The sequence below is a fragment of the Lytechinus variegatus genome, chromosome 1 (assembly GCF_018143015.1).
Source record: "Lytechinus variegatus isolate NC3 chromosome 1, Lvar_3.0, whole genome shotgun sequence".
Taxonomy (NCBI): domain Eukaryota; kingdom Metazoa; phylum Echinodermata; class Echinoidea; order Temnopleuroida; family Toxopneustidae; genus Lytechinus; species Lytechinus variegatus.
In genome coordinates, this window is record NC_054740.1 from 32,628,664 (window position 1) to 32,772,842 (window position 144,179).

Below are 144,179 nucleotides of genomic sequence, written 5' to 3' on the forward strand. Positions count from 1 at the left end.
GTGTTTGTGTTCTGTGTTTTGTAAGTTTTTTTCAATCATGATTCATGTTGCTGTTTGAATTAAAAAATAGACATAGAACACACACTAAGTCACATCCCCCTTAATCTTTTATTATTCCTAATGATAGACACACATAATTGCCATTTAACACAGGTTTATTCAAGGTTTTAAAAATAGTGTTTATTGTTTTTGCAAGCCAGGAAGGATGACTCCACATAAATGATCTAATCCGCACATGAATGTATTAAAACATATGGATTTCTCAACAGAGAAACCATTTCATAGTCAAATTATCTATTGAAAGACACCTTCTAGAGCATCTACCTTTATAGGCAATCAAAAAATCAATGCTACTTTTCACAGTATACTACCTAATTCTTCAACATTTGGATAAACTTTGTGGCAATGAACTGGAATTTTCCCCGGCTCTTTTAAAGGAAACCAAAAACCCAAGAAGAGAAGCAATCTTATTGGAAAGAGTAAAATGAGAGGAACAATTAAAAACAAGTATCATGAAAATCGGTTATGAAATTTAAGGACGTTTAAAAAGTCTTGTACTTTCTATGGGGATCCTAAAATTGGCAAACATGCTTCTAATTGGCTGATTTTATGGACAACTCTCCATTCGTTTTGTACACAAATTTTCAGATTTCCCCCTTTATTTTGAATATTTCACATCGTCTCCTCCTGACCTTAACATATGTGGTGTGAATTTTATTTTCCGATGACAAATGTTATGCTCAGGAGGCAAGATAAAATTTGAAAGATAATGGGGAAAATCTGAAAATTTGTGTACAAAACAGATGGAGAGTTGTCCACACAATCTGCCATTCTAAAGCATGGTGTGGACAATTTGAGGACCCCCACAGAAAGTAGAAGACTGTTTAAACGTCCACAACTTGCTTATTTTTTAACCGATTTTGATGAAACTTTTTAATTGTTCCTCTCATTTTACTCTTTCTAATAAAATTACTTCTCCACTAGGGTTTTGGTTTCCTTTAAGCATTTCGGGGGGGGGGGTGAAATTGCCTGAGTCCCTGCATAATATTTCCCCCTACATCTTTATAATTTTCCTCCTTCCATTTATTTCACTTTGGTTTTAAACCAGAGACCAAGTTATTATGCCAATGCTTACTTCAATACAGGCCTGTTAAGATTCATTGGGTAAAACTTGAAATACTTATCCCAGCAAACCAAACAAAATAGCATTTATCAAATTCTATGTTCATACCAGGCTTCAGAATGAATAGAACAATACATTATGGAATAACTTTATTTTAGTTGGGAGGTGTTATTTTTATTTGTTTTTATTCTGTAGTTAGGATTGATAGGCAAAATAATATAAACACCTATCACTTCCTTCAATTATCAACCTTTCCTCAAAGCTCTGATTCTATTCTAAGCATCATTCTTATAATATATTACTAGGAAGTCTTTCATAAATACATTAAAAATATCCACGAGGACATAAAAAGGTGTCATTTTTTTGTACATTCCTGTGCTCGTGGTGACAAACTTCTACAAAGAGTGTTTCAATTTTCAATGAAATACACAAAAAGAGGAGAAAGCATTTGAAAGAAATGATTCAATATCAGGAAGAAAAATTAGACATAAAAAAAAATTAATGATGGAATATTGAACTTTTCTTATTTCTAGAAAACAGGTTTTCATGACTTTCTGCTAATCATAATTCTTCTGTGGAAAAAAAAGTCATTCATGAAAATAAGAAACCCAAAGTTCAATTCAACACAAAAGCATATACATGTAAAACATATAACACAAAACCTTGCAACATTTGATGCACTACAACACAATCATGAACATAATCAACGGCATATTGAAAGATTTTCCAATATAAGATAATGCACACAAAATAATTACCACTACCAATTTCAGTTCGTAACTTATCATTAAAAAAAATCTCAATATTTCGTGTCTGATTTATTTATATTTTATACCCAATGGCCTGCCATTCATATATACACAGCTTTTAATGATATTTATGCATGATCATATATTGTGTATTTATATTGCAAACTATTCAAACCATGCTGTAGAAACATTTTATTGAAATAGAACATTCCTGCAAGCAAAATCAATAGAAACTTTGATATGTTACCAAGTCATACCCTACATAAAATAATTGTAACTGCATATATTTCATTATGCACGACAAGTAAAAGATGCTCGGAAAGAAAATAAGTGCATAGTAAAAACAATATGAGATAGATTCCACTAGTTAAAGTTCATAACTAATCAAATGCTGTATTAGCCTCAATCATTGTAAAATTGTAAGAAATAAATTAGGTACATTCTACAATTCATCAAAACATGTTATTTCTTCTTTTGTACATCAATATTTTCTTTAAGAAATCAAGACAAATATTGAGGGGGAGCAGGGAGGAGTCTAGTACTTGTAAGATGTTCTCCCTTTATACAGGCTTCCTTTCAAATTTTGTTTAAATCAGAAGACAACTCAAATTACCAAAATAGTGAAGCTAGTCATTCATAACATATTGTTATTCATAGTCAGAGTTTTTCTATTAAAATATTTTCTTCTTCTATGACATAACATTTTCTAGGAATAGGCAGTGTAAATAACAGTTTCCACGACTGATTTCAGGAAAACGTTGAGGGCAAAGCATTTATGAGGAAGATAAATATTGGAATTTGAATTACCAATGGTGATTTTACTTTCATTTGAATAGAAAACTGATGCTGGATCAATATAAATGATTAACTTGCAAAACAGACATTGCCCAATTGACATAAAATCATTGGAACAGAGTATGTGTGAACATGCGGAAGCTGGGAAGGGGGAGGGGCTAAGGGGGCTTCAGCCCCCCACTTTGAAATTTGAAAAATTAAACTGTTGAACAATAATTTCTCTTGGGCAAAATATTTTATCACAAATTTGTGAGTACTGAATATAAATGACAACTACTATTATACCATCTTAATGTATTTTTCAAATAATTTATATAAAATAAAGCTATTTTTGTAGTACTATTCACAATATACAGAAATATATATGTACATTGAAAGCAAAACATAATTATAAAACAAAGAAATACCTAAGAACATCTGAACAAATTAACATTCTCCAATCCATATGATCTAACCTGAAAATAAATCTGTCAGCAAAAGACAAACAAAATAAAACCAAATTAATGGATATGAATATTTTCATCACTATACAAAATAAGAAAAAATCTCACCAGCAATGGGACAATGAAATATCTATAGCCTTTTGAGGCAGACCATTTACAAAAATAACATATCACGTAAATGTGAATATAAAGGTGCATGATGTATGCAAACACACTTGTCATAATATGAAGATTGAGTTGCATTATTATGAAATCTATTACAAAATTTACTCTAAATCTTCTGCCTATGATATAATCAACTCATATTTCAACTACTTATCAGGGAAAGAGTACACTATATCTTCATAATAAACATTTTAGTTTCTGAATAACATTACAGCACTCTCTACCTTGGACAGCAGGCACCTGAAACTGCTGTTGAATTGAAAGTATCTGGTTCCATCAATTCCTTAATATGCATTTAATAAATAGCATTATAATAATTTCAAATGATCTCCATTTTAAGTGGCAATATGTCATAATGTGTGTGTTAAAAAGCATGAAAAATATTGACATACAAAATACAATAATTGTCAGCAATAGACTAATATGTATTGAGCTGTACCAATGCATATATTGTGCATCTTGCTAATATGGTATACTATACGAATTGAAAACATTGGAATTTAGAATTTGTAGAAGAATAAATATGTAAATATCATGAATTTAGTCCCATATCATAATTATACATCTCGAAATAGTTCTAAACATATTTATATTTTTAGTAGCATTATTACATGAAATATGAATATTGTTTTTAATAGTCTTAAAAACTGCAGTAAATTAATATATGTTTAGGCTTACCTAATCATAAATTAAAATTCAGTGATTGCCATAAATGAATCTGGAAATTATGAAACAAATACAAATCTTTTTTCATATATAAATGCATCTTGCAATAATATAACAAAACTATGCACCTGCATCCTTACGTTATAGATGGTAAGATAAATTATTTGTAATTGTTTTCTGGGGTTGCCACGCAGTCGAGCTTAGTTTATAGTGGCAACCCCTGCAACCTTTTAAAAATCGATATGTAATAGAACATGCAATTTTGTTCTATGTTTTGCTTGTCAGTTAAGCTATTACGTGTATCATTATTGTATTTTCCTTGTTAATGTGTTTATGAAAAATGTTGCAGAAACCAATAAATGAATGAAATACAACATATATTGTTACAAACTAACAAATAAATTTGATAATGTCACACAGATACAATCTGTTTATCCTATTATATTTTAAATGAAAGTCCCCACTAATGGTCAGTGGAGATGTGATTCAGTGGAGATGTTGTCGGACTATATTTCACAAGGTTAAGGAATCAAATCCTAGCAGGAAGTTACATAAAAAGATATTTTCCTGCATGCTCCTCAAGAAATTTGATCTACTTTTATGACTTCGTTTTATTTCATGAGCTACAACACATATATTAAAGTCAGGAACAACTCATGAAATGGCGTAATTGAGTAAACAAAAACTAAAAGGATGATGGCAATTCATGTGTAAAATTACAATCACTTACAAATATTGATTTCATTTCTTTATACCAGGACCAAAAAGTAAGCTTTCTGACATCACTTTCTATGCTCACTAGTCCTACAGATGCACAAACAAACCTGTGCATCATTTGTTTTATAGAATGGTTGCATTTTTTTTGGTGAAAAATCATTTTTTTACAACCATTTCGTAAGTTATTACCAGACACATGGCAAATTTACGGATGCATGGCTGGCCATGTGGCAGTAATTACATATGCATGGTACCCATTCTATGATCACCAATAAGCTTAATACAGTCGAACCTGTCTTAGTGGCCACCTGCTTATAGTGGCCACTTACGATTCAACCGAAGGAAATTTGTGTTGTAGAACCTGTCTATTGTAGCCACCTGTCTAACGCGGCCAGTGGCCACTCATTTGGCATCCCTCGGTCAATAGCAGACCCTTTATCGTGGCCACTAGATATAAGATTCCCCGAAACTTGTGCTTGCAGCTGCATCTAAACACAAATCTTATTCTTAAAATAACTATTAATATTCGATCAATACAAGTACTTGGTTGAATGAAATAGATACATGTATGCAATGTATGAAAAAAACTTTAACTCATTATAAATCCAGTACATGGTAAGTTCAAGATGGCTGCCAACCTGTCTGTAGTGGCCACCTGTCTATAGCAGCCACATTTTCTGTTTCCCTTCGGTGGCCACTATACACAGGTTTGACTGTACTTGAAAAATCAAGATCATGACAACACACCGTTATGTCACTTGTAGACATCAATATATCAATTTCAATCGTCTCTCTGTAAGAGTAGCCTGATAATGCCTCAATGCCTCCTGTAAAGTAGTGGTGTTCCACTAGGAGCATGAACGGGTTCAAGATGCTTTTATTACACAACCCTGTCAAAAACAACTTAATTCAAACATAAAAATTCAATTCAAAGAACACCCTCTTCATCTTCCTCTCGAAGTAAAGTGATGCCGTAGCCATCCCGTGACCTGTCACCTCGTCCCATGGTCCTTTGCAACCATGATAGGCCGTTGCTGGAAGTCTGCATGTTGACTTCAATGTCGTCTGTTGATAAAGGTTTGTGTTTGTTGACGGTAGGAAGCCATCTTGAGAGCCAAAGGTGGTGCTGAGGAACCTGTTCTATGTCCGGCTTCTTGTAACTGTATATAGAATAAATAATCACATATCAAAGGAGTATGTCATCTTGGGATTTCCACAGGCTCCTATGCTGGAGCTTTAGTCTTGATTTATAGCCAATTTAGGAAATATATGTGAACTTTAGTAATCATGGCGATGGTTACACAATCTATTTGAAAACAATGTTATTTGGTAGACAAGTGTACTTCAATGCTTTTGTTCCTTGTCAACAGAATGGATGCTAAATATTTCACTGTTCTTTATCCTCAGAAAACAGCACTACAGGGTTTTCAATCATTGCTATTATTATAACTCTTATTACAAGTAGCAGATGAAAAATATACCATTCAAGTGGGCACATATTATGAGACTGCGCAATTGAATGTTGCATTTTGGGTAAGGAATCAAATACATAGTTCAAAACAGCATGAATTGAATTCCATGCTGAGAGTTGGTCAACATTTAGAGCAAGAAAATATAAGATTGAGTAGACATTCATATGGGAAATATTAATAAGAGCATTGCAATCTTCTTATAGTTCCATCTTTTGATTTTACAGGTTATTACATCACAAAAAAAAATCTGATTCTCTTCTTTAGAACAGGCAGTTTTAGACCAAATATGAAATAAATATTGGTCTTCCCTCCAGTTTATTTTAAAAGCTGTTTCATGATAGAAAAAGATAGACTACATTGTTGAATGCAGCATTAGACATTATTATTAAGGACAGTTTATATGCCCATGGGATATGCAATATTAGGTAGTTAAGTATTGAGATCTTATGTTATCTACCAAAAAGACTTACAATTTAAGTAGAAGTGACGATGTAACAACAGATACGCTTGACATCGCCATGGCACCTGCCGCCATCCAAGGTTGAAGGGCTATACCCCATTGCATCAATGCACCTGTAAAGAGAATGACATCAGAGAGAACATTACCACAATCAATAGGTAGAAAGTAAAGCATGGCACCAGCCGCCATCCAAGGCTGAAGGGCTTTATCCCACTATATCAATGCACCTGTAAAGAGAATGACATCAGAGAGAACATTACCACAATCAATAGGTAGAAAGTAAAGCATGGCACCTGCCGCCATCCAAGGCTGAAGGGCTTTATCCCACTATATCAATGCACCTGTAAAGAGAATGACATCAGAGAGAACATTACCACAATCAATAGGTAGGAAGTAAAGTATGGCACCTGCCGCCATCCAAGGTTGAAGGGCTTTATCCCACTATATCAATGCACCTGTAAAGAGAATGACATCAGAGAGAACATTACCAAAATCAATAGGTAGAAAGTAAAGCATGGCACCAGCCGCCATCCAAGGTTGAAGGGCTTTATCCCACTATATCAATGCACCTGTAAAGAGAATGACATCAGAGAGAACATTACCGCAATCAATAGGTAGAAAGTAAAGCATGGCACCAGCCGCCATCCAAGGTTGAAGGGCTATACCCTATTGCATCAATGCACCTGTAAAGAGAATGACATCAGAGAGAACATTATCGCAATCAATAGGTAGAAAGTAAAGCATGGCACCTGCCGCCATCCAAGGTTGAAGGGCTATACCCCATTGCATCAATGCACCTGTAAAGAGAATGACATCAGAGAGAACATTACCAAAATCAATAGGTAGAAAGTAAAGCATGGCACCTGCCGCCATCCAAGGTTGAAGGGCTTTATCCCACTACATCAATGCACCTGTAAAGAGAATGACATCAGAGAGAACATTACCAAAATCAATAGGTAGAAAGTAAAGCATGGCACCAGCCGCCATCCAAGGTTGAAGGGCTTTATCCCACTACATCAATGCACCTGTAAAGAGAATGACATCAGAGAGAACATTACCACAATCAATAGGTAGAAAGTAAAGCATGGCACCAGCCGCCATCCAAGGTTGAAGGGCTTTATCCCACTATATCAATGCACCTGTAAAGAGAATGACATCAGAGAGAACATTATCGCAACCAGTAGGAAGAAAGAAAAGTATGGCACCAGCCGCCATCCAAGGTTGAAGGGCTATACCCTATTGCATCAATGCACCTGTTAAGAGAATGATATCAGAGAGAACATTATCGCAATCAATAGGTAGAAAGAAAAGCATGGCACAAGCCGCCATCCAAGGCTGAAGGGCTATACCCTATTGCATCAATGCACCTGTAAAGAGAATGATATCAGAGAGAACATTACCACAATCAATAGGTAGAAAGTAAAGCATGGCACCAGCCGCCATCCAAGGCTGAAGGGCTTTATCCCACTATATCAATGAACCAGTAAGTAATATAACTATGTTACAATTGATAAATAAGAATCAAACTATTGCACTAGTAGACACTCATATTTACCCAGAAAGGAGGAATAGTGTCTCCTTTAATGTACTTTTATTTTTAATGGTAGCAATCCCACATGAAATGATTAGAGAGAAAATTTACCAAGAATAGACTTTAAAGGTAAAAGAAAGTAGTAGTAGTAGTAGTAGTAGTAGAAGTAGTAGTAGTAGTAGTAGTAGTAGTAGTAGAAGTAGTAGTAGTAGTAGTAGTAGTAGTAGTAGTAGTAGTAGTAGTAGTAGTAGTAAATAGTCAAATTAAATTTCCACAAAAATAATCATTGTATGAAAGAAGCTTAAACAGTCTCTACACTTTTGTAAGATTGGGATTAGAGAAATATAGAAAAAAAAATAGAAATCACATTCTTAAATTATTGTAGTTTAACAGTTTTGTGCTTGCTCAAAAAGTAGAGATCTCATAAAAACAAACATGGACAGGACAAAAGACAAGAAGAAAACACATAATACCATTAGAGATCAAATCTAATGAGAGAATAAACTGAAAGCATACATTACCGGCAGCTATGGGAATGGCGATGATATTATAGACGAGAGCAAACATGAAGTTGATGTGAATCCTTTTTACAGTCTTATGTGAGAGGTCAATGGCTGCGACCACATCTTGGAGATCATCCTGAATATAAAAGATAGGTCAGAGAATTATTTCATATAGCTGTTAACATCAGACATGGCTTTATAATAAAGACTGGTGTAGGTAATAACATTTGCTCCTCTGCTAGTTTCTCTGAAGATATAAAGGGGGGGGGGGAGGGTTGTGATAGGGTATTATGTTCAGTTACATGTAAGGATTAGGATTCATTTTAAAGATAAATTCCACTTTTGGTAACGATCTCAAAATGACTTTTTACAGAATCTAATATAATGACCACCCAAGTGTCTGTTTGTATGAATAAAATATATGTGCCAAAGGTTTCTGGGAGAAATTGTGTAATTGCTGAGAAATAAGCAAAATAAGCGCGGATTCGGTCTCTTCCGTCGGGTCTTTATTCCAGCAATAATAATACACTGTCCCAAGTGTGCCTATCTGTGTTGGTGATCTTCAGTGTGAATGTTTTTCAGCATAGATTTCAAGTTTATGTAACTGTACCAGATCTAGATCCTCGATGATATTCTGACAATTAAGCCTGGTTTTACAGACTTTCTCATGAAATCAGTGTTTACTGCAACTACTGGCATTTCTCTTTAAGGAAAATTTTGAACATTGGGTTTATGTTTTGCCTAGAGTATGCAGTGTCAGTCGGAGCAATTGTTGCAGGAGCAAATGTAATGGATCCACATGGCAAGCCCAACAAGCCCCAAAAGTGTCTCACCGAATTAGCTGTAGTAAAAATATTATGATGTTGAATTACAGTTTTACTGTAGGTACTTTTTGAGGAAATACGAGAAAGAAATGAACATTTTACAAACAGTCAGATTGTTGATATGTTATGAAATACTATAAGCTCACATTTTGACACTTCATATTCTTCAAGTTATGATTGGATTTACAAGCAGCTTTATAAAACTTTAGATTACGTTTTGCATGACTTAATGAACAAACTGACTGTAATGTGCCAAATTGACGTCAATGATTTTTATTTACACTAACTTTATTTCAAGTAATCCAATTGAAAACTTTTCTTCAAGTTCATTTCTTTCTTCTTTTTTTTAATAGATTATGTCTGTGTTAATCTTGGAACAAATTTCTTGCAAGTAAAAGATGCATGAAAGAAAAAAAATCCAATAATCCAACCACTGTGTGATTAAATTGAATCAGAATGCAATTGCTGGTCATATTACATTTATCATATAATCATGTGCCGCTTTATCAGTACCCCAATGAAACAGTTTTAGATATTTGAACAAATTCCTCTAACCCCCCCCAAAAAAAAAAAATATTGCTTATTAAAGAAATTAAATCAACTTTTTTCCCAATGAACAAAATAAATTTGCATTAATCCTTGTCATATCGTTAATTGAAGTAAGTCTAATTTCCAGTTTCTCTCTTTACTTACTCTGATCAAGACCACATTGGCTGCTTCTACTGCAACGTCTGTGCCCGTCCCTATAGCAATACCGACCTCAGCCTGGGCCAAGGCAGGCGAGTCATTGACCCCATCTCCTACCATGGCAACAAGATGACCTCTCTTCTGAAGTTCCCTGACCTTATCTACTTTGTGCTGAGGAAGAACTTCAGCAAAGATGTGCCCGATACCAACCTATCATAAAGAGCACAAAATACAACAAAGTAGTTGACAAGAATCTATCTTTTTAATGCCAGCCTATTGGAACATGGAACAGGGGGAAAGAGCACAGACTGAAAGGACTCTTTCTCTTGATGAAAATTGATCCATAGACCTGCCAACCTTGAAGAACAAGCAAAGGGGCAGAAAATTCAGACACACAATACAGACTAATCATTATGAGAAAACTATGGGCTTTCAATTTCCTCTAATGACAACAGCCCAGATAAAATTATATCATGCCTATATATCTTGGAAATGCTATGTGTTTAGCATGCATAATTAAAACCCCTTATTTGCAGTAAAAAGATCAACTGAAGATGTTGCTATGTTGCATACCAGAGTCAAATGAAATGCTTTTACTGATACAGGAGTAGGATAATTCACCTGTCAAACTTTATTCATGCTACACGGTCATTTCTCAAAATCCATGACTTTGCCAAGGATGCAGTGATCTGACAGGCCCTTCTGTGGTTGGCTATGAACCCTGTCACCTTGGAACCCCATTTCATAATAAATTACAATTATGCTATTATTGTAACTACAATTGAATCCTTGATTGTAATTGGTTGCTGAGCCATGCTACCAGGGTAGTTGCAATAATGGCAGAATTACAATTCTTCATGAAATGGGGTCCCAGAGCTAGAACTGTCTTACCTGTCCTGCGATGGCCTGAGCAGTCTTTTTATTATCACCAGTGAGTAGCATGACATCAAGGTTCATCTTCTTCAACGTACAGATAGCAGCTGCTGCTTCAGGCTTGACTGCATCTGCTACACTGATCATACCAACCAGCTCACCTGAGAGAGAGAGAGAGAGATAGGGAGAGGGGGATAAGAGAATGACAAAACCCAGATAACATAAGCATACAAAGGAAAGAAGTCGAAACAATTCCAGAGAAGAAAAGCAAAAGACAAAAGAAAGGATGAGTAAGAGGAGAAAAGGAGGCTGAATCACTTAAAACTTATATTGTCTCACTTCTTATCAACAAGAAATTAAATAGAAAAAAAAATCGATTGGAATTTCAGTGTAGTGATATATCTATGAACAATGGAAAATGAATACTTTTATTTGAAAGTGAAAGGGAAATAAATATAAGGGAAAATAGTTATGCCAGTGGAACTACATGTAGATAAATAAACAAATTCTCAGTTCAATTTCTATGTGAATACTTTCTATTGTAATTGTATTTTGTACTTTGTATATTTAAATATCTAAAAATATCTAAAATATGTGAATTCAGTATTTACTGCAAGACATGTATTTTAATAAATCATGAATCGAACTGAAGTGATGTGAAAGACATAATCCTTACCATTAATTGCCACTAAGACAGCAGTTTGCCCGAGCTCTTCCCTTGCTCCCAATGCAGCATCAATCTGATCAGCCATTGGTACAAAGTTACGATGCATCCACTCACGGTTGCCAATAGCAACGACATAATGATCAGTCTTAGTCCCTTTTGAAGCAGCGACATGTCCTACCATAAGAGCAACAAAATTTTAATTACAAAATGATGGCTTTTGTAGATAGATGACTGATTAACTTTCAGCATTAACAAAAACTATGACTGATACTAAATAGGTTCATTATTGCGGATTGAAATAATCGCTAGAAGGTATTCATTTGTCTCGCAATCTACTATGGTCAACAAGGAAATTCGTGATCACTCTCACAAGAAGTGTTCACTGGCTTTCTAGGAAAATTCGTGATCGCACAACGGATGAGTGCCCACCTATTGTTCTCGCGTTCGTGCGTACGGTCTTGGAGATTAGTATAAATAGAGTACGATATCAGCCAATCTTTGTCACTTGATAAAGAGTTGCAGTGGCACTCGAAAGCTCGTGAACTTGTAAGCTAGTGAACACTTTTTGCGAGAGTGATCACGAATTTTCCTAGAAAGCCAGTGAACACTTTTTGCGAGAGTGATCACGAAATTCCTTGTTGACCATAGTAGATTGCGAGACAAATGAATACCTTCTAGCGATTAAAACTATGACTGTTTACTTTTTTTTACTAGGTATGAAGATCTTAAAACCTACAAGTAATACATTTAGTATATAATAAATAAGTTGTAGTGTGGCAAAATCATGTAATAAGTTACTCCAAAGGCTTGACAGTGTAAAGCAATAATTAAAAGGGAATGCTGTCTCTTTTGTTAAAGGACTTGGTCTTCACCATGTCTATAACTTTGAATAAAATATATACCTCACAGAAATATACAGTAAAACCAAGCACAGCAATCAATTTCTGTTTTCTTCAGATATCAGTCTCATGGATAAATATTCAGAGAGGCACTGTTCCGTAAAATCCACTAGCCTGTAATGAAGACCTTCTTCTTTGTCATATTTACATGTACATGTGAGTTTGAATAAAAGTAAGATAACCAGCTCAAAAATCTCAGTTTACCTGTGGACTCTGAAGAAATGATGGCCGAACCTCCATTGCTCCGACTTGGAGAAACCACATCCACAGTGTTGTTATCGATCTCAACCCGGACTGTATCCTGGCTACTGTCCTGATGCTGACGGCTTAGGAGGAGTTCTAGGGAGAGGGCATCCACGGAGCACTTGATACCGCATCCAGGCACAACCTGAAAATCACTGCACTTTGCAAGGACACTGGTTCCAAACACCTGTAAGGGATGCAGTCATGTTGCAGAGTACAAAATTGAATTTAATAGACATATTCAAAAAAAGTGTACTGAAGTACACCATAGTCCCATCAGTGGTAGAACTTAAGCAAGTTTAATGTGTTGGATGTATGATTTTTGGTACTGATCATTATCAAAACTGTCTGGCACAATACCATTGTTTTTTTAGGGGAGGGGGCAATGAATATGAAAATTAAAAAAAATCAGAGTAAAGATACTTGAAAGCATTAAAAATTATATTAAATGGTAATTAACCAAAATTAAGATATAGATTTAAACCATGGTTTAACTTGAGACACCATTATAATCATGGGTCATGGAAAGTGGTTTGCCAGATTCATTTCATAAACAAGTTTTCGACAAGTGCTCTTTAACTGCCATTGGCATTATATAGCCAATTATGAGCTTTTAGTGATATTCTACCCATCCCAGCTACCTATGATTAGTATTTGCATAATAAAATCTATAACTTGCACACAAGATAAAAAGCAAATAATTGCAGCTGAATTGACAAACTGTTCACGTAACACATATCGTACTGTAATACAATTAATAAAAGTAAATAGTGCTGGTGACAGGTTAGGCACTCATGAAACTATTGTGACAGGCATCTATATTTTATGAACATCTATCTTATCTATCTTGTGTAACTCAAATTGAAGAAAGGAATTGATCATTGGATAGTGGTCTATTATTCTACAAGATAATTAATCATGAATCTGTTATGAACCTCTTTAGCTCTGGATGCTATTGCTACTCCTACGGGATGTTCACTACCCATCTCTGCTGAGCCAGCTACAGCCAGGAGTCTCTCTGTAGTGTAGGTCTCTCCATTGCCCTTGAATGCTGTCACATCGGTCACAGTAGGTTTACCTTGGGTGATCGTTCCTGTCTTGTCAAAGACCACAGTCTTTACCTGCACAAAGATACAAGGAATGACAAGATATGATTCAATGTTTCTGGACATCTAGGATGGGATCATCTTTCCAAGACCCCATTACATCAAAGTCAAATTAGTGGTAACTTTGCTATCCATTGGTAACTAACATGGTAGCAATACTCAACAGCAAATCAAATAAAGGAATCCATGGCAGACACCATTAGGTGGCAAAAGTACCACGATAATAGTAACTTTTATGCAAGGACCTTTGCCTCTGGATTTATTTTTTCTTCTGGTTTTATTTCAACAGGGTACCCTCTTCACTTAACAGATTGCTAACACTGATTCAATGAAATAATCTTGATTAGCACAAGGAGAGCATTTCATTTGGAGAGATTTGACAGTGATTTTCACCGACTTTTGTTTTACGCTATGTAAATCCTAGCATCTGATTGGCTTATAAGAAAATTAGTCAGTGAAAAATTACTGACAAGACTTGTTATGAAATGCTTGCAGTTTACATATGCCCAAACAGTACAAGCACAGACTTGAATTATTTTTAGAAGGAAACTTTAGTTTTATACTAAAATCCTTTCTTGCAAAAAAGTACATTGTTTTCTCTCTATTACAATAAAGCAACTAATCACCTCTTAACATCAAGTGACAAGGCAAACTATATGTATCACTTCGTAAGCATTATGTACATGCTATCTTTACTCAGCTTTCCCATTACTATCACCAAAGTTGATTATTTGCTTACTAATCAAAGGATCTATTTCTACTTTGCCAAAATAATTCCTCACCTTATGAGCTAATTCCAGAGGTTCCCCTCCTTTGATGAGTATGCCATTGGTAGCTCCTACCCCTGTCCCAACCATTACAGCTGTGGGGGTGGCCAGACCCAGTGCACAGGGGCATGCAATGCAAAGAACTGCAATGGCACATTGGAAGGAGTACTGCCAGATCATCATTGTCTTGTCTTCAGGTAATATCTATACATGTTGAAATCAGAAAAGGGATTAAAAAAAGCTTATGTCAAAGGAAAAAAAATATACATCACACATATTAGAGACATGCACATTCCTATTTCAAGTCAACCCTGCAAAGTCAAACTCACAGATTAAAAAAAAAGTATAAGTGAAGAAAATGTATTGGAAAAAAGGATAAGAAATTGTGATGAAAGATTGCGGAAGATGAAGACACTAAAACAAGACTTATCTCTATGTTTCCCAAATTTCTTACTGAAATGGGAAGGACCCTGTATGAAGTCTATGGAAAACTGTGCCATTGCCAAATGCAGACCTAGGAATGTAAAAGCATGCATGAGCCAAAAAGATGTAGGTGTGGTGAAAACAATTCCCAGTCCTCTTTACAAAGCCTGGTGTTAACAAAATTTGAATACCCATGAAAGCTCAAGACAGATTGCCTAAAAAAAATATAAAATGCAGAAATACTACAGTTTTTTATGCAAACTAAAAAAAGCTTTTAAATTTGTTATGAATTACTGTAATTTTATAATCATCATCATCAATCATCATCATTGCCATCACCACCATCTTCCCCCACTACCACCATGTTCATCATCTCCAGCACCACATCCTTCACCACCACTACCACTACCATGACCATCACCATCACCACAACTACCATGTACACCGCCACCACCAGTAACATGTCCATCATCACCAACATCACTACAATCCATCACCACCACTACCATCACCACCAACACAACTACCATGTACACCGCCACCACCAGTAACATGTCCATCATCACCAACATCACTACAATCCATCACCACCACCACCACCACCACTACCATGACCATCACCACCAACACAACTACCATGTACACTGCCACCACCAGTAACATGTCCATCATCACCAACATCACTACAATCCATCACCACCACCACCACCACCACTACCATGACCATCACCACCAACACAACTACCATGTACACCGCCACCACCAGTAACATGTCCATCATCACCAACATCACTACAATCCATCACCACCACCACCACTACCATGACCATCACCACCACTACAACTACCATGTACACCGCCACCACCAGTAACATGTACATCATCACCAACATCACTACAATCCATCACCACCACCACCACCCCCACTACCATGACCATCACCACCAACACAACTACCATGTACACTGCCACCACCAGTAACATGTCCATCATCACCAACATCACTACAATCCATCACCACCACCACCACCACCACTACCATGACCATCACCACCAACACAACTACCATGTACACCGCCACCACCAGTAACATGTCCATCATCACCAACATCACTACAATCCATCACCACCACCACCACTACCATGACCATCACCACCACTACAACTACCATGTACACCGCCACCACCAGTAACATGTACATCATCACCAACATCACTACAATTCCTCACCACCACTACCATGACCATCACCACCACCACAACTACCATGTACACTGCCACCACCAGTAACACGTCCATCATCACCAACATCACTACAATCCATCACCACCACCACCACTACCATGACCATCACCACCAACACAACTACCATGTACACCGCCATAACCAGTAACATGTCCATCATCACCAACATCACTACAATCCATCACCACCACCACCACTACCATGACCATCACCACCAACACAACTACCATGTACACCGCCACCACCAGTAACATGTCCATCATCACCAACATCACTACAATCCATCACCACCACCACCACTACCATGACCATCACCACCAACACAACTACCATGTACACCGCCACCACCAGTAACATGTCCATCATCACCAACATCACTACAATCCATCACCACCACCACCACCCCCACCCCCATGTATATCACAACACACATCACTACCTCCACCTCCAGTAACACCATCATCCCTGCCACCACCATCATTTTCATAGGTCTATTGTGCTCATTGTAAACCTTCTTACCTCTGAGCTGGATGGGTGCACCATACCAGAACCAGACAATCCCATAGCAATGTGACAAATGAGTGTTATCAAGGATATGATAACAATACCAGGGACAAAGTATGCTGCAATGCGATCAGCTAACTTCTGGATGGGAGCCTGTGAAGAGAGGAACATGATTCATAAAACATCAACAGTGATGAAATAGCCTACGCAGGCTATATTATAGAATATTTGAATTTCAAATTCGAATATTCAATTTCATCCAGCAAGTAGTTCATCCAAATTGTACTGTACTCTACCAAGGTGAATGAAATGGGACCTGGTTGGAAACCATTCCTTGAAACACAGTGTGTGCTGCATATACCACTCTGACGTACATCTAACAACTGCTTAATGCAATAATGCTATGCTAATCCATCACACTTAGAGAGCTTAAACTGTTGGGTGCTAGATAGGAAATTCTATCATTGAAATTCAATTCATTGTCATTGTTCTCAATTCAGTACTAAGTTGTTTTTTTTTTAATCAAGATCATTCATAAACATTCTTTATCAGGATCATAAGTACCAGTTTCAAAATCAAAACAGAATCTCTTTCAAAGTGAATTTACATCTGGTGCTAAAAGTCTAACCTATTTGTATAACTCACCTTGGATGTCTGTGCTTCCTCTACTAGTTTGACAATGTTTGCTAGAGTCGTTTCTGCACCAACATGAACGGCCTTGACATGCAGAAGCCCATTCTGATTAATGGTTCCTCCAATAACAGTACTCCCTAGCAAGTGAAAAAAAAAAGAATGACATGGTAAACAAATCAATAATCTCAATAATCATGCTGTAATAACAATCTGTACATGTTCTACAATATTGAGGTACATTTGGATCTTTTTCTTTAGTCATATCAACAAAATCAACTCCAAACCGACCGATGATATACATGTATCATTTAAAGCAACAAAAAGGCCCGTATTCTGAAGTCCAGTTTAAAATCTGTGCTAAAATTATGGAAAGCCAAATGCTTCAAAATAATGTTTACATTGTAGATTAGTATCATTTACTATGCTCTTTCCTCATCCTTTCATGGTGAAGACAACTAACTGTCTTATCATTTTCACACAGTTAAGAGTGATTTTGGTGTCAAAGAGCTTTATACAAACTGAATCTCTATTGTAAGAGATTATGTCATAATTGGCTATCCATAGCCAAACCACAATTTTACATGTAGACCAGAGTTTAAATTAAAGCTGACTTTAGAATATAGGCTAATAGCTTTGGAGTTGGTTTCATTGATGTGACTGAACCATCATCCATACAGGGTTGCCTGCCTGCTTGCCGAACTAACTAACTTACTAACTAACTAACTAACTAGCTAGCTAGCTAGCTAGCTAACTAACTAACTACCTAACTAACTAACTACCTACCTAACTAACCAACTACCTAACTAACTACCTAACTAACTAACTAACTAACCAACTAACCTGTCTTCTTAGTAACTGGCATGGATTCTCCTGTGATCAGTGCTTCATCCACCATGGACGTCCCTTCCTCCACCGTCCCATCCACAGGAATCTTCTCACCAGGACGAACCTTGACAAGGTCACCATGCTGCAAAAGGTCAACTTTGATCTGTTCCTCTAACCTTTGACCCTGGGGGTCAATGGTGACCAGGGTAGCTTCTGTTGCTTGTAAAGAGATGAGCTTGGCAAGGGCTGCTGAAGTCTTTCCCTGTAAAGGAAACAGGGACATTGATTATAAAGATTCACTGTAAAGATTAATTTGTTGCCCTGATAACACTATAAAATTGGTAATCTACAGCTTACACCAATTTTTTTTCATGAATATTTTACAATCAAATACATGTAATTTCTATATTTCAAAACAATGTATAATATAAAATCCATTTGTTACTGTAAACAAACTCTGCAGTCCGAACAAATCTACCAGATGCTCTGATCTAAAACGCTAATTTTTCTGAAACAAGGTCCCAGCTCTTTTCGTTCAATTGTTCATGACAGGATATCACAAGATTCCTACTATAATAAAGCAATATTGATGGTTTCAATACCATATTTTCCTTAAGTTCCAATGTATTCATAGTAAATAGATTTACACAGAACAATTGAGATTATGGGTTCACATTATGCAGCTTGCAGCGAAGAACAGAAGTAAAAGTAGTAAATTCAAAGTTTGAATCTGGTTTTATATCCAGGAACATAAGTGGTTGGATTCACCTCAAACTTAACAGCAGTTGCCCTTACTTCTCCTTTCCCTATGCCTGATTCAATGATTCCTCCATAGTCAACCCTACTCTCTTCAACTAGTTTCTTCCTTTTGTTGTCCCCTCCTTTTCAAACTACCCATCTCAACCTCAAAAGCATTACTCGGAACTGTCAATAATGCTTGCTGTCACACCAGAGAAAAAAAACTACACTAGGGCTCTCGAAATGTTAAAGAGCCCTGGAACATCCCCATTGCCTGAAATATCAAAGTATATCCAATATTTCAGATTTAGGAAGTAGGCTGTGTAGCCCCCCCCAAAAAAAAAAAAAAAAAAAAAGTTTGCCTGGTCCACACATACCTTGGTGTAATGCTCGAGCCATCTTCCTAATGTAACAAAGATGTAGAGCATGGGAGGCTCATCAAAGAATGTCTTTGGACTGGTATCTGATCTCCGACATATGGCTATCAACAGGACTGTGACAGAGTAGGTGTAAGAAATGGTGGTGGCCAAGACAATGAGGACATCCATATTGGCAGCCCCATGCTTGAGGGATTTGTAGGCTTGAATGTAGAAGTATCGCCCTGCTATGAACTATAAAGTGAGAACAAATTTTGGAAGAGGTTATCTTTATCATTGTATTATTTGTTTGCAAAATATGCAAATCCATATACTTTTGGCTACCAAAACGTAATCATCATCATCATCACTACCACCACCACCATCATTATCATCAACATTATCATCTCATCAACATCATTACTATAATCATCAACATCATCACCAACATCGTCATCATCACCATCGTCATCATCATCACCATATCATCCTCATCATCATAATAATCACAGTCATCACTATCATCACAATCCTCATCTTCACCATTAATAATAATAATAATAGGCATTTGCATAGTGCCATCTATCTAGAAACAATCTATTCCAAGGCACATTGTTTATTATTATTGTTATTACCACAGCTTCAGCTCGAGCTGCCTTCAGCGCTCGTGCATTCAAGGAATTAATACATTCACCTCACCTGGGTCGAGTACAGCACAGAGTGGATAAATTTCTTGCTGAAGGAAAACATGCCATGGCTAGGATTTGAAACTAGGACCCTCTGTTTGAAAAGCGAGAGTCAGAACCACTAGACCACGACGTGCCCATACAACCATTCATATCATCATTATCATCACCACCATTTCTATTGTCAGTGTCATCACTTTCACCATCGCTACCCCACCACCACAACTGACACCACTACAACCATTACCCTCACCATCTTACGCATAGATACTGACCTGTACAGGTGTGCAGAGAAGGAATAGAAGTAGGTTGAGGACTGAAACCCCCGGAAAGATACACTTAGGAGAGGGATGATGAATGATTTCATATAACAGTATGGCAATGACTGGTCCACCAAAGAGAAGGGAGATGAAGAATGATCTCTTCCACCTATAAATATAGCAAAACAAAAGCTCTTTACTTATACAATTCAAACAATTTGTCGCACGCATCACGAACCGTTCTCTCTGCGCACTTCAATGCGAAAAACGCATTTTGCAGAAAACGCATTTAACGAAAAGCTTTTTTAAAACCAGCAATAAGTGCACCTACAAGGAGAGCAAATCATTTACCGGTGTCTTCATTTGAAAGTTCAGGTTCCAAAGTTCCATCCCGTATCTTTATATTTTCTTGAAGTGAATTATTTACGCTACAGTGGGCATCGTAACAGAGCGGATGGTTCGTGGTGAAATCGTAAGGCGCGATAGCGCACTGTATCTATTCCAGAGAGGACGGTTCGTGGTGCGTACGATGAATAGGATTATCCATTTATCTTAAAAGTAATGAAATTTCCTATTTGATAGCACAGCATAATTATTAATTTTTTTTGGGGGGGGGGGTGTAAAATCGCAAAAATGAAGAAGCAGAAGAAATTGGTCTACAACCAGCATTAAAAAATGGTATGTCTACATAAGTTGATTTGTTGAATTTATAGTAAAAATATCTCTTTTTATTGAATTGCTTTATAAGTCAAAAATTTTGCAACTTCCAACACATTTCACTGACTGACATTCATTAAGGAAAGCAATGGTTAGATAGAAAAACAGATGAAAATAAACTGAAACTATAACAGATGTCCCAATATTAGATTAAAGAATTGGATTTCTCTTACTGATTGATGGTCTGGGAATGATCAACACTGGAATGTACATTCTTATCACTGGAAATCAAGCTGGCCTCAAAGCCTGCATCCTGAAGAAAAGAAAAACAAAATCATTAGAAGTAATATGATCCCATTATTCTTTAAAGGGGAATGAAACCTTTGGAACAAGTAGGCTTGTGTCGAAACAGAAAAATCAAAGAACAAAAACAAAGAAAGTTTGAGAAAAATTGGACAAAAAATAGTGATGAGTATTTGAATATTACAATCACTAATGCTATGGAGATCCTCCCAATGGCAATGCAACAAGGATGTGTGATGTCACATGTGAACAACTTTCCCTTTGATGGACTATAAAATACCCTCAAAATGTCTCTTTTTGCTTTTTCTTATGGTGATTCAAACTCTTTATCCATGATGTATCTTTTAAAAATCTGTATTACATGCCCTCCTATGGAAAGAACACATGATCTACTAAAAGATGTGATAAAAGAGACAATTGAAGTGAAATATATACCAAAGTAATGGGGAGAGTTGTTGCACAAGTGACATCACACATCTTTGTCACATTGCCAATTTGAGGATCTTCGAAGTATTAGTGATCGCAATATTCAAATGCTCATATCTTTCTCATTAGTTGTCCAATTTTTCTCAAACTTTTGTTGATCTGTTTCTTTGATTTTTCAGTTTTCACACAAGCTATCTTTTTCCAAAGGTTCATTCTCCTTTAAACAAGTATACATGTATTTTGGGAAATACGTGGGATGTTTGATTGGTTTGAGAAAAAAAATCAACAACAGAATGAGTAAGAAAACTGAAGTGCAACAAAACCAGTATGCAATTTGCTTAGATATATTTTCATATCATTCACATAGAAATACAATCAGTATGTTTAACTGTAGAATGCACAATTTTATAAAACTATGATCAATGGCTGGTTATGTGCTTTTATATACATCATGCAATTAGATTGGGCAAGAGCAAACCTATCATAAAATTCTAGCACTTGTTGTTGGTATTAACAGATTTGATGAAAATTGTGCCTGCGTGTTGTTAATTTTAAACTAACTTTGGAGAGCATCTATAAACAAGTTACAAAGTAGATTTAACAGTACATTTGTGTAATTCATACCTTAATTGCTAATATAATATCTCTTGGTCCTATGAGGTTAGGGTCATATTCAAAGTGACCTCTGCTGGTTGCCAGGGCAACAGCTGCTAGTTTAATCCCAGGTTTCTTGACGAGACTTGACTCAATCAGATGTACACAAGATGAACATGTCATGCCATATATCTGAAATTAGAAATAAAACATAGTGATATGGTGAAGCTGATGTACCTGAAATCACAGTTGAAATTAACTTGATTCTATAAATGCTTCTTTATTGATTGCAAGAACAAGATATCTTAATGTATGACCTTGATACCCCCAAAACCGTTCAGATCATTGTTACACTTATGAGTATACTTAAACAAAGTTTGAATTTATCTGTCAATCGGTTCTTTTAACATATTAAAAAAAAACAAGAACAGGACAGTGGGACAGATGTTATTGTTAACAAAAAATATTAACTTTGCCTCCAGTACGACTGATGAAAACCCCCAAAACATTTGAGCTTTTGTGATTAAAGTGGGGTATATTACCCTTTTCTTGGGGGGGGGCCACAGGAAAATTTTACAATCTTATGACCTTCGACCTGAGGCCAAACCAACTCATTTCTAAACTTGACCTGTGACTTCAAAGAGATATAATGTGCATATGGTATGAGTTTTGGGGGTTCAGCATGTACAACTAAAATCCATATTAGATGTTAGATTGCAGCCGAGCGTCAATATCAACAATGCCGAATAAATGTAGTAACACCGAATGTCTACATGTAGCTCCATTATGTCTACAGGCAAGACAGTATTTATATAATTTATTTGGATACATAAAGAAATATGTGTACTTCAATATAGATGTATCTATATCTAGATGAGACATACACAAACGCATAAAGATTAAGAAAACCAAATCAATTTTGGACAATAAAAACTCACATGTAATTCAACGACCCCTTCTTTGGGTTTAGACTCGTCTGCATCAATAACTTCTGCACCAAAGCCAAGATCATCTATTAAATTGGCAATCTTTGAGGGGGACAGGCCTTTGGCATTATAATTCACTTCAGCCTTCTGAGCCATCAGGGATACACGAATGCTCTTAATACCTGTGGAGAAAAAATGTATGAATATTATAAGCCACACATTGTGCACATTAATGCAATGTAGAATACTGAATTTTACGAGAGAAATGATTTCTGGCCTGGGTTTTGACCAGAATACCATTACTTTTTGTACAGTATGTGCATAAAATGGTAAAATTTCATTAAAAAATAATTGCACATCCAAGACTCTTTTCGAAGATATTGTTTTAGTAATAGAAATAACAGCCTTGAAGCATTCGGCACAGAGAATGGACTTGAGTGTCTTTTTTAATCTCAGAGTATCAATATTAAATACATGTTTTTTAGTTTTTTTTTCTGTATTGAAAACATACAATCAAGAGCAAATATTATTTCCAGTGAATCTGTCCTGGACCCAGTTGCATAAAAGTTACCATTATTTTGATAACTCTCATGCGATGGTAACTTGCATGGAAACCTTGATTCTGATTGGCTGTTGATCAGTGTTACCATGGTAGTTACCAATGGATGACAGAGTTACCATGATAGTAAATTTTATGCAACGGGGCTCAGGATTTAATGTTAGCAATCACTTATACCACCATTTGTACCTAAAATATATGAATATAAACTTTTAACAATATTTCATCAATTGATTTATTTAATCTATTGATTATCAAATTTCTCATTACCATAATACAGTAAAAACCTACTGAAAATGAAAAAATAAGGCTTTTAATAATAACCCTTTGAACCCTTGATAGGATATATAGGAAATTAATGCTTGAAAATAATTCCTTCCCCTGATTTGTAATAAACTCTGAAAGAGGAAGAAGTAGTAGTACAATGCTTGAATGTTTGGATTTCAAGAATGCCCAGTTCAGGATTTAAAATGAATATGCACATTGAGATTTAAATGTGTGATGTAGTTTTATTCTCTTGTAATGAATGCACATCATACCTTGAACATGCAAAGTATGTTCAGCATCTGTCAGAATTTTACCCAATTTGGCTAGTTCGAGTAAAGGAAAAAAGTAAACACCAATTCAAAACGTGTTGTTGGTGTTTTTTAAATCCCAATTAGATTATTAATAAATGTGACTAACAGCAAGCTTTTCATTCAAAATAAAATCACAATTTGACAGACTACAACATCATTGATTTCATTCATAAAAACAATGCGGTGCCTCGTTCATGATTTAACATACACATGTACTAACACTCTACTATACATGTAAAAAAATCTGTATGCTTGATTATTAAGTCCCAAGTCAGGAAAAAAGTTGTTGAAACTTTGCATACAATAAGGGTTCAAAGGCGAACCTAAATTCTTCTGGACAAAGATTCACTTTCAAATCAATACATGTACATTTAAATGGGTTGTTCCTTCCTATTTTGAACAATGTGAGGTAAAACCTTTGATGGAAAATGCTAAGCCAAAATTAAAAAATTAAAGTTTAGCAGAAACACTTTTTTTTAAACTAAAGGGAGAAATGAGAAACCCTTGAAACATGAGCCATTCTACAAGGCAAACTAGAAATTATAAAAAATACAAGGGGGCTAGTTCAAGCTCCAACTCCGCCTTGGTTTGCACACACCACCATGCCGGTCCCAAGCCCGGAAAAGGAGGAGGGTTGGGCGTCGGGTTAGCGACCCTACCCTGTAAAAAAATGTGATTGCTACGAAAACGTCAACAAGAAACTTAAACAGAATGGACCTGGGGAAGGACGGATCTCCGACTGGAGAGTTCATGGCGCCGTGTAGTGAAAGCCAGTCTCTGGAAGCTACAAGGCCGATAACCGTTGTATCAACCAGGACCACAACAAATGTAGGGACATGGAATGTAAGAACCATGTATGAAGCAGGGAAATCATTGCAAGTTGCAAGTGAAATGAGAAGATACAACCTGTCTATCTTAGGGATAAGCGAATGTAGATGGCTAGGTGCTGGTCAGTTTAAATTATCTACTGGAGAGCTACTTTTGTATTCGGGACACATAGAGGATGAAGCCACACATACGCAGGGAGTTGCAATAATGTTGTCGCGACAAGCCCAGGGAGCACTTATTGGTTGGGAAGCCCATGGTCCAAGGATCATTGTGGCATCCTTCAGAACGGATAAGCAGAGGATTAATATGGATGTAATCCAATGTTATGCTCCTACGAATGATGGGACAGATGAAGACAAAGAAAGCTTCTACAATCAACTCCACACAATAGTGCAGAATAGAAAGAGAAGAAACATTACAATTCTGATGGGGGATTTCAATGCCAAGATTGGATGTGACAACACCGGTTTTGAAGAAGTCATGGGCAAACAAGGTTTGGGAGAGATGAATGACAATGGGGAAAGGTTTGCAAATTTCTGTGCTGCAAACAAGTTTGTTATTGGAGGGAGCTTTTTCCAACACAAGCGTATACACAAAGCTACTTGGGTTTCACCAGATTTGGCAACTGAGAATCAAATAGACCATGTATGTGTAATCAAGAAGTTCCGTAGTTCTTTGCAAGATGTTCGAACAAGGAGGGGAGGAGATGTGGCTTCAGACCATCATCTACTGGTATCACAAGTAAGGTTAAAACTTAGGAGGGACTATGCAGGACAGAATGCAAAACGCCAAAGATACAATACTACTTTGTTAAAGGAGGCAGTGAAACTCAAAGAATTCAAGATCAACCTTTCCAATAGATTTGAAGTACTCCAGGATACATTAGAGGAGAAAACAGTTGAAGGGACTTGGAAAGGAATCAAAGAGACCTACACAAAGACGTGTAAGGAAGTATTAGGTCCTGTAAAACAAAACCACAAGGAATGGATCACAAAGGATACTCTGAAAAAAGTGGAGGAAAGGAGGGAAAAGAAAGCAGCAATCAACAATAGCCGCACAAGAGCTCAGAAATCCAAAGCGCAGACAGAGTATAGGGAGGCTAACAAGTCTGTGCGACAGAGGATAAAACAAGACAAAGTAACGTTCATTGAAGGTCTTGCAGATGAAGCTGAAACTGCATCTAAAAGAGGAAACTTAAGAGAACTTTATTCATTAATCAGAAAAATGTCAGGGAAATTTAATAAGTCAGAGAGACCAATTAAAGACAAGGACGGACAACCTATCCTTGACGGAGAGGGTCAGAAGAAAAGATGGGCAGAACATTTCGGAAACAAATGCCTAATATTACTAGACAGGCATTGACATGGAATCCTCAAGGAAAAAGGAAGAGGGGAAGGCCTCGTAACTCATGGCGCAGAGACATGGAGGCAGATGTTAAGAGGATGGGCCGCACATGGAAAGAACTGGAGACGCTGGCTTAGGACCGCTCTGCCTGGAGGAACTTTGTTGACGGCCTATGTCCCAGGAGGGGCGATAGGCGTAAGTAAGTAAGTAAGTTCAAGCCCCAGCAGCGTCAGACAAAAAGGCGTTAAAAGATGGGAGATTCTGCAACCCTGTTTGGCGTTCAACAAATGGAAGGGATAGAGCAACGTCGATCAGGCGCTGCACAGTGGCTGCCAGACCAACGATCAATTGGGCAAAATGATTTTTTTTAGTATTTTGATTAAAAATTTCCATTTTGAACAATACAATATGCATTTTGTTTTTCATCAATCTCTGAATAACTGAATTAAATTAACATAACTTTGCAATGAAAATATTTTGAGGGGAAACAATTTGGAAGAAGTACATGTAAAGTATCCCTTCACAGACTACTGTAAAGTATCCCTTCACAGACTACGTGTGAAAATGAAATTGATGTGTCAAGCCATTTCTGAGTATAAACACATTTTATGTAAGTGTTAATGTAGGAGCGAAAGAATCTACTTGTATTGATGACAGAAAAAGACCATAAGAATAAGTTGAATATTTTTTAATCTGAAAATTACTTGTGACTTATTGAAATTGACAAAATGAAAAGTTTGTGTACTCATGACTTGACATAGTCAATTTGAATTATAGACAGAAGTTAGTCAAATCAGAGTAGCAACATTTCTACAGTTATTTTCTCAAAATCTTATTGTTGATGAGTTACATCAGTTAATTTGTGTGATATGTTTAAAAATGTCATTAAAAAAGCAGTAGAGGCTGATAAAAGGAAAAAGTTGTGAAATATGTGCTGTGAAATGTGTAAAACATGTGAAAATTCAATTAAATTGTGTGAAGGAAAATTGAAACTTTTTGAGAAAATTCAAACCAGAGCTACCTTCATGCTTCGACATCCTGCCTTCAATCAATGCCACGCAAGAACTGCAGGTCATGCCAGTGACCCGCAGGAAGCACTTCTTGTTGGTGTCAGCTTGCACTTCCTGTCCAGCTGAATCTTGTGATACCTCTTGCATGAAAGCACCATGGGAAGTGATGGGTGATTGTTTAGATAAAGGCTCAATCGTTGGTTGGTGAGATGGTTTGCATGAATTTGGTGGTTTGATCTCAATTAATGGGGATTCTATCGAACAAGAAATAAATTTAGAACGAAAAATCAAAGAAAAATCAAAGATACTAGAGTGAAAAAGGCATATGAAAGGGAAAATAAAAGAGTGATTTATAAACTGATTTTCCTCAGCATAATATTGAAAAGAAGAAAATGAGCTTAAAAAGTTTTAACTTTGGAAATAAACACAACAAGTTCAGGATGAAATGTAATGAATGTGAAATAAAGAAATATTTTTACGCAAGAATACCTTGATCAGGAACCTGATGCATAAAATAAACAAAATATGATTTTCGTATCCTTGCCAAATGATATACGCACAGTCATATAAGAATTCCAGGGTTTATAACATGAACACTAGGTTGATTTTTTATGTTCACTGTACATAGCAGTCCCCATGTAATGTACAGAAAAATGACTTACTGCAGAAAAATATTTATAGATTCATGCAGTTGAATTCATTTTGATTAATAAAAAAAAGGGTTCAATAGAAAAAGTGCATGAAAATGTGAGCAAAAAAAATTACGGTATTGTGCAAGCTTTGAATATTTTGGTGTACAAACATGTACATACAGACTTTTATTTTTTGTATCTCCTTCCCCTCCTCCCTTAAAATCCCCCACAAACCTAAACAAACAAACAAAAATAAAGAAATAGTAGGTCATTCACTAAAAATCAAGTGGCAAGTCAATGGAAACTTCAAATTACAAATTTCAATGCAAAATAATTAGCTGTAGACAGTCTGCTGACAAAATTATACAAAACTGGTGGAACACAAGTGCGGGTAATGGAAAAATGATTTTTTGATGAAAATTAAAAATAAAATACGAATAAAAGCAATACTATAATTACCCATTATGGTGACATCAAAACCCATGTTATACACAATTTCTCTCAGTTGCTCCATTGTGATAGTGTTTGGGTCAAAGGTCACAATGGCATTTTCTTCTTTCAGGCTGACCTTGGCTGACCTCACAGCGGGGTTATCCAATAACATTCCTTCTATACTCTTAACACAAGAATTACAAGTCATCCCTTGGATACCCAGTACTCCTGTTTCAGTTCTTTCATTGTCAGGGTCCGGCATGAAACAATCAAACCCCATATCATAAATTGCATCCCTGATGGCTAGCAAGGTCGTGACCTGGGGGTCAAAGGTCACAGTTGCTGATTTTCCTTCCAGGGATACCTGTATAGATGACAAGCCAGGATGATCTGAGATGGTGCCTTCAATACTTTTCACGCAAGAACCACATGTCATTCCTTCAACACGAAGGGTTGCAGTTTGATTCTTGTCACCCGTGTCCACATCAAAGCTCTCTGGGAGGGTAGCTTCAAAACCCATGTCATATATTGCAACGCGAATATCCTCTGCTTTGACCTGAGATGACATGTACTTCACATCTGCTATTTTATCTTGAAGTGAAACCTTGATGCTGGAGACTCCTTGCATTGCACCTATCCTGTCTTCGATTGACCGCACGCAAGATTGGCAAGTCATTCCTTCGATACCAACAATGACCATGGCAAGAAGTGCCCCATTGTTAATGGTCGGTGAGGTGTTACCAGGAAGTGTAGCATCAAAGCCCATGTCATAAATGGCTTCTTTAAGTTTCTCTGCACTGGTCAGGTTTGCATCATATGTGATGGTCCCTTCTTTGTTGACCAGTGAGACAGCGATTGTTCTAACACCAGGAAGTGATCCTATGTGACCCTCAATGGACTTCACACACGAGCCACATGTCATCCCTTCAATTCCAATCACAACACTCCTGTCCTCTTTCTCACCGTCTCCAGAAACTGATCCATTTGCAATAGCAGCTCCAAATCCTAAAGAGTTGATCTCCTCCACAATGTCTGGGAGATTCGCTCTATTCCTGTTAAACATTATGACTCCTTGCTTCTTCTCTAAAAGAACCCTGATTTTCTCCACACCGTCTTTACCTGACAGCTTCTCCTCAATCTTCTTCACACAAGAGTGACAAGTCATTCCTTCAATTGATACAATGCTGCATTCCACATCAGACGCATGGCTTCTTAAACAAGCATCAAATCCCATATCATAGATCATATCCTTCAATGCTGATTGGTCAATCCTTGTAGGATCAAAGGCCACCGATGCGCTCTTGTCTGACAGTGATACCTGTATAAACAAAACACAATGAACAAAATATGCAAAGCAATTACTGATCATCTCAAACAAATTGTCTTAGTAATAAATCAGTGAATAAAAAGACAAATATCAATAACGAGGTGGACACAGGAGTTCCATGTTTGCTATTAACTGTCCTTTGTCCTTTTGTACAGCTAAATGTACCTTCTAATAACTGTAATAAAGATTCAAATATAAATCATGTCATAATGTGTAGATTCATGAGGAAGTGCCTACATGTACATGTAAACGTACACGCAAAAATAAAAGGTAAATATATTAAGCCCGGTTTCACACTGAAGGATAGCCAAAACCCAAACCTCACAGCATAAAGATAATCAACTCTGTTTGATTGTTTGCAGTTCTTCTACATGTACATGTACAGTATATACTTCAAACAGGATTAAATGAAAATGGACTTTAAACTGCATTGGGGTGACAAAACTATTGAGAGATCTTTCTTTTTAAACTGCCAGATTGTGACTGCACAAATAAGAAAATAATAAAATCAATCCTACATGTATGAAATAAGAAAGAAAATAACCATGTATACATTTAAAAAAGCTCTCTGTACCTATGCTCCACAGCCTATAGATTCATACAGCCCTTTAACTACTGTGCGTATGAAACTGATAACCATTGGAACACCACAGGACACACACATTAGGCGGTGCTGCACAATCCCCAGGTTGCCCAATCTCGAGATTTTAGCCGATTAGTCCTCTTCGCGATTAATCTCGAGGTTCAAGAAACCCCGTCTCCACCATCGCAAGAAGAGCGATTCCCGCTCGAGCGATGCATCGATGCATTATGGTCTGACGCCATAAAAAAATAATCCCGAGTGCGTCTGCACCTACGAATTAGCACAATAATTTGTAAAATAGCACCCTATTTTGCAAATAATCCCAATTTGACTTGGGATTACAATCTTGAGATTAATCCTATGAACTAGCGCGATAATTCTCCATTGCAAATAATCTCGAGATGTTCAGATCGGGATAATTTGCCAGATCAGAAATAGCGCGCTAATTTGAAAACTTGGGATGGTGCAGACAGCCCTATTGTTTATCTTCCTCGGAAAGAGAAGATAAACATGGACAGACATCCATCATCATCTAAATCTCATAGGGAACATCTACGTACAAACACACAGTATGCACAGATGACGTACATGTACAGTTGACCTTCAAATGATGATAAGCAGGACAATTTATGTGAACAAAATACATTCTACATGTATCTGAATATGTATGTACCAGTATTTCTGTTGAACATAATATTCATGATCAATCATCTTTATGACAATAGACACACAATATTTCTGGATCTTGGCAAAATACTTCTTGCCACTATCCCATATCAGCAGACATCCAATACTGAATTCAAATTTTGGTTGGGCCTGAAAATAATGTGTTTGCAAGTACTCTACTGCCAGTCAATAGCAAAATAAAGCAAAACTGATATGCTGTCAAAGTTTTTTTTTCCAAATCAAGATTTAAAACGATGAGAGGCGAAATATACTGTACAATCTACATGTATAGATGACAATTATCTTTTGGGGACCAGAAAGACAATTCCTTGTTGTGATATATTTGGCTACATACTGTCATTGGCGGCGGAAGCCAAAAATTTTAGAAGGGGACAACCCAAGAAAAAAATTTGACAAGCAAAAAAAAAAAAAAAAAAGGTTCTCAACCTAAAAATTTTAGGGGGGATGCGTAGGAAAATAAATTGACAAGCAAAAAAAAAAAAAAAAAAAAAAAGGTCATTAACTACAATTTAGGGGGGGGGGACCGTCCCCCCTCCTCAAATTTAGGGGGGGACACATCCCCCCCGCTTCCGCCGCCTATGCATACTGTACATATACATCAGAAGTAAAAATATGGAGTACAGTGAGAGAATCAAATAATGAGAGTTCGAATTTTTTCGAACAAAACTGATTAAATGAAGGGAGTATCGTTTTAATGTCACATGGAGACCTGTTCTCCAATAAACTGTATGAACAATGTGCACTGTAATTGTATCTAAAATAGAGCACACATTACATCTAGATTCTGGCTGTTGGAAGCCTCGTGCAATTATCTAAAAACAGTTCATGATTTGTACATGCAAATATTTCATTCAATCAGTTAATCATGAAAAAATCAAGATTGCTCAGTAGACACAAGACAACAATGTCTGTGGTATAAAGTTAAAGCTTCAACTAGTATAAATTTCTAAGGAGTGCATTAACTGTATCCCATTTTGAAAAAAAAAAAACAATAACCATCTTTAACATATTAAAGGAAGATGAAAACCATTCAGTTCAAAGCTTGATTAATGCATTACATTCATGTACTACCCTGTACAAATATTATTTATATCCAAAAAATAATTCCTGTCCATAGTGTCCTGTGCAATCATAGAAAAATTAAATAAGCCAAATTTGTTAATGATTTCCATTCAATAGTGATACTTCTTGAAAGGAAGAGGATCATGATTGTACAAATGAACTTTATTAAAAGTCACTGTACATGTAAGCATTATTTTGTATCATGACTGTATTATGCCATTTCACACTGTACAAAGAATAAGAACTGGACATAATCTCATATACTTATTAATGTTCTTAAGTGGGGATTTTCTCTCAAATAACATTCTAATCTACATGTAAATTGTTCTGGGTAATTGTAGTCTGTTCTCATTAACGGTAAAATTTGTGTTTCATGGTCATGTGAAATTATTAATAAAACAGCATGAAATCCTGTCCAATGACTTGTTTAGAGACCTGTCAAGTCCATCCAAACGAAAAGTTGATTTTGAAGTAATAGAAAAGAATCAAACATGCATAACATCTGTTTCATGAAAGTAAGCAAAATTTTACAATTCTTGAATTCCATGAAAATTAGCTGTTCAGGTGGACTTTGCCTTTTAATGTCATGAAGATTACATTGAATATTCTATTGTAGATATAATTTTTAATTTAACTTTAAAAGATAGGACAGCTTTTCAAAAAGTATGTAAACATGCATGGAGATAAAAGGGAGAAGTGCAGTAGTCAAGGCTAAGATTTTTTCTTTCAATTTTGGACAGGAAAAATTAATTTCATAGTAAAGGTAGTGTGTTCGATTATCATGTAAAATTACCTTAACGAGATAGACTCCATTTGAATCACCCACATGCTCCTCTATGTTCCTCACACAGGAGTTACAAGTCATCCCTTCTACATCAATTATTGCAAGCTGCAACTGACGATGTCCTCCACTCTCTGTTGCCATGGTAACAAACGTGATAATGGCTTCCTGGATAATAAGAAAACAGAGGTTGATCAAATTTTATTCTTTGTGAGCTGAATTTAAGGGTGAGCTCTTAGGTTTAGGGGAGAATAAAAACAATATTTTCTCCAGATATCTTGTTGCTATACCAGTACTAAAAAAATCTTATCGCTTCATTGCATTACATATTACGATGAAATTTCAATTTTCATTTTTTTTTACTATCTCAAAAATTTCTTTTACACCCAACAATACAGAAGTGGAGTAAAAATTGTTTTCCATGTACCTGATTAAATGCACAATTGTTCTGTAAACCACCCAGTGAAAGACACATACAATTAATGAATTTGCTTTCTACTTTTCTAGTATGCAAGTTCATGTACATGTATCTACACACATGTAGCATCATGGTCTAGTGGTTATGATTCTCATCCGAGGGTCATGGGTTCGATTCCACTCCATGGCGTGTTTTCCTTCAGCAAGAAATTTACCCACTTTTTGCTGCACTCAACTCAGGTGACATGAATGCGTACCTGGTAAGAATTTATTCCTTGAAACGCAGCGCTCTTCAAAGTTTTTTTATTAAAGGGGAAGTTCATCCTAACAATATTTTGGTTTGATAAAAGCAGAAAATTTATGCAATACTGCCCTCAATTTATTGCAATAATAATTCAACACTGTTGTATTATTAATAGCAATAAATTGAGGGCAGTATTGCATAAATTTATTTTACAGGCTTTAAAGAAAATTACAATGTTTCAACTTAGCCCATGTTCCAACTAACCCCGGTCTCCCCTACACGCACGCTACTTGCAGATTTTGCATGTTTTACTAGTGAACACTACAGTGTGTATTTTGTTTGAAATGGTATGTTTATCTTTTATGTTAATAGATGCTCTTAAGTTTTATCTAAGTTCAAATGCCATTAGAAAAACAAATTTCGTTCATGCTCGAGCGAACATGAAACATTTTTGTCAGGGGTTCAAAAAATGAGCCTCTTCTCGGGCCTCCTCTTAACATTTTCAACATCATTGCCATGATCTTTTAATTATGCTGTCAAATTATTTATAAAGCTACATGTACATGTATTGATTTACTTGAGCCAGAGAAGGAATAAATTTTCATTATTAGGGGCTATTTTTGCCATAATGGGGCGATGGCTGAATTTTGGGGGTATTTTTTTTATAATTTCAAGGGGTTCTTTTTCCCAACGAGTAATTATGCTCTGAAAGCATATCTCATTATTCTGATGTATGTAGAACATTGTTTGTCTTAATTTTCTTGCATATTGATAGGGCAAATATTGCGGCAACTTGATAAAAGATGGTCGCCCAAAGCATTATACATGTATTTTGCACATTTTAGGGCTATTTTGGCTGTCATGAGAGCAAAATCGCCCGTCACCCTCATGTTTTCCCTGCACTGACCAGAATTGTTTTGTGTTTTCATTTAAATAGGTTATCTTTTAGCATTGAATATTCCTTCATACATATGTAAGTCAGAAAAAACATTTTTGTCATCCCAAGCTAGGAGATTTTAATTGTTAATGGGGAGAGCATGTAAATCATTTTAAAAATCATTTAATTATGTGCAATAGAGATTGTGGTGCCTCTAAAAGACATGAATCTTTTTGTTAAGGGGACATTGATTCCTTGAACAAGTCAAATTGTGTGAATGACAATGACAGGGCAATATTTAATGCAGGAAAGGATTCATGTTTTTCAAAGGCACCATAACCTTTGCAGCACAAAATGAAATGGTTTTCATAAACTACAAGCTCTCCAACTAACAGTATTTAAAGATATCATATATTCAAACAAGTGGAATGCCTCTGGTGGTCTCACCTGCATCATGCGATTCAATATAGCAGCAATGCTGACTTTGAAAACTACTAAATTATTCACAAAAATCACCATTCATATAATGATACAATAGTACATGTACGTTCATTGATATTTGACCTTGATCATGTGACCTAAGACTTGTCAGTGAAACTTGATTACCCATATCCACATTTCATACACTATATGTATATCTATAAACTTTGAACAGCAATCTAATAATTACCTCCAAAATGGCCAAAGTTCAATGACCTTAAATGACCTTTGACTTTTGTCATGTGACCTGAAACTCGGACAAACTTTTCAAAGATACTGGATTACTCTTATTGTCCAAGTTTCAAGAATCAGATCCATAAACATTCAAAGTTATGATAGTAATTCAACAGATATCCCCCCCCACATGGCCAAAGCTAATTGACCTTTGACCTTGGTCATGTGACCTGAAATTTGCACAGGATATTCAGTGATACTTGATTACTCTAATGTCCACGTTTTATGAACTAGACCAATAAACATTCAAAGTTATGATGGTAATTTAACAAAACCCCAACTTAGCCAAACTTCATTGACCTTACATGACCTTTGACCTGAAACTTGCACAGGATGTTCAGTGATACTTGATTACTCTTATGTCCAAGTTTCATGAATCAGATCCATAATCTTTCAAAGTTATGATGGTAATTCAACAGATACCCCCATTATAGCCAAAGTTCTTTGACCTTTGATCTTGGTCATGTGACCTGAAATGCGCACAGGATGTTCAGTGATACTTGATTATACTTATGTCCAAGTCTTATGGACTAGTCCTATAATATTTCAAAGTTATGATGGTAATTCAACAGATACCCCCAATTTGGCCAAAGTTAATTGACCCTAAACGACCTTTGACCTTGGTCAAGTGACCTGAAACTCAGGCAGGATGATAAGTAATACTTGATTAAACTTATGGCCAAGTTTCATGAACTAGGTCCATTTACTTTCTAAGTTATGCTGTCATTTCAAAAACTTAACTTCAGGTTAAGATTTGGTGTTGATGCTGCCGGCGCCATCGGAAAAGCGGTGCCTATACAGTAGTCTCACTCTGCTATGCAGGTGAGACAAAAAATGATCATAATTCAAGTAAATCAATAGTTTTGTATAAATGAATTTGGACAGAATAATTTTTAAATTATGACAAAGACAATGAAAAGGATACATGTAAGAGGCTGCTGATCAGCAAGAAGTCTGATGATCGATATTTTCTCATTAAATCTGCCATTTTGGCGTATGCCTTTTTTAAAACCCCTGACAAAATTGATTTCAGTTCATCCTCGCCCAAACTCAGGAAAATTTTAACTCATTAGACCGACATTGCCTTTCTTTTAAAGGGGAATCCAGCCTTGGTCATAAAATGTTGTGTTGGAAAGAAGAAAATAAATAAAAAAAATTGTGAAAGTTTGAAGGAAATCGGATAAGCAATAAGAAAGTTATGGCCGTTTTAAAATCGAGATCTCTAATACTATGTAGATTTCAAATTGGCAACTGAGTAAGAAAATTATGACAAGGGGCAAGGACACCAAAATCATAGGCCATGTACTTAATTATCAGGGATTTGTGGTTTTTCGCCTAAATACCCTTTCCCCTGGGGCAGTAATGTAAATATGACCCTGGTAGCATATTTTTTATGTCCTCATGAAAGAAAATTACAGTTTGAGCCTTGAAGTAAAACTTTCAAAAAAAATGACATTTTAGCAATTTTCCATACGGGTCATTCCATCTGGATTCACCCAGTGGTTGCACCCGACCGTCTCAGAATTCGTTGTAAATTGGTACACATGAAATTCACCATGGCTCACGCACAAAACAAAAAAATTATTCAAATCGGTCCGTCGGTTCTCGCGCTACGGCCCGCCCTTTTCTCCTTGTTTTGACAAAAATGGGCGTGACCTTCAACTTTCAATGGCCATTGCGTCATAACATGTTGACCAATTTTCACAAAACTGGTACCATTTAATAGGAAATTCAGAGAGGAATCCAAAACATGCATCAAATAATGTCTTAGAGCGATTTATAAGGTAATGACCCTTGACCTTTACTTTGACCTTGAATTTGACCCCCGGACAAATAATTTTTTTACTTGATTTTCGTGTATGTTAATTATTTGTATGATATTGACAAAATATGTTAAAACCAATGATGATATTTTATTTCTTCACCTTTAAAAACTCTTCCAAAGATTCACACTAGTCCCACATACTGATATTCATGTTAGTAAAGTGTTCAAAAGTTACATGATTTCTTCTAATCTTTACAACTTTAAAAAAATCATCACTTTTGTTTGTCTGATATTGTTCAAACTTTCACCTACCAGCTTGTCTGATTTATTGTTTTCCTCTTTGGATTCCCCTTTAAGTTTTGAAGGCAAGATGTGACACACTTGTGAAGTCGGAAAATGACCATCGCCCAAAAAATTAAAAACCTTCCTTAATTCATAAATCGGCGTCAAGAAAACACCGCCTGAGAAAGAAAGGCCGAACAAAAATTTATAATATTCATGAATTATGCAAGCAAAAAATCATTTTAAAAAAACCCAATTTTGCTCACCCATTTCATATTTTTAGCATCAAAATACATGTACCTCTCCGAACTAGAAATTATTCATGCTCAAAAAGATAGAAAATTGATGTTTCATCGATAGCGATGATATGAGAAAATAAAACCCCAAAGCCAGATCTCGCGAAACTCTATCTTTTAAAGATTGTAACCTTTTTCAGAGATGTACCCCGGGGGGGGGGGGGGGTCACTCTCCACATGGACTGCTACCCACCCGTGTCCGACAACCTCAGAAATGCACCCTGAACGGCGTAAAACTAAATTTGCAACCCTAAATGGCGTAACCCATGAGAAAAGCCACCCTAAGTGGCGTTAAAAGGGGAAAAGCCCCTAATTCAATACACTAAGTGGTGTAAACATATTATATATCGAAATTGATTAATTTGATACCATACTGATTACTGATGTTAAATTTATGTTACATACAACAGGTATAAATTCCCGGCATTTAAAAAAAAAATATTGCAACAACCGTAAGTAACGGTGTATTAACCGCACCTTTTTCTCGGCGGGATAGAAGCAAAAGTCGGGGGTGCGGTTTATACACGGTGACGGTCTGAGCCAGCCCGCCGTAACCCCTCCCGTACATGTACGATGTCTGCCAGTTCACAACACATCGAGTGGCCGGGCGTAGCCGCCCAGGCAATGTCGTTTAGAGGGGTATGAGCCGCGGGTAATGGGAAGCGATTATTACAATATTAATTAAATGTTGTCCATAACAAACGCACCCACCTTCATGACACTAATTTTGACTTTATTCTCGATTCAAAGTAGCTAATTTAAAAGAGACGCAAAGCATACTCGGTAATATTTTGTCACTGCTGAGCGAGAGTTGAGTGAGCTTAGAGATTGCGTGGTAATGTGGTCATAGTGCGACTTAAGCTGGCGCTATTCAAAGTCCCGTTTCGCGCCAGCTTTTTTTTTCCTTCCTGTTTGCTTTTCATAAGATACCATGTAAACTGCGCACGAGAGAGACGGCATGAAGCCGTAAAAAACAACTGGAAAAAATTCCATTTCTTCAAATGTTTCTTGAACCTTTCTGTAATCCCGTATCCAAAATTCATGCTATGAGTAAGCTTTTTCGGTATTGATATTTTCAATACCGGTATTACTAATAGCTTCAATACCGGTATACCGACTAATACCGAGTAAATTCCCAATTTATTGTGCAGTGTCCAATGTTTGTTTAGCCCTGATATGGCCTCGGATAAAGAGGGGATGCTTGTGGTCAGCTGAGGAATGCTCAGCATGGTCCATTCTCATTGACAAAAACTTTCTCTTTCTTTACCAAAAGTTATACGATCATGCTCTCTCCCCAACGAGAGCTGTGAATTACCTGTGCATGTGTGCAAAATTATCTCAGCAAGCACATGGTACGAAATCAATAAGTCAAGTTGCCAAATGCTACACCGCACAAACTCACTGCTACTTACTTTGCTAAACGTGTGTACATGCCCTAACTTCCAAGCACCAAAATTCCCTGCTAAAACTGTCAAGGATATATATGCGTGATTTTCCCTTCACCGATCTGGCCCCACTCATTCACATTCAGATTCGCCCCTTTTGTTTACCACTCACATCAACACGTGTTCGTCGAAGGTTCAAAGTTTGTTGACCTCAAATTTTGACGTCTCGTAAATAACTTTTCTTATACATGTAAATGTCCATTGTGTTGACCCCCCTCTTGTGAATCTCCACGTTGTCTAAAAGTAAACCCCTCCCCCCCTAAGCTTCTTATCCCCCGGCTGCCTCTTTCTCACTCATTTTTTCTTGATTTTGTTTTTCTTTTTCTCCCCAGCCCCTTAATTCTTCACTCTCTCTTTCCCATCGGCCCATTCTCTCCCCGTCACCACCCCTCTCTTACCACGAACAATCAACTTCCTCCTCTTCTCCGAGTCTCGATCTTCCCCTCTTTTTTTGTCAATTTCATGCCAAATTTTAGTTGATCAACATCTTATCACGCCACGAGACCATCATAAATTTAAATTACAATCAATCCAATAGTTTTATTTTATTCATGACCGCACATGCACAAAACGGATACAACACCCATCACAAATCACACAAATATTCTCAGCTACTTTCTTACGATCACTTCACAGATCAAAATAAACAAGAGGGATGGCGTAACATTTTTTTCCTGTCAATGTTATCAACATTTTCTGTCTTTTTTTATTTCATATTTAATTCATTTATTCATTAATGTATTATTTTTTTCTTTATGTATTTATTATTATTATTTTTTTTTGGGGGGGGGTCAGACGATTTTTGTAGCAGGCTTATAGTATAAAAGTAAACTTGTCATAATTGAAACATGGACTCTACCACAAAGAGCAGTCCAGGAAAAAAAAACATTGCATGAAGAAAAAAAAGTGTTAATAGATCATAATTTGATAAGATGTACGGCATGACTGGTACTGTATCGTAGTTTGCAATGTAATGGCAGTGCTATGTGTGTGTACACTGTGACTGTGAGGTGAGTGAGTGTGTAAGTTGCCAATATTGTCGGGACCGTTCTTTCTTTGTAACATTTGTAGATAAATTGATCAAGAACAGCAGATTTCCGCATACCGGTAATCTCTTTGGATTCTTTGAAATCCTAAAAACTTAGATTTTGTTTCTTCGTACCTCAAATATGCATGTAAATGTGAGAAGAATTTTTTGTTTTTAGTCCAAAGTTGGGGGTGCGGTTAATACACCATTACTTACGGTAAGCTAGTAATGCCAGCATAACTTACTCTCAATGACACCTCTCTTAGCCACTTTGAATAGCCATCTTTTAGCCTTTCAATGAATGCAAGTGAAAAATGTTGCTTGCCTTGACTGACTGATGCATCACTTAAAATTCATTTTACCAATTTCATCAAAACTTGAAAAATGGAATCCATACCAGTTAATGTATTGAAAAATACATACATTAAAGTAAACCTCTATGTATCTTCTTTTTTTTTAAATTGATAATTAAAAATAAATCATAGGAATCCCTGGTATGAATCAAACAAAATGGTATAGACTAAAGGCATAAACCCTAGGCGTGCTGCCTATATTATAGAGCCGGGTGTAAGACTAGAGACTATACTGTACAGGGGTTTTCTCTACATGTATGTTAGTGATGCACTGGCTGGCGTGAGCAAGAATTATTTTGTATCCCTTAACCCTAATTCTCCCGGGGGGAGCCATAATGGCCCCCCCCCTCAACAATTTTCGCGATATATCTGCTGCGCGAAATTTTTTCACCTCGCAGCTCACTGACTTTTTACATCCAAAACTGGTATCGATAACAAAAGATTCTAAAATGGCGACGTAAACAGACTGGGTAAGTTACGCTCGTGCTCTTATGTTTTTTTTCAAATTTAGTACTATTTATTTAATAAACATAATTAAATTTATTACTAACGGGGAGTTAATATGGTTTGGGCCCATTTTGATTTACGTGAATTGGGCTCCAAACCTAACGGATAAGTGTTGATTTAGCCTGACTTGGATCGTGGGAATCTCATTCCTACACGGAGTCTTATGGGATCCAATTCCAGGCGTCACTGAGGAGTAAGCCCACGGAGTAAATGTTTTTTACTCCCCAGACTAGTGTTGTCAGTCGGTCCGGGATCGGGATGAATTCCCGGCGGTCTGAGGCTCCGAGACGGTTCCGGGATCAATCAACTTAGACCGTATCCCGGCAGGAAAATAAAATCAATAATGGCCAAATTCATGTTGTAATATTTCCCTAATTAGTAATTGTACTTACGAAATACGAGAGAACAATTTAGTTTCAACTGGCTGTGTGCACATGCACCTCGAAATATTACGCAATTACATAGCTATCTGTACTCGTCGATCGCATGAGCATGCACGCAATCTAGCTTTGCACACGGCTCCGAGAGATCTACGCAGACAACAATCGTCTACTGTATAGTCTCATGTGCAGACCTCTTTCGCCTCAGTTCGTTTTACCGAGTCATTCATTTACCCCATACTTTCGAGTTGAATCTGCTACGATATGTATGGACTAGTGAATTTATCATGAAATAATTTACTAACAATTGACGATGATGATCTATGAGTATTTGCAAATTTAGTCATTTAAAAAAAGTCGACATTAATTTTGTGATGATTGTATTTGTTGGGGTATTTTTTTGCGAAAAGGTTTGCAAATAACAACTAGACGAATGCGCACCATGTTTCATGGTGCGGGACGAGCCGGGATCCCGATAAGGAAATTTTGAAGTTGCCGGGACGGTTTCGGACCGGGATTTTTTTTCTAGATAACAACACTACCCCAGACACCTCCAGGCTACTTCGCCCGAGGTAGAATATCAGTACTTATTGATGAGGAGGCAAGGATGCGCGCTCATCTATGCACCTGTTTGCACATTTGCGCTAGCGCAAACCGGAACTACTTTCTATTTTTTTAAGCGAGAGAAAAGAAATGTTTACATTTCGGAATCGAAGAATCATCGAGAAATCAAGGAGTTTGGTAGTGGATCGTATTACCGAACAATTTTCATGAATTCAATCATATCAAAAACATTATTCTCATAAAATTCACCAAACTTTAACCATAAATACACAATTACCTACAAAATATAAATATGTAAAAAATTTGACGAAATCGTTTTTCCTTTTGACGATATTAGCTTCCAATTGGACCCCTCTCCGCATGTGAAATATTTTGGTCACTTAAAAGGTATCGTATTACCGAACATATGTTTTCTTTTCTATGGGAAAAGTTGAGAAAACAACAAAATCACTGATGAGCTATTTTGACCATATTTTATTATTTTTAGAATATTAAGACTTTGAAAATGTATTTTTGACCATTTTTCATCATCTATTCTTTCTATTCAAGTTCCCTTTCGAAAGATGTTGCAAAGAATTGAGCGTATTATCAGTAGAGGCGCTGGTCCAAAAATTGGGATTGTCCCAGAAAACAAGGATATCCTCATAAACCAAGACAAATCATGTCTTGATAAATTGAGACTGTCCTTGTTTATGGGGACGTTTTTTTTTCACTTCCCCCCTACGGGACAAAGACAGCAATTACGGAAATTGAGAGTGCTAAAAATAGATTCAGTGACCTCAATTCCCCCCAGTTCACCGTCTATTTTTCATGACTTACCGTCTTCCAATAATCTTGTTATGAAACCTGATATGTTTACATTGACTAGCACACTTGATTGGTGTCGGCACTTGACAGGTGAATGAACATTCCTAGATTTCTTGTGTGAAGAAATCCTTATAAACTGAGACAGTCCCTGTAAACTGGGACGATCCCAATTTTCTGACCAGCGCCTCTACTGATTATTTATTTTCTGACGCGTTCGGTAATACAACTTACAAGACCGGTCGGTAATACAATCATTCACTATACCACAAGGTAAAAACGTTGATGTCCCCTGGGGGCATCAAGTACAATTATGCCCGAAGTAAATGTTTTTTTACTCCCCAGACACCTCCAGGCTACTTCGCCCGAGGTAGGATATCAGTCACCTCCATTCTCACGCGACAGGTCCCCGTGCCTTGCGGCGTAATATCCGCACCATAACTTAGTCTTACCGGTGGTGCTATGCTCAAATTAATTTTAAACTGGTAATATTTTATACTCACGATTTTCAGGAAAGATTATGTGGATCTAAATCTGTATCATATGAGAGTTGTTGGCCGAGTCGGTCCTGTTCCAAATTGTCGAAATGTAAGGTCACAATATTTAATGCACAGAACTTCGAAGATGAAATCGCATTTCGACGGAGCATTTGATGGATGATATGTGATGAGCTTGGCCGTGACGTGCGCGCGCGCGTAGTACATGCGTGCCGACCGACCGTGCGCGGATATTGCGATCGTTCATGCACAATAATTATATTCTGTTGCAATTTTGCAACTGAAAGATCAACGTTCGCTGTACAGCAAATCATTCAACGAGCAGATTAGCAATCAATCACTAATTTGCAATTAACTGCAAGACATATGATTGATTTAGGGACCAAAAATAGACTTGCAATTGATCGCAAGTTTCTTGCAACACCCGGTCATGACGTGGGGTTCCACGTTCCAATTCAATGGGCCCCCCCCCCCCGCCAGCCCCCCTATCACGAGCCAGACAAAAATATCGAACTCTCATTATTTTCTACACCCTTTAAACACATTCTTGCTAATTTTACTAGTTGAACTGAGGAAAAACCTTCTTGATTTGACCCGGGATTTGACCTTATATCAAATTATATCAGTTGAGATAAAACATTATTATTTGCATTAGAATAAAATGCAACAAAAGTACAAGCTAAAATTATTATTATATTTTTTAAACAGTAAAAATCAATGAACAGATATAAAAAGGTATATAATATGCCCGGATAATATGCGAGGGATATAAACCCCTCAAAAAAAGTTTGGAAATCTGTACGTGTTTGATCATTAACTCTTGTTATGATCATGCCATCATGAAAAGAGCAAGATTAAAAAGTGTCGGCAGGTCTGAATTGAAAAAACGAGCAAAAAAGTTTGGAAATCTGAGTTTTGCCATTAATTTCTCTCAACCAATTTATTGACCTGAAACTGAATTAAAAACTCCCAATTTAAACACAATGCATATTTTACATCATTCAAAAGATAATTTAAATTTCTTTAATTTCTATGTAATAAAGCTCCAATTCAGTAGACTTTGTGATTTTGAACCTTGTTTTCGAAAGTGATTGTGAATGCACAAAAAAGGGTTAAAATTGAGGAAATTAAAATACATGTAATAATTATCCCGCGCGAAACACGGAAGCTAAAGCGTTCTATATATATATTTTTTTGTTGGAAAAGAAAAGGATCCCGGGAAAGGGGTATTCTCCAAGCCATAAATGCTTCTTTTGGAAAGAACAGATTTGATTTTAAACAATTTAGCGACAGCTTATCTTTACCTCGCAGAACAGAGGAGAACAAGGCACTGGCGTAAATCCGGTCCGATCGAGCAGTGGGGGGGGGGGGGTGAAAGCAATATATTGACCTGAAACTGAATTAAAAATTTGGGGGACACCCCCACACCTATTAGCACCTATTGTACTACTATAAGCTACAGTTAATATCCAATGCGAGCGAGCGAGCGAACAAATTTTCAGAAGTTTGAAGACATGATGACCAAAACTGTCTTTCATAAAGTGTGATCATTTGATAATGTGGCGAATGAGCATAGCGAGCAAGCAAATTTTCAGGAGATGGAAGAAAGAATGTTGCCCCAAAGCCTCTTACAAGTGGAGTGTAATTATCACATCACGGGCTATAATCTACAGGGGTATATAACTGCGTGCAAATACCATTTTTAATATTCTCTTAAATAGGACTATCAAAATGGTGGTTATCCCGGGTGGTTATCATGGATTTGTTGTGACGTAAACGGATAACAGTTAGTATCCAATGCAAACAAGCTGGCAAATTTTTATAGGAAGAAACAGAAAGGGTGTATCATCAGTAAACTTAAGGATATGCACAAGAAATATATAAAAAGAGCAAATAGGGATTTAAAGGGATGGTCCGGGCTGAAAGTTGGTAAATATAGTAAAATTCACTGAGCAAAATGCCGAAAATTTCATAAAAATCGGATAACAAATAACCAAGTTATTGAATTTTAAAGTTTAGCAATATTTTGTGAAAAAAGTCGTCATGAATATTCATCTGGTGGGCTGATTATGTCACATCTCCACTTGCTATTTTGTATTTCATAATACGAAATTAGGTTTATTCAAAAATTTTCCTCCAAGAACTAGAAAAATTCGACTGAAAACTGATTTAGTGCATTAGATATATATTGCTGCAACTTATTTCATTATAAGGGAGACATATTATTCACACAAGTATGAAATAATGAAAACATTATTATTTTATGTAATAACATAAGAAAACGGAAAGTGGAGATGTGACATCATCAACCCACCTAATGAATATTCATGACGACTGTTTTTCTTTACAAAATATTGCTAAACTTTAAACTTCAATAACTTTATCATTTGTTATCCGATTTTGATGAGATTTTTGGCATTTTGCTCGGTGAATTCTACTCTATGTATTAAGATATAAATATTTTCGCGGACCATCCCTTTAAACAGTTAAATATGGTCGAGTTTTGTTCAATGAAAACTCAATTGCTCTTTGATCAAAGGTGAGATGAGAATGAAAAATGGATGCCCTAATGTTTACATTTGAAGTTCAACTTGCAAGAAACACACTAGTCCTATTATAGCCGAGGTGGAACTAGAGAAAGGGTGAGGGAAACACAGGAGAACTGCACTGTTGTCTTTTAATCGCGCGAAGCGCGGAAGCACAATTTACATATCTAGAGTGAGAGTGCACAAGTTGTTTTGTTAGAAAAAAGAATTAAAAGAAAAATGTAAAGCTACATTTCGTCCCCTTTTTCCTTCGCCTCCTCTTCCCCCCTTTTCTCGTAAGGGGATTTTTTTTGGGGGAGGGGGGGACCGCGCCCCCACCGCTCGCGCTAGTCTGCTGGGCAAACCCTTCACTCGAAACAAGGGTCTGAATGTGCAGCCTACTCATGCCTTGTGTACTGAAGGCTCTCTCGCTTAGCAAGTGCTAGTCTTCGCGCGGAGGCACACTTGTTGATCAAAGTTCCAATGAGGGTCTGTGCCTGCAGACTACGCTCGCGCTTGGATATCGGGGGGGGGGGGTGGTGGGGGATGGATGGTACGTAAGTGTCCTAGAATCCTCCCATTCTTCTTTTTCTTTTCCTTTTTTTTCTTCTTCTTCTTCACTGTCTCCATCTAAGCATTTGGAAGCCGATTCCCCCCCCCCCCTTACCCTCTTCCCTCATGACCGACAGGGCGGGGACAAGGGACAAATCGTCGATTAGGCCGTATAAAGAATGCTTCAAAGATATACATGAAGACAGCCCAATAGCATGCGCGTAATGCCAGCGCAATGTTCAAAATGCGCATAAAACACAAACTTGGATGATGATATGTGATAAATACGGCGAATATGTGGAAGGAATGATAATATGCAAGCATATGCAGCTAAATTTTGTATTTTGTATCATTGTACAGCAGGAACTTTCACGAAGAACGCCATTGTATTTTGAGCGCAGCGATCGGCAGCAAATTATATGAAAATTGCTCATGAAAAAAAAGTTTTGCTGAAACCCCGCGTTATCGAGTGGTTTCGTCCATTGTTACTTCTGGGCCCCGTCTTACAAAGAGTTACGATTGATCCAATCAATCGTAACTCTATGGAAATCCATCAGTGTCATAATTTTTTTATACAGGAAATTGTCAAAGGGCCTTTGTATACAAAGGAGAACACACCAAACTGTCAAGAAATCAATGAATTTAAGGATATACATTAATATCTAGAATTTTTTAAACAAATATGTATGCATTTTATACGTTAACTTTGATGGCTTTCCATAGTTGCGATTAATTGGATCAATCGCAACTCTTTGTAAGACGGGGCCCCAGGAGAGCGTTTCATCAACTTTCATCCGACAAGTTGTCAGATCTGGGGCCCGTTGCAGAAAGAGTTGCGTTTAAACGCAAGTCAAAAAATCAATTGCAAGTAAAAAATGCGCGCTGTTAATTGGTTGAAAATCAAGTTGCGCGTGATTTTTAGAGTTGCGTTTGATTGCAACTCTTTCTGCAACGGGCCCCTGACAAATTTCCTCGTTTCTGATTGGTTTAGAAGCACTGTTTCTATGGCAATTGTCGGATAAAACATGACTTGTCGGATCAAGTCATTTCATGAAACACTCCCCTGAAGGGAAATTTCTTTCAACTTCAAACTTTATATATGATCACTTTAAAAAATAACTGAGTAAAATGCACCTTTAAATGGAAATAGTTTAAACAAGCCGTTTTGTTAAAATGATAAAATAACTAAAAATTGTCATTTACACATGTTGTATCCCTAAAGATTAAATTTTCGGTAATATTGAACAAAACTGGGCAACTAATAAATTTCTGGCGATGTTTGAGAGGACCTTATGTTTGCTTAGAACATTAAAAAATCATTCCATGTTCTAAAACCAGTTTTGGCGCACTTTTGCTCACTCCTGGCACAATGTGCGCTGGCTCCCGGACCCGGGGGGCCACTTGCATGATTGACGAGTGGATACCATGCGCGACAAAAAAAACACATAAAAAGGATGTCTTTTTCAAGATAGGGCACGTTACGTACGTAACGTAATAAGGGTGTCAAAAACACTAAATAATGAAAAAAGGGTACCTATTTTCGCTAGGAAAGCTACGTGTTTAGGGTCGAATTGGCGAAGGTATAAGAAATTAATATTTAAATGTTATATAAAGGATGTACTTTTTGCCCCAAAAGTCAAAACTACATCGACGGCCGACGTCCGTAACATAACAATTGAAATATTGCTGTACTTGTTTAGGGGTTCAATTCAGGGAATACTTGCCAAGAGTATCGTTTTGTTTCCAAAACTTGTTAAGGGTAGGGTTTAAGGCCCCCATCTCACTAGGATGGCGACCATGGCGAGGCGATTGCCCTACAACTTCACTGCGACGGACCTGCGCTGAAGGCGATGGCAAAACGCTGGTAGTACGACGCTGCCACTCTCTTGCCACGATTTGAGGCAGATGTGATGCGCTGCTTCTGCGATCAAAGCGACCGTACAACGAGGCCCATACGCTAATTAGGACCTCGGTACGGTGGTGCTACGAATGGAACGATTGTGTTACGTTCATGATGGGCTCTTGAAACGATTTCAAGCAATCGGCATATTGATCGCGGCACATGAGACATTTTTCAGTCGATTGCCAACCTCCGACCAAGATGGATGTCCAGAATTTGGTTGGACTTATACATCTTAGCATTATACAACAACTTCAATTAGAAGTTGAATACGAGGACAGTAGGAGGAGGCCAAAAAGATACTGGGTCCGATCCTGGCTGTCACTTAAGTCATAATATACAATATATATTAAAATTTCACTCAAAAGATGTCGATGAGCCTAATAGTTAATATGAGGGATGCATCCAGAATTTCATAAAAGAGCATAAAAATGTTTTATATTTTGTTTATTTTTTTTCCACAAAAGTTTGTCACTCAAAATTGTTAGGTAAATTCCTTTCAAATTTGCTTTCAAGAAGTAGTCTACTGATGTGAGAGCACTCATAAGGGGGGGGGGGCACAATGCCAGAATCCCCATAAAGTGTGCTTTCCCAATCAATACATCAGTGATCGAATCATTAAAATTTTAATATTGTTTACTGTCACTGTAGTTAGAATTCATTCTATTTTTAAAACATATTCAATTTATATATTTTTGCGGAGGTAACCCATTTCGTCATCAAGACATGCGAGCGTCTTTTTTCTCTCTCTTTCAAGCTGGCTCAGCAGTTAGATTTTCATCCTCCTACTATAGACCAATTTCACGGCCGGTTTATGTATTTGGCCCTCTATCGGCGACGCCATTGCTGCGGTGGGCAAGTGCGCTGACCGCGATTGGCTCTGTGTACAAATTCAATGAAAGATTACAGATAAGCTCTGATATTGTGTCATTAACTTCATCATAAATCAATAAAATAAAGCATGGACACATGGGTAGACGATGTAAGACAATGGCCATATCTGACCGATGAAGGTATGATGAATTTTTGCACTTTGGCTACTTTTTCCCCTTAGTTTTGTCAGTAAAAGTGAGTTGATGATGACCAAGAATCGCTGTTGGTTTTCATCAGGGAGCTCACTTCTTGTTGCTAGTAAATTGTGTTAGAGTAGCGGGAGAGTGAACGAGACATAGAGTGAGAGAGAGGATGAGAGAGAAGATGAGATAGTGAGAGGGAGAGAGAGAGGGGGATAGTGTTAGATGGAGAGAGAGAGAGAGAGAGGGACTGATATTTCCATCTAAGCATGATCAAATAAATCCCCCTCCCTCCCCCCCCCCCACAAAAAAAACCACCACCACCACCACATTTTATGCAGGCCTATAAGTATCCAAAAGGAGGGGGCAAGGCAAGAGAATAAAACAGAGAGGAAGGAGAAAGGAGGAAGGGGAAGAGAGGGCCAGGGCCCTGTTTCATAAAAAGTTGTTATGCCACTGGCGACGCATTCCTTCATCACGGCCTGGAAACCTATGCAGGGAGTACGGCTTCACACACAAACAGGCTTCATGAGTCCAGGCGAGTGAATTTCACATTCACTTTGCTTCCAATCCTGAAGCTTTCTCCAATTGTTGTGGCAATTGAACACAGCACAGCTGCGACCTGAACTTCTCCGATTAATGCTCATTGTGAATCTTACAAGAAATCTGCTCAATTGGTCCAAAATTAAAAAAAATCGAACGAATGTACCAAATACCCTATTGACTTGTGTACTATAAAAGTTTATTCGCCCACCGCAGCATGGCGACCAGTCTGCTGCCCTCTCACGTTGTGAAATTGGTCTATACCTCCTCCTCCTCCTCCTCTACCACCACCATAACCTCTTGTTCGCTTCCTCTTGGACCGCCGGCATAACAGATTGGGCAGCTTCCCTTTTTGGTCCTTTTTCTGGGAAGTATATTTGAAAACGTCGTGGTGTCGCCTCGTAATCTGTTGAAAATGTGATAATCCGCTACCATCGGCACGTTGTTTCATAGCAGCGCAGACGGTCGCTGCTCAATCGCTGGCCAGTCATCAGCGGCGCAGCAAAAGCTCAACGCGAATGCCTGCAGCGGGCTGAGAACGTGTGCCACATGCCACCCAAAGGGAAAGCGTCGTGGTGGAAACGGTGTGAAGCGTGTCGAGCGCAAGGCAGTCGCCTCGTAAACGGAAGCAGCGTAGCAGAATTGTCTTGGGAACGGGCCTGAAAAACACGGGCGATCGGTGCCGCTTTTAATGCGCTTCTACTACGCTTTGTGCGTTGGAGCTTCGTTACAGCTACGAATATGTCGTTTGTAATACGCTCTTGACTCGATTATGATGCGCTTTAGCACCTCCGCGATCTCGCTACGTAAGTTTTGAACATGTTCAAAATTTTGTGGCGACCAGGAAGATGGTGGCGATCCTTGCCGCTTCAGAAAAGATCAAGGTACGACGGAGAAGATTGAAAAGATCAAGCCACGTTCAAGCTACGATATACCACGCTTTGTCGATTTTTGACGATCGCAGCGGAATCGCCATCTAGTGAGATGGGGGTATTAAGGGGAGCATTTTCAGAATATGGAAATTACGTGTTAAGGGTGCTTTTCGAGACCCCATCCACTCGTGAATGGAAGTGGCCCCCCCCCCCCCGGGATAAATAGGATGATCTCCCTTTCTCATAATTATACAAATTAAGGTCGTGATGCTATGCTTCGCTTCGAAAACTATGTTATTGCCTTTGATAATCCACAATGATTGTCTTTCATAAAAATTAATTTGGCAATAACATAGAAACCACATGAATAATAAAAAGAAAAGCATGATATTTATTGCAAAAAGAGAATTCAATCATTTATTAATTTACAACCACATATCTCCAAGTTGGTGAAACTGAAAGAAAATATGAGAGAAAAAAAGCTGTAAAACATAGGACAAATCTGGTAACATGTTTAAATGTAAGGTATGGATAGACACAAATAGTGATCCGAATTGCAGCATATCATTTTAGAAAGAGAATATTCATTCAATATCCAAAAACTTAACCTGCACGAGGATGATATCTGTTATGGAGAAAACAGATAATTAAATTATTTACCCTGGGTGGTCCTCAATGTAGTTGTGATAATATTTCAAGATTTACTTGAGCTTTCAACGGGGGGGGGGGGGGGGTGGTAGTCACTATTTAATTGTGTAAGAGAGGTACTATAAAAGAGTGGTATAAAACATATGACAGGGTTTACACAATCATGCACCACCTGTCAGAATGTAAGAAGGGGCTTAACAACGAACGTAGCTGATAAGAAGAATGTTGATTTGAAGACAGTAAAAATACCATTTTCCTTATAATTTTGTGCAAAGGTGTAGACAACTGGAAATGGATGCAATTATTTTCTCACATTTATCAATACACTAACGAAACATACCCACAACAAACTTGGAATCTATATGCGCATCAATAACTCTAAAACGAGTTAGTGAATATAAACCTCATTGCATAACAGTAAAAAAAAAGATAATTATAAATAAAATGTGAAATGTGCAAAAATGTAATTTGTATAATCTACAGCAACAACCCTTGCATAAATAACATTCATAGGCTTCCTGCTAAATGATTTATCACAAATCAGTTGAATAATTGAAATGCAAAATTTAGACAATATGAATTGCAGAGAGTGAGATTCGACCTATTGTCTCTATTATTATTTCATTTATATTAGATACAACCCTCTTCCAATCCATATCTCTATGATTATGTTAAGTAGAAAAGTACAGACCCAATATTTTAAAGGTTACTGGGTATTAAAATGATCTTCAAAGCTCAATGGGACCCCCTCCTCCAGCCAGCCTCTTTACTAAAACATGAAAGATCTTTCTGCATTTGCAAGTGTAAATCATTTCCATTTTCCATACTTCTAATATGTCTGACTGAAACTGCAAGATTAAACATTCCTTTCAAAATGTAAGCCATACCATTTTAATTCACACATGAAGCTACAGAGAAATTAATATATTTTTTTACAAATTTTACAACCACATTCCAAACCCAAATATAATCATTCCATACTCTCATCACAACATAATTTTTGATATATCACACATACATTTTATCAATGATATAAAATACTGGAAGAATTTCAAGGTCACCCAGCTCTATCTGTGTATCAATTTCATATTCATTATAATATTCATAGCAGTATTCACACTAATTCATGATGAAGAGTGCTACAAGTTAATTAAAGTTGTAAGAAAGGGAATTTGTGCAATAACTGACTTGAAACAAAGGATAGCAAAATATTAATTTAAATGCATACAATATATAGATAAATAATAAAAACTACTGCCTTTTTTTGCTGGGCTTGGAACTAATAAATCATGACACAAACAGAAAAAATGTGCAAAAGCTGAAACTCAAACACAAGGCAAGTAAGGACAAAATAATGATGAAAGCAAACAAGACATTTCTACAGTGGAACTCAAGACTGAGATATCAATTCATTCGTGATTCCAAGATATTGTTCGATATCAACTAGCTTTAGAAAAACCAGCTGTCATATCAACAAATGTTCAACCTCAGCCAATCAGATGGTATGATTTCAGTAGCTTATGACAGATATTGCAAAAAAAATGTTGAGATTTATGAAACAGGTCCTATTTGATTACTTCATGAAAAATGGGGTAAATATGATGTTTGCTTTTAAGCAAACTCCAATCATTTGTTGTCTTAGAGATAATCATACACACAATAAAAAGTGTATAAAATTGTGCCGTGTAACGTCAGTTACCATGAAAATGCCCATAAGATTATCATATTCGCAAATTCATGTGTGTTTTTGTAGTAATTAAGTGGAGCAAAGCCCCTTTGAAGTGATATTAGATTATAATAAGATATATATTTAGGCCTAATTTTTTTATTTTTGTTTGGAAAAAAAATCAAATCTGAAGTTGTAAAACTCTCTTTGTGATTAATCATGGTGCCTAATTGTGAGATGTTGCGAGCGCGAATCGCAAGCTCAAACTTATGGACATTTCAACAAGAAATGAAAATTAGCATTCCGAGCAGTAATCATGGGCATTTACAGGGCAGTCTTGGCCACAACCTAAATCATTTAGTTATTTCATTATGTACCATTATTTTTCCTCAAAACTAATTCTACATGTATTTCCATGAAGTTTCCCTCTCTTTTCCTGTAAGGCATTAACTATGCCTTAATCAAGTTTGTGTCTCTGTGTTTTTTTTTAATTGAATTATATTCTACTTAATAGTACAATACTGTATTCCTATAAATGAATACTTTTAACTTTAGCTAAACATACTGTTCATAAATTTTAGCTGCTCAATGCAAATGATCATAAAGTAAAAGGATAGCCAATCAGCTGCAAAGTTCATACTGTATGACGAATATAAGTTGTAACATTCTATGAACATGATAATTTCATATTTTGCTAAAATGGCCATCTCTTCCATTTCAATAAATAACCATGTGTGTTTTCCTTATTTCATGTTTTCAAACCTCTTGTAGACAATTCTATTTCATATGTATAGTTTGAATATACCTAATAATATTTCACAAGTTATTATAAGAGAATAATGAGGGTGGTTGAATCTATCCTTGCTTTATGAAGTCCTATAGAATTTTATTTCTTACAACAAAAAATATTATACTTGGTTGAAAAGGCTTATGAAAGTGCTAGTACTGCAAAAATTTAACATTCAAATAATACATCGGCATATAAAATATCTGCACACAAAAAAGATGCTTTAAGTGGTATTGTGGTCTCCACAATATCAAAAGAACACTATCGAATATCCATGTACAATAAAAACCAAATATAACTGTCTGGAAAACAAAAGATTATCAAATTTTGTGCGATCTTGGTGGCAACATTCTCAATTTTTTTTAACAATAATACAAATATGAACACTAGTGACAGTGTTTCCACCAATCAAAAAGAAAATTCCCCAAACTAAATCCCAAATTTCCCAAAATTTAGACATTTCCTGAATTTTCAAGTTTGATTATTTTTTTAATTACACTGAGCCTAAATCTGGTACAAGTGTCCAAAATCAGGGAATTCAAATTTCTTTGTTCACGTCCTCTTTAATAATAGGAACAAAAAATGAAATGCGAACATGAGCTACATTACATATCGAGGTAAACAATTCACATGAATATTAAAAGTTGCAACATTTAATTGTTGTTTAATTGTTATTTTTTTAGTTACAGTACCCGAAATTACCTAGATTTTTTTTCATTACTCGAAAATTACCCGACAATGATCCGGATTACCAGGAATTCAGGGAATTTCTTTCAGAGTGGAAACACTGACTGGTGAACACTGGTTAATCATTGTATACATGTGCTGTGTCAATACTTTTATTGTAAATCTCTTAAAAATAATGGGGGCATGTTCCTGATTTTCAGCATATACACAAATATGTACATGTATCAGCTTCTGAACTACATGTACACCTGTATTTTGGCATGAAACCTATTTCATTCAGTATTACACATTATATTTAAAAATACAATTCTTAATCTTATAAACAAATTACATTCTACACAGCTGCTGCTGCTACAAAATACATGAATACAAATATTCTCTTGAAAATGACACAGGCTTTCATAGTTTCATTCATCCATAGATGTACAAATGTTTTACATATTTTTCTTAGGACAAGTAAATATATACACCTCAATTAAAAAAAAAACACAGTGGCTAGTATACATAATTGCAACAAAAATATATGCTTCAATTTGTAATATTGTCACAACACATTGGAAAAATTTCGACAAAATATGACTATTCATTATGTTCAAGTAAAGGGACATTTCTAGCAAGGACAAACAATAGCATTTTTCTTGACTGGCTGAGGCTTGATGTTACAAGTCATAACTACCATAGGTAACATTATCAACATGTATCAGGTATTCTGTTCTATTTCACATACTTATTCAATATATCAAAATGCTTCTCCTGGGAACATCTCCGTCATGTCAAATAACAGTTAAGATTAATATGGTACATTCACATGCGAATATCCAATTATATTTGTTTTTGAAATATCTCATAACCAAGCTAAATCAACTGAAAATGAAGTAACATCCACTCATCTGCATCAGTGCAAAGGGGAAAAAATGAATGACAATCATGAAAACTCTTGTGAACCCTCAAGAAAAAAAATCTAAACCTGTGGTGGAGTCCCCAACTGGAATGTTGCAGCAGCAGCACACACACATTTTCCAGCACAAAAACACTGCAAGTACGACTTCACAGCATATCATATTCTGATACAAGCATTTTCAAAATAGCTCTTATAATACAATTTCATACACAATACAGTGAACATTTATGATTTCGTAAACAGTATTTTTTTTTGTATTTCAGCGCAGAATAAATATCAATATTTCCTAATAGTATTGACCGCTGTGTTTTTTCTTAGATACATATAGCAACAGTGTGCCGAGGGGATGTAAGAGGAGTGATTCTCATAAAAAACAAGTTTTGGGATAACTTGAAGCTAGAAGCATATCAAAGAGTGATCATCTTTTTTTTTATCCTAGTCATGGTTAAAAACAAGACACCATTGTGCCAGGACTCAATTTGCTGCTTGTACTGTAGTACTAAGACACAGATTTTGAATACTGGGGGGAGTTTCATCAATATTTTCGTCCCACAAGTTGTCATATCTGACAACTTTCCTGGATTCTGATTGGTTGAGAAGCACTGTTACTATAGCAACTGTCGGATAAAACAGGACTTGTCGGATAAAACGTCTGACAAGTCCTTCCATGAAACGCTCCCCAGATATCATCATAATTATACATGAGGGCAACTAACAAATATCAATTTGAATCAAAATAAAATGTTATGTCCTAATTTCTGTAGCAGGGAATAATTTTCCTGGTATCGCATTGCAATTCGCTCCACATTTTTGAAAGACTGCTAAGCATAAAGTCTTTTGTATAGCACATTTTTACATACATGTAGGACTGTACATTACTTAGTTGAGAGTTTTTCTCTCATGACCAAAAATGCTATTCAAATTTGTACATTAAAATTATTCCCTGTGTAGCAATGTTGGAATAATCATTTCATTTAATAGAGTACATTCACAAGATAATTACTTGTATTGTGACATAAAAAAGGTTCATGTCACATACTGGTGAAACTTCAGTCTTTGGCCAACATCAATACTGCATTAACATTAAGTTTACGTGCATAGAGCTATTTGGAGTTACTTGCTAACTCAGCACACAGCTCTCACAGATTAAAGAACAGCACAATATCCATTAATACCTTGAAGAATATGACGTCTAATGTGCTAAGTATTGGAACCTTCTGATTACAACAGTTTAAATGCAATGTTCACAAGGATGATGTCAGAAAAACACTGTTGTCTACACTCTGCAGTTCAATCCAAGGTTTATTTTTATGATAGCCAATCCAACGCTATCATGATGTTATCACCATTCCAGTTTGACAGGGTACTCACCACTTAAGCAAGCAGTACAGTGTAGACGCTTCTGTTTTCTGCTCTCCTCAATCTGCATGCCTTCCGTGACAGCCATTCGAAGGCCCTCTATGGACAGGTATGCGATGCTGTCAGCATTGAAGTAACTAGCAAGTCGATCGACAGGGATTCGGTTTGCAACGAGTTCCTCCCTAGTTGGGATGTTGATGCCCATATAGCAAGGATTGGAGACTGGTGGGGATGCCACTCGTATGTGAACCTGGGGAAATGATTTAAAAATACCTTTACCTATCAAAATTCCCTATTGAGATTTTCTGTATGTATGAGTTTAAGATTTTCTACAGGAGGTTAATCAGAGGATATAGAATTAGAAAATAAAAAACACCTGATACAGAGAACAAGATGATAGAAAACCTTGAGGGAACTACTGATTGAGAGAGACAGAGAGATACTGTAGAACGTGAAACCTGTGAATTTGTATCTAGGAATGCAGTACAGTTCATTAATGTGGATTTATACAATATTTTCAAAAGGGAATATCATTTTTACAATGTAGGTTTAAAGTCTGAATTATTCTTCCTAAAGGAAAATACATGGTAGTTTAGAGAAAATAAAAATATAATGACATGGTGAGCAGCATACGTATATATTTTTATGTGAGAGACATCAACAATGCATAGATGAAAGAATTGCAATAGAACAAAGAATAATCAATTCAACACAAACAATAGATACAGAAGGAATGTATCTGTCTTCATTTGCAATAGAGTTCTATCAATTCTATGTTCATTAGACCCCCCCCCTGCCAACTTTCACTTCATGACCCAATACGATTAATTACATCTCGCCTGATCAAAATAAAAATAACTCAAGATGTGGTCTATACCTCTTTTGCTCCACATTTTTTGAGCAGCTTGATGATGGGGCCTATCGTTGTTCCTCTCACGATGGAATCATCAATGATGATAATGCGCTTGCCCTTGAAGTTCTCTGTGAGGGCGCCAAACTTCTTTGATACACCAAGCTGCCTCAATCTCTGGTTTGGCTGGATGAACGTCCTTCCAACATACCTATTCTTGGTCAACACCTCCATGTAAGGTATGCCAGACTGGAAATGAAATGATAATACTTGGCTGTTATAGAATACTTGGATTTAATAATTGTATGTGGTGAATTTCATTTCATCACATTTTATCATATTCTTCACAATGAAAATCATTCAAAAATCTAACAAATAAGTTCCACTAGATGATCTAGATGTCACACACATTAAAAAAAGTTTTAAACCTAAAATCCTGGTTAGAAAGTTTCTACACTTATTGACCAATCTCTGTACTACAATTAAATTGATCCATATAGTCATGCATGAGTGAGCATGTATTAAAAGCAAAATTCACTTATTTAGGAATCATTATTGCAGGAACACTCCAACCAATTATTTTTTTTAATTCTGCCGTTTTTTATTTAAGGAGAACTAACTTTTTGTGAATATTGTAAAGACTACGGCAAACCATGCACTGAAAGTCATAATGGATATCAATTTAATTTCTTAATTTTGTTTCATGGCTCTAGTCTCACAAAATAATCTTATTCTTGAGAAGAAAAAAAAAAGCTTCAACTAACCACAGATGAGAATCCTAATGCTGCTGGAGTAGCAGACTCTGGTACAGTGCTAACGATGTCTGCTTCAACAGGTGATTCTTGGGCCAAGCGTTGACCACACCTCCTCCGTACGGAATATACCATTTGACCTGAATCAAGGGGGGGGTTCAGGCCATGTCATTATAGCTCATGTTTCAATAGCTTTGATCTTTGAAAAAATAGCGATCATGATTCATGCATATCAAATAATATTGTTTAATTCAAATACTATACAGTATGCACATAAAAAACTCCCCACCCTATCCATACCACTTGGATTTACTCTATAAAACTATGCAACATTTAACATTGCATATTATTACACAGGCTTTTAATAGCACTGCTGCCATGATCAGTTGTTTGAACATCCATGGAATTCCTTTCTACCAGGTACCTATTTACTATACCAGGGTGGAGAGTGGTAAATGCCTTGCCAAAGGACATGAGTGGTGCGTTGGGTTTCGAACCCACACCTTATGGTTCAAAGTCTGGAGAAATATCCACTAAGCCACAACAGCTATATGTGCATATACATGTATAATAAAAGGAGATGTTGAAGGATTCCCATCAGATTAGCACCTTACATAGCATTAAACAAAAATTGGCATTTGACTTTACATATCCTGCAAAAATATTGACTTCTGCAAAGTTGAATGTGTGTTTGTTTAGTCCAACTTTTGATAAATGATCAGTTTGAATATGACATAAGTAAGATAACAGATTTTAATTGCTGTAGAACAGAGCATATATGTTCGCATATTTATAACAATCTATCAGGTGCAATAAAAAACACATTTTTTACTCAAGCATCCTTTATCGAACTTGTTTTCAGATGGATATAGAATGAGAACACAATACCTTCTAGAATGGTGTCAGGTCTCGAGAAGTAGACATACTCAAAGATACAGAAAGCCTGTGGATCTTCAGCAGGACGTGGTACAACTGCCAGAGATTTGATACCAGTCTTTGTGATCTCAACGATTTCCCCTGGAAGGACCTCGCGGTAATAGTGAGCACCGATAGATTGGAAGGAGCAGGATTCAGAGGAGACTACCCAGCCTTCAACATTATCATCCTTTGGACAGTCAACTGAAAAATATGAAGATTGGGGGATATTTCAGAATCAGAATTTGAACAGTTTGGCATTGTTGGCTTACAATTAGAGTAACAATTGTCCCACAGAAAGTCTGCATACTTAAAGGACAAGTCCACCCCAATAAAAAGAGAAAAATTCAACAAGCATAACACTGATAATTTCATCAAAATCGGATGTAAAATAAGAAAGTTATGACATTTTAAAGTTTTGCTTTGACATTTCACAAAACAGTTTTATGCACATCTCGGTCGGTATGCAAATGAGGAACTGATGATATCACTCACTCACTATTTCTTTTGTATTTAATTATATGAAATATTTTTATTTTCTCATCATTGTCATGTGAAATGAAGTTTCATCCCTCCCTGAACATGTGGAATACCATTATTTTAACAATTTGTGCTTCAGGCAAGGAGGTCATTTTTGTCAAATTCGTAAAAATTGAAATATTGTATAATTCAAACAATAATAAACAAAAGAAATAGTGAGTGAGTGACATCATCAACTCTCTCATTTGGATGTAACTGGCTCGTTCATATAACTATTTTGTTAAAAATAAGCGAAACTTTGAAATGTCATAACTTTCTTACTTTACATCCAATTTTGATGAAATTTTCAGCATTGTGCTCGTCTGATTTTTCTCTATAGATTAAAATCAACAATTTTCTGAGGTGGACTTGACCTTTAACCCTAATCATGCATGAACTAAATTCTACCCTATTCCTTTAATATACATGCATATTACCAAAAGAACAAACAGACCCCCATCATAAAATTTGTTTCAGTATTATGACCAAGCCCTGTAAAATATCATTTAAACACCTGCAACTCACTATAATCGAGATCTGTCTCTCTCAATGTATGTTTATGTCTCAATGTCTTTCTCTTCTCTCCCTCAACCTCACATATCTTTGCTTTGTGTTTCTGTGTCTCTCTGTAAAACATTCTCTTTATTCTTAGTATCTTCAGCACTACTTGGAGATAGAATTAACATACACTGATCTAAAAACTTAATTACAAAAAGGATAAAAAAGAAAACATCCTCAATATCAAATGTAAACGTACACCAGTTACATTATTTTTAGTAGTAACCAGTCATGGCAACATACAAAAAGTAACCCTAAAGAAATAGGAGATCCTCAGCTTTAAAACGGTATATAATACACTATTATTGAATGATTCTAACCCTCATTACAAAGAGGAAAGTGTTCACTTCTTAAGAACTTCACTTTTGAGAAAAGAGGGATTAGAGTTGACAAGTCATTTGAAGCTCAATTAACCTCACACTATTGTGTAAGGTAACAAAAAGGGGATAAATATCATTCAAATTTTCCTAGAAGGGGTGTCAAAGTAGCTCCAGTTGTCACACCAATTAGGCACATCCTGTTCATGATACAAAGTATTCATACAAGAGCTTATCCAGTTTTCATTGAAATGGAGTTCAAGGTAGATGGAATACATGTAATTATTATCAGGAAGATGAACAGATTGCAACATAATTCAAAAAGTACAAATGATGGGTCCAATCAAAACTGTCAAAACAGCCTTTTGGGATTGTTTGGTACATCTATTTTTTTTACAGTGCAAAGAAAATAGTGTACTCTTTTTAATAGGAAATACTAAAAAAAAACAAATTGACCATGCTGACCAAAACCATTCTTGATGTTGTCCTCTCACTGGAAATTACATGTCTGACCTCTTAAGGGTTTCACTGCCCTTGCCATGCATACAATTAAACCTGTCTCTAAAGACTACATATGGGAGACAAGAAAGCTGCTGTCCTTATGAGCAGATGGTCTATATTAACTGACTCCTACGATATAAACAAGTGGAATGCCTCTGGCCGTCTCACCTGCATCACGCGGTTCAATATATAGCAGCAGTGCTCACTTTGAATACTACTCTAACTCGCACAAGATGTTCAGTGATACATGGTTACTCTTATTTCCCTTTTTTATGAACTAGACCAATAAACTTACAGAGATATGATGGTTATTCAACAAAAAACCCCAACATGGCCAAAGTTCATTGACCTTACATGACCTTTGACCTTGATCATGTGACCTGAAACTCGAACAGGATGTTCAGTGATACTTGATTACTCTTATGTACAAGTTTCATGAATCAGATCCATAAACTTTCAAAGTTATGATGGTAATTCAACAGATACACCCAATTCGGCCAAAGTTCATTGACCTTTGACCTTGGTCATGTGACCTGAAACGCGCACAGGATGTTCAGTGATACTTGATTACTCTAATGTCCAAGTTTAATGAACTAGACCAATAAACTTTCAAAGTTATGATGGTAATTCAACAGATACCCTCGATTCAGCCAAAGTTCATTGACCCGAAATGACCTTTGACCTTAATCATGAGACCTGAAACTTGCACAAAATTTTCAGTGATGCTTGATTACTATTATGTCCAAGTTTCATGAATCAGATCCATAAACTTTCAAAGTTATGATGGGAATTCAACAGATATCCCCAATTCGGCCAAACTTCATTGACCCTAAATGACCTTTGACCTTGGTCATGTGACGTGAAACTCATGCAGGATGTTCAGTGATACTTGATTAACTTTATGTCCAAGTTTCATGAACTAGGTCCATATATTTTCTAAGTTATGATGACATTTCAAAAACTTAACCTCAGGTTAAGATTTCGATGTTGATTCCTCCAACATGGTCTAAGTTCATTGACCCTAAATGACCTTTGACCTTGGTCATGTGACATGAAACTCTAATAGGATGTTCAGTAATACTTGATTAACCTTATGGCCAAGTTTTATTAACTAGGTCCATATACTTTCTAAGTTATGACATCATTTCAAAAACTTAACCTCAGGTTAAGATTTGATGTTGACGCCGTCGCCGTCGGAAAAGCGGCGCCTATAGTCTCACTTTGCTTCGCAGGTGAGACAAAAATTATAAACAGGAAATCAAAATTGTAATCTTTATACACAGGTGGCTGCTGAGCAGAACTCACCGATATGGCCTGCTCGGACAAGCCTGCCGATACAGAGGGGTCTGTTGCCGTAAGGATCCCTGACAGCGTAGATAGAGCTACCATGGAGGATAAGAAGTGAATAAGCCATGAGAGCCTCATTCATCAGCTGTCGTATTCTACCAAGCCAGTTAGGGCCTTCTGGTTCTCCTTCAGGTGGGGCATGGGTCAACATCTGAGTGATGACTTCCGAATCAGATCCGGTGGACAGGCCTACACCATGCTTTAATACCTATTTGTTAGAGAATCATGGAAAATATTATTTGCATTGAGCTTTGTTTATACATGTAGATAGGTTTAGGCTTTCAATCAATTATGGGTGCACATTTACTTTGCATTGAATAGACTATTAGATGAACTCTCATTTCTAATTTCAGCTTGCTAAAATCTAGCTTGTTTATCCATAATAATTTACATTATCCAAAGCTAACATGAAAAAGTATGCTGTATACTAAAATGTATGATGAGAAGAAATGATTTAGAAATGAAAATGTATTTTGATTACACCTAAAAAAAAATGTGTTTGATGTGATACAGAGTAGGTACATATATTATAAATGTAACACATCAGTTATAGTGCTCTGTTAACAAGCACCTTAAAAAACCTTTACAGATTGATAACTTCAGAAAATCAGTCCAAACTTGTAACATTTCTAAATTAAAATCTACTTGAACTCAAACTCCACCACCAATTCAGTCATCAGAGGTGCATTTTACCTTCATTCTAAGCTGAGCAGCATTCACCAGCTCTCCATTATGCGCCACAGCAATTCGTCCATGGACCGTCTCCACATCAAACGGCTGACAGTTCAAGAGCTCCGATGCCCCAGCTGTGGAATAGCGATTATGACCAATCCCAAGATCCCCCTGCAACTTGGCTAAGATCTCATCTGTAAAGATAGTGCTCACCATACCCATACCTTTGTGCTTGTGATATTTCTTGGATGATCCTTGACTTGTGATCATACCGGCACTCTCTTGACCTCTGAAGTTAAAAACATAAAAAATATTTCATGAAGTGATTCACTACTGTTGCAGTGCAGTATACATGAGCATGATCTTTAATGATTTTCAAAAATGATGATGGTCACTTCCAGTAAGAAATTAATTTCATGCTTACTTTCATTTGAACAACATTTCAGAGCGCCAATCTTAAACTAAAAAAAAGGAACATTTCAAAACGTTGTTTGACCAGAATCAGGATTTCTGGGGAGTATAAACAGAACTACGATCGTAATCATCGTACACGTTTAAATGACGTCATTTGGTACATGCTTCCAGTGAGATGAAAATCCGCGAGCAATTACAGTTGCATGGTTCTAACAGGGATTTACCTCCATGGAATTACCTCCCATCTCCTTGGTTCTAATCATGACCAATTGCATGAGTGATTATTCCCATTACTACTCATTTAATTTGTCATCAGGGTGTATATTCAGGGATTTACCAAAAAAAAGGAACATGAAAGAAGAGACATCACTGAGCCAGAAGCCCCAGTAGCATATTAGATGTTTTATCATTTTCTTACCTATCCTTTAATATTCTTTATTTTGTCTTTATAATTATTATCCTCACCATGATGGAAATTCTATGGCTATGTCAAGTAACTCCATGCAATTACTAAAAGATTAAAAATTGATCGAAGTTTAAACAATACTCAACCATAAAAACACTCAAAAAAACTTTCGAAAAACTGCGCACCCAATTTGACCTCCCTTTTCTGCTCAACGAAAATTATGACGCAAAGCCAGCTGCAAATCATGCTTTTCGCCTCTAAAAAAAAAAACAAAGCACAAACAGGACTCCCAGAACGTTTGAGATCGGCGGTCTGAAACAACGTTTGAAAATGCTGATTCTGTTTGGAAGCATAAACACAGCCCAATAGTTGTAATATCACTTGACAAAAGACAGAATCTTATTTAGCATTCTTTTTCTAAATCAAATCTCCAAACTTTCCCAAAAGTATCAATTAAAATCACATGAAATTGTAGAATTTACAATGCTGTATTTTCTTTATTTTATCCTCCCATCAAAAAATGACATGAAATCAACAATTTATCTATGAATCATTTGTATCATTTTGTTAAATGATATTGCCTAAATTGCAAGTTGTATGTTTATGTCTGTACATGTATATATTCTGTTGTAAACTGTGCTCAAGTTCTCCTTTGTATGATTGAGTCCACAGGGCCTGTTTTATAAACCTGTGCACAAAGTTATGCATGTTTTAACAAATGACTGCTTTAGATTAGACCCCATCCGAAAAATATGAATAAATTAATGAATACTACATTGTAGTAAACTATGATTAAAATTGGAATAAAATATAAAAATTGAATAGTATTGCTACAATACAATTCAAAAATATTGTTTGTAATGAAAATAAAATGTTTGAAACTAAAAATGGATTTCTATGACAAAATTGTAAAATCATGTCATGCGTATTAACTTGATAAACAGATTAATTAATAAAATATCCAACAGCTTAGAAGTTACTTTTGAGACACCCTATGAAAGCATTTTCATTAAAAATGAAGGGAGTGGTTGCCCAACTTAACAATCATTTGACAATGAAAAGATTAAAAAGCTTTCAGCTAATAGTTTGACACTTATCAAACAATTAGTCATGCAGGGATGAATCTTCTTTCAAAGCATGATTATGGTCTAATGCACAACTATGGTCCAGTGCACAAAGGGTTTTCATTCATATTGCGTTTCAACTCCAAGGTCCTGCAGCTCCAATCCTACCCTTCATTATAAGTCTGACATGTTGATGTCAACAAAGACAATTACAGTCTTTAAAACTTTTATATCCTCCATATTCCAGGGGTGTTCTTAATGTTAGTTTGTGGAAAAAGTCACAGGGATTCAATGAATATTTCCAAAATTTAAAACTCCAAATTCCTGGGGAGAACTCTTTCTAGCCAAAATAAGGGGACCACTTGTGTATGATATAAACATATTTGTACATGGGATGTGGGTAGCATACAAAGAGCCACTAAAGTGTAGATGCAACAGGATTTCACTTCATGCAAATTCTTTAGGGATGGTTGCGGATGGTTAACATGCGATCATTTGATTCATATTGCTAAAACACCACAAGACACCAAAAGTAGAATATTAAAAGATTCTCATATGAATGTTTTAATGAAATTTAGACAAGAGAAGTCATTTTTTGTACCGATTATTTGTTACCTAAATGATATCCATCATAACCTTTAATCCACAAAAGGTAAACTTAAGCCACTTCTGTGAAATTATACAACTTTACCACCAAGTGGTTATAAGTGCATGTGTACAGGTTAACCCAACATAGGAATTTAATACACAACTTTGTATTCAATCTCACCTGTGTTGAAGCCCAGTCAAACCCAGGGTAATGAGCTGAGGTATATCCAGTTGTGTTGGCCATTCTCCTGCAGCAACGCAACCAAACACACCACAAGCCTCATGAAGACCTCCATCTTCAGGAGTCCAATCATCAGCTCTAGATGGCATGGAAGATGTTGCCATGGTTACATAAACGATATTTGTGTCAGGATCCTTCAAGGCCAAGAAATAAATGAAAAACCGACATTAACAATTGCACATTATCTCCCACATGTACAGTATGGTAGTGGATCGTATTACCAAACACCTTTCATGAATTCAATCATATCAAACACATTATTCTCATAAACTTCACCAAACTTTCACCATAAATACACAATTACCTACAAAATATGTAAAAATTTTTGCCGAAATTACTTTTCCTTTTTATATCAGCTTCTAATTGGACCCCTCTTCGTATGAGGAATATTTTTGGAAAGGCATCGTATTAACATATGTCTGTTATCTATACAGTATATGGGAAAAGTTGAGAAAACAGCAAAATCACTGATGAGGTTTTTTGACCATATTTATCACTTTTAGAATATTAAAACTTTGAAAATGTGGTTTTAACCATTTTTCATCATCTTTCTATTCACGTTCCCTTTGGAAAGATGTTGCAATGTTTTGAGCGTATGAAATTATTTTCTGACACATACAATGCACGAGTTCGGTAATACAAGGCTGGTTGGTAATACAATCACTCACTATAGTAGCTAGCAATGTACACATTTTGAGAAGATATGATCAAGTTAAAGCATAATTATTAAAATTATTTGAAATGTTAATTTATCTAGCAAGTAACATTCAAATTTTAGTTTTACACTTATCCCATTACCATAGATTATGAAAAATCGAAAAGTTTTTTAATAGCTCAATAGCATGAATATCATTTCATTATCATTTTATAACATTCCAATACAAAGACAAATTACTGAGTGTAAGCACTAAAGTTGATTTTCAGAGGCATACATGTAGCTCTGTAACAAAATTAAATGTTATCATTTTTCTTATTATGTCTGACTCTTTTGCTGGTCATAAGACTGGGGTTGTTCCATGTTACAGGGGCTGTCTCTGTAAGGAAAGTTTAGGTGACATCATAGGCGAGGTATCAAATTTGCCTTACAAGTTGGCCAACAGAGGGCGACTTTGTAGGGGAACAAATATGTTGTGAATAGGTAGATTTATAGCTGTGTCGTTTAGCCGTTTTGTCAGATTTTTTGGACAAGCCAATGTTGTATTTATGCTCAATATGTTGTATTGTTTAACCAAACGGCTTTAATAGGAAGTGCATATTGGATTTCACTCAAACACAGATATTGTTTTGCCATTCAGGTGTACGCAGTGTAACTTAAAGTACTGTAATGTAAGATGATTTCGATAGCTGTGCAGTTAGCAGATGATGTAATTATTCAAAGTTTAAAGAGTCAGTGGGATTCTTTAAAAGAAAATCAATATTAGGGTATACTGTTGTATTATCATATTGAAAGAATGATGATGAATTTAAGGAATTACAAGAAGTTTTGGGGGGGGTTTGTTATCAGTAATTTTTGGACTGTTTTAATGATATTGGAGAAAGGGTCATAAAATCTCAAACTAGGTCAGGTCAAATTTGAGGTGTACATACAAAGTAAACAAATGGAAATTAGAGTGTTACAATGTAGGTTAGGGATTAGTTCTGTGTTTAATGCAAAGGTGTTTTAATTACTATTTTACACTGAAAGTGCTGAAGGGAGTGTTTGGTACACCCAAACAAAAGATAAATCTGACATAGATCTATGATTTGATCGATAGGATAAAGAATAATTGTTGAAACCTTCATACTAGTAACAGTTAAGTCTAACGTTAGGACCTAGATCTACATGTAACTGTTACTCTAACGACCGTTAAGTCTATCTCAGCTACATGTACATGTAACTTAAGGTCCTGGGGCCCGTTTCTCAACACCTGGACAAGTTTAATAGTCATTATCCACCAACCAGAGTTAGTTCCAGTCTAAACCTGTTTCACAAAGTGCTTAGTAACTAGAATCCCTTGATATCAAAACTATCAGTAGAAAAAGCAGGCAAGACGTAGCCTTAGTCACAAAGCAGCATAATTTTCAAAAAGCAAAATCATTATGAAACTGCAAATATTGTGATGAAATGGGAAATACATGTACATCTAATCAAAATAATAGCAGAGGCAAAATATGCACCATACATACTTAAACTATGAAGAATGGAGCATTCAATTGCTGAGAAAATTATGAATAGTTCATTTCATTACTAAAAAATCACTTGGTGATGTTGAAATGTGTACCCCCGGGATATCAAATTTTTATAGTTTACAGAAATAAACCATAAATGATTTCTTTGTAAAAGGATGATAATCATACATTTTTTTTATGATTCCAAACATCATCAAAATATAGTGTAACATAAATTGTTTAAATCTTTACATACTGAAACATATACAATTTGACAAATTCTATGCATAAATCATTTAGAGATAGAATTTATCAAAATGTTGATAAGGGTCTGAAAACAGTGAATATGAGTCCAGTTATGGATGGCCTGACACGGTAAAATCTTTATTGATTCAATTATTTTACTTTTTTTAAAATGAATGGTTTTGAGGCATTTTACTAAAAGTTTTTATGGTTTCTATGCAATACAATCATTATTGAATGATCTATCTCACATGTTTTGCAATATAATTTAGACTTCTATGATTGATTGCATAAGATTATAATTTTCAAATTTCGAGGCACTTTGCATGATAAAGTCTACCCAGTACCCACGTCACGCACGTGATATGATGCCATTACATCATTAAGAAAGAAGTTATGACAGGTTCCGAGGTGTCATAAATATTTATTTAGTCAGGTTGTTTTCCACGATCTTGGCAAAGTGGGCTTCGTGAAACAGTTTAATCGGACAAGTAGCTCAAACTACAATTTAGTCACGAAGTTAAACTTATCATGACAGTGTTGTGAAACTGGCCAAAGAAGGCAGAGGCAAGAGCCGAGGCCCGAGGCTAAGTACATGTATGAGGCTGGCCAGCCTGGTCTTGAGGACTCAATGATGATGTTTTTAATTATTTATAATCACATATTAAATTTCAGTATTTGTGAAATAATAATTTTTATCAATAAATTGTTCTTCAAAACGGCATCGCTAACCGGATGTATGTGATATATAAGCGGTTCAAGGGTCGATCAACCCTATTGTATAATTTGCGTTGTGTACATGTGATCGAGGGATCTACACGAGATCTGCCTGGTAAGAAACCTTCATTTTTTTACATTTTTATTGACCATTTTTTTATTAAACCTTCCTACACATCATTAGGTGTAGGAAGGTCTAAAAATTAATAAAATCATCAAAATCTACATGATTTTTACATTTAAAGATTGATTTCCTAGGGAAATCCATCTTTGTTTTGGTCAGTCTCTTATACATATATAACCAGGGGTTCAAGACTCCATGATGAAGAAGTATATGTCTAAATATTAATAAAACATCATCATGGAGTCCTCAAGACAAGGCCAGCCGTGCCGCGGCATAGACATAGTATGGCAGTGTATCCTATTGCCGGACACCTTTATTTCAGCGCTTTAAACATGACCACTAGAAGAAATACAATCAAGAAAAATTCGCACTTGCTATTCCAAATATTATGAAAATCATGAATATGATAAAATTATTTTATATTCATCAACCATTTTCTTTGCATCGCACTTGCAGCATACCCCTCCATGAAAAACAATAAATTTTGTGCCTGATCATGATTCCGGACGCGCGCCGGACAGGTAAAGATATTCTTAATTATAATGATATAAGAAAGAATTTGTGTGATTTTTTTCTTCCTATATCATATAATGAGTAAATTCTAGGTTTTTGTTTGCTTTTTTTACATTGAATATGAGCAGATGTTGGTAATATTTATTCGTGTTTGATAACTTCTTTTATTTTTTTTGTTAGCTGCATGTTCCATGGCACTTTCCATTATTATGCTCTTCGTATCGTGATGCTCATATCAGGTTCAATCAATCGCTGCCAATCGTCGACGGCTCTACTCATGGTAAACCTCGCGCACGGGTACCTTGAGTTGAGAAATAGCCGACGACAATCACCCACAATACACCTCACCTCAACATTTGATCGAAGGAGCAGATGAGATTGAAATTCGGCAAATCAGGCCCATATTTCCGTTAGAAAATATATCAATCGTTAATGCAAAACAACTAGGCCTATAGCATTTTCTGTCATTTTAGAGATACACATATGTAAATAAGGTAAAAGTTTGATTTTTCGCCTTTTTTTTGCAATCTTGTTCTATGTATTGCTCTTTGAAATTGAATTGCGGAAGTCTTACGGTACGAAATTGCAGTATGCGTGTCCAGAATCATAATAGTGTCCGGTAATATTCAATACGTGACTATACATGGACAGTATAGTTGCGTATTGTATTATCGGACACTATCATATTTTCAGACGCGCATATTAACCTGCATACGAAATCAATTTCGTACCCTAAGACTTCCGCAGTTCAATTTCACAGATCAATTCAAAGAACAAGATTGCAAAAACAAGGCGAAAAAATCTAACTTTTACCTTATTTTTATCTAAAATGACAGAAAATGCTTAAAATATCATATAACATAGTTTTGCATTTACAATTGATCCCAATTGATCTATTTTCTGATGGAAATAGGGACCTGATTTGCAGAATTTCAATCTCGTCCGCTCCATCGATGAGATCATCGATGGCTAGTTCTCAAGGTACCTGGTACCCCGGCTGAGCGCGAGGTTCACCTAGATAGAGAGCCGTCGACGATCGACAGCACATCGATAGAACTTGATGACTGTCACGATATGAACGAGAATTATACTTTATAGGAAAGTGCCATATCAAAAGCGCAATTAAAAAAAAAAAATTAGTTAGCAAACACAAATTTATTACAAAGATCTGCTCAGAATCGATATAAGAAAGCAAACAAAAATTAGAATTTACTCATAATATGATATATATATAATCAAGAATATTTTTACCCGTCTGGAATTATGATGTAATTTGTCACGCATGAAGATAGTTTTTCGCGGAGGGGTATGCGGCAAGTGCGGTGCAAAGAAAACCGTTGGAAAAATATAAAATACTTTCATCATATTCATAATTTTCAGAATATTTGGAATAGCAAGTGATAAGTTTTCTTGATTGTATTTCCTCTAGTTGTTATTTTAAAGCACAGAAAAAGGTGTCCAGCAATTGCCGTTTGTACTTGTAGGAAGAGATTTGTTTATCTAAATCACCAGAGCTTCCTTTCAAACTTTGTCTTTGTGTTAATAAAATGCTAAATTAAAAAAAATCATTTTGCATTTCGTGACTTACGGGTCAAAGTAATGATCATTGAATACTGATGACAACAATCAACGCAGCTTGGCAGGGACGACAGTGCAGTGATCAAATAGGTAATGACACACAATGTAATGCGTTGGACTGAAATGAAGATAAATCTGATGAATCCAGATACTGGTTGGATTAAATCTTCTGTCAAAACCCAACACCAAATCCGTACATGTTGCCAAACGCAGCTCAGTGGGGGATTTAAATGTCTCAGCTTCAAAAGATACTACTCGAGGGAGTTCAATCAATACTTATTAACATGACAATCAATTAATCCATCCGAACTCATCGTCCCGAGTCCACAGGCAGTGCAGTCCGCACGCTTTATCGGTCCGACAGGGTGTGCAAAGAAAAAGAGTGAACTCAACCGCAGATCAGGGGGGCGTTTCATCAATATTTTCGTCCGACAAGTTGTCAGATCTGACGACTTTCCTGGATTCTGATTGGTTGAGAAGCACTGTTACTATAGTAACTGTCGGATAAAACAGAACATTGTCGGATAAAACGTCCAAATTACATGTTTTATTTCGATGTTGAATGATGTATTTCTTAAATCCATCATAGACCAGAAATAATAGGGGGAAATTTGATATTGTGTCCCCTCGACCATTTTGAATAGGGGACGCGTCCCCCTGTCCCCCCTGGGATTAAAGGCCATGCATATTATTATTTTTTTTTAGAAAATGGCTCTATGGCTACATACGGTACTACCTGATTGAGGCTATAAAGAGTTTAGAGTCAGAATCGAGTGTCGATGCATCTCCGGATGGCGAGAAGGGGTAGAGACAATGTCCAAAATGTTTGATGCGCTCTGCACCAAATTATAAAGGGCCACGGAAGCAGGGGGGGGGGCTTCAGCCCCACTTTTTTCCAAAACGGTGTATAAAAACGTAATAATGACGATAATGATTGTGATTATTTGCATTTTATTTGCCCTTGTACCGCCAATGGGTACAGTAAAAAAAACAAGGAAAGATAGAAAAAAAGAGAAAGAAGCGAAAGGGGGAAATAGGAAAGAAAGAGGGGGGAGGGAGAGAAAGGAAAGGGAGAACGGATTGGTTGATCGTATCATTGTATGAACAGGATATTTTATAATCATGCCCCGAGCATAAGGGCGAGGCTCAATGCGTGATAAGGACAAAAAAGAGGGGACACACCATGGCGCACGCAGCAAAAATTTGCTTAATAATAAATCTCAGGCGAGCGAAGTGAGCGAGACAAAAAAATCACCTTTAACTTTGAGATTGATTTTGACATGGTATGCAGAAAATGACATCATATTTCTTATCTTCCTTTCCTTTCTTCCCTTTTATCATTTCTTTTTTGTTTTCGGTTGTAGAATTTTTTATTTTATTTATTTTTTTTGGGGGGAGTGCTATGCGGATCGGGTCCGGGGCAATGACGGCACCAAGTTTTTTAACCTAGGAGGAGGAAAAACAAACATTTTGGGGCCGGGGGTGGTGACACACAATCTCGAAAATGTAGTCCCTACTGAATTGTAAAGGGACCTGTTAAGGATTAGCTGTTTGCATTGATTGGGTCATGAAGATGAAATCTCACCAAATAAATAATGCACGCGCGAAGCGCGAACTGAAAATTTTTGATATCCGGGATGATTCCTGGTGGACGTTCTAAGCACTTTTTGTAATACTAATCATGAACTGAATGGCTATCTAATTAGCTGAAAATATTTCATTTATGAAAATTATGAATACGCAGGATATGTATCTCGCTAAAACGAATAATGAAAACTCTAATAACATATGATTTTTAAGCCCCATGTGAACGGATAATTTACTTATCTCAATCATTCATAACTGCGAGCGTGTAGCGCGAGCAACATTTTGAATTTTATAAAATGGCCTAAAGATTTATTTTATAGTGACCAAAATTGTTGGGAGCTAAATGCTAACGGTGAATGGAGGATAAAATTTTTAAAACTTAAAGAACAAAAAACATTTTTGGAGAATTATGACGTTTACAACACACTTTTTCTTCAAATTTCGGGGGGGGGGGGGCAACTCACTGGGGCCTCCCCATTCGGTGGCGCCACTGGTCTGGGGCGGAGCCCCCGGAACCTCGTGATATTTTTAAATATTGCAGATGGCCAATTTTCTTTTATCAAATCGCGGGTACATACACCACAATTATATTAAGTTCAACGCAGTTGCGGATAATAAACGAAATATGTTAAGGCACCACAACATAGCAAATGTGGAATAATTTGAAAAAGTCGCCAGCGAGCGAAGCGAGTTAGAAAATTTTGGCCTTTTAAAATGATTTTGAAATTAAATTCTAATTATGTGATAGTCGCTTTGGAAATTTAGTCGATCAATCAATAGCTTTGAAGTTAGTCACGCGATATTGTCTAAAAGAGACATTTTCGTTCATGAAAGTTTTATTGGAGGGGTATTACTCCTTGCTGATTAATTGAATTGAAAGCTACACATGCAAAAGAAAATGTCTCATGACAATCATTCAAAGATTAGAGGAGCTTTATACTCATATTTTATATTTTGACAATACATTTTCTATCGATATACGTCGACATCTTTTCTCCAAGATATGACGATCTACAACAAAAGGTTAAATATATTCATTCGACCCAACCCATTCTCATTTTTTTTTGTAAACTGATTACAAAAAAGAGTATGTGTAATGATTAGACTGATTCTAAAAAGAAAGAATGGGCAACCACTAAACATATTTTGTGCAAATGAAAGAAAAATACATGTGTCACTCAGCTTTCGGAATATTTTATTGGCGGAGGAATGAGGACTGAGTATAATCTGATGAATAAGATCTGCTCTGCTCATGAGATGCTTTACCGTGTTGCCCCCTAAATGTGCATGCACCGGGTCAAGCTAGTGTTTATCTGGTTGCCCGAGTCGAATTCTACAAGTTAGGATACGTGGCTACCCTGGCTAGGCCGTCGGGATATCCCTGGGGCCGGCCCCTTGAAAAAATACTTTTTTAATTAAAAAATGCTCTAAATAGACCTTTATTCCCTTTAATTTTGTTAATTTGAGCCCCTAAATGTGCATGCACCGAGTCAAGCTAGTGTTTATCTGGTTGCCCGAGTCGAGTTCTACAAGTTAAGATACGTGGTTACCCTGGCTAAGCCGTCGGGATATCCCTAGGGGTCCCTCGAAAAAAAATCAAAAATTAAGAATTTCATTCCCTTTTATTCACTGATCTTGTCCCCTAAATGTCCTCGTAATAGGGCAAGCCAGTGTATTTATGGTTGCCCAAGATGTGCTGCACCTGTTAAACCCCCTATTTAGCTTTGAAAGCCCCTAATTTTTTAATATCGAAAATTAACCAAATTCACACGCGTTTGAATATCGAACCAACTTCACAGTTTGAATATCGAATATCCAACCAACTTCCTGCCGGTGTTAATGCGTGCAGGTGCAAGCATCTTGTCAGATCATCTCATCTAAAAGATGTCGACATGATGAGATCCGAGATCTTGTCATCTCATCATCTCTTCTAAAAGATGTCAACATGATGAGATCCGGGATCTTGTCATCTCATCATCTCTTCTAAAAGATGTCAACATGATGAGATCCGGGATCTTGTCATCTCATCATCTCTTCTAAAAGATGTCATCATGATGAGATCTGGGATCTTGTCATCTCATCATCTCTTCTAAAAGATGTCAACATGATGAGATCTGGGATCTTGTCATCTCATCTTCTCTTCTACAAGATGTCAACATGATGAGATCTGGGATCTTGTCATCTCATCATCTCTTCTACAAGATGTCAACATGATGAGATCTATGCAGTATTGAAACTCCTTACTTTTTTCAAGTTGTAAAAAAATCTGGAAAATAAGACAAACCATGTGGTTTCATGAAATGCAGAAAGGTTTGAAAATGTAGAATCGCATTTCTTTAGAAAAAATATTTTGTAGAATTACAAGTGACAGTTGTCGCACATATCATGTACAATACATTTTATATGAAAAATCATAACATTTTAGCCCCATAATTTACACAAACATTTTCATTCATTCATTGTTTAAGTAGTGTAATTGAAATCATCAATTAATTCACTAAAATATAACTTCACAGAAAACCTCAAGCTTTTCAGCTCGTAAAAATGCTGTGAATCATTGTACATTTCCCATCATGAAAAAAATGATAATTGCTCCCGATTGTATATATTGAAGTTACCTAATTATATTGTCCTGAATGACTACTTATTAAAAGTCTTCTCATTGAAAAGAAAGAATTTAGGGGCAATGCTACCTTTCTGATTGATAAAAAGTTCATTGTTTTATTTAGGCTGTCCAGTACAACACGCAAGGGTCTGTTCAACACACAAGCGTCCCGTACGACACACAGTGTCTCGTACGACACATTATTTTTTTTTATGATATATTGACAGAAATATTAAGCCAATAGCGGTTTCTAACATAATGAATGTCTTTAGTTTGACAGGATTATCATTATCATCAGCCAAATAAAGTGACTGAAGAAGTCAAAGAGACATAAAGTAAGAAAGTTTGGCTTCAATTTAGAAATGTCCCGTACGACACATTTTGAGTGTCCTGCCGTGTACGCCACAATGTTCTTGAAAATTGGAATTTGCTTTATTTATTCATGAATATTTATTTTGCTTTCTTTCATAGATATGTTTGTTCTTGGGTATTGAATATCAATTTGAGTTCAGTTTCTATGAAAATTATCTGCCCAACTCACATACTTTAGAGTACAATTTCTAAAAAGTCACTTTTTCTGCGTCCGTACGACACATTACTATTTTAAATGTGCAATATACATGATGTGAATCCAAGTTAAGTATTGGTTTTCCTAACACTCTGGCTGGTAGTACTTGATGATCACCCTTAGTTACTGGAATATTTTTTGTTTTTCTGTAAAAAAACCCGTCAAATGTTCTCTAAATTTCCCGTACGACACGTATGGAATAGCTGCCATTTCTTTCTCTGTTATTTGTTGCCTCAGCTCTTTTTACATGCATGCATGGCACCATGCACTCTTTCTTATTCAGGTAAATTTTAGAATGTTAATTGATAATCTTCAGGGGCGGATCCAGCTTTTTATAAAGGGGGGGGGGGTTGGGGTGGTATGCGAGGTAGCGTAGCGACCAAGTCCAAGCGAGCGGAGCGAGCGAGGGGGGAGGGTGTGGGAGGGGGGTGTACCCCTCCCACAGTATATAGGGAAAACTTTTGAAAATTCTGTGTGTGAAAATGGCGTTTTCTTGCATCTAAAACACCACTAGTTTTGGTATAGAGGTCATTGCCAAATTAACCCCAATGAAAATTTCAATAAATTTGTAAAATTAAGTTGCATTTTCCTGCAATGTAAGGCCAGATACAAAGAATTGGGGACCTTGGAATAAGCACTGTTAGCCTAATACTTTTATTATGAACAGCTTGTCACTGATACTCACTGGCAAATACATAGAAATAGAATAAAATAAAATTACACGTTTAAAAAAAAGAAAAAATTTTAAAAAAATGGTCCCCGGATTTTTTTTTTTTTTTTTTTTTTTGGGGGGGGGGGGTTGAAACCCCCAACCCCCCTCTAGATCCGCTTCTGATCTTTGTATGTCCGGCACAAGAAATTCAAGTAAGCCCTTCACTTTTTTGAAACACATTATATGGTAAACAAACCCCCTTCTCACTTATCGTTTTATTTGAGGCATTTTTAGGTTATATATAGCGGGTCTACATGATGTATATAAATCTGACTAAAATAAGATGATAACTAAAAGGGGATTTAATTATTACTTTCTAAATTAACCGTACTTCCACAAATAAGGGTCTTGTTGAGGGTCTGATAGAAGAAGTTAATTAATTGTTGACATTATTTCAGGGGGGCGGAAACTCTATCAATTCTTGCCCTTCATACACATAAATTTGTTTGTGAAAAAAGGGTATGGAGCAAGGAAACTCTGCGTGTTATAAGGGTTTGAGCGTGCAGTGAGGAACTTCTGTCCCTTAGTTTCCCATATAAATAAAATATTTGAAAATAAACATTCAATATTTGACCCCCGCGCCCCCCCAAAAAAAATGTTTAAAATATTTATAATTGCCCATAGGCCAGTGGTGGATCCAGGGACCAAGTATCCCCCAGATATGATTTTTTTTTTGACAAATGTAGGGCCTTTAGGGGAAACATGTCCGTTGATGCACATCATTTAAATCATGGCTGATCAGTGCATACTTATAGCCGTCAGCGGCAGCGCAGATCAAGGGTTATCCATTTTTTTGTCCCCATGGATGAAATCCTCTGCGCTGACACCCGTGGTAATGAGCACCCTCTCTGGCGTTAATGGTAAGCCGAGGTATGTGCAATATGTGCACACTGATCTGTCCATTATTATGGGCATAGGGGAGAGATCAGTGTATGTGCAATGCAGATTTATCAATTCACAAAAACTAACACTTCCCATTTTTTGACACACATTATTTTCTAGTCTAGGATCCAGGCACACTTCTATTTTTTCTGGATATCGTGGACTGAGCTGTCCAATTTCGGTAAAAGAAATTTCATATTAATTTATTTATCGTTAGGTGTAGACTCGTATCTATTTTGATAAGGATCAGTAAAATATTTTGATATTTGTTCCGTAGTGGTACCGGTATTGTTCATTTTGGTTTCGAAAGAGAGATTGCCGCGCGCGCGAGTAGTGCACAAGTGTGTGAAACGAGATTTGTATTGTCCCATGTGCTGCTTTTCGTGTATGTACTACATGTAGAATACTAGATGTGTAACGTTTGGATACCACTAGGCACTATCCATAGAGATATATACTTAATAACGCTAGAGGGCGTACTTCGTCAAATCGCTGTGATTACGCGGAGACCGGCCGCCATTACTCGATAGGTCTTCGCAGCCTGCCATGCGCGTACAGTACCTATGGGGCATGTACATGGATGAGCATAGAACCGGAACAAAATGATGACATATGAGAGCGAAAGCAAATTGAAAAGCAAAATTGTAAATATTGCACTAGATTAAAGTTCAAATGAACAAAAAAAATCGAACAAAACTGAAGACAGGCATGCCTATAAAGGCCCATCTATAGCACATACCCTACATTAGTATGCCAAAGATCAATAGGCTACATCCCCAATAATTTTTTTAGTTGGGTCATAACATTTCGATACAATGATATGACTTCTATTTTCTAATGATTTGAAAGTGATGAATTTTGAAAATAACATGTAGGCCTAGGCATATCGTTGTAGCTCCTCAAATAAATTTAATATGTTTTAATATAATTTGGTATTCAAGTACGTCAAAAATTTCATAGGCCCTATCACAGTGACTGATGCATCTGAGACGCGAAAAATACGACTGTATTTTTTCAAGTATAATTTCCTAATTACTATGATGCTGATTGCTGATAATTTATTTCTTCACTTGATAATTGTTGTTTTCTATATATATCTACACAATATATAAAAATCATTTATAGAAATTTAGAATAGGGCCGAACTCCCTTTGAACCCCGTTGGCTTAAACGTCGATGTAACCAACATCGCAATAACTCGTGAGTATCATAAAATTACTTTTTATTGATAATATTTAAAAATGATCTACGCATTGGTCCAGTTAATGATGATTAAGATTTCCAATGTAGGCAACCACCGATCATATGACTAGTACTTTCTTACATGCGACAAATGTATATAGAAAGTTCGTTGACAGCAAAATTTGCATATCATATCAAATGCGCGCATTCAGTCGCACAATATTTTGCAATGTACAGGAGGCCTAAATGGGGGGGGGGGGGAGGATGTTTACAGTGTACTATTGACTTGCAAACATTTCCAAATTTCGGAGAGTAAACAAATTAAAATGTGCAACATAAAACAATTCACTTTGATTTTCTGGAAAGTCGGACTTGATTCAACCCGGCTCACTATGCTGATATAGCAAATCAGCTGAAATATTCTGTTGATATATAGCTGGTGTTTGTGATCCTATAATGATTCCAATGGACCAATATTATATGAACAAATCAAGGACAGAATACTAGTAGTATAAGGAGAGGAAGAAGGAAAAGGAGAAATATAGGGGAAGAAAAGGGGCGGTTCAGGAGGATATTATAATTCGTATTTTTACTACAATTAAAGAATATTGAAAACTGAGTGTATAAAACCAATTTATAACAATGTCAGACATGAAAGAGATAATTGCAAACTTAATAAACTTATCATATAAAAGCGGTTGCAAAACTGTGAATACAAAACCATACCTATTAAACAATAATATTGACAATAAAACTTACAAATACTTGGAATACGATTTTACAAATTCCGCTGTTGAGTGATCATCCTAATTTATAATCTCAGCTGTATATTCCTTTTCATGAAATTATTGTGTTAATTAACTGTGTCTGTGTCGATTGAATATTAACTTTATGGCAAAGATTTCCAAAACGTACACTAAACAGATAAATACGCATTTTGCATATTCAGTTTTATTTGTCATTTTAAAAGTATATACTGAATTTGATTTTCTAGTTTTCTTCTTTTGATTTCAATTGCTAGTCTATGGACCTGAGTTTGATTATTCAGGTTTGTTATTTCCATGGATGAACAAAATTATGATATCATTTTATGGGCGTGGAATGGTTTTGGAATTGGTGGGACAGTACATGTTCATTTTCACTTCAGGTGTCCGAATGCGCCCCTTCTATACTCTTCTCGATCAGTATTGTGAAAGTGAATTTGCTTGGGTGCTTATGTCACTTTAATTACACCATGCACCCCCTAAACAGCGAATTTGAAAAAAAAAAATAGTAACTTAAAGTGAAGCAAATTAAAAAGCAAAAAGTTGGAACAGTAAAAAGTCATTCACGACATTTTAAATTTCATTTTCAGTGCCATATAGGCCGACAGAATTTGGAATTTATTAGTTCCTATGGGAAAATTCATCACGTAGGCCTACACGTCGCACCAATAGCACAAGTTTCAACACTCATGCTTACCAAGAACAATAATGAAATGCCCTGCATCCAGCCGATCAAAACCGCTATATAAATCAGTGTACATTAAAAAATGATATATTTCAAAGAAAATTACAGCAAGGTACATACAGGTAGGCCTACGTGGACATTACAAAATCATATCCAATTTAAACAAATTGGTCAAGAGAACATGGAATCAACATGATCAAAGAACGTGAATGGAGGAAATGTGACTGAAAATGACGATGCAGTTCAAGGTCGGGAAATCCACAGAAGATGGGCTAATTCACTGTCTTTTGAATTAATTTTCAATCTTTCCATTAATGTACGTTGTATATTTTCATTTTTATCTGATATAAATACACATTGTCATCTATCATTATCTAAAATAGGCCCCGGGAAATAGGCATATAAACAGCAGAGAGGTAAACGCAAAAAATCATAATAGAGAATTTCATCCAGAGAAGTCAGGTATAAATGCCAAATTCACAGCCTAATCCCGGAGCCTAATCCACATGTAATCACACTAATAGTTAATTGAAATGCAATTTGTCATTAATATTTTCGATTGTAATGAGGTTGGATTCTTTTCTTCAAGAAAAAAGGCCGGAGACGGCATTCCTTTTTCAGCGTTACAACGTACGAGCTATGTGTACATCCGGGTACTTTTGCTAATCTAGACCTATCGAGCAATGGCCGACCCCGCTCCACGCGATCACAGACGTTAAGTACGCGCGCCTATGGGGACCCCGCACTCTAGATAATCTATACATCTCTATGGCACTACCACTGAGTACCAGAGCTCCGCCCCCGCGATCAGGGGTAAAGGCGTAGCCTTGAGGACTCCATGATGATATTTTGTTTGAAAATATTTTGAAAAATTCTTCTTCATCATGGAGCCTTGAACTATCTTTCATAAAGATGGATTTTCCTAGTCCATGAAATCCATTTTGAAGATAGAAATCACATAAATGTTTGTGATTTTACTTATTTTTACAACTTAAATGATAATAATGAATGTTCCAAAAATTGGTTAATAAAAAGGTGAAAAATTGAAGGTTTCTTACCAGACCAGTCACGTGTAGATCCCTCGATCTGTTTGTCAACAAAGCAAATACAAATAATAGGCCTGACCCTGGCTTGAACCGCTTCGTTATGACGTAACTTCGATTAGCAATGTTTACAAAGTGCCGTTTTAAAAAACGGTTTATAGATAAAAATTATTATTTAACATTACTAAAATTTAATATGTGATTATGAATGATAATTATTATTATAATTATTTATAATCACGTATTAAATTTTAGTATTTGTTATATAATAATTTCAAAACCAAGATTTAGTTCTATACTTCTAGAGCCCCCTATTCTTGGTGCAGCACATACATGTAGGTATTTTTAATTTTATTGATTTTTTTACGAAGAGATATATGGCCTAGAGAAGCTGGTCACATATGCTGTCACTTTTTCCCCATTTCTCTTTTTTTTTAATACTTCACACACAAAAAAATATCACATGTATATGTACAGTGCATCCCACAAAAACGAAACCTAGATTTATAGATGATTTATCATAACTCAATCACAAATACAATAGACAATTGACCTACCATGTAAAGCTTAGAATCTGCTCTTTCATCTGAAATTACTGAGATTATTTCTCATTCACGCATGAGTGAGCAAAAACAATTTGAAGAGGGGATACCATAAAGTCATTTGGCTGGCTATATCTGGGTTTCAAGAAGAAAACCACATTTTTGAAAAGTTTAATATCTGCTCGTTAATTTGATACCTCAATTACAGAAAATGGTAAATAAATAACAAAGTTCTGGTTATTTGAAATAAGGTGTGAATTTCAATAATTTTATAAAATTAAGAGGTTCGACAGGCTAGCGTTCAAACTCACTTGACACTCCGTTTTGTTGACGATCAGCCATGCATTAAGTCTTTTATTAATCATGTGATAGCTTCTGTGGGAAACCGGTGAAAACATGTTTATTTAAAGAAATTATGGAACACAAGCATTGTTTCGAAGGAACATAACTTTTTACTTTTTGACCATTTTTTGTGATTAAGGTATCAAATAAAAGAGCAGATATTGAACTTATTAGGCATGTGATTTTCTTTTTGAAATTCAGATACCCCCCGCCAAATGAATTTTTGGTATGGTATCCTTTCTTCAAATTGTTTTTGCTCACTCATGCGTGAATGGGGAATAATCTAAGTAATATCAGATGAAAGAGGAGACTCAAAGCTTTACATTGATAGGTCATTTGTCTATTGTATTTGTGATGAAGTTATGATAAATCATCGCTTAATCTCGGTTTCATTTTTTCTGGGACGCACTGTATTTTCTCAGGTAAATTATCCAACAGTTTTGGCCATCGATCGATTTCATTTCCGTAAAAATACCGCGTATAATTTGCACTGATACTGGAGTGATTACTGTCTGTACGTGCGCCCACTACAATAGATAATGTGTAGCTACCGCCGTTAGGGAGCTGAGGCAGCAGCTGCATATTTTTGTTGGTCTCTTTTCAATGTTAGTAATGCGCCTTAACGCCCTCTACCTTTGACTTAAAGTCTAAATGTGTATTATAACGGAATAAACCCATTCATAGAATTTGCCCTTACGTAAGATGTATGCATATGATATATATATATATATACTACTGTATATAGAAAACAAAGCAACAACAAAAAAAATCCCCCACAAATATAGCAGATGTCTGGTGCACATACCTGAGTATCTTCTAGAAAAATTCTTTAAACAAAACTATATTCAGTAACTGGATGACATAACTTCTGATTCTTTTTTAGGTGGCCCATAAATTATAAGAATTAAGTATGCAGGATTTTCCATTTCTTTTTAAATTTACATAACAGCTGTTACATATTTGTGTATTCTTAATACCCAGCTGTTTTTGATAAAATATTTTTGTTTCAACTTAAACCAGAACAGATCAAAAGAGGGGAAAATTATTAAATGTCTGCATGTACATGTATATATCATTATAATCATTTGTTTACCTAACACCAAACATAGACTCAAAAGAGCCTTGTGAGGCCTTCCAACTATGCTAGCAAACAAAATATCCTCTTCCTTTAATTGTAGGTTAATATCAAATATTGTATGCCATTGTTTTAAAAACTCTTCCCAAACGTTACAAGCATATTGACATTTTACAAATATGTGCTCTGGGGTTTGAGTTTGTAAAAGGTGCATAATTCAGATTTTTCCATTTTCATTGTATATAATCTTTTATTCAACAGAAGTGCTCTTGTGTTTATTTTATATTAAAAAGTTCTACTCTTAGTATCGTTTAAACAAACAAAAGGCATTTTATATATGATCTTCCATATATATTTTTCTATGTTATATTGTCCTGGTATTAAAGTTTGTGGTGTTCGAGCTTCAAAAAGTTTGCCTTTCAAAATTAATAAGATTAATAAAAATTAATAAAAAGAGTAATACATATAAGTTTTAGAGGTAGTAAGACTCCTTGATTTGAAAGGCATCCCAATTTCAATTCTTTACAAAGACAATTGAGATCCATTTCATATAAAGTTTCTTTTCCACTCCTCTTCTTACAACTTTTTTTGGGGGGACATATTACAATAAATATAAACTCACCTCCAAATTTCTTCAAAAAATATCTAAATAAAATAGACCAAAAATATTATAATCCATTTTATCTTTAAAGCCATGAAGGAGGAGGTAATTTCTTTTTGGACATATTACAATAAATATAAACTCACCTCCAAATTTCTTCATAAAATATCTAAATAAAATAGACCAAAAATATTATAATCCATTTTATCTTTAAAGCCATGAAGGAGGAGATAATTTCTTTTTGGACATATTACAATAAAATATAAATTTACCTCCAAATTTCTTCAAAAAATATCTAAATAAAATAGACCAAAAATATTATAATCCATTTTATCTTTAAAGCCATGAAGGAGGAGATAATTTCTTTTTGGACATATTACAATAAAATATAAATTTACCTAAAAATTTCTTTTAAAAATATTTAAATAAAAAAGACCAAAATATTATAATCCATTTTATCTTTAAAGCCACGAAGGAGGAGATAATTTCTTTTTGGACATATTACAATAAAATATAAATTACCTTCAAATTTCTTCATAAAGTATTTAAATAAAATAGACCAAAAATATTATAATCCATTTTATCTTTAAAGCCATGAAGGAGGAGGTAATTTCTTTTTGGACATATTACAATAAATATAAACTCACCTCCAAATTTCTTCATAAAATATCTAAATAAAATAGACCAAAAATATCATAATCCATTTATCTTTAAAGCTATGAAGGAGGAGGTAATTTCTTTTTGGACATATTACATAAAATATAAATTTACCTCCAAATTTCTTCAAAAAATATCTAAATAAAATAGACCAAAAATATTATCCATTTTATCTTTAAAGCCATGAAGGAGGAGATAATTTCTTTTTGGACATATTACAATAAAATATAAATTTACCTCAAAATTTCTTTTAAAAATATTTAAATAAAAAAGACCAAAATATTATAATCCATTTTATCTTTAAAGCCATGAAGGAGGAGATAATTTCTTTTTGGACATATTACAATAAAATATAAACTCACCTCCAAATTTCTTCATAAAATATCTAAATAAAATAGACCAAAAATATCATAATCCATTTATCTTTAAAGCCATGAAGGAGGAGGTAATTTCTTTTTGGACATATTACATAAAATATAAATTTACCTCCAAATTTCTTCAAAAAATATCTAAATAAAATAGACCAAAAATATTATAATCCATTTTATCTTTAAAGCCATGAAGGAGGAGATAATTTCTTTTTGGACATATTACAATAAAATATAAATTTACCTCCAAATTTCTTTAAAGAATATTTAAATAAAAAAGACCAAAATATTATAATCCATTTTATCTTTAAAGCCATGAAGGAGGAGATAATTTCTTTTTGGACATATTACAATAAAATATAAATTACCTCCAAATTTCTTCATAAAGTATTTAAATAAAATAGACCAAAAATATTATAATCCATTTTATCTTTAAAGCCATGAAGGAGGAGATAATTTCTTTTTGGACATATTACAATAAAATATAAACTCACCTCCAAATTTCTTCATAAAATATCTAAATAAAATAGACCAAAAATATCATAATCCATTTATCTTTAAAGCCATGACGGAGGAGGTAATTTCTTTTTGGACATATTACATAAAATATAAATTTACCTCCAAATTTCTTCAAAAAATATCTAAATAAAATAGACCAAAAATATTATCCATTTTATCTTTAAAGCCATGAAGGAGGAGATAATTTCTTTTTGGACATATTACAATAAAATATAAATTTACCTCAAAATTTCTTCAAAAAATATCTAAATAAAATAGACCAAAAATATTATCCATTTTATCTTTAAAGCCATGAAGGAGGAGATAATTTCTTTTTGGACATATTACAATAAAATATAAATTTACCTCCAAATTTCTTTAAAGAATATTTAAATAAAAAAGACCAAAATATTATAATCCATTTTATCTTTAAAGCCATGAAGGAGGAGATAATTTCTTTTTTGACATATTACAATAAAATATAAATTTACCTCAAAATTTCTTTAAAGAATATTTAAATAAAAAAGACCAAAATATTGCGGCTTGCAGTATAATCCATTTTATCTTTAAAGCCATGAAGGAGGAGATAATTTCTTTTTGGACATATTACAATAAAATATAAATTACCTCCAAATTTCTTCAAAAAGTATTTAAATAAAATAGACCAAAAATATTATAATCCATTTTATCTTTAAAGCCTTAAAGATAAATTCCAGTTCTGGTAACGATCTCAAAATGACTTTTTACAGAATCTAATATAATGTCCACCCAAGTGTCTGTTTGTATGAATAAAAAATATGTGCCAAAGGATTCTGGGCGAAATTGTGTAATTGCTGAGAAATAAGCAAAATAAGCGCTGATTCGGTCACTTCCATCGGGTCTTTATTCCAGCATTAATATTACACTGCCCCACGTGTGCCTATCTGTGTTGGTGATCTTCAGTGTGAACATTTTTCAGCGTAGATTTCTAGATTTCACTAAGTTCAGTTTATGTAACTGTACCGAGATCTAGATCCTCGATGATATACTGACAATTAAGCCTGGTTTTACAGACTTTCTCATGAAATCAGTGCTTACTGCAACTACTGGCATTTCTCTTTAAAGGAGGATATAATTTCTCTATTGATTCTTCCTCTTCTTCCTCATCTTCCTCATCCACATTATCATTTTCCCCATCCCTTCCCTCCCTTATCTTCCTCTTCTCCTTCCAAAGTTTCAAAGTTTTAGTGGTGTGCATTTACATAAAAGAAAAGCACAATTTCATTTTTTTATATCTGATTTTATTTACATTTTCATTTTTTCTTTTTATTTCACTTTTAAAAGATTTGTTTTTGTTGGGGTGCACTTGACCTTTCAAGCCAATGCCATTTACAGTATTTTGTATGTATTAAGTCATCTCTTCTCTCGAGAATTGTAATACTCAATGAGGTTACTTTACTTTAAATTCCTGTTTAAAGGATTACTGGGTGGTGGCAGCTGCAGCATTGGCTGAAGCTGTATGATGCCTTTTCAATCAATTAGCTGGTTCAATTTAGCTATACTCTTTAGATCTGACAGTGCACTACCGTAGATGATTTCACTTTGATTACATCTATTTTATTCTCTTCCAGACCTGTCTTGACATGTGTTTGAAAATTCCATCAATCATTTAGTTGTGCCACACATCAAAGATGATCATTCATCACATATCGCGCATCTCTCTTCAACTTGGACGAATACGACCCCTTCGCCTGACAGTACTTAAACATCTACCTTCCCTGAAATGTTGTTCTACCAAACCTATCGCTTTATCAGTGTGCTGGGCTTTCATTGGTGTAGCATCATATAGACACTTGCCACATTTTACAATACGAAGAGCATCATGTCAAGAGGCAATTCTAGAGCATCCTGTTGTTTCACAGTCTGATAGAGTTCATTCTATCAAATCGTTATTAGTTGGACAGCTACGACTCTGGCATCATGTTGCTGTGATTCTTGCATCAAATCTTGTTCAATGTGTCCTTGTGTCCCTCCGCTACATCCGTAATTCCATCCTCTTTGGACCACTCCTCTTCTCCTACCCGCTAGTACTCCTGTTCCCAGACAGGCTGCAGGACGTTTGGCTACGTGCTCTCCTGCGATCTATTGAACTCTCTGGACCCACCTTCATCAAGCTTGGACAGTGGGCCAGTACCAGAAGAGACATCTTTGCTCAGGACTTTTGTGATCAACTCTCCAAGCTACACCGCAATGCCCCGAGCCATTCCTTGGAATACACAGAAAAGGCTTTGGAACATGCATTTGGCATGTTATGGAATGATATCTTTAGGTTGGAATCTGGCAATGAAACTGTGTACTCGGGATGCGTAGGACAAGTTCATAAGGCATATATGAGGCTAGATGTCTACAAAGGTAATTATCCTCTAATGAATGGTAAAATTAAGCTGAATTATTAATTGGTTTTCAATTCGTAAACCAAAATTTAATTTTGAGAATGACAGAAGAAAGAAATAAAATTGAAATTTCATAGGTGCAAGAAAGTTGTTTCACTTTTATTTTCCCAACTTGTTAAACAATAAAAGAATGAATTATTTCCTGTAATGTGTTTAAATTATGTGGAAGTCCATTTTAATAATCAGCAGATTAACTTGCTAAAGTAAGACTTAATTTCTGTCTCTATAGCTATTATGGAAGGGAGAGATAAGGGACTTAGAGATTGGAGGATGAGACTATTAGATCCAGTCAGGGATGAAGGAGAGTGGATTCCTGTTGCTGTCAAGGTCAGTGTTCAATATAATTCAATTTGATGAAGGTTTCTTTGAATGCAAGTCAAATGACAAAGAATAAATTCAAATTTCATAATGCAACTACTCTTATTTAAAATGTTGTGATGCTTTAGTGAATTTGTACATTATCTAAGCTACATCTAATTTATTTACTGTATCTTGCCAGAGCTAGCCTCACTATTTCCCATTTTTGTCTCACCTGCGAAGCAAAGTGAGACTATAGGCGCCGCTTTTCCGACGGCGGCGTCAACATCAAATCTTAACCTGAGGTTAAGTTTTTGAAATGACATCATAACTTAGAAAGTATATGGACCTAGTTAATAAAACTTGGCCATAAGGTTAATCAAGTATTACTGAACATCCTATTAGAGTTTCATGTCACATGACCAAGGTCAAAGGTCATTTAGGGTCAATGAACTTAGACCATGTTGGAGGAATCAACATCGAAATCTTAACCTGAGGTTAAGTTTTTGAAATGTCATCATAACTTAGAAAATATATGGACCTAGTTCATGAAACTTGGACATAAGGTTAATCAAGTATCACTGAACATCCTGCATGAGTTTCAGGTCTCATGATTAAGGTCAAAGGTCATTTAGGGTCAATGAACTTTGGCCGAATCGGGGGTATCTGTTGAATTACCATCATAACTTTGAAAGTTTATTGGTCTAGTTCATTAAACTTGGACATTACAGTAATCAAGTATCACTGAACATCCTGTGCGCGTTTCAGGTCACATGACCAAGGTCAAAGGTCAATGAACTTTGGCCGAATTGGGTGTATCTGTTGAATTACCATCATAACTTTGAAAGTTTATGGATCTGATTCATGAAACTTGTACATAGGGTAATCAAGTATCACTGAACATCTTGTTCGAGTTTCAGGTCACATGATCAAGGTCAAAGGTCATGTAAGGTCAATGAACTTTGGCCATGTTGGGGTTTTTTGTTGAATAACCATCATATCTCTGTAAGTTTATTGGTCTAGTTCATAAAAAGTGGACATAAGAGTAACCATGTATCACTGAACATCTTGTGCGAGTTAGAGTAGTATTCAAAGTCAGCACTGCTGCTATATTGAACCGCGTGATGCAGGTGAGACGGCCAGAGGCATTCCACTTGTGATGTATTTTACCTTTTTTTTAAAATTTAGTTCAATTTGATGTTTATTTGCAAAGGTACTGTATAAGCATTAATACATTTTTAAAAGTGATAATATATTGGAGGTAGCAACTCAGTAAGCAAAGCTTGTGATGATTGCACTGTAACATAAAGACAATATTAAGGTATAATAGTTAAAAAAGGACTGAGGAGAAGAAAAAAAACTTTGCATACAAAGTACTGTACATGTTTAACAAAACCAAAAACAGCAAATTTGGGGGCTTTATAAATGAAACTATCAATTGATCAAACCAATCAAACTAAGCAAATTACTCAGTCTAGGGACAGTACATAAGTTTTGTCTTAAAGCAATGTAAAGACAGTGCATTTCTGATGTCATTGGATAAATTGTTCCACTTTTCTTGAATCTGTAAGCAAATGTAATGTTGATAAGAGCACGTCCTGTGTCTTGGAAAATGAGTTTATGAAGAGCATCTATTGCATTTATGTGAATTCTAATTTGTATTGAACAAACTGAGCAAAATTTACAGGCATTTATAAGCCGATTGATACAGTAACATACACTGATAAATGAAAATATATTGCTAGTCGGTAGGTGGGGATTCTGATCTCAGGGACTTGGCAAAATTGCAATAAGGAGATTTTCCTTTGGTTTTCTTAACTTTAAAGCAAGTATAGCATTTTATGAGTCGCCGATTTATCTAGTTGCATATTAAATGGTGCACTGCATATTACCCCAGCTGTAGCTCCAGCTGCTAAAGACGCTTGGTGCATTCAAGGAATTAATCCTGCCGGGTACCCATTCACCTCACCTGGGTCGAGGGGGCTGAAGGAAAACATGCCATGGCTAGGATTCAAACCAACGACCCTCTGTTTGAAAAGCGAGAGTCAGAACCACAAGACCATGACGCGCCCACAGTTCTTCACAATTGATAGAGTTCATCAAGTTTAAAATTACCAATGTTCTGGAACAGACTCGAAGTCTCTCTCTCAATTATTAAAACATTTTCAAGAAAGGTCAATTATTGGTACTATCAAGAACATGGTTGAGCAGATCCTTCCAGAATCCATTCCTTTAAGTCAGAGGAAGGTCTGATAAGCCTACTGAAAATACCAGGCAAATAAATTTTCATATTCAGGGGCTACTTTTCACAATTTACTACCTAAATCTGCAACACTGGATAAGCTTAAACATTCCAGTAAATGGAGATTTTCCCAGGGTTTTTTTTGTTTCGCCTGCATAGCAGAATGAGACTACACATGTATAGGCGCCGCTTTTATGATGGCGGCAGCATCGTCAACATTGAAATCTTAACCAAGGTTAAGTTTTTGAAATGTCATCATAACTTAGGAAGTATATGGACCTAGTTCATAAAATCTATTTACCAGCACTCTTTAGCATTTCAGGGCAAAATCGTCCGAGCCCCCATGTAATTTTTCCCCTGAATTACACATATTCATCCATGTTCAACACAAATTATTTGTACTCGAACCTCATCACCTACAGGTCCTTCATCCTGGTATCTATGAGTGTGTTCATCTAGATCTGAGGATTATCCATGTATTTGCTAGAATTCTTAATCTTATTCCTGGTCTACACTGGCTCAGCCCTGTTGACTTGGTGGATGAGTTTGAATCTCTTATGAAAAATCAGGTATGTCGACAAGCTCTCACTAATTGTGATGTATTCGGATACATTTCTTGTTTCTATGGGGGAAGTCCTTCCCAACAAATGTTACTTTGAATATAAACAGAAACATCAAACAAAAATAATAGGCTGATAATCTAATCAACATGGGATGTAAAATAACAAAGTAATCTCATTTAAAATTTTGCTTTATTTTGCATGTCCTGGCCGGTATACAAATAAAGCATAAAATATGGATTTTTATTCTTAATGTGAAACAAAGTTTGATTCCTCCCTGAACATGTTGAACTTAAATCATTGTAACTTTATAATTTGATTAAATTAAGAGGTTTCTTATTGCCAAATCTGCAAAAACTTGAAGTATTCTATATACTTCTAAAAAAACTGAGTGTGTGATGTTATCGGCATTCTCATTTGCATAGCATTTGTGTTGTGCTTATGTTTTGTGAAAATACACAAAGCTTTGAAATGTCATAAGTTTCTACTTTACATCAAACTCTTATGAAATCTCCAGCATTATACTTATTTTGAGTAATCATTATTGATCATTTTCCAAGAAAGAACTCAATGGACAAAGAACAATGTTTCAATTTCATTTTTTTTTCTTTATTCTCTTCTAGATAAACCTTAAATTAGAAGCAGAAAATCTAGACAAATTTCATCAAAACTTTTCCAAAGTGCCTCATATTAAAGTACCTCAACCAGTCTGGCCGTTTGTCACAGAAGATATCCTAGTTGAAACATTTGAGGTAAGAGAGCATCCTTGGAATTTGGATTGATGGAGAAAACAATATGAAAGAGAATATTCTGTTTAGTAATAGACTGGTTTATTTATCTAGCATGTTATTTTTTTCATTGGGACCTACGGTGTATTAATGATTTTAATATTAAAAGTATAATTTAATACTTTAAATCCAGTTTGTATAGATCATCATAACTAGCCTCTAGCAAGTTTTATGTTGTCAGAGATAGTTTCTATCATTCAATATGTTAAAAAAAAAGGTCAATCGATTTGTTGAGGATGATGAAGAAATAATGTTTTATCTGTTTGAAATAATATATTTTTTTTACTAGAGTGGTCAGAGTATTTCAACCTTTATATCACATGATCCTGACAACCTTGATGAGAAAGGGATCAAGAAGATTCTAGCAAAAATGGGAGTGGATGTGATTTTAAAGATGGTAAGTGGTATAGAATACACATATATACCAACAATGCAAATTTAATTGGTAGAATGTGGCTGAAATGTGAATAAATTCATAAAATATTTTGTATTATTTTGAATATTTTGACAGGCACTGAAGGTTATAAATGTAATGTCTCAACATATGAAGGCTTATGAGTTTATTTGCAAGTTCCATTTGAGAATACAATTTTTTTTATTACCACTGTTTATTTTCAGCAGTTATATTTGCACTTGATTTTTGACTGCTCCTGAAATATATTTTAAATCTAGTCAACTTAGAAGTGGAATCTACATGGACTTGTGAAGGTTTAATATAACTTTGAAGAAAACAAAAAACATGATAAGAGAGCAGAAGTCAAACAATTGATTTTGTGCAAATTGAACAAAATAAAATTTCTTTAACTTTTTGCCTTGTGTATTGTGCTCAAATAAAAAGGGATGTTTACATTTGATTACTGATAATTTAGTGTTATGGAATAAAATAGTGCTTTAGATATGCCATTCATGTTTTAGAACCTCCTTCCTTTTTTATCTTTTTCCACCCAGATCTTTGTGGATAACTTTGTGCATGCAGACCTTCACCCTGGGAACATCCTCGTCCAGGGTGTAGAGGAGGCCCTGGACCAACCCTGTAGGACTGTAGACTTTCATGATCATATTACAGAGTTCCAAGTCTACCTCAAGCACACTTCAAATCCACTAAAGTTAGTGCTCCTAGACACCGGTATCACATCGCATCTAGAGGAGAGGGATTTCAAGAACTTCTATCAAGTTTTTACTGCAATAGTACTTCGCAAGGTATTGGCCAAGATACAGTGGAATCTCATGAAACTTCTTTGAATATTTTCATGACATATGAGGGGCATGATATGCAGAATGATTTTGTTTTCCAATGCACCTTTATTCCGATATTTACATCAATGTCCTTAATTCACAAAGTTGGTTTTTAAAACCATCGGTTGAACCCATGGTTTATGTAGATTTCCTGTATAAATTACACTTATTTTACTAAATAGGTTCATTATTGCGGATTGAAATAATCGCTAGAGGGTATTCATTTGTCTCGCAATCTACTATGGTCAACAAGGAAATTCGTGATCACTCTCGCAAAAAGTGTTCACTGGCTTTCTAGGAAATTTGTGATCACTCTCGCCACTTGATAAAGAGTTGCAGCAGCACTCGAAAGCTCGTGAACTTGTAAGCTAGTAAACACTTTTTGCGAGAGTGATCACGAATTTCCTAGAAAGCCAGTGAACACTTTTTGCGAGAGTGATCACGAATTTCCTAGATAGCCAGTGAACACTTTTTGCGAGAGTGATCACGAATTTCCTTGTTGACCATAGTAGATTGCGAGACAAATGAATACCCTCTAGCGATTATTTCAATCCGCAATAATGAACCTATTTAGTATTATTGAACGAACATATGGGCGCCCCGCCCTAAAGTTGAATCGAAGATACGAACGATGTAGTAAAAAGCTCGATTTTCCAACCATTTGACCTTTCTTGTGCGTTGCATTAAAGCGTCAGTGGTTCCCAAAGACCTGCGGGTCAAACCTCCTATGAACACCAAAGGAGCAAGAAAGATAGCAGAAACGACCGCCCTCCGTTTTCTGAAAGAACGCATCTTTCTTACTAGATGCACGATTGATTTGGCAAAGACGGAATACGAAACTTTGAAAGCCGATATCAAAGAGACTATGCAAGCCCAACATAGTACAGACATTCTGAAGGTTAATGAAAATATCTACGCAGATGTTTTCGCTAAATACAAGAAAAGGCAACAGGCTAAATTTGAAAAGTTGATACAACCCAAATCGAAGAAGGTCACCGCCTCATTAGCGAATGAGGATAAATGGGTTGTTAACCTATCCTCGAGACAGATCACCTCCACCGAGGAGCAATTGCTTAAGAAAGGCCTCGCCTTTGCCGTGTCACCCCAAAAATTGCCCATTACCAAGATAGTAGCTAAGGTCTAAACCGCGGTCAAGTTTATTGATGCGTGATGTTCTTAAGACACTCAAGAATGATGATAGCATCACAATCCTTCCTGCGGATAAGGGTAGTGCCACAATCATTCTAGATAGTACCTCCTACGAAGACAAAATGACCGAGCTTCTGAGCTCTGGTCCGTATAAAATGCTAAAGAAAGACCCCACAGATCGAATGTGTCGCAAACTGACCAGTACGTTACTGGCACTAAAGAAAGACAAAGTTCTAGATGAGGCTACATACAAAAAGATAAAGCCCACACAGAAACAGCCACCTAGAATATACGGGTTGCCCAAAATACACAAACCTGGGATACCTCTCAGACCAATAGTTTCATGCATAGGTTCTTTTGCCTATAATCTATCAAAGTACCTGGCGGACATCCTGTCCCCTCTCACTAACTGCTCAGAACACACGGTTACCAACTCCAGTGAATTCGCTGAATTCACATCGGAGCAGACAATTAACGAACAAGAATCCATGATCTCTTTTGATGTAGTCTCCCTCTTCACTAACATATCGATAGAGGGCGCATGCAGTACGGCCCTGCAACGCATGCACTCCGACTCCACATTGTCAGAACGTACCACACTTATGCCTGAACAAATAGCCAAACTCCTTGAGTTCGTCCTCAGATCCACATATTTTCTGTACAGAGGCTCTTTCTATGAGCAAACAGAAGGAGCAGCAATGGGTAGCCCAGTCTCAGCGGTTGTGGCTAACCTATATATGGAAGGTTTTGAACAGAACGCTTTGCCCAAGTGTCCTTCCACATGCCGCCCACGGGTGTGGAAGAGATACGTCGATGACACTTTCATAATTGTAAATAATTTCCGAAGCAGACAGCCTACTCGCATACATGAACAGCCAGCAATCGTCCATCCAGTTCACTCTGGAGACTGAACAAGGAGGGAAATTAGCATTCCTTGATACGCTAGTCCAAAGACACGAGGGCGGGAAACTTTCCACCTCTGTCTACCGCAAGCCCACTCATACAGACCAATACATACCATATGATTCTCATCACGACAAATCGGTCAAGAAGGGTCTTGTTAAATGCCTGTTCGACAGAGCAGCACGTATTATAACTCACCCGCCTGAACTCCCGAAAGAAAGAGCACACATACTTGGTGCCTTATACAGCAACGGCTACCCACGCCGTTTTATCAAGAACACTTTCAAGAAAAAACAACCACCAAGGGATCAGAAGGTTTTCAAGACTTGTACAGTCTTGCCATACATAGATGGCCTTTCACAACAACTTAAACGCCGATTAGAAGGTCACGGTATCCGAACGGTTTTCCGCTCGGACACCACCTTACGCAAACAGCTTGTACGCCCCAAAGACCCTATCCCTGATCACAGACGTGATGGCGTAGTATACAACATTCCTTGCCAGGGATGTGACGGGTCTTACATCGGAGAGACAGCCCGACCGATAGTTGAACGCATTTCTAAACACAAGCGCGATGTTCGGTTACGGCGAACCGACACATCCGCGGTGGCAGAACATGTTTGGGAGAAGCAACACCACCCAGATTGGGAGGGTGTACATTGCATTGCCAAAGAAAGACATTGGTATACACGCAGGATTAAGGAGGCTATTAGTATATATCTTTGTCCTTACATCTTCAACAGAGACAGCGGGATCGACATCCCCGATTTCTGGATGTGAACCATCCGACAGCACAATACCCCCTTACCTGGCAGTGCACGCCGACCCGATCGTTCCCGGCCCCGATCGAGGGACCGCTCAGCTAGTCAACCCCCGCCCACGGGAAACTAGCGAGCCCGCCAATTTTGGTCTCATTTGCATATTGCTGTCCCACGGCGTATTTGCATATACCCCGGCTTATTTGCATAACTCCTGACCAATCACACAACGGATCAGTGCCCACCTATTGTTCTCGCGTTTGTGCGTACGGTCTTGGAGATTAGTATAAATAGAGTACGATATCGGACAATTTTCGTCACTTGATAAAGAGTTGCAGCGGCACTCGAAAGCTCGTGAAATTGTAAGCTAGTGAACTTGTAAGCTAGTGAACACTTTTTGCGAGAGTGATCACGAATTTCCTAGAAAGCCAGTGAACAGTTTTTGCGAGAGTGATCACGAATTTCCTTGTTGACCATAGTAGATTGCGAGACAAATGAATACCCTCTAGCGATTACACTTATTTTTCGCGTAACTAAAGAGTCTAATACTGATACGCACCTTTGTTACAGTGAGCCAAATTGACGGCTGTTGCCATGGTTAAATACGCTATTTTATTCATGAGTCTACTGTTTGAAGAGTGGACTCATTTATTAAAAACGGCATGCTCATGAACAAAATAGCGTGGATAACAACGGCAACAGGTGTAAATTTGGCACACTGACAAAAGTGTGCATCAGCATTGGACATTTTTTAATATACGCGGTAAAAAAATTTAATTCATACAGAATATCTGCATAAACCATGGGTTCAACTGATGGTTTTAAAAACCACCTTGTGAATTTGGGCCATTGAGTTTTCATGCAAGTGTATTCCATTACAGTCATAATTTTATTCCCCTATGATTGTATTCTTTGATATATTTAACTCTAAAAATAAATTGAAAGGGAGTATAATGTAGTAACTAAAAAACAAGTAATTGATTGTGGAGAGTATTGTATTGTTGGTTGATTATTTTTCCATTCCATTCTGTTTATTAATATCACCATATTTAACATATAGATGTAACTCTGCTATGAAATGTAAAGGACCCTGCCTTTAAATGTATTTATTTATTTATTTATTCATTTATTTATTCCTTTTGAAGCAGATCTATATAATAACATGATATGTGCTATACAAGGACAGAATGTTATTGTCATTATTATGATTTATGGTTTGCAGGGAGATGTTGTTGCAGAATTGTTTGTTGAACATGCATCATCAAATGAATGCAAAGATGTGGAGAAATTTAAAGATGACATGTCTGCATTGGTAGAAAAGGCTCACGAGCAAACTCTTCAACTGAGCAAGGTATCTCTATCGTCTTCCTTCTTAATATTGATTTATTTGCTGTAAAATTCACAACAAATGTAAGCAGGTTCATTTCAAAGCAAAATTTTATTAGTTGCTGCAGGTTTTCATCATATCGTAGGTCTAGATGTAGAAAGTTTGGATGCAGTTTAGGCAAGCCAATCATTTTAGAATACTGAAACTTGTGAATAATAATCAATCCTGAAATCTGCCAACACAAATTAGCACACATGTGCACATGTATTTAAAGCTTGGACAAGGCTTGTTTGATGTCAAAATGCCATGACGATTCTGCTAATTACTGATCAATCACTCATTTTCCAATTCATTTGGCATGTAATATACACAGTCAAACCTGTGTTAGTGGCCACCTGTCTATAGTGGCCACATGCCTATAGTGACCACTTAAACCGTTTCCCATGGAGGCAGATTGTGTATTTAAGACCCTGTCTTTACCAGCCACCTGTCTAAAGAGGCCACATTTTGTGTTTCCCTTGGGAGGTCACTATAGACAGGTTTCACTGTATTATGCATTATTATACGTGGGTGATCATTTTGTTGGATTTCTGGTTATTTATTACCAAGGTTTATCTTTAACATAAAAAGAACTCATTAGGGCAGTCTGCACCAGCCCGAGTTTTCAAATAATCATGCTATTTCTGATCCGGCAAATTATCCCGATCTCAAGATTATTTGTAATGGAGATGCACAATCATCAGGATAGTGTGCTGAATTAATATTGAGATTACAATCCCAAGTCAGCTTAGGATAATTTGCAAAATACCATGCTATTTATAAATTATCCCGCTATTTTGCAGGTGCAGATGCACTCGGGATTATTTACTCACGGCGTCACACCATAATGCATCGATGCCTCACTCAAGCATGAATTGCTCTTCTTGCGCTGGTGGAGATGGGGTTTCTTGAATCTCAAGATTAATCGCAAAAGGGCCAATCAGGCTAAAATCTTGAGATTGGGCAAACTCGGGCTGGTGCATCAGGCCATGCTTTACTTATCACTGATGTTTCTTGTGCAAAATTTTATATAAAATAGAGTAGAAATAAATGAACTTTGTTTTTTAGTTTGTCATATCTCCATCATGATGATTAAATGTTATACAAGTATTTTTCATTGAAGATTTTTTATAGAAAAAAAAGCATCCCCAATGATTATTTCTAATGATTGATCTATTGATTGATTAGTTCTGATTATCATTGTGATTCATTGTTTATAACAGATGCAAGTAGGCCAGCTGTTGAGGGAACTCTTTGCACTTATGATTCATCACAAGGTAAGTAAAACACTGTTTAAACATTTTAATATTCAACAAGGATATTATGATCATTTATTTTCGTCACTTGATAAAGAGTTGCAGCGGCGCTCGAAAGCTCGTGAACTTGTAAGCTAGTGAACACCTTTTGGGAGAGTGATCACAAATTTCCTAGAAAGCCACTGAACACTTTTTGCGAGAGTGATCACGAATTTCCTTGTTGACCATAGTAGATTGCGAGACAAATGAATACCCTCTAGCGATTATTTCAATCCGCAATAATGAACCTATTTAGTAAGGATATTATTGATCGAGAGCAGGGGCAGTAGGGTTGTTCCTACCCCCTGACCAAGATTTTCAATCAAGGGGGGGGGGGAGAAAGTGGAAGAAGCGAAAGAAAGAAGAATATGAAATCGAGAGGCCAGGGTTGTGTAACACTATATTTTTCCTTTTGACGTGACAATTAAGTGGTCTTGCCCCTCTCTCAAGTATCATGGTGGCACCCCTGGTTGAGTGTAAATACATTTATTGATACTTTTATGGAACAACAGCTAACACGATTGGTATTCTGAAAATCGTGCTAGCATGAAAAACATGTGGCCCAAGTGGTAACACCGCGCAGTGCGCAACGCGTAACCCCATACGCGGTGTTAGGGAGGGAGATAACACAAAATTTGGTATTCTGAAAAAGGTGTTAACTAAAATTTTGTTCAAAGATATCACGAACATTGAACACTGCGTTGAGGAGAGGTTAAGTTGGGAATGATGATGGCTGCACTTTTTCTAGCAGACGCAAACCTCAAAAAGAACATATATGGGCACGTAACTATATCGTCTGGCAGAAATTACTGTAAGTTTTTCTTTCATTTTTCCAGCTTTATTTTCCATCTACCCTTCTCTCTCAGAGAAAGGTAGATGGAAAATAAGTAACAATTTCTTGCAATTTCCTGTGAAAATACACTTCCAATGCATCATTAATTTGGATGAATGGAAACTGTTATCATATATACTCATGAGTTATTAATTTGATTACTTTTTACCAATATAAAAAATACTAAAGCAGAGGAAGAAAAAAAAAAGCAGAAACAGAAATTAAAAAGAATGGAGTGATTGGGGAACTCTTCTATGATATTCACAAAATTTTCACCCCTTTTCAATGGTCATATAGTTCCAATGATTACAATATTTTAACTCTCAATGCTTCAAGGTTATCCTTAATTCATCTATCTAGCCAGTCAATCTATATGCTTCGAATGGGGGGGGGGAGTGAAACAAAAATATATAAATATATATTTTTTGGCTGAATGCTATACGCATCTAACTTAAATAAATAAAGACAAAAAAATACAATTTTGTATGTTTGATATTTCTGTGTCAGGTTTAATTTTTCTTAAAGTGCTTTTCTAAATTAACATTGCATATTTAAAGTTCTCAAAAGTATTGGGGGCTTGTACAAATTATACTTGCCCCCCATATCTTAGGGGCGACCGTCCCCTGCCCGCTCCACAATCGATTGAAACCTCTGTCTCCTGTCATAATTTCGTATCCATGCTATCTGAAATAAATCACCCTTCCCTACGTCTCTTTCTAGCTCTTAAATTTTATTTAGCTGTATGTGCTTACAAACTGATGTCACAATACAGACTTCATGTCACCAAGCGCACACTACCCTTTTCCCTGAAAAATTTGTGTGATTTGTTTCTTTAACAGTGCATTTGATTGGATTAAATAGATGCAGAGTGGGAGGAGCCGAAGATAACACGAAATGAGATAACACGCAGATAACAGTTTTCAGAATACCGATTTGGGGGTATGTTACTGTTAGGGGTGTGTTAAATCAGAGAGATAACACGATATTTAACATGAAAGTTAACACAATTTTCAGAATACCGCCCCTGGAGATCCAGGAATTAGGGGCAAATTTTCTTTTACAAGAAACAAAAAAAGGTTGGTTTGTTTTTTTGAGGGGGGGAGCAGACCAATATTAGTGTAGTGTTTAATTCCTTTATGCAGTGCATTACACCAAACCTATTCTGTGGCTTTGTTTCTGTAGTCCCCAATGTCATTCAATCTTTGTTTACAAATTTTTCCATATGTTTTGTGTTATATTTTAAGAAAAAAAGAATTGACTTAGATTTCAATTCTGCTTTCAGAGAGATAAAAGAAGGTTCATAGTATTGTTGGATTGATGGAAAGGGTTCATCAATTAAAGAATTTTTCCTATGTTGTGACTGCATGATGATAGCATTGTGGAAAGAGATGAATGTACCGTTAGCTTTGGTACAAATATGAAGAGCTGATACAAATTAAATTTTCATTTTCTCTTTACTTTCTCCATAACCAGGTGAAGTTAGAGAGTAATTTTGCATCCATCATCCTTGCCATCATGGTCTTAGAAGGACTCGGTCGCTCCCTTGATCCACACCTTGATATTCTTGAAGCAGCAAAGCCAGTGCTACTAGGGAGGTGATAATAGTTGATACCAAATCCACCATCAAATGCAGCTATATTGTTATATAAGAGATTTAGATGAGTACTATATCCCAGCATTAAATTCAGGGAGAATGATAGTGTTTGTGTTGTCCTTGTTGACATACCAGCAATATGCCATAGCCATCTTTGAATACATCAACTCTATCCCTTAACTATCTTATTCCTCTTCAAGCGAGCAACTGTTTGACCCTGTAGTATAGTAATATATGTCCTCTAGAATGATGACAAATTAATTATTTTACTAATTACAACATTCATACTGTAAGATGCCCCCCCAAAAAAAAATATATCATGTTTCCTGACATACCTATTTTCACTAAATCAAGTAAGCATGGTCAGAAAATGTATATTTCACCTCCTTGTCCTTCATGGTCTTTGTTGATCCATGTCCAACAAACATGTCCTCTGCAGGGAGCAGTGAAGTATCGATGTCCACAGTGCTGACTCTGTCTTTGAATGCTTCTGGTTAAACAAAGCAGGTATAAATATCTCTAGCCAGATTGGTAATTTTCATGGGTCTCCCTCTTCTAAAACAACACAACAAACTTCTAAAAAAATGGGAGAAAAGCTTAGATTTTCAAAATTGAGCAAAAATGAAGGAAAAAATTGTATGCTTTGCTGGAAAAAAAATTCGGAAATTCGATTTAAATTGGGTGAATACACCCCTGTGTATGACAGTTGTTCGTACATATTAAGATACATCATTTGCATACAGGTAACTCTGCCAAGTTGAATCTTGTAAGTTTCACAGAAATCTGTTTGATGTAGCCTGGAGAAATTTGACTTAGTAGAGGTATATAACTTATATTTTTTTATAATCTTGTCTGAAAAATTGCTTTGAATTTTGCGAATATTTGACTTATGGAAGGTCAGCTTAGGCAGAGATGGTTTTATTGGAAGTGCCAGGGGATGAGTGCGGCACGTGACTGGGTGTAGCTACATGTAGGTAGTTGCATCTGTTGGTAGGGAAATTTTCTTACAGAATAGATAGGTTTGTACAATGTTGATGTAAGAAAGGTGCCAAATTAAAGCTGATGAGTTTACTTCATATTGTAGTAAATATGTCACAAAGAGTAAACCATTTAATATTTACAAAGCTTACCTTTGAACTTGAGTTGAACTTTTAGAAACACACTTTAGGGAATAATGATCCAGCACATAAAACTAACCTCCCCGTGTTTATAAAAGGAGCTATTACAATAGTTTTTGTCTCACCTGCATAGCAGAGTGAGACTATAGGCGCCGTTTTTTTGACGGCGGCGACGGTGGCGACGGTGGCGGCGGCGTCAACATCAAACCTTAACCTAAGGTTAAGTTTTTGAAATGACATCATAACTTGGAAAGTATATGTACCTAGTTCATGAAACTTGGCCATAACGTTAATCAAGTATTACTGAGCATCCTATTAGAGTTTCATGTCACATGACCGAGGTCAAAGGTCATTTAGGGTCAATGATCTTAGACCATGTTGGGGAATCAACATCAAAATCTTAACCTGAGGTTAAGTTTTTGAAATGTCATCATAACTTAGAAAATATATGGACCTAGTTCATTAAACTTGGACATAAGCTTAATCAAGTATCACCAAACATCCTGCATGAGGGTCAATGAACTTTGGCCAAATTGGGGGTATTTGTTGAATTACAATCATAACTTTGAAAGTATGTTGGTCTAGTTCATAAAACTTGGACATAAGAGTAATCAAGTATCACTGAACATCCTGTGCGCATTTTATGTCAAATGACCAAGGTCAAAGGTCCATGAACTTTGTCCATAATGGGGTATCTGTTGAATTACTGTCATAACTTTGAAAGTTTATGGATCTGACTCATGAAACTTGGACATAGAGTAAATCAAATATCACCGAACATCCTGTATGAGTTTCAGGTCACATGATTAAGGTCATGTAAGGTCAATGAACTCTGGCCATGTTGGGGGTATTTATTGAATTACCGTCATATCTCTGTAAGTGTATTGGTCTAGTTCATAAAACGTGGAAATAAGAGTAACCAAGAATCACTGAACATCTTGTGCGAGTTATAGTAGTTTTCAAAGTCATTACTGCTGCTATTTTGAATCGCGTGATGCAGGTGAGACGGCCAGAGGCATTCCACTTGTTTATGAAGATGCTGTCTATGGATATCATAATCATTAAATATTTCTTCATAATAAATTTATTTGACGACTTGTATTAAAGGTAAAATCTCTCTTTTTTTTTTATTCTCGACACGACAAACCACAAACCATACATACTGAGACATGGTTTTTGCAGAAGCTTTGGTCTGAATCCACTGTTATTTTGAGATTGGGGAAATAAGTTTTAACAAAGAATTAAAAAGATGACCAATGACCCATCCTTTTTTTTACACTTGTCATGTCCTTAAAAAAATCTTGCCCAATTTTTTAGCTCCTCTTGGTTTTCACATTGAAATTTCAAACCCATCTTGCTCATCTATGCATCAACTCTAAGGGGGTGTTGCAAATTTTCGCAAATTTTCTGTTGCAATTTTAAAATCAATAGATCCATTTTAACTGTATCAAATCAGATTACACTCCTTGTTCAAGGAGCAGATTAGCAATCAGTCACAATGTTACAATTAATTACAAGAAATTTGATTGATTTATGGACCAAAAATAGACTTGCGATTGATTGCAAGTTTCTTGCAATGCCCCATTAGTCTTAATATCACATTGGGTATGAAAATAAAGAAGAATAAATAAATTTTATGATGTTATATATTTGACTTAAATTATAATTTGGGATCTGGGGTTCAATTTGTAGGACACACTGTATAATCTACTAAGATATATAACTATTTCCATACCTAGTCTCTTATACCTACCCCACCCTAACATGCAGATTTTTTTAAAGATAAAGTCCAGTTGTAGTAACGATCTCAAAATGACTTTCTATAGAATACAATATAATGACCACCCAAGTGTCTGTTTATATGAATAAAAAATATGTGCCAAAGGATTCTGGAAGAAATTGTGTAATTGCTGAGAAATAAGCATGGATTAGGGCACTTGTCGGGTCTTAATTCCAGCAATATAATATACACTGTCCCATATGTGCCTATCTGTGTTGGCGAACTTCAGTGTGATTGTTTTTCAGCTTAGATTTTATGATTTCATAAAGTGCAGTTTATGTAACTGTACCAGATCTAGATTGACGATGATAAAGTAATACTTAACCTTGGTTTTACAGACTTTCTCACGAAATCAGTGTTTTACTGCAACTACTGTAATTTAGCTATAAAATTACCTTTGGAAATAGTTTCAACCAACCAGTCAATATTTATATTAGGAATCTTTGATATTACTACGTCACATGTAATCACACTTCCTCTTTTTATAGTTTCATTTTCACCATAAATTTGATAAGGGTTCAAAGTACTTTGATAAGTTAATGTCTAATAAACCATTAAAATGAGATAGAAGTTCACCACACAAATATGTACTAGTCTGACATACTCAAATTCGTACGTACTAAGAATGGATTCTCCCGATCAATTGGTATGATTTCAATTAAAGTGCAATTGTTTGTTTTACTGATGTAGCTGTATAGTCAAGTGTAATTGCATGGGTTTTTTTTTCATTAAAGAAGGAATAGCAAAGTATATTTGCTCTATAGATTATGAACTTATCTTGTCTACAGCATGTTTACATACGAAAAAAAAAAATTCGAGAAACTTGATGTACAGATTATGAGGTATGTGTATCCTTTGTAAATTTTGAATACATTTAGTATGTGTAGTACACTTTGCAGATCAAAACAACTCGGTATTGTATTTGTAATTTTTTACTTTGCATTTATCAATTTTCAAGACTGTAACCAATGTTGATCAGAACCAGTCATAAACTTCCTTGCCTTCAAATTACTGGCTGGTACTCAAATTACTTGATGCAATACCACTTCCACCTGCCTGCTGGCACTAATTTTCACTCCGACAAAGAAAGTGATTGTATTTTTAATGTTAAAGCCCTGAAAACTGCCCCTTTTTCCTTCTCGTGAACCTTTCTAGGCAAGGTGTTGGACAATAAAATTCCCACCAATTTAAAGGACAAGTCAACCCCAACAAAACGTTGATTTGAATAAAAGGAAAAAAAATCAAACAAGCATAGCACCAAATATTTCATAAAAATTTATTTAAAATGAGAAAGTTATATTTTTAATTTTTCTTAATTTCACAAAACAGTTATATGCAAAGGAGGGGATTGATGATGTCACTCACTATTTCTTTTGTATTTTATTGAATGAAATATTCTAATTCTCTCATTTTCCTGTGAAACAAAGTTTTATTCCCCCTGAACTTGTGGAATTACCATTGTTTTGACATTTTGTGGTTCAGTCAAGTGTTCCTTGTTGTCAAATCAGTAAAAATTTGTGTAATTTAAATGATAAAGATACAAAAGAAAATGTGAGGGACATCACCAACCTTCTCATTCGCTTTGTCACCAAGTTGTGATTTAACAGTTTTGTGAAAATAAGCAAAAGTTTAAAATGTCAAAACTCTCTTAATTAACATCCGATTTCGATAAAATTTTTAGTGTTATGCTCGTGTGATTTTTCTCTTTTTATTCAAATCAACTTTTTGTAGGTAGACTTTTTGTTTGTGGTGATAACCCTGATTTTGTAATGATATCCGTGTATATTGTTATTTTTACTTCGTGAGAAAATACACCTAGCACTCTTTCTGCTCTTCCAATTGACTTCAGAATAGATATTGGCATTTTTACCATGATTTTAATGTTGACCTATCAAGGAGTCAGTTTTCTTTGGATGATTGTAGAAAATCTCAGGAAAATATGAAGTTTCGGCGAAACGGAGTATGACTGTTTTATATCAGGCTTTTTATCTGTGATTCCATTGTGTATTCATAATTTCAGTGTAAGTGTACATGTATTGTGTGTGCATTTATTGCAATTATGATACTCATGAAGAATCTTGAATACTTTGTCTAATTCAATGGATTTTTTATACTCAAAGACAACTTCTAGCTCCCTGCATATATTATAGAGTTTTTTTCAAAGGAAATCTGTATCTATAGTAACATACATCCACTGCTCTCTTTTTTCAATTAAAGTGTCATCCAAGGCATTTCAATTTGTGCCTAAATTTAAATGAAATGGCCTGGAAGTGCAAAATATGTACAATAAAAGAATGAAATGAAAACTTTCAACAATTTCATTGTATTCTCGAGTTTGATTTATTTAGCATGATTGTGAAACAAGAAAATGTTATTTATAAAAGTAAAGTAAGCAAAACAACTTATCTTTTAACGGTAATATACAAGACTATTTTTTTTTCAGCATTTGACACATAGATGACATAAATGTATTTATATTAATTTCATTTTTAATACAGCTATGATATATATATATGTATAATTGTACATTAAATTAATATGCATTTTAATGCTACATACAGATTTCCATTAAATGAAATTGGTCAGATCATAATGCATGTATTAATGGTAGCATCTATATCCACATGATAAAGATCATAACAAAAGTTTGTGTCTTTAATAGAGAGTTAACTTTCTGTAACCGAACATTTTCAATTATTAAGGTGGCTTTATTCACTCATCAAATTTGCACCATCAAATGATTGTGGATACTTCAATAAAAAATGTCAATTTCATGTAGAAAACATTTCACATAAATACACATTGGTACATAAAATGACAAAAATACACATACACATATAATGTAATATGCAGAATATGACAACACTGATCACGTTTGAACATGTAGTTGACGGCAAATACACATATAGCCGTGTGGTTTGGAATCTGTTCTTTCAAACACGATTTATACAAACTTAATGCATTAAAAATTCATGCTTGTATAATAAGGTCCAATATACGATTTTGTTACAGGGCACTAAATTCATATTTGTTATAATTTAGTTCACTGTTTATATAAATTATTTTGACAAAATTCAGATATTAACTTCTGTGAATCTAAATAATGGAGCAAACCGTCTAGAGTGATTGTCCTGAAGAGAAACAGAATCGCTAGAAATACTAATTGACACAATATTTCCTAAGGAAATTGCCAGCCCAACAGTTTCAGCTGTAAAGGTTTTAATGTGAGGGCACCAGGAGAGCAATACCTTTGCAGTGGACATTTTGTTCATGATATTCTACCTAAATAAGGAAACGATATGATATTACATGTTGTAGTCTACAATGATCACCGGTATTCTCACCTGATATACTGTAACTTTTTTTTATCTTCCATATAATTTTTTTTATCTATATGTGGCTAATATTATACTACAACCACATAAACAAGTGCGAATTTAGTGCCTTGGTTTGTCATTGGACTCTTTTCTGAATATGTACAATGTATGGTGAAATTAATTAATGCATGTTATTACCTATACAAGGCATTTTAGCAGATATCATATTCCACTCGCTACATGTACTTTCAATCCAAGACCAACCAGGTAAGCATTTGCCATGTTGCCCTCCCCGGGTTTTGCCATAGGAATCCTTTACAAAAACAGAGGGTAATATCGGCCATATTTCTGCTAGTGCGCTTGCGCAGTAGGAGCCGATTTGGATCGCTAATTTCAGTATTGTGAAATCTGGCTGGAACCAGTTTATGAACCAATGCATAGTAGGTAACAAGTGGCACGGCCAGTGCAAAAACAAACCCAAGCGCAAGTTTATATGCTTCAAGTGTATGTGCACGCGCCATGCATGATGCGCGACTGCAAGTCACAATTGCTTTAAATAGCAAGGATTGCTTTGCTAAGTTTGTGAATAACCTGAAATCAGAAGTACATGTAGTGATAAGTAAACAGGCATACAAATTGTTCCAAATAATAGCTTGAATTACTCTCTGTACAACCTATACTAATAATGACTGGCTCTTCTTTTGGGAAACATCATATATGTTGCCCTTTGGCTTAAAAGAATCATATTGCCCTCATGTAGTCGTCTAAAGACTCGTGCCAATATGATTCTATTGAGAGCGACATATTTGATGTTCCCCTCAAGGCCAGTCAATATTATATATATATCCCCATAGTTTTAATCAAACCTTATCGAAAATTCCAGACCATTGATTCATGAAAACCTCAAATGAAATTGCAATATTTTTGTAAAAGTGACCAAAATACAAATGGTCTGCAATGATTGAATCAGTATTCAGTATTCTTCTTTTCACATTTTACAAATTTGCTGCATCAAAGACTGCATTTTCCCCTCAAATTTTCTTGTTATACTTCACAATTTATTATGGCTATACTAAGTACTTCACATTAACATACAGTAAATCCTCTCTGAGAGACAACTTGCCATGTAAAACGAACTGCATTTCTAGGAAGAGACATGATACATGTAGAACAAAAAAAATGTCTAAATTCAGAAATACATTGCAAGTATGTTAGTACAAATTACAAAACCTACATGTCTTTCACATGCTGTATGAATTTGTAAAATAATCCGTTCAGAAATCTGTCATTCTGAAAAGATTTCGCATGAACAGTGGTTCAACAGAGTCCTCACATTTGTTATGTTTCAGACTCACTAAAATTCTGTTTTACATTCCAACAATGTTCAACACATGCAAATGATATGAATTAAAAATTGATATATTATAGTGTTGAGTCTGGCAAACTTAAACACATACTGGTACATGTACATGTAAGAGAACCCAAAGATGAGTGATCTGAATGTATTGAATGTGTTTCAGATTTTGACTTTGAACAATGATCACGGAGAAACAATGCTAAAACTTACATCTGGAGTCACATCCACAGACATTTGTACACAAAGTCTCTACTCCTTATTGATTCAAGAAGTAGTACAATACTTTTAAAGGTACACAGATTGTAGAATTACAGAACAATGTACCATGCGTGTGAGAGGGCCATATACGATGAGGGGAAGAGATTGTGAAAGAAAAGTTATACATGTACATGCCGCTTTCATAAAATGCATTGACAAGAATTATGTAAATTGGAATGTCAAGTCCATATCGATTTCCTTTCAATAAATTTCTGAGGATATTATCCATATTTTATTTTATACCGGTACATTATATAATTAGAAAATAGTACTACGGGACTATAGAAGGCAGTTTTCAATTGTGTTTATTTTGTTTTATACATGTACATGTATATTGGATTGGAAAGTGTAATTAAAAACAAGATTTGTTTCAGTTTAAGGTGAAACAGAGAGTGAGAGGGAATTTATATATACGTTACCCTTTATAAGTTTATAAGTAATCGAATGGAAAACCTTTTTTTTAATTCAGCAAACTACAGTTGCGAGAAATGTTTCTCCATGTATGGCCTGCATGTATTAAACTTCTTGGTGAAAATTAAATGAACCAACAAATCACACCTGGAGGAGCACAACTCAATGGCAAAATTGTCACTTTACAAAGTTCACAGGAGACAATTTATTTATAAAGAGGGTTTTTAGAAACTACACTCAAATTCAAATTTCAGGCGGTCTGAATAACAAAAAAATTCTCATTAACTTTGTTATGCAAATTGTATGCAAAACACACTTTTATCAGGGATGGGGTTTAGCACTGAATGATAAGTTGATAACCAACTACACCATTTGAATGTTCAAAAGAAAAATAAAGTTTTTAAATCTGAAAATAATAATAATTTGACATTAAAAAAAGTGATAATTTTGCCTTAATACCCACTCATGCATGAAATATTTTAAACCCTATTATAAACCAACCACACAACTTGAATGTTCAAAAGAAAAACGAAGTTTTTACAAAAATTCTGAAAATGATAATTTGACATTGAAAGAGTGATAATTTTGCCTTAATACCCACTCATGCATGGAATGTTTTTAACTTTAGATTATAAAAGAAATGTATGTATTGTTGTTTCATTTTCTTTTCTTTTTATCAGTTTAAAATTAGATTCGGGGTAAAAAATGTCTCTGTTCCCTCCATACTGAATTGGCCTTATTCAATGCTCAATAGTACAAGTAGTTTCTTCTACAAAATCTGAGTAAATGTGTAAGAAGTAAAGTACATATTCATATCAAGATTAAACTGATATGAAATTCTGAGTTAAGTAATTTCAATCTGGAAGTCGTCATTATTTAAGTTTTTCACAAAAATTCAAATCATTCATGCATTCCATACTTTTACAAATCTGTGACAAGAAGACATGAAATGCTACAAAACTGGCTGCATGAGATACAATTTAGGATTTTCACAGTAACTTTTGAATGACTGAAGAAGGAAATCTACTCTTGACAATTTCAAGTTTCACTGTATCTGACTTATCAAGACAAATAAAAGGAAAATACAGGAAAAATTAAGAGAGATGTACGAGTTGTTCCAATATTTTTTTTACCAGCTTTATGAATGATCTTGAGTAACTATATATCCTTGCTGATATCTTCTAATTAAATAAATGCATGCCACATGAGGAGGCCCTTTAAATGTCTTTTATTTGATTGTTTAAAGTACATGTAATCTTTATAGACAGAACAGTATTGCTGTGGTTATACATGTAATCAAATCCATTCGAATTCAAGTACCAGTAGTCTTTAAATAGGGGTAATTAAGTAAAACACAACCATCTACCTATAAGCTCGTGTACCATGACAAAAATATTAAACGAGGCAGAGATTTTCTCTTTACAAAAGAAATTCTGCTAGTTTGCACATCTCCGAATTAATCACAGGTATAGGGGAGATCAGGGTTAGTTGGAACGCAGGGTAAGTTGAAACATTGTAATTTTCTTTAACGCCTGTAAAATATATTTATACAATACTGCCCTCAACTGTTGTATTGATGTTAATAGCAATAAATTAAGAGCAGTATTGCCTAAATTAATTTTACAGGCGATAAAGAAAATTACAATGTTTTACCCCGCGTTCCAACTAACCCCGATCTCTCCTACATACATGTCCATGGAATTAGTCATGTTTCGTTGATAAAATATTCAGAGCTACGTTTAATTTGACACATAGCCATCATACTCTTGAATAATGTATATCTTGTAAATAACATGCCAGAGAATGTATTACAAAAGAACATACCTGTACACTCTTGAACTAGTGAAATAAACAATATGCATAAATCTTGAAACAGTTTACACTCTGTTTACATTTATACATGTATGGTTATTTTGAAAACCATCAACATAAGCTTTAACAACAATCTGACCTCTTGTGAACATTGCTAGGCTTCTGATTCAAGTTGATAGGATTGACATCATCTCTGACATCATTCTTGCGATCAAGCTCGACCACCCTCCGAACTGCTGCAATGAATGCTTCTTCTACATTGACCGCCGTCTTGGCGCTAGTCTCATAATAAGGCACACCGCCATTGTCTGCACACCACTGCTTTGCTTCATCCACACCCACCTGTCGCTTTTCCGACTCCACATCAACTTTGTTGCCGAGGAGAACAAATGGAAAGTTTTCTCCGTCAGCAATGTCCGCATAGTACAAGAACTCCTTCTTCCACATGGTTAAGTTGTGAAAGCTTTGCCTGTCGTCCACGCCGTACGTCAGCATGCAGCAGTCGGAACCTCTGTAGAATGGTGTCCTCAGGCTCTTGAAGCGCTCCTGTCCTGCTGTGTCCCATATCTGAACAGTGAAGGTCTCTCCTTCCACAACAATGTCTTTGTTCAAGAACTCCACCCCTATGGTATGGAAGGATTCCTGCTCAAACTTGTTACTCACGAAGCGATTCATGAGAGAACTTTTACCGACACCCCCATCCCCAAGGATGACAACTTTGAGAAGCATTGGTCGACTTCCAGCCATCTTCAGGTGTCCTCAATAAGACATTGCACATATATGTAGATAAAATGGATCAATGAATTACATAATCCAGTGTCTACCATGGGAATCTTTCAATTTCCATAATTCATAATCCTCATAAGGTTATGTTCATCTGATGGGTCAATCTTTGTAGAAATGATGGCACACTGTCCTCTAACTCTCAAAGGTTCTCTGTAGCTGAACCTATAAAACACAAAACAAAAAGAAACACAATTTAATTGCAGAAATACAAGGAGCTAGTATGATACATCCCAAGTGTCAAATTCATGCATATTTGCCATAACATGCAGAAAAATAAAAATGATTGAATCATTTCATCAATGTTCTTCATATTTTGATACTTAATGAATGGAGTATGAAATAAACCTTTATTAATTTCAGAGTAATTTTGAGCACTGCGCATTTACCCATTGATATGTAAACCAATTGACTATATGTATGGCAGGTATCCCATGACAAGTTTTTTTCTACAATGTACGTGTGTTCCAGCTAATTTCAAGAATTAAAAAAAAATGCAAGGAAGACAAGAAATAAAAGGAGATACTATAAGCCAGTGGCCTTTGTGGATAGGCTCACTAATGCATACTGTTAAGATGATGATTAGTATTGATTGTTGCATTGAGAGTGCACACAAAGAGAAAACAAAAAGTTTTAACAGGAAAAAAATTAGTCCACATTAGACACATAGTCTGTTTTTTCTAGGGAAAAAATGAACTACTAGTATACGTTTTCCCCACTAGCCATTGTGCGCATATCATGCCCTTGGGAAAAGTCAGAAGGGTACCATTGATGTTCCATGATCCATTGATGTGAATAGTTTTAGCCAGATCCCTGAGTGTTATATTTGTATACTATTCTATGGAAAGCAAACTATGTCTTGTAGTCTTTATGTTGACAAGTGGTCCTCCTGTACAGATGGTCACTACAGTAATCCAGGATTTAGGTTCGTTCTGCTTTATGCTGCAATCCAGATTCTTTGTTGGGACATGGATGGGCAATAGCAATGTGCATTCATATCCCTTTAAATTCAACTGGCATCAGAATTTAACATGACACTAACATGGATTTTAGAGCAAAATTATAAACAATTGTGAAACTGAAATACATGTACCTTTGTCACCAGGCTTCGTAAGGTGGTTTCAGACCGCCTTGAAGTTTGCCAGTTCCAGGTATTCTCTGATCGGGAAATTTACCCCGATCAGAAAATACCAGGTATTTTGGTAATGTGAAAGCAAACTACGCGTAATATCCCCGAAAGAAAATACCCGCTAAATAGTAGGTACTTGGCGAAATTACGAGAACTTTCGTGGGGATTTTTCCAAGGTCGCAGGTATTTTGGCGATGTGAAAGCAAATTACGGGAACTTTTATCCCAGCGTGTCGTTGGGCGCGGCGGCGTGGGTGGCTGTTGGGCTAGTGATTTTGAATCTCCCGCCTTGCCTGCTTATCAGACCACACTGCGCATGTTCGTAACTTCGGGAACTTATCCCGAAGGATGTGTTTCGGGGCGGTGTGAATGCAGGAATAATTAACGGGTATTTTTTAGCCTTAAAAAATTCTCGTAATTTAACGGGGATTCTTGTGATCGAGGCGGTTTGAAACCACCTATAGATGTACATATAAACGTAATACAAATCTAATTATATTTTTATACTAGTATAAATTAGTTAATTTTCTCTCTTGATAAATTATATTCTAAAGACTAGCACATCAATGATGTGGAGCTCATCCGGCATCTCGCAACGAAATTTAAAACAATTTTAATTTAGCCCAGTTGACACTCTAGTGAATTAGACATAAATTGAGGATATAGAATTGAAATTGATGACATAGAAGCATTTTTTGTGATCTATGAATAAATTTCATATAAATTAAGCATAAATAACTTTCTAGTCAAAATTTCTTAACTCTGTGTAGAACCTTGGTGAACCTTATGAAGCTCTCAGATGGAACAAAAAATAATCAAAATCAATCAAATAAATAAGGTAATTTTTTGTGAGGTTTGAAAATATATGAATGAATTAGCATATTTAATGAATTTCAAAATTCTGTGTAGAAGTTTTGAATCCCCCACCTAGTGCTATCATATAAAGCAAACAGAATTGAAATCGGACTTGAAATGGGAAGAAGTAGCATTTTGAAATTGTGGACAGACGCCACGCCACGGCATAAGCTCATCCGGCCCTTTGGGCCGGAATAGCTAAAAATGACAGTCGTGGCAAGTCTGCACTGGTCAGCTACATGTAGAAGATCTCTGGAACCCCAGCCGATGCTGCATGCACTCATGGATCTACTATACATGTATTTCTAGCTAAATTTTGGTTATCCTTTCTGAAATCTTGCAAAAAAATCAACAGGAATGTTTTACCAACTTACTATATGTAGTACTTTAAAGGGATGGTCCAGGCTGCAGAACGGTTTTCAAAGTGGGGGGGGGGGGGGGCTGACCATGCAAAAAATCACAATCATACATGTATGGTCATTTTTAAATTTTTGTACACAGTTTTGGAAAAAAGTGGGGGGGCTGAAGCCCCCCACCCCTACTTCCGCGGCCCCTGTAGTGGAGACACATCATTTTTTACACATGTATGTATGAAAAAATGAAACATTTATGACTTCATGTAATAACAAAAAAAAAAAATGAAAGTGGAGATGTGACTTCATCAGCCCACCTAATGAATATTCACGATGATGTGCATATAACTTTTTATCACAAAATATTGATAAAACTTTAAAATTCAATAACTTCACTATTTGTTATCCGATTTTGATGAAATTTTCAGCATTTCGATCAGTGAATTTTACTCTATTTATATATTTTCAGCCTGGACCATCCCTTTAAGACAGTATTACTCAATCATCGTCAAACCAACTCTGATGCACAATCACTATATAGGTACCATATCTCATGAACTACATTTTCCCTTCTACTAATCAAATTCAGAGAAATGTACATGACTGTAAATTAGTCAAGATAGCTAGCCCAGTAAACCCCAAAACATCTATTTTTGACAGTGCCATTATTAATGCTGATGAAATGAAAAGTAACAAGATCCACACACTTTATATTAACACTTCATTCCATATTAAAAACAAATGGCATGAAATACCCTGGTAAGTAACATTAGAATTTCAAGATGTTCTTGTATTTGGATACTTTCAACTAGAAACACTTAAAGAAGATATTAACGTTGTCTATTGCTCTGAATTTTCTCAAAAGTCATGCATTAAGTTGCAAAAATAATTATACTTTGTAATATTGTATGAGGATATTTTAAGTAGATCAATGAATTATTGATTGCAGGTTTCCTAAATTACCATCTTGTCCATACAAACAAATGGGCATAAGACAAGTGCTAAACTTATGTTTCATTTATCTCAGACTATGTCAACTCTTACTTAAGTTCAATTTTAGAAATTTGTCAATCTTATTCCCAATCCTTCCTCAAAATCTGTTTCTCCTTTCTCTCCACTTCTTATTCCACCTCATCCTCCTTCCACTTCCTACTCTTCTTTCTCTTTAATTTATTTCACCTTCTTTCCTGACTCCAATTCTCTTTCATCTTTTTATTCTCCTTCTTTACCTAGCCTAGGCTAGCCAAAGGCAGCTCTAGATCTCTTCTTCTTCTTTGGGTATACTGCCTAACGCCCCACCATGGGAGCCAACCGGGCAGGAAGTGCGCAGATGTTAATGGCGCGGAGAGAGAAGATGCTTTTTTAGTCTTTGCTTTGTGTAGATTTGAAGTACGTTTCGCTTGAAGTTTTCTATGTTCTTGATTTCAATGGTTAGGGGGTGTGAGGGAGTTCCAGTCTGGGATGGTTCTTGGAATGAACGAATACTTGTAACAGTCATGACAGTTTTTGTTGGTCGAGATGGGAATGAAGCTTATGGATGAAGATTTCCGAAGGGGCCTTTGGACCAGGCTTAGGACTTTTTGCACTGGAATGGCTAAGTGACCCGCAAGCGCCTCGCGCTCTCGTCCTTCTTACTCTTAGACTTAGTCTTACTAAAGCTAGGGAGACCGCAAGATTTGTCTATCTCATCAACCACTTTATTAAACAAACTGTCTGATTTTTTCAGATCTTGATGAAAACATTGAAAAATAGAAATCTACCAAATTTCATAGTAATCCATGAATCAGTTTTTGAGAAATAACCAAATGAATTTTGAATGTAAACTGAGTATGTTATTTGGCGCACGGCCAATATGGGAGACTCTCTCCAATAGGGGAGACAATCTCCCACATTGGAGACTTGCTTTGCAAAAGGACAAAAGAAACAACACCAACAAAAACATGATTTTTTCCACCCCAAATTTTGTCTCACTGAGGTCAGAAGCCCATTTGTTTTGTGTGTGATTGACAACAAAAATCCTTATCAAAACAAAAGTAGACGGTGAATTTTTAAAGTAGACGGTGAAAAGGGGTAATTTTTCATGAGGAATCTGCTTATCACATTTTTATTTGCCGCCAAGGTAATCCTTTTGCAGCAAATGTAAACAAAGGAAATTGGTCTCCCAAACTGGAGACTGTCTCACTCATGGTTTCAAATCGTTTCGTGTGTGAAGGATTCATATGCACCTGGTGCACGCGAATCTTTCACACCATTTTTACTAAAATAACTATGACTTTACATCATAGCTATGAATTATACTTTTTCTATACATTGTAACACTTACCGAACCATATGGATCGTTTGTTGAATTCTCTTTGCTGTTTTTTTTCATAAAATAAGAGCATTTTTCATGATCTTCACGTAGATGCCTCTTGATCAGCGTTGATATCAACTTTTGCCTAAAGAGGGCGCGCGATATTATTCACCAAGCCGGTAGGCACTTAAGAACATTTGAAAGGATACTCGTAAAATTATGTCACTCTCGCCGATGAATATTCATTAGATCGTGGTCGTGCGTGTTCAATACACACCGAGTGCATGCATGCAGAGAGTTTGTATTGAACACGCACGACCACGATCTAATGAATATTCATCGCGAGAGTGACATAATTTTACGAGTGTCCTTTCAAACTTGGTTCTTAAGTGCCTACCGTACCTTTGTTTACGGTGTTGCAAGCTAGCTGCATTCTAGGCGATCAGCATTATTTTCTTGCTCGTTCAATCCACTTTCATCATCATCTTGTCAAAAGATGGCGTACTTTACCAATAAGTATATACATGAGATGCAACCTGTTGATTTTTGGTACAATTTCCTATTACGCACTGACGACTTGAATTGAGAATGTTCGATACGAAAAAATTGCTTTTCGATTGTTGTTTGCGTACTTTCCACCGCAGTATTAAGGACGGATCGAACGGAGTATCCTGGTTGAGACTTGGAGGTAAGCGATAAAAACAGTTTTATAAATAATTTCCAATTCATTTAAAAAAAAAAACTTAAACCATTAAAAATGAAATCATTAGTGGAGAAATACTGAAACGTTTGGCGTTTTTTATTCCCTCACATTCGTGTGATGAATGAAAACGTCAAAGTCCACTATGAGTATGAAACCACATGCGTTGTGCGAGGTTAGTATTACTAACCTCGCATGTTGTGTGAGTGAGAATGTCTCTGAAATTGGATACCCAAATTCTTTACAAAAGTCTCTGATATTGGAGATAATCTCTCTCATGGGAGACAGTCTCCAATATTGGCCGTGCGCCTCTACTGTTTGGAGCATTTTCTTCTCTTTAATTTGATATCAAAATCATTAAATTTGGATAACAGGATCATATGTCAGAAATGCGTTGAACTTTGATTTTTGCCTCAAAACCATGACCATTTTTGGCTGTGTAAATGCAGTGAAAAGAAAAGGGCAAAATTTGTTGCTCTGTATCAATCATGTGCATGTGCACAGTCACCAAAGCTGAACTCTTTGAGTTATTCTCCTTCCTCTACTCTAAGTCTAATCTATTTCTCTTCTTATTCCATCCCATCCTGGGCCGGGCTTAAACTTGGAAAACTCAAGTTGTGTCTTGCCTACAAATATGTATTTTTATCTAGAATCTATGTGCATTTCCAAGATTCGACCCTCGAGCTATAGTCTTCAGAATCCAAAGTCCAAACACCACGACAACATTCTTTCCAAACATCAAAAAACACAGACGGGACTATGGTCACAGGAAAGCTACGGCCTACGGCTACGCCTCCTAATAACAAATTGTCTCAAAGTTACGTAGCATCAATTATTTTTTTTTTTAAATTCGATGTAGAAGACGTATTGGGATTATTTCTAGATAGTTAAAGATGATAAACTTACTATCAAATCGCCAATCCTGTTCCAGAATAAATACATCTGGCGAAATGTGGAGTGAGTCAGTCAGCGGACCGTACACGTAACTTAGTCTGTAACTTCATACCGCGAATAATGATATCACATGATTATTATTCTGACAATATTAAAGGAGCCTATCACCCCTATCACGGGGTTTATCATGATTATACGCGTAGTATAAAACACTTGACAATAAATACAATTACATCATTGATTTTAGAATGAACATATGAATAAATTATTCCGAGAATGAAAGAAAAAAAATGGTTCAAAAAAATGGTCTTGCTTTGATCACTAAATCTCAAATTTTTTGGAAAAGTGTTATGTGTGAGAGAGGAGAGAAATATTGTAACGTGAAACCCCCTAAAACTCCTGGTAAATGCTGCCACCATGCGGGAGATTATACTGAGACCGCAACCCAGATTAATTTGGAATAAATTCCAGTAAATAAAAGATATCCACAACAAAACTACTCATATTCAAACCTCTCCATCAATTAATGGGGTTCACGGGTAGCCTATCCGAGTTCAATGGCGGGTAAGTTGTCTCCAATATAGAGACGTGCTGCAATCAATCAAATAGATAAACATCAATCAATCAATCAATCAATCATCGTCAACAATCATAAATCACCATAAACCACATGAATGCAAACAATTTACTAAATACCAGACAGAAGGAAATCAGCAGAAAATATTGCGTTAAATTTCCAATAATGCCTCCAAGATGGAAGCTTATTATTATGTAATAAATGATACAACAATCTGATTCTGTACAGCTGAATTATTTCTTAACTACGTACATAAATGATCTACATATCTAGGCTCAAATCAAGTACATGTAATATTAAATAATCCTAGCAATGAATGATTACTCATCCGAAAAAAATATATAAACCAATTTATAAAATTGGCATAAAAAGTTGACCAACTAAATTGGTATCTTTTGAGAAAATAGGCCAAGAATCGGCACATAAAAATTGACCAAATAAATTGGTATCGTTTCATCATATAACTCAATTCTATAATTCTCACTTCAATAAACAAACAAGTCTTTTCTAGGCACTCCTGAAATTATCTAGTTCACTCTGTTCTAACTGCCTGCAGTACGCCCCAGCTCCGTCAACAGACACCGTCAGCAACTGGCCTTGTTGCTCTTTCTCCAAAAATACAGTTAAATACTGTCAAGAACAAGTTACACCCCACAGGGAATTTCACTCTCTACCTTTCCTAAGTCTCGTAGAAGTCACTCACTTTGTCGGTGCAAATCTAGAACTTTTAACATTTCTTCTTTGTGGCAACTCAGCCGCAAGGCTATACAGCCTCCTGAATGCCACTGTCAAAGAGATAAACTTATAAAAATCACCACCTATGAATGAGAGTAGTCGACTTACTCCATTCCTATCTCACAATACAACAAGTTCAACATAAAGACAAAGACTATTCCTAAAGACGAAGACTATTCCTATTCAAGCAAAAATGATATATCCTGTTTCCATGTACTTAATTATTCTCTTCTAAAATTGAGCCTGTATAATCCTTAATCTAACTGAATACAAAAAACTATATAAAATAATTCTTTAAAAAAATGTATCAAAAAGAAATAAAACTAAAAACTAACACTAACAAAGGAATGGTGACATTTTAAATAAAATCGAACTTAGGTTACAAAAGCCCTCAACCTTCGCCTCCACACGTTCATGGTGCTTTTCTGATTCTTTCTCTTAAACCAACAATGCTCAGTCTCAAATAACGGGAGATCTGTCTGAGATGAATGTCAGCCGACCTTTCCTTCTCATGTAAAATTCAAAAGTGATCAAATATGCGCATTTCAATAAAAAAAGATTGTTTTGGTAATAAATAGCGTAAGTAAATAAAACATAACAAATCTGCGCACTTTATAATGAATGTCAATGACAAATCATACTGCGCGTAGGGTGTTTCCTTAGATGACGCATCTTTGAAAAATTACACGTACGTAATAAGCGTCATAATACGTCACAAAAGAGTGAAAAGACAATCAATGGAATTACTGAATTCTTCACACAACCCCCAACTTAATTATTCGCTGTCCCAGCGAACGAGTAAAAAAAATGATGAACATGAAGAATTCGAAAGAAAAAAAAAAAATCAGCACATAATATCAATTTTTTAAAAAAAGAGAAAATATATATACCGTATATATGTAAAGCACATATGGGGTCTTTGCGACACTACCCCCAACTTAAACATTTGCTGTCCCAGCAAATTTGAATAAATGATATTCAAAATAATTAACACTTCATAAGTGTGTGTATGAAATAATAAAGTTCAGGATAAGAACAGTCTTCCATGATTTAATGGTATATCTTCAACCTGACTTGTAATGTCTTTCTTTACAGATAAGTCTCTCTCCACAGGTGACTTCTAGTCTGCCGCTGTCAGTGACGGTTTCGAAAATAAATTGGACATCTACCAGTCTATTAACTCATCTCATATCTGTAGTTCAGTCCAATCTTGTTCCAGACATCATGAAGTATGACCTGTAAAACTGCAGAGGTAATTGCTTGTATGAAGTAAATTGTCAAAGCTAGTGTTGGCACCCAAGAAAATGTACCTATACTAAAAGCTTTCAGCTGATACTAGTACATCATCCATCTCTGGGTTTGTCAAGTCAGATAAGTAGTGGTTGACAGCTTGACCAGTTTATCAAGATGATTTGCAGAACTGTCGCCACATCGTTGTCGATTCGTAGAATTGTCGCCGGATGAGAATAACCTTCAGTCCATCTGAGTATCGGAGATAAAATTCTCGTCACCCCGGTCGTCACGTCACAACGAGAAATATTGCAGCCGTGCACGTCTCGCAGGAAGATCGCCAGATGAGCTTCAGATCCCATCTGATCCAAAGTTGAATTCCAAACCTCGTCATCTCAACGAGAACAGTCCATAGACACTCGCGTCGATTCGTAGAAATAACGCCCAAATTCTTTAGATCACATCTGAACGTTGAATATAATTCTCGTCATCACTTCATCGAGAATTATTGTCCACAGCCAGTAACGTTGATCAGGATTTACCACTTCAGTGTCACTGCTTTCGGCAATTCACAACAGAAAATCGTGTGTCGTCTCTCCAGGCTGGATCCAATTAGCTTTCTGCCAGTCGTCGTCCGTCTTGGAGTAGATCCCAGCCTCATCAGTTGGAGAGTGAAGTCTTCTGTTCAACCAGAGCATTGCCACAGAGTTTCAGCCATCGGCAACCCTCAGTGGTCCTGTCGTCACCATCGTATAGAAACGTCACCATCGTCCCCAGAATGTCGTCATCAGAGCCAGTACCAGAGTTGATCAGTCTCCAGATAATCAGCATCGATGAGCATTCCTTCAGGGCTCCAGACACCAATAGTGAGATTGTATAAAACATCTCTTCTCCAGGGCCTATAATTTTAGGATCCAAGTTTTGTTTGGAACCAAATTTTGCATGACCTTAAATGTCATAAAATTATGTCACCATTTCCTTTATACCTAATTATTAAGTATCTGAACCATGGTTCATTTTTAAAGAAATGTCTAATGTACTTTTTTTTATAACTCAGCCCGAACGGTCTGGTAACCAAATGTAATACTAGCACCTATTACTGTAATGTAATCTTAGTGAAATACTACACTACCACTAAAATAATGCCATAAGAAGCTTGTCACTATAGCAAATCGAATTCCACCACACCTGCAACCTTCACTGTTGCCTCAATTCTCCAACACGCAGCATCTCACTGCTTTCTTTGTCAAATGACATAATCCAGTGCACAGCATCCTGCTAGTGCTACTAAAAAAATGTTTCCTACACATTCAACTTATAAGATGAACGTAGCATTCAAAATACTCTTGCATATGAACTACTATAACGTAATTCTTTTTCAAAATACTTTTGAAAATAAAACAACTTCTCGCATCTATTTCACTCAGAAGCCCTTACAACTAAATACTATGAGAATATTGACCATACAATTCTTTTCACTCGTAGCATCCAACCTGCTAGTGCAAACACCAAGAAAAAAATACTTAACAACTACATGAAAGCACATCTCAACTATATACCACTCAACGTCGCGGTAATCTTTCGACAGCTCGATACAGCAATCCAACTACACAAGAAAAAAATGTATTTTTTTTAATGCAAGAAATACAGACAATCCCACCTGTAAATGCAAACACCATAGAAGATATGTCACAAGTGTAACAACGCTGCTACACCAGACAAATGTATTTTTTTATGCAGAAAATGCAGACAATCCCACCGCTGCCACCAGAAAAATGTAACGTGAAACCCCCTAAAACTCCTGGTAAATGCTGCCACCATGCGGGAGATTATACTGAGACCGCAACCCAGAATAATTTGGAATAAATTCCAGTAAATAAAAGATATCCACAACAAAACTACTCATATTCAAACCTCTCTATCAATTAATGGGGTTCACGGGTAGCCTATCCGAGTTCAATGGCGGGTAAGTTGTCTCCAATATAGAGACGTGCTGCAATCAATCAAATAGATAAACATCAATCAATCAATCAATCAATCATCGTCAACAATCATAAATCACCATAAACCACATGAATGCAAACAATTTACTAAATACCAGACAGAAGGAAATCAGCAGAAAATATTGCGTTAAATTTCCAATAATGCCTCCAAGATGGAAGCTTATTATTATGTAATAAATGATACAACAATCTGATTCTGTACAGCTGAATTATTTCTTAACTACGTACATAAATGATCTACATATCTAGGCTCAAATCAAGTACATGTAATATTAAATAATCCTAGCAATGAATGATTACTCATCCGAAAAAAATATATAAACCAATTTATAAAATTGGCATAAAAAGTTGACCAACTAAATTGGTATCTTTTGAGAAAATAGGCCAAGAATCGGCACATAAAAATTGACCAAATAAATTGGTATCTTTTCATCATATAACTCAATTCTATAATTCTCACTTGAATAAACAAACAAGTCTTTTCTAGGCACTCCTGAAATTATCTAGTTCACTCTGTTCTAACTGCCTGCAGTATAGCCCCAGCTCCGTCAACAGACACCGTCAGCAACTGGCCTTGTTGCTCTTTCTCCAAAAATACAGTTAAATACTGTCAAGAACAAGTTACACCCCACAGGGAATTTCACTCTCTACCTTTCCTAAGTCTCGTAGAAGTCACTCACTTTGTCGGTGCAAATCTAGAACTTTTAACATTTCTTCTTTGTGGCAACTCAGCCGCAAGGCTATACAGCCTCCTGAATGCCACTGTCAAAGAGATAAACTTATAAAAATCACCACCTATGAATGAGAGTAGTCGACTTACTCCATTCCTATCTCACAATACAACAAGTTCAACATAAAGACAAAGACTATTCCTAAAGACGAAGACTATTCCTATTCAAGCAAAAATGATATATCCTGTTTCCATGTACTTAATTATTCTCTTCTAAAATTGAGCCTGTATAATCCTTAATCTAACTGAATACAAAAAACTATATAAAATAATTCTTTAAAAAAAATGTATCAAAAAGAAATAAAACTAAAAACTAACACTAACAAAGGAATGGTGACATTTTAAATAAAATCGAACTTAGGTTACAAAAGCCCTCAACCTTCGCCTCCACACGTTCATGGTGCTTTTCTGATTCTTTCTCTTAAACCAACAATGCTCAGTCTCAAATAACGGGAGATCTGTCTGAGATGAATGTCAGCCGACCTTTCCTTCTCATGTAAAATTCAAAAGTGATCAAATATGCGCATTTCAATAAAAAAAGATTGTTTTGGTAATAAATAGCGTAAGTAAATAAAACATAACAAATCTGCGCACTTTATAATGAATGTCAATGACAAATCATACTGCGCGTAGGGTGTTTCCTTAGATGACGCATCTTTGAAAAATTACACGTACGTAATAAGCGTCATAATACGTCACAAAAGAGTGAAAAGACAATCAATGGAATTACTGAATTCTTCACACAATAATAAAAACAGAATGATGAAAGTTTGAGAAAAATCCAGTTTAGTGGGAAAATGGGACAAGCTATTATGAAGTTATATTTCAAAATTGAGATTACTATAAAAAGACTACATAAATTTAATTTCAAATTGCCAAGAGGTATACTGCCGGTGGGGGGGGGGGGGGGGGCGCAGTCAAATATATTGCTGTACACATGCGTGACCAAGTAATTTCCAAACACCCCCTAAACGAGTTTTTTCTGTGTGCAAAATAACCCCCTAAACAAGTTTTTTGCAGGCTTTATTTACAATTTGGTCCCTAAACAAGTTGCCACCAAAATAATTATGACCTCAGGGGAAAAAGTTTGGGGAAAAAACATGCCCTAACCACTTTGGCTAGTATTTAAAAAAAAAGATTTTTGGGGAAAAAACATAACCTAAATACGTTTGACCTCGCAATTGACCATTCACCAGTCTTTCAAAACCACCCTTTTTCTTGAAATTGATACCCTTAACGAGTCCACGCGCGGACCGTGTCCAAAACTGAAAATACACCCTTAAAGGCGTTATTTGGTCATGCGCGTGTACAGCAATATATTTGACTGGCCACCCGGGTATACCAGCCCCTTTCCCACAGGGATTGTGGTTTTCTCCTAAATAACTATTCCCTGGGACATAAATAAAAATATAATAGTAACCAAGTTAGCATATTGTTTTTTGTCCTTGTGATAGAAAAATATAATTCAGATTAAAAATTTTGAAAAACAAATGACATTATAGCCATTGGAGTAATCCTTTCTATGGCATATCACCAGTGGCCAATTAGTCTCCATGGATATAAAGGTGATTACCATGCACAGTTGTACAACTTTTGAAAAATTCATAACTCTCTTAATGTTTGTCCAGTATTTAACCTCCACCTATATATCGACTTGTCTGATTTTCTTCTTCCTCTAAAAACATTTTTATTCCAAGTTGGATTTCACAAACTAGCTGTATATGCACATACAAACGAAGGAACCCAATAAAGCCACGCACTTGACTCATTTGTTCACAAGTATTTTATGAGAAATATTCATTTTTTCCTCAGAATAACAAGTAAAAGTGGAATTGCTTTGTCATGTCAGTGAAGACCTTTCCCAATATCATATCTTAAAATGGAAAATTCAAAAGGGAAACAGCAAATGTGTACTTGACACCAGCTACAGTAATTTACATATCCCCTGTTTCAAGCATAACTGTATTGTGAAAATAAGCAACAAAAAACAATAAATACAACTTCCTTGTTTCATCTTTGATATTGATGACATATGTTAGATTTATCTTTATTTCTTAAAATAAAGTCAAACTCTTATGGGATTGGCGTTTACCTTTAAAAAAAATGAAATTACTGAAACGGGCAAACTGACAGCAAAATCCTGAGAGATTTTGTCAGATTCATATAACTCCTTACGATATATATATATTTGGTGCACATGATAGATTGATTGGCAGCAAACAGATTTTTGTACCCTTCTCCCATGTCTATTCAAGTCATAGAATTCAAGATTAATAAAAGGAGTACAAATACAGATTTGTATAGGAAATGTTCATTTAATATTTATACATATGGGCAGGATGTCCGGTTGAATTTCTGCTAACAAACACAATAAATCAATGTACATATCAATTATGATTTCACATTAATAGTGCAGTAAACCAACATACTGCCCCCATTTACATTCAAATTATAAGAGTAATTATCAAGTATCATTAATGCAGTTGCTAACTAAATAAAATTGAAAATTAAATTCAAAATTGAATGAATTACAATAAAACTAATGTAGCATCGCGGAGAGAAATTACAAAAGTTATGACAGTGTTCCAGAATATCATCCCTGTATTCTAAACTCTGGTTTACCTTAAATATGAAACACATTTCAAAAAATAAAAAGTTTCAAATCAAAAAGAACATTTGGCACTCAATTCTTTGATTATGGTCAGAATGACGAATAAAGTAGTTTATTCCATGACACAACATTTGCTTTAAGCTTTATTTCGTCCAAGATATAGAGCAAGATAAGGTAGACTGAAAACTCCGCTGTTTCAGAGTTTTTTTTCAACATTTTCTGATTTTTCTTTAGTCCTCCTCCAGTTGAGGGGTTATAACGAAGCCAGACGAAGTCATGGCAGAACACATCCTGACTGAACTAGACTGATTTTTTTTGGTCTAGGGTGAGGGTTGCAATAGGGTATTATTTTAGGATTAGGGCTAGGAATAGGATCCCATAGGGTATATGCCATGGTTGAAGTTGGTCATTCCATTTAATAGCACATGGAATTTACAGCGGAGCAATTGTCACCAGAGCAAATGTTTATGCACTATCAGAGAATGGTACAGCTAGATAGGTTTAGGATATATGGAATGCAAACCAAGTTTTCCATAACACCCCCTCCCCATCAACTATATGTTTAAAAGCACAAATAAAAAGAAAAACTCAAATCAGAAAATACAAATGAACCAATGATGCATTAAATAAATACATAAATTGAAAATATTTGAAATGAATCAAATGAATAAGAAAATAATAAATAAACTAATATAAATTTGTTATGTTAACAAAATGAACTACATGTAGCTTGGTAAATATATAAAATAAATAACCATGTCTAGCCAATTACAATAACCTTTCACTGATGAAGATTTTCCTATCAGGCAGATGAAGATGACATATTTTGAAAGCAATTTGCACAAAAATGGATACAGGTCCAATTGGAAATTCAGAAATGGAGAGGAAAGGGTGACCACTGTTTGATGAAAACAAAGAATCATTAATTTAAAAAGCACCAGTTTTATGTTATGCACAATCCAAAGGCACATTCAATGCATATCTCAGGTGTAAATGTGGCTGATGTTCATTATTCTGAATGCTCGTTATTCCAAAGCATGCAAATTGCAGCCAAGATGTTCATTAGTTTGAAAATGAACAAAGGGTATGTTGTCTGAAAATTTGTGGTATCTTTCCAAAGGTTTATTAATCCAACAATAGAATATATGAGATTTGTTATTCCGAATGTTCGATAGTACAAAATGGAATGACATTCACTACCATGAAAATGAGTAATGAACTATACAAACATTACCTTCACTTTTGGACTATCAATCCATTGGAATAACCAACCTTATTTCTAATTTGGACTGAGCAACCATTTGAATAACCTTAACATTGATAAGACTTTTAAAAAATCTGAGTTGCAAGGTCCCACTTGTCACCTGTCTGCTAAATGTTATAAAAAAAATTCGCCCCAAAATCACTATTCAGTGTTTCAAAATATTGAAATATAAAGTGGCAGGAAACATCTTTATATCATCCCATACACTAACGGGTGTTATATTAATCTCCTCAGGAGATAAATGATGATATTTCAGTCACATGGCGTGTGTCATGAGGTCGCCCACAAAGAGTGGTTCTGTTACATATTTTGGTTAATTTGCTGAGTTATTCCTGAATATTTTCAAAACCAAAGGAGCTATGTCAAAAAGTTTGGTATCAGTTTAAAGCTGAATCCACTGGCTAATAATCTATACAGTTTCATTGCTCTAGGATAAATAGAACTTGACTTACACATCTAAAAAGACGGAGCACCAGGGGTCACCTGTATAAAGTCAAAGGGAATTTTCAATATTTTGTGCTATTTGGGGTAAAACATTAAAATTTTGTGAAAACTTGACTTCCAACTACAAATTTGGTATCAAATAAAAGCTAGAATATTCTTCTTTACTGTTAATTGATTGAAACATAAGTTTGGCAATGTCATTGTCGTGTAAAAAAAACAAAAAAATTCAACACAATATAACACTTTGGCCTTACACCTTTGCTATTTCTGAGTACATATTTGGGTTCATTGAGCAATATCCTTCCAGAAAATATATGGGTCAATCCATGTCAAATCAACCAATGCTTGTCACCCGACCCTCTTCGATTTTCTTTAAACTCGCACCAAATGTTGCCCCAAGTGTCTGACGGAAAAATCTGAAATATTTTGCCCCAAGGTCAAATGGTTGCTAAGATACGGCCTCCCATAGCAACCAATGCGCACTCAAAGAAATTATTTTAAATAAAATTGCCTATTTTTGATTGACTACTGCAGCAAAGTTTGATTGATTACAGTCTTCATTTTAAGTAAATTGGAAGAACTTTTTGGTCTAAACATGCAGAGTATACTGTAGCGCGGACCTGTCAACCGGATTTCGCACACGAGGTCACCGAAAATGGCGTTAAGCATCCGTGTCAATGATTTCAGAAGCATGTTTGGAGGCTCATAAATCCAAAACTAAATTAACTTAGAACCAAATATTATGCACATTTATGGACTTTCATATACTCAACAGAATTACAAAAAATTGACCCAAGAGTGTGTGTCGTTTTCCTGTAGGGCGCCCTCAAAGTTGGATTTTTTTCAAAAGATGCCAAGTTCAAGGTCACGGATCACCTCCCGTCCCATCGAGGAGGGGGACCAATTTCTGTGTTTTGATAGACATTTACCCATATTTTCAAGTGTTACTTGAGAAATTTTGCTACCGGAATGTTTAGGGGCTGATTTGCGCATTCCAAAATGGTCGTAAACACCCTAAATTTGACGTTAATGACACATCCATGCTTTTCAACACTTTTCAAATTGTGATAACTCAAAGATGAAATGCCAAAAGACATTGATATTTTCTGTGATGATAGTCTGTAATTGGTATTAAAAGGATATATCTTCAGAAATAGTTTTTATTGTTGGTAATGACCTTGAAAACACACCTAAAATTCAATAAAAACAGTATATTGGCTAATTTTCCAGAATCATATGGCATTCAAATGGTGTTTACATTGACTTTCAAATGGATGTCATTTCAATACGAAGGGTGAGCTTAAGCCAAAACTTGAAAGACATGTTCAACTTTTGTTCTACTTTAAGCAACATAAAATATTTGAACTCAAAACTATATCATTTGACCTTGAAATTATTCCAAATATAGCTAATTATTGCTTCATAAGTAGCATATTCAAATCGCGCGAGTACATTGCACTTTGCAACACTATTCAAAATGGATTTTCTCAAAGAGAGAATACCTGATCAGGCTGATATTTGCAGTATTGGTAGTCTGTAATGAGTTCTTGGAGGATCTACAGATTAAGTACCTATTTTCTCATGACAATGGCCTTAAAAATACAGCTGAAAATCATGAAAATCAATAAATCATACAATTTTCATTAATAATCAAGTCTTTTTACCCACCTTTCATTGTGTGTTATTCCATCTTAGATTGTGAGCTCATGCTGATAATTGCAAATCATGTTCCACTTTTGGTCTACTTTAAGCTACATAAAATATTTGAACTCAAAACCTTATCATTCGACCTTGAAATTGTTCCAAATATAGCTATTATTTTGTGCTTCATAAGTAGCATATTCAAATCACACGTGTACTTTGCAACACATTTCAAAATGGATTTTCTCAAAGAGAGGATACCTGATCAGGCTGATATTTGCAGTATTAGTAGTCTGTAATGAGTTCTTGCAGGATCTACAGATCAAGGAACTATTATTTCATGACAATGACCTTGAAAATACAGCTGAAAATCATGAAAAATCAATAAATCAGACTGAACTCAAAACCATATCTTTTGACCTTGAAATCATTCCAAATATAGCTACATGTATTTGTTGCTTCATAAGTAGCATATATTCAAATCGTGCATGTACATTGTACTTAGCAACACATTTATATACTTGGAAATAATTTCAAGGTCAAATGATATGGTTTTGAGTTCAGTCTGATTTATTGATTTTTCATGATTTTCAGCTGTATTTTCAAGGTCATTGTCATGAAAGAATAGTTCCTTGATCTGTAGATACTCTGAGAACTCATTACAGACCACTAATACTGCAAATATCAGCCTGATCAGGTATTCTCTCTTTGAGAAAATCCAATTTGAAATGTGTTGCAAAGTACATGTGTGATTTGAATATGCTACTTATGAAGCAAAAATAGCTATATTTGGAACAATTTCAAGGTCGAATGATACGGTTTTGAGTTCAAATATTTTATGTAGCTTAAAGTAGATCAAAAGTGGAACATGATTTGCAATTATCAGCATGAGCTCACAATCTCAGATGGAATAACACACAATGAAAAGTGGGTAAAAAGACTTGATTACTAATGAAAATTGTATGATTTATTGATTTTCGTGATTTTCAGCTGTATTTTCAAGGTCATTGTCATGAGAGAATAGGTACTTAATCTGTAGATCCTCCAAGAACTCATTACAGACTACCAATACTGCAAATATCAGCCTGATCAGGTATTCTGTCTATGAGAAAATCCATTTTGAAATGTGTTGCAAAGTGCAATGTACTCGCGTGATATGAATATGCTACTTATGAAGCAAAAATTAGCTATATTTGGAATAATTTCAAGGTCAAATGATATAGTTTTGAGTTCAAATATTTTATGTTGCTTAAAGTAGAACAAAAGTTGAACATGTCTTTCAAGTTTTGGCTTAAGCTCACCCTTCGTATTGAAATGACACCCATTTGAAAGTCAATGTAAACACCATTTGAATGCCATATGATTCTGGAAAATTAGCCAATATACTGTTTTTATTGAATTTTAGGTGTGTTTTCAAGGTCATTACCAACAATAAAAACTATTTCTGAAGATATATCCTATTAATACCAATTACAGACTATCATCACAGAAAATATCAATGTCTTTTGGCATTTCATCTTTGAGTTATCACAATTTGAAAAGTGTTGAAAAGCATGGATGTGTCATTAACGTCAAATTTAGGGTGTTTACGACCATTTTGGAATGCGCAAATCAGCCCCTAAACATTCCGGTAGCAAAATTTCTCAAGTAACACTTGAAAATATGGGTAAATGTCTATCAAAACACAGAAATTGGTCCCCCTCCTCGATGGGACGGGAGGTGATCCGTGACCTTGAACTTGGCATCTTTTGAAAAAAATCCAACTTTGAGGGCGCCCTACAGGAAAACGACACACACTCTTGGGTCAATTTTTTGTAATTCTGTTGAGTATATGAAAGTCCATAAATGTGCATAATATTTGGTTCTAAATTAATTTAGTTTTGGATTTATGAGCCTCCAAACATGCTTCTGAAATCATTGACACGGATGCTTAACGCCATTTTCGGTGACCTCGTGTGCGAAATCCGGTTGACAGGTCCGCGCTACAGTATACTCTGCATGTTTAGACCAAAAAGTTCTTCCAATTTACTTAAAATGAAGACTGTAATCGATCAAACTTTGCTGCAGTAGTCAATAAAAAATAGGCAATTTTATTTAAAATAATAAGTGCGCATTGGTTGCTATGGGAGGCCGTATCTTAGCAACCATTTGACCTTGGGGCAAAATATTTCAGATTTTTCCATCAGACACTTGGGGCAACATTTGGTGCGAGTTAAAAAAAAATTGAAGAGGGTCGGGTGACAAATTGTCTGAAAATTGGTTGATTTGACGTGGATTAACCCATATACTTTTACTATCATCAGGTGTAAGTGAGAGACTTATGAAGTTAAAAGGTGATGCAAAAGCGAAAATCACCATGAAATGCAAAAGTAGGAGACCTCATGACACATGACCATATATTGATAGTGTCTGCACAAATTTGTTTTCATTTTTCTTTAGTGTATTATTTCATACATGTGAACAATATTAAATAAAATATGAATCAAAATTCAGTATCTATTAAATAAAGACTATTGTAATGTTAACCCATAATCTTTGGACGAGTGAACCTTTTGATAAATTTGGAATAACAAAGCTTCATAATGACAAGTTGTAATTGAATATACATTCTGCCTACAACAGTACAACTATTGATCAAATGTTACAATTCAACTAAAAAAACAATTATTCAAATATCCTGTATCTTCACACTGTTACTTTATTACACCTGTACATACAGATATGAAGATACTGTAATAAATAATTTCCTCAAGTCTTATAGAGATATGATGCTACAGAGCTCAGCAACATTTTCAATAGTATTCAGATATGGAGAAACAGATCATACCACTAACGCAAAGAAACTAATAAAAGGGTTCAAATTTGGATGGAAAACTCATGACATAATACTTCTGTTCTGATGTAATTAATCTTGTGATAATCATGTAATTATAATGAATTCATTCTTTCATTATGCATCATGATGATTTTTGGTAGTTTTTTAATGCGCACAATTCTAAGTATATTGTTTGGTCAGAAAATTGATATCACCATCAAAAGGGGGGGGGGGGGGCACATATCCCTCTGCAGAATTTCTTTAATGCCTTGTATCCCATTCATTTTATACACAAAAAATGTTGCTGAGCTTTGCCACGTCACGTCTGAAAAGACCTCTACTGTCTTGATGCATACATGAACCAGCATGTGCAAACTAATGTAGGGTAATGAGTCTATAAGTAATACCCCAGTCATAACCTTGTTAATTTTCAAGCAAAATAGGACTGTCAAACAACCAATGAATATAACATCAAAAGCAAAGCCAAACTTGCATGGGGATAATATACCTGAAAAATAACAAGACTCCTGTTTTTCACAAGATACTCGTTATCATGGGAGCGTTGTGGCCCAGTGAATTAGTCTCCAGACTCTGAAACAGAGGGTCGTGGGTTCGAATCCCAACCATGGCGTAATTTCCTTTAATGTGCTGCACTCAACCCAGGTGACGTAAATGGGTACCTGGCAGGAATTTATTCCTTGAAACACAGCACGCGTAACAGCTGCACTGCTAAAGCCAGGGTAATTATGCTGCATATACTGTAGAGCGCTTAGAGACTTCTAACAAAGTAAGTGTTAAGCGTTATATAAGCAAGTATGATCATCATTTAGGGGAGATATTACTGAAGTATAATATCCAAAATGGCAAAAACTTGGAGACTGTTTCACAGAGAGCCAAGTGTGACTTAGGATTGCACTTGAATTCTTATATCCTTGTCATAAACCTATCCTCCAATTAGCCGCCTAAGAGTAATGCGGATAATTTGATAAAAATTGCATTCATAAACTCTGAAAATAAGCCGCATTATTTTTACGAGCGCCCGTCCTGAAAAAGGCGGATAATCGCCATGACAACTGGACACGCCCCCTCCGATGCGGTTGTGTTGGAAAAGGGTGACCTTGTGACCGCACCATGGCAATTATCCGCATTATTTGGAAATGCGTTCATAAACTCAAAACCTTATCCTGATGCCGCTATTATGCGGAAAATAGCAGCATCAGAGTAATGCGGATAACTCTTGTCCTCCTCCAATTTTACGACCAAATTATGCTGCTATTAGCCGCCTAATTCATTTTAATTGGGTTTATGAAAGGGGTATTAGTTGTAAACATTATTTAACACATCATCACATCGGCCAACTAATGTTCATAAGACACATGCTAATGTGATTACCATAGTGAACATTATTAATCTTAATACTGTCACAATCAATCTCTTTGTGAAAACAACCCTGATAATTCATGGCCAAATTATGACTGGGGTGGAAGTTCAACAGTGACTACGGGAATAAATATAGAAGTACCAACTATACTGACTTACTGTGTTAAATTTTTAAATACACTGAACATAACTTTTATACAACTTTCATACAATGGTAGAATAGCGGCTTGACCTTAGTCAGGTGTGTCAATTGATATAACAGGCATAACAATTTTATAATCTAGCATAGCTTGTTTGGAATGTGTATAGATATCTCTCTCGATTTCCTCCTCCTCCGGCACCTGGTCACCTCTATGGATGTTGATTTCAATGTTGCCATACTCTTGAAGGAACGGACAGGTTCCAAGCAGAAAAGAGCAGAAATCTTTCCTGATACCAAACCACCCTGTGTCAGGATGAAAAATATTACAGTGAAAAAAATATTAATAGGCATTTATATAACGCCATCTATCTAGATATATTCTATTCCGAGGCGCACAAGAAAAGAAAGAATGAGAAAGTTTGGATGAGTGTCAAAGTGCCATTAACTTATACTGTTAGAAAAGATAAGACTTCAGTTTAGATTTGAAGGTCTCCAGTGATGGTTTAATTCTTAAATTTAACGGCAAATTATTCCAGATAGGTGTTGAGGCAGAGAAAGCTAGCGCACCATATGCTACACGTGTCTTCGGATGGAAGTTGGGAGACTTAAGAAGTTGCTGGTGTGATGATCTCAGGCTACGAGCTGGTGTATAAGGCATGACAAGGTCTTGTAGATATTTTGGTGCCAAACCATTTAACACTTTCCAAGAGAGAAGAAGTATTTTAAATTCTATACGCTTCTGGATTGGCAACCAATGTAACTTTTGGAGAATTGGTGAGATGTGTTGATATTTTGATGTACCAGTTAAAACCCTGGCAGCTGTATTCTGAGCATACTGAAATTTATTAATATTGCATGAGGCTATATGAAAAAGAAGAGCATTTCCAACATCTAATCGAGATAGTACAAATGAGTGTATAAGCATACATGTAGCTGCAGAATACAGTGAATTGAAAGTACTTCATGGGCTCAAAATTTCATGGTGGCTTTAATTTTTGTATGTCCTTCTTTGTCACAATGCGACTGTAAGTCTATTTAGTGTTAACCCCTAGTAACCATTCAGCTTGTATATAATAAAAGGAATTTGGGTGGTTGACTCTTGTCATAGTCCCAGAGTCAATCAACTGTATCTTTAAGTAAGTGATCAAACCCGCTGGGGTGTAAGGATTAGAATTTTACTTTGACTTCTTGACAATCTTAGGTCATGAGCATTGGGTCATTTAACTTGATATATTTAGTTAAGTTCAATGGGGCTCTAAAATTCTATAGATGTTTGTTTTTATGTATGAGAGGAAGAGATTGTTGAGAATGTTTGAGATGGGAGTTTTGAATAGGTGAAATTAAAGCTTGGATAGTTAAGTAGTTTTAATTGGATATGTTCAGCGTGGAAGAGTAAAGCAGAGGAATATTGAGAATGTTAATGACTTTGTCTTTGTGAGAGTCAAGATGGAGTGGTGTTTGAGTAAAAGCAAATCAGAAATCGTTTGATTCTCGGGAGAGGAAGACCCTTCCACATTTGGTCTTAACTCAGAGTGTGAGGGTGTGGTTCTCGTAGGCCATTACTTTGGGTGTATGTTGCAGGCTGTGTAGTGCAGGCACAGCGGAGTCTTAATCCCCATCGTTGGCAGGCTGGATCCAGGCAGCACAGGCCAGGTAAAGCCACCACATCTGCCCTCATCTCACCAGGCACGACTGTTCCAAAGAACTGTAAGTTCACTATTTTATTGGTATAATTAATTATTGTAATTAAAAGCAAAACTTAGTGTTTTCAAAGAAAACAGAAATTCAGTAATTATTTTGCTTATGATTAATGTTGGAGTATTGAACACTTAAGTGCAAAGAATATTAAATGCTTTGTTGTATTGTATAGTAAATCATATTTCATAGATGAAAACTTTGTGAAACCAACTAAACATGAAGTGATGATATAAAGATGAAGTAATTAAATGTTACTAAATGAGATATTTTATTATGGAAGAATTGTTGGTTTATACGCTCAATGGCAATGACGATTCCCATATATTCTAAACTGATAGTTATGTGATATATGGCTTGTGAACTGAACAAGAGTAATAGCCAGGATCAGTGTATTGATGTTGTATATGATATAGTTGATGTAAATATTCATTGAACTGAGAAGTTATACTTCTATGAGAAGAGAGATTTCCTTTTGCTATTTAGGGATAAAAGATACCGTAGTTTGTTTTTACATTATTTTCCGTAAGTAGTTCAGTGAATTCAAGCTAGTATATTGTAACTGACTTGTGAACATTTATAGTGTTATTACTGGACCTTGTCTATTAGGAGATGGTTATTTATTTACTCTCTTTAGGGACGAGCTGGGCTCGTACTTCATCCTTGAACTCAGAGTTTGTGACTTGTGATTCATCGTAGCAATCTTCGTACTGTGGCTCTCAGCCCTCATCATTTCGTCCGCGAATCTGGACTGGCTTTTCGTCGAGAGTTCGCTCGCTTTACTTCGCGCCGTCGAAGCCACCGCTGTTCGCTCTTAGACGACTATATTCATCGGACCAACGATAGTCATTGACGATGTCGAAGGGGTCCTTATTCTGAACTATTTAAATTATAAACAGATTCGATATACTACGGTCCAGTGTAGGTATTCATCCAAGTATAAACCCTCGTTTGATGAAACTTAATTGGTGGAATTAATAACCAAAAATTTTGTCACGTTTGGATGCCAAATTATTAGGCCTTGATTAAATATAAATAAATCACTCTCATTAGATACATATTGCAACATATTCAGTATAGGTTAATTCATGCTGATGTTAACTGCTGAATACAGTTTGATGTTATGTTGATATGCATGTGATTCATGATTTAATTCTGATTATTCAATTTCTTTAACTATATGTACATTTATAGAGCTGGTCGCTCTGAATTAGATTTATGTTACATATAGATATTGAATGATTGTGTGATTATTGCAAGTGGTAACTACTTTCGTTTCAAGCAGAACCAAATCTATTACCAGACTGGGAATTTCAGTCCCAAGATCTGACATTTTGGCGACCACGAAGGGACTCTCTTGTCCATTTGATAGGTTAGGTTAATAATGAAGTGATTGTTATCATTGATTGTAATTATACTTGTATGTAGATCTGATAATGATATTTTGATCTCTTTTCCATTTGGTTGTTTTTACAAAGTTTGTTGTAGGTCCAAGGTTGTGGAAGACAGTGGTGCATGTGGAGGTCAGGGCAAGGAGGCTTTACTGCGTGTACGCCTGTACGTGCCAGTGCTGTGTGCATCGAGACTTCATTGCGCTGCGTAAACTGTCTGCATATGGTAAGTTTGTAACTAAACCTGTGGAGTGGCCTACAGTATGGAGAGAGACAAGTTCATTGCACAAGGAGAGAAGTTTGGTTTAGAGGGTGATAAATTGAGAGCATATGTTGATGAATGTGTGCGAGAAGCTAGAGATGAAAGAGCAGCAGCAAGGAGTGCTGAGGTTGCAGCTAGGAATGCCGAGGATGAAGCTAGGAAAAAAGAATCAGAGTTATTAGATAAACAGATTAAACTTGAAGAGTTAAGGAAAAATAATGGGACAGAAAATGTTTCACGTGCAGGGCATTCACATAAGCCTAGTATTCCGCCCCTCCCTGTTTTTCAAGAAGGAAAGGATGACTTAGATAGTTATTTGTCTAGATTTGAGAAACACGCCATAATTGTGGGTTGGGATAGGTCAGTATGGGCACCTGCATTGTGTGCGTTGATGTCAGGTAAGGCTCTTGATATAATTTCAAGACTTACAGTGTCCCAGGCTCAGGAGTATGAAACAGTAAAATCCTCACTTCTTAAAGGGTATGATCTTACAGAAGAAGGGTATAGGACTAAGTTCAGGTATGCTAAACTCAATAATGGTGAGACCTATGTGCAGTACGCTTGCAGGATTGAGAAGTATCTCAATCATTGGATCGAGCTAAGCTCTTATGATGACAATATGGAAGGTCTGAAGAGTTTGCTCATCCAGGAGCAAGTATATAATTCATGTGGAAAAGAATTATTGATGTTCATCAAGGAACGTCACCCCTGTAATCTGTCGGAAGTTCTAAATCTAGCTGATCAATTCAATGAAGCCCATGCAGATATGAGAATAAGGAGAATGAATAAAGCCCATCAGTCCAGTTCTAAAAATGTAAATCCTAATGTGAATAAGAGTAATAACAATGCAATTAGTCACACTAAGTCTGAAAAACCGGGTAAGTCCAAATTTGATGACAAGAAGTGTTTCAATTGTAATAAATTTGGACATATCTCTTTTAATTGTCCAAACAAGAAAGGTCGTCGAGAGATGGGAGCCAGTGTTGTCGCAGGCAGGTCAGCAGAAGACACATCAGCTGGAGATGATGCTGCAGCAGGACCTACCGACACTAGAGAGATGGCCGGACACTTCAACCACAAGAGTTTGAGTCTAATCGTGCAGGAGAATCTCACAGAAGATGGAAGCGGAGTGAAGTTGGCATCTGGTGACACTCTACCGGTACTATCGGCAGTGGCGAGTGGATCAGAAGTGGAGATGCCAGTCGTCGATGGATTGGTGAATGGGAAGCCCGTGGATGTTCTTCGCGACAGTGGTTGCACAACAGTCATCGTCCGATATGAGTTGGTGCGTGAAGAGCAGTTCTTTGGAGATAGGCTGACGTGTTTGCTCGTCGACCGGACGCTGAGAAACTTCCGACGTGCCAAAATCGACATAGATACTCCATACTTCAAGGGTAAGGTAGAAGCACTATGTGTACCAACCCCTGTTTATGATCTTGTATTAGGTAATATTCCAGGAGCGAGGCAACCAGCCGATCCAGACGGAGACTGGACGCCAGGAGATCATCAAGGCAGTGCAGTGGAGACAAGAGGGCAGAAGCGGCAGGCGGGACGGACAAGGCCTCCTCTTCCTGTACCCAAGCCACTAGAAGACATTGTGTCAGTGGATAATCTCATCCAGGCCCAGAAGGAAGACAGCTCGTTGGATGCCTCTAGGAAAGCCGCTGAGAAAGGAGAAAAGAAGATAAGTAAGGGTGGAAATTCATCTTGCTTTTTCTTTAAGAAGGATGTACTCTATAGGGAATACATGGATGCAACCCCAGGGTCAGATGTTCTGTTACAAGTTGTCGTGCCCACCAAGTTCAGAAATCAAGTCTTAAAACTGGCTCATGAGTCGATTCTAGGTGGTCATCTAGGGAATAAGAAGACCTGTGAAAAGATCTTGATGCATTTCTTCTGGCCAGGTATGCATGCAGATGTAGTCCGGTATTGTCGGTCATGTGGGCCATGTCAACGTACTTCGCCGAAGGGAAAGGTCACGAAGGTACCTCTGGGATCAACCCCTCTCATCGATGAACCTTTCAGACGTGTGGCGATGGACTTGGTTGGACCGATAGAGCCGGCTAGTAGTAAAGGTAACCGATTCATACTAACTGTTGTAGATTATGCTACTCGTTACCCAGAAGCAGTAGCGCTTCGCCGTATTGACGCACAGACGGTTGCGGAGGCACTGATGGACATCTACTCCAGGGTAGGGATACCACGAGAGGTGTTGACAGACCGTGGCAGCCAATTCACATCAGAGCTGATGAAGGAAGTGAGTCGTCTACTCTCCATCCGGCAGATGACTACTACACCCTATCATCCTGCTTGCAATGGGCTAGTTGAACGCTTCAATGGTACCTTGAAGTCCATGCTCCGCAAAATGTGTGAAGAAAGACCCAAGGATTGGGAAAGGTATCTTAACCCCCTCTTGTTTGCTTACAGAGATTCAGTGCAGGAGAGCACAGGCTTCTCACCCTTTGAACTCCTGTATGGGAGAGCAGTTCGAGGCCCTCTTGCTATTCTTCAAGAGCTCTGGACGGGTGAGGTTGATGAGCCAGATACCAAGACTACTTACCAATACGTACTGGATCTGAAGGAGAGGCTGGAGTCGACGTGTCAACTTGCCCAGCAGAATCTCAGCAAATCAGCAGAGACATACAGAAGACAGTACAACAAGAAAGCCAAGGAGCGAAAATTTGAAGTCGACGACGAAGTTCTTCTTCTACTTCCAAGCGACAACAACAAGTTGTTGATGCACTGGAAAGGACCTTTCAAGGTGGTGCAGAAGGTAGGACCTCTCGACTACAAAATCGATTTGGACGGGAAGACGAAGACATTTCACGCAAACCTTCTGAAGAAATATTACAGGAGAGAAGAGGTAAGTGCGGGAGTGTTTGATGTTGTTTGTGTCTCTGTAGTGGACGAGGACGTATCCCAGGATTGTGAAGGAGAGAGTGAAGATGTGGACCCTTCGGTAAGAAAAGACATTCTTCATCTCCCTAATCTTAACCCTACAGAATCACTCAACGATGTGCAAATCAGTCCACAACTGGATGATCACCAGCAAGAGAAAGTCAACTCTCTTTTACATGAGTATGAAGAAGTCTTGACAGATATGCCGGGATCGACAAACCTAGGTAAGCACGACATTAAACTTGTCACTAAGGAGCCCATTAAGAGTAAGCCGTATCCATTGCCACATGCTCTGCGAGGTAAGGTGAACGAAGAGGTTCAAAAGATGATGGATTTAGGGATAGTGGAACCGTCCAATTCCCCTTACGCATCCCCTGTTGTTATGGTAAAAAAGAAAGATGGGTCTATTAGGTTTTGTTGTGATTATCGCAAATTAAACCAAGTCACCATAACTGATGCAGAACCAATTCCCGATCAGGAAGAAATATTTGCTAAATTGTCTAGGGCCAAGTATTTCACTAAAATTGATTTAACCAAAGGTTATTGGCAGGTACCCCTAACAGAAGAAGCCAAGGAGTTGACGGCATTTGTGACACCAGAAGGTTTGTACCAATTTCGAAGCATGCCTTTTGGGCTAGTTAACGCTCCAGCAAGTTTTAGTCGGATTATGAGAGATCTACTCCGTGGATTGAAGTATGTAGACAACTTCATTGATGATATTTTGATTCACACGGTAAGTTTTGAGGAACATTTGGATACCCTCCGGGAGGTATTCGAGAGACTGAAGAAGGCCAACTTGACGGCCAGACCAACGAAGTGTACAATCGGATGTGTAAGTATCGAATTTCTTGGTCATCGAGTAGGTCAAGGAGAGCTTCGGCCAGTGCAAGACAAAGTCAAAGCAGTGCAAGAAGCTCAAAGACCGAAGACCAAAAAGCAACTTCGATCCTTTCTAGGTCTTGTAGGTTATTACAGGCGATTCATTCCGAATTTTGCAGCCATAGCAGTACCCTTGACTGATCGAACGAAGAAGGGGGAACCACTTCTCGTGAAATGGGGAGATGCAGAAGAGGCAGCCTTCAATACCTTGAAGACGAAGCTCGCTAGAGAACCCATCCTCCATCTTCCAGACCTAGATCACCCTTTCATCTTGAGGACCGATGCTTCAGATAATGGCCTCGGGGCAATCTTGCTTCAGGAAACGGAAGGTAAGAAGTTTCCGATCGCCTATGCCAGCAAGAAGCTACTTCCAAGAGAGCAAGGCTACTCAGTCATGGAACGTGAGTGCTTAGCGGGTGTATGTTGCAGGCTGTGTAGTGCAGGCACAGCGGAGTCTTAATCCCCATCGTTGGCAGGCTGGATCCAGGCAGCACAGGCCAGGTAAAGCCACCACATCTGCCCTCATCTCACCAGGCACGACTGTTCCAAAGAACTGTAAGTTCACTATTTTATTGGTATAATTAATTATTGTAATTAAAAGCAAAACTTAGTGTTTTCAAAGAAAACAGAAATTCAGTAATTATTTTGCTTATGATTAATGTTGGAGTATTGAACACTTAAGTGCAAAGAATATTAAATGCTTTGTTGTATTGTATAGTAAATCATATTTCATAGATGAAAACTTTGTGAAACCAACTAAACATGAAGTGATGATATAAAGATGAAGTAATTAAATGTTACTAAATGAGATATTTTATTATGGAAGAATTGTTGGTTTATACGCTCAATGGCAATGACGATTCCCATATATTCTAAACTGATAGTTATGTGATATATGGCTTGTGAACTGAACAAGAGTAATAGCCAGGATCAGTGTATTGATGTTGTATATGATATAGTTGATGTAAATATTCATTGAACTGAGAAGTATACTTCTATGAGAAGAGAGATTTCCTTTTGCTATTTAGGGATAAAAGATACCGTAGTTTGTTTTTACATTATTTTCCGTAAGTAGTTCAGTGAATTCAAGCTAGTATATCGTAACTGACTTGTGAACATTTATAGTGTTATTACTGGACCTTGTCTATTAGGAGATGGTTATTTATTTACTCTCTTTAGGGACGAGCTGGGCTCGTACTTCATCCTTGAACTCAGAGTTCGTGACTTGTGATTCATCGTAGCAATCTTCGTACTGTGGCTCTCAGCCCTCATCATTTCGTCCGCGAATCTGGACTGGCTTTTCGTCGAGAGTTCGCTCGCTTTACTTCGCGCCGTCGAAGCCACCGCAGTTCGCTCTTAGACGACTATATTCATCGGACCAACGATAGTCATTGACGATGTCGAAGGGGTCCTTATTCTGAACTATTTAAATTATAAACAGATTCGATATACTACGGTCCAGTGTAGGTATTCATCCAAGTATAAACCCTCGTTTGATGAAACTTAATTGGTGGAATTAATAACCAAAAATATTGTCACGTTTGGATGCCAAATTATTAGGCCTTGATTAAATATAAATAAATCACTCTCATTAGATACATATTGCAACATATTCAGTATAGGTTAATTCATGCTGATGTTAACTGCTGAATACAGTTTGATGTTATGTTGATATGCATGTGATTCATGATTTAATTCTGATTATTCAATTTCTTTAACTATATGTACATTTATAGAGCTGGTCGCTCTGAATTAGATTTATGTTACATATAGATATTGAATGATTGTGTGATTATTGCAAGTGGTAACTACTTTCGTTTCAAGCAGAACCAAATCTATTACCAGACTGGGAATTTCAGTCCCAAGATCTGACATTCTTCACCCAAGTTTTCACCTTTGTATACTATACATGAATATATAGAGTGCATCCCACAACAAGTGGAATGCCTCTGGCCGTCTCACCTGCATCACACGGTTCAAAATAGCAGCGGTGCTGACTTTGAATACTACTCTAACTCGCACAAGATGTTCAGTGATACATGGTTACTCTTATGTCCACTTTTTATGAACTAGACCAATAAACTTACAGAGATATGATGGTTATTCAACAAAAAACCCCAACATGGCCAAAGTTCATTGACCTTACATGACCTTTGACCTTGATCATGTGACCTGAAACTCGCACAGGATGTTCAGTGATACTTGATTACTCTTATGTACAAGTTTCATGAATCAGATCCATAAACTTTCAAAGTTTTGATGGTAATTCTACAGATACACCCAATTCGGCCAAAGTTCATTGACCTTTGACCTTGGTCATGTGACCTGAAACGCGCACAGGATGTTCAGTGATATTTGATTACTCATATGTCCAAGTTTAATGAACTAGACTAATAAACTTTCAAAGTTATGATGTTAATTCAACAGATACCCCCGATTCGGCCAAAGTTCATTGACCCTAAATGACCTTTGACCTTAATCATGAGACCTGAAACTTGCACAAAATATTCAGTGATGCTTGATTACTATTATGTCCAAGTTTCATGAATCAGATCCATAAACTTTCAAAGTTATGATGGGAATTCAACAGATATCCCCAATTCGGCCAAAGTTCATTGACCCTAAATGACCTTTGACCTTGGTCATGTGACGTGAAACTCATGCAGGATGTTCAGTGATACTTGATTAACCTTATGTCCAAGTTTCATGAACTAGGTCCATATATTTTCTAAGTTATGATGACATTTCAAAAACTTAACCTCAGGTTAAGATTTCAATGTTGATTCCTCCAACATGGTCTAAGTTCATTGACCCTAAATGACCTTTGACCTTGGTCATGTGACATGAAACTTTAATAGGATGTTCAGTAATACTTGATTAACCTTATGGCCAAGTTTCATGAACTAGGTCCATATACTTTCTAAGTTATGATGTCATTTCAAAAACTTAACCTCAGGTTAAGATTTGATGTTGACGCCGCCGCCGCCGCCGCCGCCGCCGCCGTCGCCGCCGCCGTCGGAAAAGCGGCGCCTATAGTCTCACTCTGCTTCGCAGGTGAGACAAAAACTGAAACTCGTTTTCAGAGACAGATTTCACAATTAGTAAAATGTTTCTACTATAAATTTGATATTTATAGTATGAGTAGAATCTCATCGTTAATATGAGACCAACATCTTAGCAAATTGTTTGCACATGGCAGATTACATACAATAAATATTAATGAGGCATGTCAGAAATGATTGCACAGAAACTCCTGTGTGAATCTGAATCCACTCTTATCTCAGGGATCAGTGAGAGAATCTGAACAAAGAATACAAAAGAAATGCTAATGAGCCACTCGTCGGATAAGCACGGTCGTCGTATCACGAACCATTCTTGTTCAACTTTTCTGCGCAACCTAATTTTGACATTAAAATTTCAAACTCGTCTTGCTCATCAATGCATGAAGTGTTTGTTTCATAATAGGTAAAAAAAGAGGAATAATTGAATTGTATGATGATGTAGATAATATATCATAATTCATTTCCCTTTGAAGAACAAATCATGTGAGTCTCAGTGCCCTTTTTTCTGGGACGTACTGTATAATCATTTCTGCACATCCCCAGCATAAGAATTGTCATAACAACTTATATACTTAACCCTATCTAGGCCGGGGTATTTTGGGAGTTCATATGGCCGA

At 36.1% G+C, this 144,179-nt stretch overlaps 4 protein-coding genes across 8 annotated transcripts; 1 reads left to right on the forward strand and 3 right to left on the reverse strand.

Moving 5' to 3' along the window:
- Positions 1 to 7,241: 7,241 nt before the first annotated feature.
- LOC121411643 (copper-transporting ATPase 1-like) lies at positions 7,242 to 43,423 on the reverse strand. 2 transcript variants are annotated; one of them, XM_041604462.1, is made up of 20 exons: positions 43,268 to 43,423; positions 33,102 to 33,257; positions 28,677 to 29,967; positions 27,597 to 27,839; positions 23,279 to 23,448; positions 22,371 to 22,532; positions 21,251 to 21,330; positions 20,376 to 20,529; positions 19,436 to 19,669; positions 18,336 to 18,582; positions 17,508 to 17,632; positions 16,878 to 17,015; positions 14,706 to 14,894; positions 13,753 to 13,938; positions 12,779 to 13,004; positions 11,685 to 11,849; positions 11,027 to 11,169; positions 10,142 to 10,345; positions 8,643 to 8,760; positions 7,242 to 7,387 (listed from the first exon to the last, which is right to left on the reverse strand). In XM_041604462.1, the coding sequence occupies exons 2-20, from the start codon at positions 33,231 to 33,233 to the stop codon at positions 7,257 to 7,259; spliced, it is 4,338 nt and encodes a 1,445-aa protein (XP_041460396.1). In that variant the 5' UTR covers positions 33,234 to 33,257; positions 43,268 to 43,423; the 3' UTR covers positions 7,242 to 7,256. The 2 variants fall into 2 exon arrangements, with proteins under 2 accessions (XP_041460396.1, XP_041460405.1); XM_041604471.1 differs by lacking the exon at positions 7,242 to 7,387 and adding an exon at positions 7,916 to 7,957.
- Positions 43,424 to 51,058: 7,635 nt separating this feature from the next.
- LOC121411679 (amidophosphoribosyltransferase-like) lies at positions 51,059 to 81,314 on the reverse strand. Of its 2 annotated transcripts, none has more exons than XM_041604512.1 (8): positions 81,225 to 81,314; positions 65,799 to 65,992; positions 63,167 to 63,434; positions 62,432 to 62,681; positions 59,205 to 59,435; positions 58,329 to 58,456; positions 57,592 to 57,813; positions 51,059 to 56,964 (listed from the first exon to the last, which is right to left on the reverse strand). In XM_041604512.1, the coding sequence occupies exons 2-8, from the start codon at positions 65,960 to 65,962 to the stop codon at positions 56,698 to 56,700; spliced, it is 1,530 nt and encodes a 509-aa protein (XP_041460446.1). In that variant the 5' UTR covers positions 65,963 to 65,992; positions 81,225 to 81,314; the 3' UTR covers positions 51,059 to 56,697. The 2 variants fall into 2 exon arrangements, with proteins under 2 accessions (XP_041460446.1, XP_041460438.1); XM_041604504.1 differs by lacking the exon at positions 81,225 to 81,314 and adding an exon at positions 71,192 to 71,466.
- LOC121411658 (uncharacterized aarF domain-containing protein kinase 2-like) lies at positions 77,299 to 102,028 on the forward strand. 3 transcript variants are annotated; one of them, XM_041604494.1, is made up of 10 exons: positions 77,299 to 77,513; positions 86,903 to 87,683; positions 87,954 to 88,051; positions 90,686 to 90,832; positions 91,447 to 91,575; positions 91,901 to 92,008; positions 92,560 to 92,811; positions 96,880 to 97,008; positions 98,247 to 98,300; positions 100,624 to 102,028. In XM_041604494.1, exons 2-10 carry the CDS (start codon positions 86,963 to 86,965, stop codon positions 100,747 to 100,749), a joined length of 1,764 nt encoding a protein of 587 aa, XP_041460428.1. In that variant the 5' UTR covers positions 77,299 to 77,513; positions 86,903 to 86,962; the 3' UTR covers positions 100,750 to 102,028. The 3 variants fall into 3 exon arrangements, with proteins under 3 accessions (XP_041460428.1, XP_041460416.1, XP_041460424.1); XM_041604482.1 differs by lacking the exon at positions 77,299 to 77,513 and adding an exon at positions 77,630 to 77,716; XM_041604490.1 differs by lacking the exon at positions 77,299 to 77,513 and adding an exon at positions 77,635 to 77,716 and having other exon boundaries at positions 86,907 to 87,683.
- An 8,214-nt stretch (positions 102,029 to 110,242) lies between these two features.
- Positions 110,243 to 117,926, reverse strand: LOC121411693 (ras-related protein Rab-9A-like). The gene is made up of 2 exons (XM_041604524.1): positions 117,816 to 117,926; positions 110,243 to 111,745 (listed from the first exon to the last, which is right to left on the reverse strand). Exon 2 carries the CDS (start codon positions 111,542 to 111,544, stop codon positions 110,921 to 110,923), a length of 624 nt encoding a protein of 207 aa, XP_041460458.1. The 5' UTR covers positions 111,545 to 111,745; positions 117,816 to 117,926; the 3' UTR covers positions 110,243 to 110,920.
- Between the last annotated feature and the right edge of the window lie 26,253 nt (positions 117,927 to 144,179).

What these genes read in the sequence shown, in the direction of transcription:
- LOC121411643 (XM_041604462.1), bottom strand. Translation starts at nt 33,233, where the DNA reads ATGGCAACAGAGAGTGGAGGACATCGTCAGTTGCAGCTTGCAATAATT. An exon ending in TTCTCTGCACACCTGTACAG is followed by an intron (nt 19,670 to 20,375) that starts GTCAGTATCTAT and finishes CTCACTTTATAG; the next exon opens with TTCATAGCAGGGCGATACTT. An exon ending in CGCCATTCCCATAGCTGCCG is followed by an intron (nt 7,388 to 8,642) that starts GTAATGTATGCT and finishes TTCTCTTTACAG; the next exon opens with GTGCATTGATGCAATGGGGT.
- LOC121411679 (XM_041604512.1), bottom strand. Translation starts at nt 65,962, where the DNA reads ATGGCAACATCTTCCATGCCATCTAGAGCTGATGATTGGACTCCTGAA. An exon ending in TTGACTGGGCTTCAACACAG is followed by an intron (nt 63,435 to 65,798) that starts GTGAGATTGAAT and finishes TTTTAACTTCAG; the next exon opens with AGGTCAAGAGAGTGCCGGTA. An exon ending in AAAAATGTGGAGCAAAAGAG is followed by an intron (nt 56,965 to 57,591) that starts GTATAGACCACA and finishes TCATTTCCCCAG; the next exon opens with GTTCACATACGAGTGGCATC.
- LOC121411658 (XM_041604494.1), top strand. Translation starts at nt 86,963, where the DNA reads ATGATCATTCATCACATATCGCGCATCTCTCTTCAACTTGGACGAATA. An exon ending in GAGGCTAGATGTCTACAAAG is followed by an intron (nt 87,684 to 87,953) that starts GTAATTATCCTC and finishes CTGTCTCTATAG; the next exon opens with CTATTATGGAAGGGAGAGAT. An exon ending in AAACTCTTCAACTGAGCAAG is followed by an intron (nt 97,009 to 98,246) that starts GTATCTCTATCG and finishes TGTTTATAACAG; the next exon opens with ATGCAAGTAGGCCAGCTGTT.
- LOC121411693 (XM_041604524.1), bottom strand. Translation starts at nt 111,544, where the DNA reads ATGGCTGGAAGTCGACCAATGCTTCTCAAAGTTGTCATCCTTGGGGAT.